At 45.3% G+C, this 144,179-nt stretch overlaps 1 protein-coding gene across 3 annotated transcripts; it reads left to right on the top strand.

Annotated features, from left to right (window-relative positions):
• Nucleotides 1–62,848: 62,848 nt before the first annotated feature.
• YTHDC1 (YTH domain containing 1) lies at nucleotides 62,849–118,273 on the top strand. 3 transcript variants are annotated; one of them, XM_040417966.1, is made up of 17 exons: nucleotides 62,849–63,220; nucleotides 73,375–73,476; nucleotides 73,606–73,937; nucleotides 74,680–75,037; nucleotides 97,816–97,905; nucleotides 98,356–98,409; nucleotides 101,271–101,365; nucleotides 102,320–102,428; nucleotides 105,100–105,217; nucleotides 105,762–105,846; nucleotides 106,872–107,038; nucleotides 109,983–110,065; nucleotides 113,008–113,044; nucleotides 113,141–113,180; nucleotides 113,358–113,420; nucleotides 114,595–114,729; nucleotides 117,201–118,273. In XM_040417966.1, exons 1-17 carry the CDS (start codon nucleotides 63,190–63,192, stop codon nucleotides 117,411–117,413), a joined length of 2,112 nt encoding a protein of 703 aa, XP_040273900.1. In that variant the 5' UTR covers nucleotides 62,849–63,189; the 3' UTR covers nucleotides 117,414–118,273. The 3 variants fall into 3 exon arrangements, with proteins under 3 accessions (XP_040273900.1, XP_040273901.1, XP_040273902.1); XM_040417967.1 differs by lacking the exon at nucleotides 97,816–97,905 and having other exon boundaries at nucleotides 62,850–63,220; nucleotides 117,201–118,270; XM_040417968.1 differs by lacking the exons at nucleotides 97,816–97,905; nucleotides 98,356–98,409 and having other exon boundaries at nucleotides 62,850–63,220; nucleotides 117,201–118,271.
• Nucleotides 118,274–144,179: the final 25,906 nt, after the last annotated feature.

Below are 144,179 nucleotides of genomic sequence, written 5' to 3'. Positions count from 1 at the left end.
CTTGACCACTTTAACACCTGGCTACTCCCCACTATCATCATGGGTGACTTCAACATCCCTATTGACACATGCCACTCGGCCTCCTCTAAACTCCTGTCACTCTCTTCCTCCTTCGGCCTATCACAGTGGTCTTCAGCTCCCACCCACAGAGATGGTCACATTCTGGATCTGATCTTTACCCGCCTCTGCTCCCTATCTAACCTTTCTAATTCGCCTCTCCCCCTATCCGACCACAACCTACTCACCTTCTCTTCACTGGTCTCTTCTGCAGCTCCCCCGGTCCACACACTAGCACACCCCCGCAGGAACCTCAAACATCTCAACTTTCGCTTGCTTTCTGACTCTCTTCTCCCACTCTCTACCATCTGTTGCCTCCAAGACCCAGATGCTGCTACCACCCTATATAACACCACAATAAGTACAGCTCTCGACACTGTTGCCCCCCTCACACACAACAAAATCCGGAAAATCAACAGACAACCCTGGCACACCAACCTGACCAAAAACTCAGACAAGCTTCCAGGGCTGCTGAGCGGCGATGGAAGAAATCCCATTCTAAGAATCACTTCACCGCATACAAGCAATCCCTTCTCATATTCAAATCTTCACTCGCTGATGCAAAACAGGCCTACTTCTCATCTCTCATATCTTCCCTGTCACACAGCCCTAAACAACTTTTTAGCACTTTTAACTCCCTTCTCCGGCCCCCAGCGACCCCACCCTCTCCACTCTTCTCAACTGAGGACTTTGCCAAATATTTCAAACAAAAGATAGTCCACATGAGAGAAAGCTTTACTGCACAGTCCCCACAGACCCTCTACACAACTGCTCAGTCCTCTTCTCCCAAAACCCGCTTCTCCACCATTACAGAAGAAAAACTCTCCACTCTACTCCCAAATCTCATCTGACCACCTGTGCACTTGACCCAATCCCATCCCACCTCATCCCTAACCTCACCACAGTGTTTATCCCAGCCCTAACTCATCTCTTCAACCTATCACTAAACTCTGGTGTCTTCCCCTCTGCTTTTAAACATGCTACCATTACACCCATCCTCAAAAAGCCTTCACTTGACCCATCTTCCTTGTCCAGTTATCGCCCCATATCACTTCTTCCGTATGCCTCAAAGCTACTTGAACAACATGTCCATTCAGAACTGTCCTCCCACCTCTCCTCCTGCTCCCTCTTTTACCGCCTACAATCTGGCTTCCGACCCCACCACTCGACCGAGACTGCCCTTACCAAAGTCACCAATGACCTACTGACAGCCAAAACCAAGAAACAATACTCTGTCCTCCTTCTCCTTGACCTGTCCTCGGCCTTCGACACTGTTGACCACTCCCTTCTGTTGCAAACTCTCTCATCTCTTGGCATCACTGACCTGGCCCTCTCCTGGATCACATCATACCTCACTGACCGGATGTTTAGCGTCTCCCACTCCCACACCACCTCCTCGTCTCATTCCCTCTCTGTTGGTGTCCCGCAAGGCTCTGTCCTAGGATCCCTGCTCTTCTCTATCTACACTTTTGGCCTGGGACAGGTCATAGAGTCCCATGGCTTTCAGTATCACTCATACGCTGACGACACACAAATCTACCTCTCTGGTCCAGACATCACCACCTTACTATCAAGAATCCCACAATGTCTATCTTCTATATCATCCTTCTTCGCCTCTCGCTTTCTTAAACTTAACATGGATAAGACAGAATTCATAATCTTTCCCCCATCTTGTTCAACCCCCCCAACAGACCTATCTATTATGATCAATGGCTGCACACTCTCCCCAGTCAACAAAGTCCACTGCCTTGGAGTGACCTTGGATTCTGCCCTTTCCTTTCGACCGCACATCCAAGCCCTTTCCACCACCTGCCGCCTCCAACTCAAAAACATCTCCCGCATCCGTGCTTTACTTAACTTTGAATCTGCGAAAATGCTTGTACATGCCCTCATGATCTCCCGCCTAGATTACTGCAACATTCTCCTCTGTGGCCTTCCATCTAGCACTCTCTCACCCCTCCAATCTATCCCCAACTATGCTGCCCGACTAATCCACCTCTCACCCTATTACTCCTCTGCCTCTCCCCTCTGCCAATCCCTTCACTGGCTCCCCATTGCCCAACAAATTCACTTCAAAGTACTAACAAATACATACGAGGCCGTCCATAACCTGTCCCCTCCCTACATCTCTGAGCTACTTTCCCGATACACCCCAACACGCACTCTCCGATCCTCACAAGACCTCCTTCTCTCCTCACCTCTTATTGCCTCTTCCCACAATCGACTCCAAGATTTCTCCCGTGCATCCCCCATACTCTGGAACTCGCTACCCCAACATATCAGACTCTCACCTACAGTGGAATCCTTCAAAAGAAACCTGAAAACCCACCTCTTCAGACAAGCCTACAACCTGTGACCCTGCTGCCTCTATACCGCCATGACCAACTTAACCCGCACCTACTGTGTCCTTCTCCCATACCATGTAGATTGAAAGCCCTCACGGGCAGGGCCCTCTCTCCTTCTGTACCAGTCTGTATATAGTCTTGTTCCTGCTTAGTGCACTTGTCTGTATTATGTATGGGCACCCATTATCATATGTACAGCGCTATGGAATGAATGTTTTATATGTGTTACATATAGCGCAGTTTGAACTTAGTTTTATATCAGAGCAATAGTATGTGTTATTTTTCACACTATCCTAGTTCTTTTTCATTTATCACTTTATTCGCAATTTCTTACTATCTGGTTTCAGGGAGAGGGTATTGACCAAGATTATCCTTGTTTGCAACAGCTATATCAGTTTTAGAATGTTACTTTTAGTGAGCCGAATTCGTATTTCATATTTGAAGTCGCTACATAAGCTCTCCTATGTTACCAGAACTTGAACCTGCAACAATAAGCGATCAAAAAAAGTATGCCCCCCAAAATAGTACCAATCTAACCGTCACCTCATCCCACAAAAAATGATCCTCTACTAAGACAATCGCCCCAAAAAAAAAACTCTTAGACTATGGAGACACTAAAACATGATTTTTTTTTGTTTCAAAAATGCTTTTACTGTGTTAAAGATAAAAATAAATAAAAAGGTAGACATATTAGGTATTGCCATGTCCGTAATCACCTGTTCTATATTTTTGTCACCTTACATCACAAAAAGTGTAATAACAAGTGATCAAAAAGTCATATGAACCAAATAGTACCAATTAAACAATGATCTCATACAAAAAAAAATGACCCCCTACATAAGACAGTCGCACAAAAAAAAAAAAACTATGGCTTTCAGAATATGGAGACAAAAAAAGTTGTATATTTGGTATTGTCGCGTCAGTAACAACCTGCTCTATAAATACCACATGATCTAACATGTCAGATGAACATTGTAAATAACCCCAAAAAACTGGGCCAAAACAGATATTTTTTGTTACATTGCCTCACAAAAAGTGTAATATAGAGCAACCAAAAATCATATGTACCCTAAAATAGTACCAAGAAAACTGCCACCTTATCCCGTATTTTCTAAAATGGGGTAATTTTTTTGAAGTTTCTACTCTAGGGGTGCATCAGGGGGTCTTCAAATGTGACATGGCAACATAAAATTATCCCAGTGAAATCTGTCCTCCAAAAACCATATGGCATTCCTTTCCTTCTGCGCCCTGCCGTGTGCCTGTACAGCAGTTTACGACCACATATGGGGTGTTTCTGTAAACTACAGAATCAGGGCAATAAATATTGAGTTTTGTTTGGCTGTAAACCCTTACTTTGTTACTGGAAAAAAATGGAAAATCTGCCAAAAAAGTGAAATTCGAAAATGTCATCTACATTTTTCTTTAATTCTTGTAAAACACCTAAAGGGTTAACAAAGTTTGTAAAGTCAGTTTCGAATACCTTGAGAGGTGTAGTTTCTAAAATATGGTTGTTTTGGGGTGGTTTCTATTATGTAAGCCTCACAAAATGACGTCAGACGTGAACTGGTCCGTAACAAGTGGGTTTTGGAAATTTTAAGAAAAAATTCCAAGATTTATAAACTTCTAAGCCTTCGAACGTCCCCAAAAAAATAAAATGGCATTCACAAAATGATCCAAACATAAAGTAGACATATGGGAAATGTAAAGTAATAACTATTATATGAGGTATTACTATCTGTTTTAAAAGCAGAGAAATTGAAATTTGGAAAGTTGCACATTTTTCAATTTTTTTTGTAAATTTGGTATTTTGTGTAAAATAAAAATGAAATATGGGACTGCCAATGATGGTCTCTTATGGTAGCACTGTGGTTGCTCTGTTAGATGGGCATAGTGACTAGCTCTTATGGGGGCACTGTGGATGGCATTTGTAGGGACACCATGGTTGTCACCTTTGGCATTAGTGTGGATAGCTCCTATGTTAGCAATATTGCTGGTAGTGGTAGGGGCAATGTGGATTTCACTTATGGAGACACAGTGGCAGGCAGTTTGGGAGCACAGAGGCTTTCAAATATGGAGGTACAGTGGCTGTCAGTTATTGGGGCACATTGGCTAGCAGATATAGGAGCACTGGGGCTATAACCCCTGGCATCCCTGTGGATAACACCTGAGAGGGTCAGTTAGGGAGCTATGGCTGCCAGTTACGGAGATAGCAGATGAAACTTATGGGGGCATTGGTTGGCACTTATATGGCGTTGTCACTCACTATCTCTAATGGGGAGACTGTGGATAGCACAAGGGGCCCACAATTGTAAGATCTGTAGGAATGGTGTGGCTGGCACTAACTATGGTTGGCAGTTATGAGGGCAATCTCAGAGACTTGACTAAATGTATGAACTCTCAATCTGGCACTTATGGTAAAGGGGCACAATGAGGGCACTGGGACTGTGACTTGTGGTGTTATTGCTGAACTGTGATGATACTGACCCTGTACATCTTAGGCTTCATTTACCAAGGACTGTCTTTGTTGCCAACCAATCAGAGCTCGGCTTTCATTTCTTTAACTGCTATACAAAAATTAAAGCTACTTTCTGATTGGTTGCCATGGGCAATGAAGTAAGTCTTACTGTCAAGGGGGGGGGGGGGGGGGGGGGGGTAAGACTATGTTATTATTTATTGTATGTAATCCCCTAATAATACATATTCAGTATTATACAAATTTATATATTTAGACCAGGCATTGTTCCAATGTAGGTACAAAATGGGACATGCACCTAAATTTGCAACTTTCCAACAGCATAAAACTGGTGTAGACGATTGATTCATTTAGCCTACAGCATTCATCTGGACCCTCGGCGTCACCAGCGACTGTTCTCATTTCATAATGAATTTCATTTTAAGGGTTATTTCCATTTGGGACATTTATGACATATCCATAGGATGATGCCCCCAAAGTGTACAGACAGCAAGTCATGCATGTGCGGACACCCTTCATTCACTGCTATGCAACTTCCGAAAATAGCTGAGTGCTGGTTTGGCTATTTTCAGGAGTCCCATAGTGGTAAATGGAGGGGTGGCCACGCTTGTGCTGCTTGTTCTCCATTCGCAGCTATGAGACGTCCTAAAACACGTGAGCATACTTGCCATTTTTGGAACTCCCATAGCAATTAATAGAGAGGATGCCACGCATGTGCAATGTGCTCTCCGTTTACTTCGGACCCCTGTTCTGGACATATGAGCAGGTCCCAAAGGTAGGACTCGTACCTATCGGTCATTTATGGCACATTCTATCAATATATACCATATTTGTCCCAGATTGGAATACCCCTTTAACCTACTCCCTGAGGAAATCAAGCACACACCCCTGAAACTAAAGAACACACAATAAAGACACAGAATAAAGACACAGAACACATTAATTGGGGAATAAATGGCCAAATTGTTTATTTAAAATGTTAAAAATGGCACACCCCCGACTCACGGAGAGTCACCCTCCAGCACTCAGGAGAGGAAAACCCCCTGTGGAGGAAACCTCTAGGGAACCATGGCTGGAGGGCTGCCCATCCCTTGGGCTTAGAGGGTAATGCCACTATGTGGCTGCCACATAAATAGTAAAGGGGGGAGGTGCAGCAGCCGGGCTGATCTGGTTGGCTAGGCGGATGTCCCTTTCCTCTCATTGGGCGATGGGCTTCCTGCTAGAACCTCCAAATTTCGTCAAGGTGCGGTGGGCAGGGATAGTCAAGCTCAAGGTCCTCAGGTCATCAAGTACGGCACCAAATATGGCCGCTCGCCAGCCTTTTACAAGAGTTCTTCCCTTATGACACACATGCTTGTGATGTCACAGGTGTCTATGAGTAATGTTGGTGGCAGTGTTCTGAAGAGTTAACCCTTTACTGACGGTCAATGTGCCTTACTGCAGAGGCCATTAACCCCTTCCTGACCGCACTTTGTCAATATACTCCAGTTCGGATAACTGCCATATACAGTCAGGTCCATAAATATTGGGACATCGACACAATTCTAACATTTTTTGGCTCTATACACCACCACAATGGATTTGAAAGGAAACAAACAAGATGTGCTTTAACTGCAGACTGTCAGCTTTAATTTGAGGGTATTTACATCCAAATCAGGTAAACGGTGTAGGAATGACAACAGTTTGCATATGTGCCTCCCACTTGTTAAGGAACCAAAAATAATGGGACAATTGGCTTCTCAGTTGTTCCATGGCCAGGTGTGTGTTATTCCCTCATTATCCCAATTGCAATGAGCAGATAAAAGGTCCAGAGTTCATTTCAAGTGTGCTATTTGCATTTGGAATCTGTTGCTGTCAACTCTCAAGATGAGATCCAAAGAGCTGTCACTATTAGTGAAGCAAGCCATCATTAGGCTGAAAAAAACAAAACAAACCAATCAGAGAGATAGAAAAACATTAGGCGTGGCCAAAACAACTGTTTGGAACATTCTTAAAAAGAAGGAACGCATCGGTGAGCTCAGCAACACCAAAAGACCCGGTAGACCACGGAAAACAACTGTGGTGGATGACCGAAGAATTCTTTCCCTGGTGAAGAAAACACCCATCACAACAGTTGGCCAGATCAAGAACATTCTCCAGGAGGTAGGTGTATGTGTGTCAAAGTCAATAATCAAGAGAAAACTTCACCAGAGTGAATACAGAGGGTTCACCACAAGATGTAAACCATTGGTGAGCCTCAAAAACAGGAAGGCCAGATTAAAGTTTGCCAAACGACATCTAAAAAAGCCTTCACAGTTCTGAAACAACATCCTATGGACAGATGAGACCAAGATCAACTTGTACCAGAGTGATGGGAAGAGAAGAGTATGGAGAAGGAAAGGAACTGCTCATGATCCTAAGCATACCACCTCATCAGTGAAGCATGGTGGTGGTAGTGTCATGGCGTGGGCATGTATGGCTGCCAATGGAACTGCTTCTCTTGTATTTATTGATGATGTGACTGCTGGCAAAAGCAGCAGGATGAATTCTGAAGTGTTTCGGGCAATATTATCTGCTCATATTCAGCCAAATGCTACAGAACTCATTGGACGGCGCTTCACAGTGCAGATGGACAATGACCCAAAGCATACTGCAAAAGCAACCAAAGAGTTTATTAAGGGAAATAAGTGGAATGTTCTGCAATGCCCAAGTCAATCACCGGACCTGAATCCGATTGAGCATTTCACTTGCTGGAGACAAAACTGAAGGGAAAATGCCCCAAGAACAAGCAGGAACTGAAGACAGTTGCAGTAGAGGCCTGGCAGAGCATCACCAGGGGTGAAACCCAGCGTCTGGTGATGTCTATGCGTTCCAGACTTCAGGCTGTAATTGACTGCAAAGGATTTGTTACCAAGTATTAAAAAGTGAAAGTTTGATTTATGATTATTATTCTGTCCCATTACTTTTGGTCCCTTAACAAGTGGGAGGCACATATGCAAACTGCTGTAATTCCTGCACCGTTCACCTGATTTGGATGTAAATACCCTCAAATTACAGCTGACAGTCTGCAGGTAAAGCACATCTTGTCCGTTTCATTTCAAATCCATTGTGGTGGTGTATAGAGCCAAAAATGTTAGAATTGTGTTGATGTCCCAATATTTATGGACCTGACTGTATATATATAAACTGTGGCCCCGGTCATCCTGATAACTACAAAGGACTCGGATTCCACAGAATCTGAGCCCTTTGATATAATTGTCGCCAGCGCCGCTGGAGACAATTATACATGATAGAAGAAGGGGAGAAGCCTCCCCTCCTTCTATTATGCGCATTCCGGCAGCGAAATTAACATCTCGCTGGCCGGAATGCAGAGTGCCACAGGCGGGAGATCAAAGGCTTCCCCTGCCTGTTGGCAAGTAAGCGTGGCCCCGATGCGCTCGTTCAGGAGACGCACGGGCCGGCGCAGTGACATCATCTCACTGCGCCGGCCCACGTGTCTCCAATGGTGGCGCGCGCGCGCCCCACCTTGTGGGCGGTACAGCAATGCGGGCCGCCGGAGATAAATATCTGGCGGACCCGACACTAGAGGTGGGAGCCGTGCCGCCCATCCACACAAGAACCGACCGGACCCCCCTGAGAGGAGAGCGCGATCGGCGCTCAGGGGGACAGAGCGGTCTCCCCCCTGTTGGAGAGAATCACCCTGGACAACGAGCAGAAACTTAAGTATCGCCCCCTATTAACCCCTATTCCCCTATCCCACCAACGATAACCTCTATTCCCCTATCCCACCAATGATCCACATCCCCTATCCCTGTACCTCCTCCCATATCCCCTGATCCCCTACTGCTATATCTCTCCCCTGGTTAACCCTATTACCCCTGGACACCCCTTATCAACCCTATCACCCCTGGTACTACACCCCTTGCAAACCCTATTACCCTTGGCACTACACCCCTTGTATGATTAGTGTCTCTGACACTGTATACTGTGCACCTTGGTCCCTGATACTGTGTCCCTGATTTACCCTTGCCCTGAATATCCCTGATTCCCGCGGTCCTATCACCGTATCTGTGTTTTGTGGTCTGCTTACATCCCTGTAAGACCACCGTTAACCTTCGTCCACCCCATAGGGATAGTATATAGAACCAGGTTGGTGGGCTGCTAATACGTGTGTGTATGTGTGTATTGTATATTTAGTTTGTGGGTGGAATTTGGGAATGTGTAGTGTAGTTTAGTACTGTATATATAGTGCTGTATTGTTAGTGTATTGCGTGCTTAGTGTATTAGGTGTTATTAAATACTGTGTTTTATGTACAACTATCCGTGTAACGTGTAGTTATTAGCGATAGTTAGTTTAGTAAGGCGCATGCAGCTAGCTTAGTGATTAGCGTAAGGCAAAGTATAGTCAAAGTATTGAATTATTGTTATATAAAGGTATAAATGGGCGGAGTCATCAATAGACGGCTCCTCCCATTTATTGAATGTTAATTATTGATATTTGCATAAATATTGGTGATTAATATTCCCCCTTTACAATGACCGAAGAATTCTTTCCCTGGTGAAGAAAACATCCTTCACAACAGTTGGCCAGATCAAGAACACTCTCCAGGAGGTAGGTGTATGTGTGTCAAAGTCAACAATCAAGAGAAAACTTCACCAGAGTGAATACAGAGGGTTCACCACAAGATGTAAACCATTGGTGAGCCTCAAAAACAGGAAGGCCAGATAAGAGTTTGCCAAACGACATCTAAAAAAGCCTTCACAGTTCTGAAACAACATCCTATGGACAGATGAGACCAAGATCAACTTGTACCAGAGTGATGGAAAGAGAAGAGTATGGAGAAGGAAAGGAACTTCTCATGATCCTAAGCGTACCACCTTATCAGTGAAGCATGGTGGTGGTAGTGTCATGGCGTGGGCATGTAGGGCTGCCAATGGAACTGGTTCTCTTGTATTTATTGATGATGTGACTGCTGACAAAAGCAGCAGGATGAATTCTGAAGTGTTTCGGGCAATAGTATCTGCTCATATTCAGCTAAATGCTTGAGAACTCATTGGACGGCGCTTCACAGTGCAGATGGACAATGACCCAAAGCATACTGCAAAAGAGTTTTTTAAGGGAAAAAAGTGGAATGTTATGCAATGGCCAAGTCAATCACCTGACCTGAATCCAATTAAGCATGCATTTCACTTGCTGAAGACAAAACTGAAGAGAAAATGCCCCAAGAACAAACAGGAACTGAAGACAGTTGCAGTAGAGGCCTGGCAGAGCATCACCAGGGATGAAACCCAGCGTCTGGTGATGTCTATGCATTCCAGACTTCAGGCTGTAATTGACTGCAAAGGATTTGCAACCAAGTATTAAAAAGTGAAAGTTTGATTTATGATTATTATTCTGTCCCATTACTTTTGGTTCCTTAACAAGTGGGAGGCACATATGCAAACTGTTGTAATTCCTACACCGTTCACCTGATTTGGATGTAAATACCCTCAAATTAAAGCTGACACTACAGTCTGCAGTTAAAGCACATCTTGTTCAATTCATTTCAAATCCATTGTGGTGGTGTATAGAGCCAAAAATGTTACAATTGGGTCAATGTCCCAATATTTATGGACCTGGCTGTATTTATGGTCCCGACGATTGCAAGGTTTCCTCCTTCGGGGGAGCATGTTTGCTCTGGTCCAGATGCACCGAGTAGCCGGAACATTGGCTCTTACTTAACATCTTTTAGACTGCACCATGTAAATGAACAGACTAACAGCATGGTGTGGTCAGTTTTATGTGTGACCTTCAATCCTATCCTGGGACCGGACTTGAGTATGGCGCAGCCATGAAACAGACACTTGCATCTTGACTTTACCCAAGCAGGAGGCGCAGTGCTTATTAGTGGTTACAGTCACCATTGGGCTCAAAGCTTGGTGGTTACATTGTTATTATAGACTTGGCAGTTGCTATGGGGCCACTGAACGGTCTATCAGCTAAACAGCTTGATGGTGTCAGTCTTTCACTGATATTTCTAAATAATGACCCTTTTTGTCCCAGAAACCTGTTCATAAGGGCTTGTTCACGCGACCGTATGGCTTTTTTTTTGTGTTTTTCGGGCCATTTCTAACGGATCTGTTTTTCAGGTTTTTTTTTCAGTAGTGTTTCCGGTTCCATTCCGTTTTTCCGTTCTGTTCTTCCGTATGGCATTTACAGTATACAGTAATTAGATAGAAAAAATTGGGCTGGGCATAAAATTTTCAATAGATTGTTCTGCAAAAACAGAACGGATACGGAAGACATATGGAGTACATTCCGTATGTGTTCCGTTTTTTTTGCGGACCAATTGGCTTGAATGGAGCCACGGAATGTGATTTTTGGGCAATAATAGGACATGTTCTATCTTTGAACGGAACGAAAAAACGGAAATACGGAAACAGAATGCATACGGAGTACATTTCATTTTTGGGGCGGAACCATTGAAATTAATGGTTCCGTATATGGAACTAAAAAACGGCCCATGAACAGACCGCAAAAAAACTTTCGTGTAAACGAGCCCTAAATCATAAATCAAATAGCCTTTTATAAAGTTCTGTTTTTGCCCTATTTGTTCATCTTTTCCTCCATTCATCTCTTCCTCCATCTTACCTTCTCATCTGACCTTTTGCACAAACCTGTTTGCCAACATAAAACACTTCCTTCTCAAACACACACAGACACCTCATGCCCTCTCTTATTCTCATCTATTAACACTTTCTCTGCTTCTCCTTACTGCTGGTGATATCTCTCCAAATCCAGGACCCTCTCAGCAAATCCCCACTATCACCTCCATGTCCCACTACAAATCTCCTTCGACAAATTTCTGCAACTCCTTAAACCTAATTACCATTCCTCTGACCCCTGCTCCTTTGGTTCCTCTTGCAGGAGCATTATGGAACGCGCGCTCCGTCTGTAACAAACTGTCATACATTCATGAACTGTTCATCTCTCAAAACCTTTTCTTTCTGGGTCTGACAGAAACATGGCTGACACCCTCAGACACCTCCTCCCCTGCTGCACTCTCTTATAGTGGATTTCAATTCACTCACACCCCCCGCCCCGGCTGCAAACATGGTGGAGGAGTTGGTCTTCTTCTATCAGACACCTGCTCCTACAGCCCAACTCCACTGCCACCCTCCATTACGCTCACCTCATTTGAAGTACACTCTGTTCGCATCTACTCTCCCTCCAACCTTCAAGTAGCTGTCATTTACCGCCCTCCGGGCCCAGCCACCATCTTTCTTGACCACTTTAACACCTGGCTACTATACTTTCTTTCTGCCGACATCCCCACTATCATCATGGGTGACTTCAACATCCCTATTGACACATGCCACTCGGCCTCCTCTAAACTCCTGTCACTCTCTTCCTCCTTCGGCCTATCACAGTGGTCTTCAGCTCCCACCCACAGAGATGGTCACATTCTGGATCTGATCTTTACCCGCCTCTGCTCCCTATCTAACCTTTCTAATTCGCCTCTCCCCCTATCCGACCACAACCTACTCACCTTCTCTTCACTGGTCTCTTCTGCAGCTCCCCCGGTCCACACACTAGCACACCCCCGCAGGAACCTCAAACATCTCAACTTTCGCTTGCTTTCTGACTCTCTTCTCCCACTCTCTACCATCTGTTGCCTCCAAGACCCAGATGCTGCTACCACCCTATATAACACCACAATAAGTACAGCTCTCGACACTGTTGCCCCCCTCACACACAACAAAATCCGGAAAATCAACAGACAACCCTGGCACACCAACCTGACCAAAAAACTCAGACAAGCTTCCAGGGCTACTGAGCGGCGATGGAAGAAATCCCATTCTAAGAATCACTTCACCGCATACAAGCAATCCCTTCTCATATTCAAATCTTCACTCGCTGATGCAAAACAGGCCTACTTCTCATCTCTCATATCTTCCCTGTCACACAGCCCTAAACAACTTTTTAGCACTTTTAACTCCCTTCTCCGGCCCCCAGCGACCCCACCCTCTCCACTCTTCTCAACTGAGGACTTTGCCAAATATTTCAAACAAAAGATAGTCCACATGAGAGAAAGCTTTACTGCACAGTCCCCACAGACCCTCTACACAACTGCTCAGTCCTCTTCTCCCAAAACCCGCTTCTCCACCATTACAGAAGAAAAACTCTCCACTCTACTCCCAAATCTCATCTGACCACCTGTGCACTTGACCTAATCCCATCCCACCTCATCCCTAACCTCACCACAGTGTTTATCCCAGCCCTAACTCATCTCTTCAACCTATCACTAAACTCTGGTGTCTTCCCCTCTGCTTTTAAACATGCTACCATTACACCCATCCTCAAAAAGCCTTCACTTGACCCATCTTCCTTGTCCAGTTATCGCCCCATATCACTTCTTCCGTATGCCTCAAAGCTACTTGAACAACATGTCCATTCAGGACTGTCCTCCCACCTCTCCTCCTGCTCCCTCTTTTACCGCCTACAATCTGGCTTCCGACCCCACCACTCGACCGAGACTGCCCTTACCAAAGTCACCAATGACCTACTGACAGCCAAAACCAAGAAACAATACTCTGTCCTCCTTCTCCTTGACCTGTCCTCGGCCTTCGACACTGTTGACCACTCCCTTCTGTTGCAAACTCTCTCATCTCTTGGCATCACTGACCTGGCCCTCTCCTGGATCACATCATACCTCACTGACCGGATGTTTAGCGTCTCCCACTCCCACACCACCTCCTCGTCTCATTCCCTCTCTGTTGGTGTCCCGCAAGGCTCTGTCCTAGGATCCCTGCTCTTCTCTATCTACACTTTTGGCCTGGGACAGGTCATAGAGTCCCATGGCTTTCAGTATCACTCCTACGCTGACGACACACAAATCTACCTCTCTGGTCCAGACATCACCACCTTACTATCAAGATTCCCACAATGTCTATCTTCTATATCATCCTTCTTCGCCTCTCGCTTTCTTAAACTTAACATGGATAAGACAGAATTCATAATCTTTCCCCCATCTTGTTCAACCCCCCCAACAGACCTATCTATTATGATCAATGGCTGCACACTCTCCCCAGTCAACAAAGTCCACTGCCTTGGAGTGACCTTGGATTCTGCCCTTTCCTTTCGACCGCACATCCAAGCCCTTTCCACCACCTGGCGCCTCCAACTCAAAAACATCTCCCGCATCCGTGCTTTACTTAACTTTGAATCTGCGAAAATGCTTGTACATGCCCTCATGATCTCCCGCCTAGATTACTGCAACATTCTCCTCTGTGGCCTTCCATCTAGCACTCTCTCACCCCTCCAATCTATCCCCAACTCTGCTGCCCGACTAATCCACCTCTCACCCTATTACTCCTCTGCCTCTCCCCTCTGCCAATCCCTTCACTGGCTCCCCATTGCCCAACGAATTCACTTCAAAGTACTAACAAATACATACGAGGCCGTCCATAACCTGTCCCCTCCCTACATCTCTGAGCTACTTTCCCGATACACCCCAACACGCACTCTCCGATCCTCACAAGACCTCCTTCTCTCCTCACCTCTTATTGCCTCTTCCCACAATCGACTCCAAGATTTCTCCCGTGCATCCCCCATACTCTGGAACTCGCTACCCCAACATATCAGACTCTCACCTACAGTGGAATCCTTCAAAAGAAACCTGAAAACCCACCTCTTCAGACAAGCCTACAACCTGTGACCCTGCTGCCTCTATACCGCCATGACCAACTTAACCCGCACCTACTGTGTCCTTCTCCCATACCATGTAGATTGAAAGCCCTCACGGGCAGGGCCCTCTCTCCTTCTGTACCAGTCTGTAATTAGTCTTGTTCCTGCTTAGTGCACTTGTCTGTATTATGTATGTGCACCCATTATCATATGTACAGCGCTATGGAATGAATGGCGCTTTAATAATAAATAATAATAATAAAAAAAAAAAATTATCTTTAAAAATTATCCTTTATTTTAATTTTAGTTAAAATATACCAAAAGGAAAACTAATCCCTGTAATTATTTACAAAAAAGCCTTATGTGAACTAAAAGCCATCAAAAAGCATTAGTATTATCTCTTTTGTTGTTATATATATTATTATAGTCTCTTTGTGTTTTATATGTGTTACATATAGCGCAGTTTGAACTTAGTTTTATATCAGAGCAATAGGATGTGTTATTTTTCACACTATCCTAGTTCTTTTTCATTTATCACTTTATTCGCAATTTCTTACTATCTGGTTTCAGGGAGAGGGTATTGACCAAGATTATCCTTGTTTGCAACAGCTATATCAGTTTTAGAATGTTACTTTTAGTGAGCCGAATTCGTATTTCATATTTGAAGTCGCTACATAAGCTCTCCTATGTTACCAGAACTTGAACCTGCAACAATAAGCGATCAAAAAAAGTATGCCCCCCAAAATAGTACCAATCTAACCGTCACCTCATCCCACAAAAAATGATCCTCTACTAAGACAATCGCCCAAAAAAAAAAAACTCTTAGACTATGGAGACACTAAAACATGATTTTTTTTTGTTTCAAAAATGCTTTTACTGTGTTAAAGATAAAAATAAATAAAAAGGTAGACATATTAGGTATTGCCATGTCCGTAATCACCTGTTCTATATTTTTGTCACCTTACATCACAAAAAGTGTAATAACAAGTGATCAAAAAGTCATATGAACCAAATAGTACCAATTAAACCATGATCTCATACAAAAAAAAATGACCCCCTACATAAGACAGTCGCACAAAAAAAGAAAACTATGGCTTTCAGAATATGGAGACAAAAAAAGTTGTATATTTGGTATTGTTGCGTCAGTAACAACCTGCTCTATAAATACCACATGATCTAACATGTCAGATGAACATTGTAAATAACCCCAAAAAACTGGGCCAAAACAGATATTTTTTGTTACATTGCCTCACAAAAAGTGTAATATAGAGCAACCAAAAATCATATGTACCCTAAAATAGTACCAAGAAAACTGCCACCTTATCCCGTATTTTCTAAAATGGGGTAATTTTTTTGAAGTTTCTACTCTAGGGGTGCATCAGGGGGTCTTCAAATGTGACATGGCAACATAAAATTATCCCAGTGAAATCTGTCCTCCAAAAACCATATGGCATTCCTTTCCTTCTGCGCCCTGCCGTGTGCCTGTACAGCAGTTTACGACCACATTTGGGGTGTTTCTGTAAACTACAGAATCAGGGCAATAAATATTGAGTTTTGTTTGGCTGTAAACCCTTACTTTGTTACTGGAAAAAAATGGAAAATCTGCCAAAAAAGTGAAATTCGAAAATGTCATCTACATTTTTCTTTAATTCTTGTAAAACACCTAAAGGGTTAACAAAGTTTGTAAAGTCAGTTTCGAATACCTTGAGAGGCGTAGTTTCTAAAATATGGTTGTTTTGGGGTGGTTTCTATTATGTAAGCCTCACAAAATGACGTCAGACGTGAACTGGTCCGTAACAAGTGGGTTTTGGACATTTTAAGAAAAAATTCCAAGATTTATAAACTTCTAAGCCTTCGAACATCCCCAAAAAATAAAATGGCATTCACAAAATGATCCAAACATAAAGTAGACATATGGGAAATGTAAAGTAATAACTATTATATGAGGTATTACTATCTGTTTTAAAAGCAGAGAAATTGAAATTTGGAAAGTTGCTCATTTTTCAATTTTTTTTGTAAATTTGGTATTTTGTGTAAAATAAAAATGAAATATGGGACTGCCAATGATGGTCTCTTATGGTAGCACTGTGGTTGCTCTGTTAGATGGGCATAGTGACTAGCTCTTATGGGGGCACTGTGGATGGCATTTGTAGGGACACCATGGTTGTCACCTTTGGCATCAGTGTGGATAGCTCCTATGTTAGCAATATTGCTGGTAGTGGTAGGGGCAATGTGGATTTCACTTATGGAGACACAGTGGCAGGCAGTTTGGGAGCACAGAGGCTTTCAAATATGGAGGTACAGTGGCTGTCAGTTATTGGGGCACATTGGCTAGCAGATATAGGAGCACTGGGGCTATAACCCCTGGCATCCCTGTGGATAACACCTGAGAGGGTCAGTTAGGGAGCTATGGCTGCCAGTTACGGAGATAGCAGATGAAACTTATGGGGGCATTGGTTGGCACTTATATGGCGTTGTCACTCACTATCTCTAATGGGGAGACTGTGGATAGCACAAGGGGCCCACAATTGTAAGATCTGTAGGAATGGTGTGGCTGGCACTAACTATGGTTGGCAGTTATGAGGGCAATCTCAGAGACTTGACTAAATGTATGAACTCTCAATCTGGCACTTATGGTAAAGGGGCACAATGAGGGCACTGGGACTGCGACTTGTGGTGTTATTGCTGAACTGTGATGATACTGACCCTGTACATCTTAGGCTTCATTTACCAAGGACTGTCTTTGTTGCCCCTAGCAACCAATCAGAGCTCGGCTTTCATTTCTTTAACTGCTATACAAAAATTAAAGCTACTTTCTGATTGGTTGCCATGGGCAATGAAGTAAGTCTTACTGTCAAGGGGGAAGGGGGGTAAGACTATGTTATTATTTATTGTATGTAATCCCCTAATATTACATATTCAGTATAATACAAATTTATATATTTAGACCAGGCATTGTTCCAATGTAGGTACAAAATGGGACATGCACCTAAATTTGCAACTTTCCAACAGCATAAAACTGGTGTAGACGATTGATTCATTTAGCCTACAGCATTCATCTGGACCCTCGGCGTCACCAGCGACTGTTCTCATTTCATAATGAATTTCATTTTAAGGGTTATTTCCATTTGGGACATTTATGACATATCCATAGGATGATGCCCCCAAAGTGTACAGACAGCAAGTGATGCATGTGCGGACACCCTTCATTCACTGCTATGCAACTTCCGAAAATAGCTGAGTGCTGGTTTGGCTATTTTCAGGAGTCCCATAGTGGTAAATGGAGGGGTGGCCACGCTTGTGCTGCTTGTTCTCCATTCGCAGCTATGAGACGTCCTAAAACACGTGAGCATACTTGCCATTTTTGGAACTCCCATAGCAATTAATGGAGAGGATGCCACGCATGTGCAATGTGCTCTCCGTTTACTTCGGACCCCTGTTCTGGACATATGAGCAGGTCCCAAAGGTAGGACTCGTACCTATCGGTCATTTATGGCACATCCTATCAATATATACCATATTTGTCCCAGATTGGAATACCCCTTTAACCTACTCCCTGAGGAAATCAAGCACACACCCCTGAAACTAAAGAACACACAATAAAGACACAGAATAAAGACACAGAACACATTAATTGGGGAATAAATGGCCAAATTGTTTATTTAAAATGTTAAAAATGGCACACCCCCGACTCACGGAGAGTCACCCTCCAGCACTCAGGAGAGGAAAACCCCCTGTGGAGGAAACCTCTAGGGAACCATGGCTGGAGGGCTACCCTTCCCTTGGGCTTAGAGGGTAATGCCACTATGTGGCTGCCACATAAATAGTAAAGGGGGGAGGTGCAGCAGCCGGGCTGATCTGGTTGGCTAGGCGGATGTCCCTTTCCTCTCATTGGGCGGTGGGCTTCCTGCTAGAACCTCCAAATTTCGTCAAGGTGCGGTGGGCGGGGATAGTCAAGCTCAAGGTCCTCAGGTCATCAAGTACGGCACCAAATATGGCCGCTCGCCAGCCTTTTACAAGAGTTCTTCCCTTATGACACACATGCTTGTGATGTCACAGGTGTCTATGAGTAATGTTGGTGGCAGTGTTCTGAAGAGTTAACCCTTTACTGACGGTCAATGTGCCTTACTGCAGAGGCCGTTAACCCCTTCCTGACCGCACTTTGTCAATATACTCCAGTTCGGATAACTGCCATATACAGTCAGGTCCATAAATATTGGGACATCGACACAATTCTAACATTTTTTGGCTCTATACACCACCACAATGGATTTGAAAGGAAACAAACAAGATGTGCTTTAACTGCAGACTGTCAGCTTTAATTTGAGGGTATTTACATCCAAATCAGGTGAACGGTGTAGGAATGACAACAGTTTGCATATGTGCCTCCCACTTGTTAAGGAACCAAAAATAATGGGACAATTGGCTTCTCAGTTGTTCCATGGCCAGGTGTGTGTTATTCCCTCATTATCCCAATTGCAATGAGCAGATAAAAGGTCCAGAGTTCATTTCAAGTGTGCTATTTGCATTTGGAATCTGTTGCTGTCAACTCTCAAGATGAGATCCAAAGAGCTGTCACTATTAGTGAAGCAAGCCATCAATTGGCTGAAAAAAACAAAACAAACCAATCAGAGAGATAGCAAAAACATTAGGCGTGGCCAAAACAACTGTTTGGAACATTCTTAAAAAGAAAGAACGCACCGGTGAGCCCAGCAACACCAAAAGACCCGGTAGACCACGGAAAACAACTGTGGTGGATGACCGAAGAATTCTTTCCCTGGTGAAGAAAACACACATCACAACAGTTGGCCAGATCAAGAACATTCTCCAGGAGGTAGGTGTATGTGTGTCAAAGTCAATAATCAAGAGAAAACTTCACCAGAGTGAATACAGAGGGTTCACCACAAGATGTAAACCATTGGTGACCCTCAAAAACAGGAAGGCCAGATTAGAGTTTGCCAAACGACATCTAAAAAAGCCTTCACAGTTCTGAAACAACATCCTATGGACAGATGAGACCAAGATCAACTTGTACCAGAGTGATGGAAAGAGAAGAGTATGGAGAAGGAAAGGAACTTCTCATGATCCTAAGCGTACCACCTCATCAGTGAAGCATAGTGGTGGTAGTGTCATGGCGTGGGCATGTAGGGCTGCCAATGGAACTGGTTCTCTTGTATTTATTGATGATGTGACTGCTGACAAAAGCAGCAGGATGAATTCTGAAGTGTTTCGGGCAATATTATCTGCTCATATTCAGCTAAATGCTTGAGAACTCATTGGACGGCGCTTCACAGTGCAGATGGACAATGACCCAAAGCATACTGCAAAAGCAACCAAAGAGATTTTTAAGGGAAAAAAGTGGAATGTTATGCAATGGCCAAGTCAATCACCTGACCTGAATCCGATTAAGCATGCATTTCACTTGCTGAAGACAAAACTGAAGAGAAAATGCCCCAAGAACAAACAGGAACTGAAGACAGTTGCAGTAGAGGCCTGGCAGAGCATCACCAGGGATGAAACCCAGCGTCTGGTTATGTCTATGCATTCCAGACTTCAGGCTGTAATTGACTGCAAAGGATTTGCAACCAAGTATTAAAAAGTGAAAGTTTGATTTATGATTATTATTCTGTCCCATTACTTTTGGTTCCTTAACAAGTGGGAGGCACATATGCAAACTGTTGTAATTCCTACACCGTTCACCTGATTTGGATGTAAATACCCTCAAATTAAAGCTGACAGTCTGCAGTTAAAGCACATCTTGTTCAATTCATTTCAAATCCATTGTGGTGGTGTATAGAGCCAAAAATGTTACAATTGGGTCGATGTCCCAATATTTATGGACCTGGCTGTATTTATGGTCCCGACGATTGCAAGGTTTCCTCCTTCGAGGGAGCATGTTTGCTCTGGTCCAGATGCACCGAGTAGCCGGAACATTGGCTCTTACTTAACATCTTTTAGACTGCACCATGTAAATGAACAGACTAACAGCATGGTGTGGTCAGTTTTATGTGTGACCTTCAATCCTATCCTGGGATAGCACTTGAGTATGGCGCAGCCATGAAACAGACACTTGCATCTTGACTTTACCCAAGCAGGAGGCGCAGTGCTTATTAGTGGTTACAGTCACCATTGGGCTCAAAGCTTGGTGGTTACATTGTTATTATAGACTTGGCAGTTGCTATGGGCAACTGAACGATCTATCAGCTAATCAGCTTGATGGTGTCAGTCTTTCACTGATATTTCTAAATAATGACCCTTTTTGTCCCAGAAACCTGTTCATAAGGGCTTGTTCACACGACCGTATGGCTTTTTTTTAGTGTTTTTCGGTCCGTTTTTAACGGATCTGTTTTCAGGGGGGTTTTTCAGTAGTGTTTCCGGTTCCATTCCGTTTTTCCATTCTGTTCTTCCGTATGGCATTTACAGTATACAGTAATTAGATAGAAAAAATTGGGCTGGGCATTAAATTTTCAATAGATTGTTCTGCAAAAACAGAACGGATACGGAAGACATTTGGAAAACATTCCGTATGTGTTCCGTTTCTTTTGCGGACCAATTGACTTGAATGGAGCCACGGAACGTGATTTTTGGGCAATAATAGGACATGTTCTATCTTTGAACGGAACGGAAAAACGAAAATACGGAAACGGAATGCATACGGAGTACATTCCATTTTTGGGGCAGAACTATTGAAATGAATGGTTCCGTATATGGAACTAAAAAAACGGCCCATAAACGGACCGCAAAAAAACTTTCGTGTAAACGAGCCCTAAAACATAAATCAAATAGCCTGCTATAAAGTTCTGTTTTTGGCCTATTTGTTCATCTTTAAAAATTAGCCTTTATTTTAATTTTAGTTAAAATATACCAAAAGGAAAACAAATCCCTGTAATTATTTACAAAAAAGCCTTATGTGAACTAAAAGCCATCAAAAAGCATTAGTATTATCTCTTTTGTTGTTATATATATTATTATAGTCTCTTTGTGTTTTATATGTGTTACATATAGCGCAGTTTGAACTTAGTTTTATATCAGAGCAATAGGATGTGTTGTTTTTCACACTATCCTAGTTCTTTTTCATTTATCACTTTATTTGCAATTTCTTACTATCTGGTTTCAGGGAGAGGGTATTGACCAAGATTATCCTTGTTTGCAACAGCTGTATCAGTTTTAGAATGTTACTTTTAGTGAGCCGAATTCGTATTTCATATTTGAAGTCGCTACATAAGCTCTCGTATGTTACCAGAACTTGAACCTGCAACAATAAGCGATCCAAAAAAGTATGCCCCCCAAAATAGTACCAATCTAACCGTCACCTCATCCCACAAAAAATGATCCTCTACTAAGACATGCGCCCAAAAAAAAAAAATATATATATGACTCTTAGACTATGGAGACACTAAAACATGATTTTTTTTGTTTCAAAAATGCTTTTACTGTGTTAAAGATAAAAATAAATAAGTTTGCGAACATCCTGAACAAATGTTCTATGGACCTGATGGTCCTGACTATCGAATACCTGACACAGGTATTAGCAGAAAGCAGAGAAAAGATTGCATCCATCGAATCACAACTGAAGCATACCCTGTCTATTGATGAATTAACAGCCATCAAATCTAAAGTTGATAAGGTCTGTGGTGACCTCAGGAAGGACATTGAAATGACCAAGCGCAACAAATTCATCAGGGATTTTGAAGATTACCAGTCTAAAAGGGTCTATAGATGGCAGGATTTATCTGGAACGGCTACTCCACTCTCAAGAAATACAGCACGCTGGTGGGACTCCCAGTCTTCTGGATCTGGAAGCGATTATACTCCTGGTGCCCGCTGCCCTCCTTTTTTAGGGAGAAAGAAAACACAAGCAAAAAGAACACCAGAAGGGCAGGACGCCATCATAGGAGGAATCGACGTGCCGAGGATCACGCGCTCACAGGTACAGACACATCCTTAGTTCTGAATATATCATCTGAGTCCATAAAATACTGAGTCCACTTCAATTGCAAGTCGGCAGAAGGGTTTATCCTTCAGCCCCACTGGACACTTAGACACATTTGAACTTGAAATGGACTGCCAAAGGTTTTTTCGTAACCTACGGCTCAAAGCACACTTCGCAACTGATGAAAGATCACCATGTACCAATGAGACAATTGACGTTTCAAAATTATCCCTACAACAGTTTGGTTTAAGGACTAAAAGCAAATTCCAGCCCCCAAAAACGTACCATCCCATTGAAACATTTATATCTTTGGTACAACGTGATATCTCTCAAAATATGCATGGTTTCCGGACAGGGGACTATCATATGTCACAGAATCTATCACGTCTGGAAAGGGATGTTCTTGCACAATTATTAGAGGATAAGTCTCTAATTGTGAAACCAGCAGACAAAGGGGGAGCCCTGGTTGTATTGGATAGGGATTATTATGTGGGGGAGATTTTGCAACAATTATCTAATATTGATACATATCAGCCATTGACAACTGACCCCGTATACACCATCAAAGCAAAATTACAGGGAATCATCAATGAATATGTGAAAAACAACACTATTGATATCAAAATGGGGGAGTATATCATACACCAACACCCCACAACACCTGTATTTTATACATTGCCAAAGGTACACAAATCCCTTACAAGTCCCCCAGGACGCCCGATTGTTGCACTCACAGATTCCATCCTGTCATCCCCAGCCATTATCGTTGAAAAGGCCCTTACTCCACTTACAAAAAAGGCACCGTCATATCTCCTTGACACTAATGATTTTTTGAAACAAATACGTGAACTAAAGCTAAGGGAGAGTGACATATTGGCTACATTTGATGTGTGTAGCCTATATACATCCATTGAACACCAGAAAGGCATCCGAGCAGTAGAATGGCTATTGGCATCATCCACGTACAATCATAATAAAAGGAATTTTTTCCTGAGTCTGCTCACTACCATACTATATGAGAATTACTTCCTAATTTAGGAAACCTTTTTCCGCCAGCGGCGGGGGACCGCGATGGGTTCGAATGCCGCACTGCCTTACGCTAACTATTATATGTCATGGTTCGAGAAAGAATACATCTATGAAAATAATTTATACAAGGATCATTGCATTTTCTGGCGACGGTTTATCGATGACATATTTTGCGTGTGGCGGGGCGACATTCGAACCCTCGAACAATTCACGCAGCACATGAACTCGATCTGGAAAGAACTGCAATTCACTGTACACTCAGATGTGTCTAGAATTAATTGACATGGGTCATAAAGGATGAGAAGGGTCAGATACACACAGACCTATATACTAAGAATACTGACCGTAACAGTTTGTTACACTTTACGAGCAACCATCCACCTCCAGTCAAAAAATCACTACCCTATTCACAACTTCAGAGGGTGAACAGGATAGTATCTGACACCGACATAAGAACAATACGAGAGGAAGAAATGTTAGGCAAGTTCCGTAGCAGAGGCTATCCAAATGACCTATTGAATTCACAACGGGCAAAACAACCTAGTGGAACCATCACCACTAGTGATAAACAACCACGAGTTCCCTTTGTGGTGAAATACCACCCTTGGGTAAATAAATGTAGGACCATCATCAATAAGCATTGGAACATCATCAGCAGAGCTTACCCTAATGTTGCAGAATTCCAGTCCCCTCCTATGTTGTGCTATAAAAGGTCCAAAAATATTCGTGACATCTTGGTTAGAGCTGATGTAGGCAGTGACAGACTAAATCTTCGTCAGGCCACCCTCTCCACACCTAAAAATGGGACATATCCATGCCTTCAATGCATACATTGTTCTAGTGCCATCAAAGGAGAACATTTCACTCACCCGTACACAGGGGGAAAATTTAAAATAAATGGCTTCATTACTTGCAACAGTAACTTCGTGGTTTATCTCTTGAAGTGTCCCTGTGGACTTGTGTATGTCGGTGAGACCTCCATGAGGATGAAAGATCGCTTCTGTAAGCACAAATCTACAATTAGAAAGAAAAATCTATTACTTCCCATTCCATATCATTTTGAGAAACACCGACATGCCATTTCCCAGCTGCGCTTCCAGATAATAGAGCACGTATCACTACCCAGGAGAGGAGGAGACAGGTTTAAAATGCTCAAAAAACGAGAAGCCTACTGGATTCATCACTTGCAAACCCTAGAACCTAAGGGGTTAAATCGTGATTATGATTTGAATAGTTTCCTTTAAGGTATAGTCTGTAGTTACCCTTTCAACATGTTCCCTTTTTCTTTCTTCCACAGAGAACTTGATGCATTCCAAAACCTGTGTCATTTAGTGCCTGATCAGGGCGTAAGTTCACCATTTAGCATTTAGCATTTAGTATTTTGTACTATTATAATAATGCTTAGTATAATATGGCACTGTAAAGTATGGTGCCCTGTGAACTTATGACATTTTCCTGCAAGTTTGTTACAGCGTGTAGCATTCAGCATTGAGTATTATATACAATTATAACAATATTCAGCAGAATATAGCACTGTAAAGCATGGTGCCCTGTGAACTAATGACATTCTCTTACAAATCTGTTATTCCTGCATTGTTGTGCCCTTTGTTTAAGACGTTGTTATGGTAACCTACGTCACTTCCGGCTCCATCGCGGGCTATTTAAATTTGTCTGTTACTTGTAACTATCATGTTTGACAAAGGCTCATAGTAGCCGAAAGGCGTCACTTACCACATGTATGTGACCATTAAAATCACTTGAAAATTACAACCAGAGCGAGTGCCGGTCCTTTCTATACAAGTATCTGCTCTGTATTTTTGTCACCTTACATCACAAAAAGTGTAATACCAAGTGATCAAAAAGTCATATGCACCCTAAAATAGTAGCAATTAAACTATCATCTCATACAAAAAAAAATAATGACCCCCTACATAAGACAGTCGCACAAAAAAAAAAAAACGATGGCTTTCAGAATATGGAGACAAAAAAGTAGTATATTTGGTATTGTCGCGTCAGTAACAACCTGCTCTATAAATACCACATGATCTAACATGTCAGATGAACATTGTAAATAACCCAAAAAAACTGGGCCAAAACAGATATTTTTTGTTACCTTGCCTCACAAAAAGTGTAATATAGAGCAACCAAAAATCATATGTACCCTAAAATAGTACCAAGAAAACTGCCAACTTATCCCGTATTTTCCAAAATGGGGTAATTTTTTTGAAGTTTTTACTCTAGGGGTGCATCAGGGGGTCTTCAAATGTGACATGGCAACATAAAATTATCCCAGTGAATCTGTCCTCCAAAAACCATATGGCATTCCTTTCCTTCTGCGCCCTGCCGTGTGCCTGTACAGCAGTTTACGACCACATATGAGGTGTTTCTGTAAACTACAGAAACAGGGCAATAAATATTGAGTTTTGTTTGGCTGTTAACCCTTACTTTGTTACTGGAAAAAAAATGGAAAATCTGCCAAAAAAGTGAAATTCGAAAATGTCATCTACATTTTTCTTTAATTCTTGTAGAACACCTAAAGGGTTAATAAAGTTTGTAAAGTCAGTTTTGAATACCTTGAGAGGCGTAGTTTCAAAAATATGGTTGTTTTGGGGTGGTTTCTATTATGTAAGCCTCACAAAATGACATCAGACGTGAACTGGTGCGTAACAAGTGGGTTTTGGAAATTTAAAGAAAAAATTCCAAGATTTAGAAACTTCTAAGCCTTCTAACGTCCCCAAAAAATAAAATGGCATTCACAAAATGATCCAAACATAAAGTAGACATATGGAAAATGTAAAGTAATAACTATTATATGATGTATTACTATCTGTTTTAAAAGCAGAGAAATTGAAATTTGGAAAGTTGCGAATTTTTCAATTTTTTTTGTAAATTTGGTATTTTGTGTAAAATAAAAATGAAAAATGTATTGACTAAAATTTACCACTATCATGAAGTACAATGTGTCACGAAAAAACTATCTCAGAATTGCTTGGATAAGTAAAAGCGTTCCAAAGTTATTACTACATAAAGTGACACATGTCAGATTTGCAAAAATCGGCCTGGGATTTAAGGTGAAAAGTGGCTCGGTAGTGAAGGGATTAAAGACTGTTCTGGAGGAGGCTATAGCACTTGTGGGACACAGCGGCTGTCAATTATGGCACAACTATGAATATGGTGGAAACTTATAGAGGGCTTTTGTAGTGAGACTGGCATTTGTAATGAGGGGTGGCTGGCACTTGTGGAGGAACAAAAAGAATATGGCAAGCAGTTATGGAGGCAGTGGATGAAAATGTCTTGGGGGATTGACTGGCACTAATATGGGACTGCCAATGATGGTCTCTTATGGTAGCACTGTGGTTGCTCTGTTAGATGGGCATAGTGACTAGCTCTTATTGGGGCACTGTGGATGGCATTTGTAGGGACACCATGGTTGTCACCTTTGGCATCAGTGTGGATAGCTCCTATGTTAGCAATATTGCTGGTAGTGGTAGGGGCAGTGTGGATTTCACTTATGGAGACACAGTGGCAGGCAGTTTGGGAGCACAGTGGCTTTCAATTATGGAGGTACAGTGGCTGGCAGTTATTGGGGCACATTGGCTAGCAGATATAGGAGCACTGGGGCTATAACCCCTGGCATCACTGTGGATAACACCTGAGAGGGTCAGTTAGGGAGCTATGGCTGCCAGTTACGGAGATAGCAGATGAAACTTATGGGGGCATTGGTTGGCACTTATATGGCATTGTCACTCACTATCTCTAATGGGGAGACTGTGGATAGCACAAGGGGCCCACAATTGTAAGATCTGTAGGAATGGTGTGGCTGGCACTAACTATGGTTGGCAGTTATGAGGGCAATCTCAGAGACTTGACTAAATGTATGAGGTCTCAATCTGGCACTTATGGTAAAGGGGCACAATGAGGGCACTGGGACTGCAACTTGTGGTGTTATTGGTGAACTGTGATGATACTGACCCTGTACATCTTAGGCTTCATTTACCAAGGACTGTCTTTGTTGCCCCTAGCAACCAATCAGAGCTCGGCTTTCATTTCTTTAACTGCTATACAAAAATTAAAGCTACTTTCTGATTGGTTGCCATGGGCAATGAAGGAAGTCTTACTGTCAAGGTGGGGTACGACTATGTTATTATTTATTGTATGTAATCCCCTAATATTACATATTCAGTATAATACAAATTTATACACTGCTCAAAAAAATAAAGGGAACACAAAAATAACACATCCTAGATCTGAATTAATTAAATATTCTTCTGAAATACTTTGTTCTTTACATAGTTGAATGTGCTGACAACAAAATCACACAAAAATTTAAAAATGGAAATCAAATTTTTCAACCCATGGAGGTCTGGATTTGGAGTCACACTCAAAATTAAAGTGGAAAAACACACTACAGGCTGATCCAACTTTGATGTAATGTCCTTAAAACAAGTCAAAATGAGGCTCAGTAGTGTGTGTGGCCTCCACGTGCCTGTATGACCTCCCTGCAACGCCTGTGCATGCTCCTGATGAGGTGGCGGACGGTCTCCTGAGGGATCCCCTCCCAGACCTGGACTAACGCATCTGCCAACTCCTGGACAGTTTGTGGTGCAATGTGACGTTGGTGGATAGAGCGAGACATGATGTCCCAGATGTGCTCAATTGGATTTAGGTCTGGGGAACGGGCGGGTCAGTCCATAGCATCAATGCCTTTGTCTTGCAGGAACTGCTGACACACTCCAGCCATATGAGGTCTAGCATTGTCTTGCATTAGGAGGAACCCAGGGCCAACCGCACCAGCATATGGTCTCACAAGGGGTCTGAGGATCTCATCTCGGTACCTAATGGCAGTCAAGCTACCTCTGGCGAGCACATGGAGGGCTGTGCGGCCCTCCAAAGAAATGCCACCCCACACCATTACTGACCCAATGCCAAACCGGTCATGCTGGAGGATGTTGCAGGCAGCAGAACGTTCTCCACGGCGTCTCCAGACTCTGTCACGTCTGTCACATGTGCTCAGTGTGAACCTGCTTTCATCTGTGAAGAGCACAGGGCGCCAGTGGCGAATTTGCCAATCTTGGTGTTCTCTGGCAAATGCCAAACGTCCTGCACGGTGTTGGGCTGTAAGCACAACCCCCACCTGTGGACGTCGGGCCCTCATATCACCCTCATGGAGTCTGTTTCTGACCGTTTGAGCAGACACATGCACATTTGTGGCCTGCTGGAGGTTATTTTGCAGGGCTCTGGCAGTGCTCCTCCTGTTCCTCCTTGCACAAAGGCGGAGGTAGCGGTCCTGCTGCTGGGTTGTTGCCCTCCTACGGCCTCCTCCACGTCTCCTGATGTACTGGCCTGTCTCCTGGTAGCGCCTCCATGCTCTGGACACTACGCTGACAGACACAGCAAACCTCCTTGCCACAGCTCGCATTGATGTGCCATCCTGGATAAGCTGTACTACCTGAGCCACTTGTGTGGGTTGTAGACTCCGTCTCATGCTACCACTAGAGTGAAAGCACCGCCAGCATTCAAAAGTGACCAAAACATCAGCCAGGAAGCATAGGAACTGAGAAGTGATCTGTGGTCACCACCTGCAGAACCACTCCTTTATTGGGGGTGTCTTGCTAATTGCCTATAATTTCCACCTGTTGTCTATCCCATTTGCACAACAGCATGTGAAATTGATTGTCACTCAGTGTTGCTTCCTAAGTGGACAGTTTGATTTCACAGAAGTGTGATTGACTTGGAGTTACATTGTGTTTTTTAAGTGTTCCCTTTATTTTTTTGAGCAGTGTATATTTAGTCCAGGCATTGTTCCAATGTAGGTACAAAATGGGACATGCACCTAAATTTGCAACTTTCCAACAGCATAAAACTGGTGTAGACGATTGATTCATTTAGCCTACAGCATTCACCTGGACCCTCGGCGTCACCAGCGACTGTTCTCATTTCATAATGAATTTCATTTTAAGGGTTATTTCCATTTGGGACATTTATGACATATCCATAGGATGATGCCCCCAAAGTGTACAGACAGCAAGTGATGCATGTGCGGACACCCTTCATTCACTGCTATGCAACTTCCGAAAATAGCTGTGTGCTGGTTTGGCTATTTTCAGGAGTCCCATAGTGGTAAATGGAGGGGTGGCCACGCTTGTGCTGCTTGTTCTCCATTCGCAGCTATGAGACGTCCTAAAACACGTGAGCATACTTGCCATTTTTGGAACTCCCATAGCAATGAATGGAGAGGATGCCACGCATGTGCAATGTGCTCTCCGTTTACTTCGGACCCCTGTTCTGGACATATGAGCAGGTCCCAAAGGTGGGACTCGTACCTATCGGTCATTTATGGCACATCCTATCAATATATACCATATTTGTCCCAGATTGGAATACCCCTTTAACCTACTCCCTGAGAAAATCAAGCACACACCCCTGAAACTAAAGAACGCACAATAAAGACACAGAATAAAGACACAGAACACATTAATTGGGGAATAAATGGCCAAATTGTTTATTTAAAATGTTAAAAATGGCACACCCCCGACTCACGGAGAGTCACCCTCCAGCACTCAGGAGAGGAAAACCTCCTGTGGAGGAAACCTCTAGGGAACCATGGCTGGAGGGCTGCCCTTCCCTTGGGCTTAGAGGGTAATGCCACTATGTGGCTGCCACATAAATAGTAAAGGGGGGAGGTGCAGCAGCCGGGCTGATCTGGTTGGCTAGGCGGATGTCCCTTTCCTCCCATTGGGCAATGGGCTTCCTGCTAGAACCTCCAAATTTCGTCAAGGTGCGGTGGGCGGGGATAGTCAAGCTCAAGGTCCTCAGGTCATCAAGTACGGCACCAAATATGGCCGCTCGCCAGCCTTTTACAAGAGTTCTTCCCTTATGACACACATGCTTGTGATATCACAGGTGTCTATGAGTAATGTTGGTGGCAGTGTTCTGAAGAGTTAACCCTTTACTGACGGTCAATATGCCTTACTGCAGAGGCCGTTAACCCCTTCCTGACTGCACTTTGTCAATGTACTCCAGTTCGGATAACTGCCATATATTTATGGTCACGACGATCGCAAGGTTTCCTCCTTCGGGGGAGCATGTTTGCTCTGTTACAGACAGCCACTGGTGCAGATGCACTGAGTAGCCGGAACATTGGCTCTTACTTAACACCTTTTAGACTGCACTAGGGCTGCAGTATACGATTATTTTAGTAATCGAGTATTCTATCGATTATTTTTTACGATTAATCGAGTAATCTTATAAGAAAAAAATAATAGACAGTTTTCCTTTATAAAAACTCATCAGACCCCCTGCCATTAGTCCCCACCACCCTTTGTTCCCCACTGTGCGATCAGCCCAAGTGAATCAGTTCCCCCCAGTGCCATCAGCTCCACTATCCCCCAGTGCCATCAGCTCCACTATCCCCCAGTGCCATCAGCTCTCTCCCACCAAGTGCCGTCAGCTCTCCCCACCCAGTGCCATCAGCTCTCCCCACCCAATGCCATCAGCTCTCCCCCACCCCAGTGCCATCAGCTCTCCCCCACCCCAGTGCCATCAGCTCTCCCCCACCCCAGTGCCATCAGCTCTCCCCCACCCCAGTGCCATCAGCTCTGCTCCCCCAGTGCCATCAGCTCTGCCCCCTTGTGCCATCAGCTCTGCCCCCTTGTGCCATCAGCTCTGCCCCCATTGTGCCTTTAGCTCTGCCCCCATTGTGCCATCAGCTCTGCCCCCATTGTGCCATCAGCTCTGCCCCCATTGTGCCATCAACTCTGCCCCCATTGTGCCATCAGCTCTGCCCCCATTGTGCCATCAGCTCTGCCCCCTTGTGCCATCAGCTCTGCCCTCATTGTGCCATCAGCTCTGCCCCCATTGTGCCATCAGCTCTGCCCCCATTGTGCCATCAGCTCTGCCCCCATTGTGCCATCAGCTCTTCCCCCATTGTGCCATCAGCTCTCCCCCCATGCTCCTCCTGACACCCGGAATGCACAGCGGCCCTGGTTTCTATGACGCTGTGCACTCCAGGCGCCCGGCCTTAGTCGCGCCCCACCCCCTCGGTTTCACCAACTTACCTTTCCAGCAGGGGCGCTGCCGACACTCCATCGTTCTGCGCTGCTCTACGCCTGACGTCACACAGTGCGTCAGGTCATGGCGTCTGTACGTCAGAGCAGCGCGGGACCATGGATGTACTGTGAAGTGTCCGGAGGCCCCCTACTGGAAAGGTGAGTATTCCAAGTGCAGCGGGAGACCACGGAGCGGGAGTAATAGCAAGTGCTTCACTCCCGCTCCCTGGTCACATGACACAAATGAATCTTCGATGCAAAAAATTTGCATCAAGGATTTTTTTGTGTCGAATTACGTTTCAGCCCTAGACTGCACCATGTTAATGAACAGACTGGTGTGGTCAGTTTTATGTGTGACCTTCAATCCTATCCTGGGACCGCACTTGAGTATGGCACAGCCATGAAACAGACACTTGCATCTTGACTTTACCCAAGCAGGAGGCGCAGTGCTTATTAGTGGTTACAGTCACGATTGGGCTCAAAGCTTGGTGGTTACATTGTTATTATAGGCTTGGCAGTTGCTATGGGCAACTGAACGGTCTATCAGGTAAACAGCTTGATGGTGTCAGTCTTTCACAGATTTTTCTAAATAATGACCCTTTTTGTCCCTGAAACCTATTCCTAAGGGCTTTACATATGGCATTTACAGTATACAGTAATTAGATAGAAAAAATTGGGCTGGGCATAAAATTTTCAATAGATGGTTCCGCAAAAACGGAATGGATACGGAAGACATACGGAGTACATTCTGCATGTGTTCCGTTTTGTGGACCAATTGACTTGAATGGAGCCACGGAACGTGATTTTCGGGCAATAATTAGAGATGTCCCGAACTATTCGCCGGCGAACATCGCTTGTTCGCGCGGCGGGCGAAAATATGCGATGTTCGGTCCGCCCCCTATTCATCATCATTGAGCAAACTTTGACCCTGTACCTCACAGTCAGCAGACACATTCCAGCCAATCAGCAGCATACCCTCCCTCCCAGACCCTCCCACCTCCTGGACAGCATCCATTTTAGATTCATTCGGAAGCTGCAGTCTTAGGCCTCATGCACACGACCGTTGTGTGCACCCGTGGCCGTTGAGCCGTTTTCCGTTTTTTTTTCGCGGACCCATTGACTTTCAATAGGTCTGTGGAAAAATCGGAAAATACCCCGTTTGGCAGCCGCATCCGTGATCCGTGTTTCCTGGCCGTGAAAAAAATATGACCTGTCCTATTATTTTCACGGCCAACGGTTCACGGACCCATTCAAGTCAATGGGTCCGTGAAAAAACACGGATGCACACAAGATTGGCATCCGTGTCCGTGGTCCGTGGCCGTAGGCTACTTTCATGTAGATCCGAAGATCCGTCTGCATAAAAGCTTTTTCAGAGCTGAGTTTTCACTTCGTGAAAACTCAAATCCGACAGTATATTCTAACATAGAGGCGTTCCCATAGTGATGGGGACGCTTCTAGTTAGAATATACTACGAACTGGGTACATGACTGCCCCCTGCTGCCTGGCAGCACCCGATCTCTTACAGGGGGCTGTGATCCGCACAATTAACCCCTCAGGTGCCACACCTTAGGGGTTAATTGTGCGTATCTTAGCCCCCTGTAAGAGATCAGGTGCTGCCAGGCAGGAGGGGGCAGACCCCCCTCCCTCCCCAGTTTTAATTTCATTGGTGGCCAGTGCGGCCCCCCCAGGCCCCCCTCTATTGTAATATCATTGGTGGCCAGTGTGCGGCCTCCCTCGGCCCCCCCTCCCTCTCTTTATTGTATTATCATTGGTGGCCAGTGTGCGGCCCCCCCCGGCCCCCCCTCTATTGTGTTAATATCATTGGTGGCCAGTGTGCGCCCCCCCCCCCCCCCCGATCATTGGTGGCAGCGGAGAGTTCCGATCGAAGTCCCAGTTTAATCGCTGGGGCTCCGATCGGTAACCATAGCAACCAGGACGCTACAGCAGGCCTGGTTGCCATGGTTACTTAGCAATATTACAATATTAGAAGCATCATACTTACCTGCTGCGCTGTCTGTGACCGGCCGGGAGCTCCTCCTACTAGTAACACTGGTGACAGATCATTAAGCAATGCGCCGCACAGACCTGTCACTTACCAGTAGGAGGAGCTCCCGGCCGGAAACAGACAGCGCAGCAGGTAAGTATGATGCTTCTAATATTGTAATATTGCTAAGTAACCATGGCAAAGTAACCATGGCAACCAGGCCTGCAGTAGCGTCCTGGTTGCCATGGTTACCGATCGGAGCCCCAGCGATTAAACTGGGACTCCGATCAGAACTCTCCGCTGCCACCAATGATCGGGGGGGGGGGGGGGGAGGGGAGGCCACACACTGGCCACCAATGATATTAACACAATAGAGGGGGGGCTGGGGGGGCCACACACTGGCCACCAATGATAATACAATAGAGGGAGGGGGGGCCGGGGGAGGCTGCACACTGGCCACCAATGATATTACAATAGAGGGAGGGGGGGTGGGGGGGCCGAACTGGCCACCAATGATAATACAATAGAGGGAGGGGGGGCGGGGGGGGGGGCGCACTGGCCGGGTCTGCCCCCTCCTGCCTGGCAGCCCCTGATCTCTTACAGGGGGCTAAGATACGCACAATTAACCCCTCAGCTGTGGCACCTGAGTGGTTAATTGTGCGGATCACAGCCCCCTGTAAGAGATCGGGTGCTGCCAGGCAGCAGGGGGCAGTCATGTACCCAGTCCATAGTACATTCTAACTAGAAGCGTCCCCATCACCATGGGAACGCCTCTGTGTTAGAATATACTGTCGGATATGAGTTTCACGATGTGTAACGGACCGTTTCAGCAGACAAAGGGTTAAAATCCGTTTAGGCGATAAGCCCCTTTCTGAGAGACAGGCACAGCTACTGCAGGATACACCAAACTCCCGAACTGGATACAAAGTAGCACTCCAAACTGGAACCTCACGAATAGCTGCTAGCAGACGAACAGGAATCAGCTTACACTCCTGGCAATCAGTCCCTAACAGCATACAGCGGATCCCCCCAATAACGAGACAAGGCTCCGTGTTGAGGGTCAAGCAGTGGTCTGACTGTACTTCACGTACAGCCTCTTTTATTCATAAACCACAAACATAGTACTGCCCACAGGGGTTTGAAATATAACCAATCAGTAATTTACAACACATACAATGATACAACATATCCCCACAATGCATCATGGTTTCCTCCCCTCTGTTCCGGAGACAACCAAGGGGCAATCCATTTATCTCTCAGGACAAAGAGAAATCACCAATACACATGTGCAGACAACAGGACAGACATCACCATTTAAACACACAATGGGACAATGGCACAATAGAAACACACCTAGCATTTTCCTCCCAAGCTGACAGGTTACACTTATTATAAATTGTTACAACTTTGTGAGTTTACATTGGCCATACATATAACTTACATCAATTTAAACAGTATAACTTGGGGACAAACCTATCCAAAATTCACTTGAATAGGTTCAGGGGTTTAAAAGTTAGTATATGGCCCATAATCCAGGGGCAAGAGGCCAGCAGCCAGTCCTCTCCAAAACCCAGTGGCGAGGTTGGTTTCGCCACACATCTCCCCCCCTCCCCCAGGGAAGACTAACCAGATACCTGACCTCACGCCGGTCGGTACCTGAGTTAGTCTGGCAGCCCACCCACAACCCAATACTGGACCTGTTGAATTTAGTAGCCTGTCTCTGTCCAGTGAGTCCACCAAGGTTATGTTGGAAGCTGGTACTCCCGGTTTCTGTGTTGCTCCCTGGCTTGGAGTGGTTGTTGCAGGGGGAGACCGACTGTCTCCCCTTTGGATACCCAGCTTTGCTGCTGGAGGGGGAGACCGACTGTCCCTACCCCCTGTGCTGTAAGTGCAGAGACAACGGTCCCATCTGTACTGTTGTGGGGCTTACTGTCTCCCCCTGGTGCGTTAAGCTGCCGCTGGGGAGAGGGGGTAACGAGCTCCTCTCCCATACATACTTCCATAATCTGTGGAGGGAGAGGGACTGTCTCTGCTCCCAATACAGTGTCCTGCTGCTGGGGAAAGGAGACTGGGCTCTCTATTCCCTGCTGGACACTCTGCCACTGGGGGACAGGACCGACTGTCTCTGCCCCCTGTAACTCCGCCTGCCGCTGGGGAATGGAGACTGGGCTCCCAATTCCCAATAAATCACACGGCCGCTGGGGAATGGAGACGGGGCTCCCAATTCCCTGTACATCACACGGCCGCTGGGGAATGGAGACTGGGCTCCCAATTTCCAAAAAATCATGCTGCTGCTGGGGGGCAGGAACAACTACCTCTGCCCCCTGTAACTCAGCCTGCCGCTGTGGAGGGAGGACGCTGCTCTCCTCTCCCTGCATTTCACACTGCCTTCCCGGCATATCACTCTGCTGCTGGAGGCAGGAACAACTACCTCTGCCCCCTGTAACTCAGCCTGCCGCTGGGGAGGGAGGACGCTGCTCTCCTCTCCCTGCACTTCACACTGCCGCTGGGGAATGGAGACTGGGCTCCCAATTCCCAAAAAATCATGCTGCTGCTGGGGGGCAGGAACAACTACCTCTGCCCCCTGTAACTCAGCCTGCCGCTGTGGAGGGAGGACGCTGCTCTCCTCTCCCTGCACTTCACACTGCCTTCCCGGCATATCACTCTGCTGCTGGGGGCCAGGAACAACTACCTCTGCCCCCTGTAACTCAGCCTGCCGCTGGGGAGGGAGGACGCTGCTCTCCTCTCCCTGCATTTCACACTGCCGCTGGGGAATGGAGACTGGGCTCCCAATTCCCTGCAATTCACACTGCCGCTGGGGAATGGAGACTGGGCTCCCAATTCCCTGCTGGACACTCTGCCGCTGGGGAGAGGAGACTGAGCTCCCTCTGTCCCACAACTGTAACTTCCGATGGAGGTCCACCCAACGTGGCAGCTGACCGTCACCTTCTGCCCGGTATAGTAGGGTCTTGAATACTAGACTCCTCACGAACTTCACGTATTTGTCAGCTGGATTGGGTCCGAAGAAGTTCAGCCGCAACCACATCATACGGTCAAATTCCTCCACAGAGTATCTGTACTCCACTGCTGGTTCCATCCTGGTGCTTTTAGGGTCGCTGTACTGAGACATGTGTTGCCCTTAAGTTGTAAAATCCAAAGAAATGGTGTCTCCTGTAGCTGTCCTTCTGGCTGTAGGAATGATCCCGCTGCTGCCACCAATGTAACGGACCGTTTCAGCAGACAAGGGGTTAAAATCCGTTTAGGCGGCCCTTTCTGAGAGACAGGCACAGCTACTGCAGGATACACCAAACTCCCGAACTGGATACAAAGTAGCACTCCAAACTGGAACCTCACGAATAGCTGCTAGCAGATGAACAGGAATCAGCTTACACTCCTGGCAATCAGTCCCTAACAGCATACAGCGGATCCCCCCAATAACGAGACAAGGCTCCGTGTTGAGGGTCAAGCAGTGGTCTGACTGTACTTCATGTACAGCCTCTTTTATTCATAAACCACAAACATAGTACTGCCCACAGAGGTTTGAAATATAACCAATCAGTAATTTACAACACATACAATGATACAACATATCCCCACAATGCATCATGGTTTCTTCCCCTCTGTCCCGGAGACAACCAAGGGGCAATCCATTTATCTCTCAGGACAAAGAGAAATCACCAATACACATGTGCAGACAACAGGACAGACATCACCATTTAAACACACAATGGGACAATGGCACAATAGAAACACACCCAGCATTTTCCTCCCAAGCTGACAAGTTACACTTATTATAAATTGTTACAACTTTGTGAGTTTACATTGGCCATACATATAACTTACATCAATTTAAACAGTATAACTTGGGGACAAACCTATCCAAAATTCACTTGAATAGGTTCAGGGGTTTAAAAGTTAGTATATGGCCCATAATTCAGGGGCAAGAGGCCAGCAGCCAGTCCTCTCCAAAACCCAGTGGCGAGGTTGGTTTCGCCACACGATGTAACTCAAATCTGATGGTATATTCTAACATAGAGGCGTTCCCATGGTGATGTCAGGACGGATCCGTTTGGCTCCGCACGGCCAGGCGGACACCAAAACGACTTTTTTTTTCATGTCCGTGGATCCTCCAAAAATCAAGGAAGACCCACGGACGAAAAAACGGTCACGGATCACGGACCAATGGAACCCCGTTTTGCGGACCGTGAAAAAATACTGTCGTGTGCAAGAGGCCTTAGTGAGAGGAGGGACAGTGTAGCTGCTGCTGATTTAATAGGGAAATCGATAGCTAGGCTAGTGTATTCAGTGTCCACTACAGTCCTGAAAGACTCATCTGATCTCTGCTGTAGGGACAGCACCCCAAAAAGCCCTTTTTAGGGCTAGTACATCAGTCTGCTTTTTTTTCCCTCTGTAAACTAATTGCAATTACCTGCCAGCGTGTGTCAGGCCCTGCCAGTGAACAGTGTCACCAGTGCAACTCATATCTGGTGTCACAGTAGATAACATTTAAAAAAAAAGAACAATTTTGACTGTAATATAATAGCAGTCAGTTGCCTGCAACTTGCTAGCGTGTGTGTCAGGCCCTGCCAGTGCACAGTGTCGCCACCAGTGCAACTCATATCTGTTGTCACACTAGATAACATTTAAAAAAAAAAAGAACTATTTTGACTGTAATCTAATAGCAGTCAGTTGCCTGCAACTTGCTAGCGTGTGTGTCAGGCCCTGCCAGTGCACAGTGTCACCACCATTGCAACTCATATCTGTTGTCACAGTAGATAACATTTAAAAAAATAAAATAAAATTTTGACTGTAATATAATAGCAGTCAGTTGCCTGCAAGCGTGTGTGTCAGGCCTACAGCGTGTACTGTGCCAACTACTGCCAGTGCACAGTGCCACTCATATCTGGTGTCACAGTAGCTTGCACGCATAGTACAACTAATCTAAAAAAAATGACAGGCAGAGGCAGGCCACCCCACAGGGGCCGTCGTGGTGCTGTGATTCCCTTTGGCCCTAGAATAATGCCCAATGTTCAGAGGCCACGTACCCTGAACTCGAAAAGTTCTGAGGACATAGTTGACTGGCTAACACAGGACACCCAATCTTCTACAGCTTCCGCTCGGAACCTTGACGCACCATCCTCCTCCAGCTCAGCTTCGGGCACCTCTCAAGTTACCACTCGCCCGCCTGCCGCCACCACCAACACTAGCACCACAGTTGCTTCACTTGATCTGTCAGAGGAATTATTTACACATCAGTTGGAAGAAATGAGTGATGCGCAACCATTATTGCCAGAGGATGTAGATAACAGGGATATGTCGCTCGAAGAGAAGAAGAACAGGGGGAAAGTTCAGATGGGGAGACAGAGAGGAGGAGGAGACGAGTTGGAAGCAGGGGGAGGTCGTCGCAAGGAGCTAGTGGCACAATCAGACAGCATGCATCGGCACCCGGGGTCAGCCGGACAGCACGCCAATCAACGGATGCTGTTGCCACCACCAGAATGCCGTCATTGCAGAGCTCAGCAGTGTGGCATTTTTTTTGTGTGTCTGCCTCTGACAACAGCGATGCCATTTGCAACCTGTGCCAAAAGAAACTGAGTGGGAAGTCCAAAACCCACCTAGGTACAACTGCTTTGCGAAGGCACATGATCTCAAATCACAAACGCCAATGGGATCAACACATGAGTACAAGCAGCACACAAACTCAAAGCCGCCATCCTCCTCCTGGTCCAGCATCTTCAGCCACGTCAACCACTGCTGTCCTCCTTGCCCCCTCTCAACCTTCCGCCACTCCGTCTCTCGCCTTGAGCAGTTCCTACCTTGTTGTGGTAAAGGGGCTTGCGTATCACAATGAAGCGACCACCTCTATGAGTGTGTTGGCAATGGCAATGTTGGCACACCCCAGATGATAAGGTCGTTGCTTTATTGTGAACAGACCAAAAGCGATCGGCTGGATAATTTTGCATAGAAAAAACATAAATTTTCTTTGTGATCATCTAAGGTGATCATTAAAGCCTACTAGGCCAACAATGGGCTCACACTGCAGAATCATTGTTTTCTGGGTCACTTAACTGTCACTGAACTACCTCAGCACGACCATAGGCTTTGAAAAAACCCCATCGCCTGCAATCTCCCAAACGTGCGCACGAGCACAGTCATCACTACACCAAGATTGACGCATAGAGGAATAAAATTTATGTCATGAGTGTGTCAACTATTGACAACTCTTTGCGGTTGTCTAAAATCTATTCCATACACGTCCCCTGATAGGTTGACGTAATAGGGATTAAACTGATAGGAATAGTACTACTTAACACACCACTCATATATGGTGGCACAGTACATTGCACGGCGCACGCGCAATGCCCCAAATTGGAAGTAGGAGGACCAACCAAGCATCTTTTTCCATCTCCCGGTTCCTAAAATCTATTTCATACACCGGCCCCTGATAGGGGACATAATAGGGATTGAACTGATAGGAATAGTACTACTTAAACACACCACTCATATCTGGTGGCACAGTAGATTGCAAGCCATACGCGCAGTGCCCCAAATTGGAAGTGAGAGGACCGACCAAGCATCTTTTCCCATCTCCCGGTTCCTAAAATCTATTACATACACGTCCCCTGATAGGGGACGTAACAGGGATTAAACTGATAGGAAAAGTACTACTTAAACACACCACTAATATTGGGATTGCACAGCACATTACACGGCGCACGCGCAGTGCCCCAAATTGGAAGTAAGAGGACCGACCAAGCATCTTTTTCCATCTCACAGTTCCTAAAATCTATTCCATACACCAGCCCCTGATAGGGGACAAAACAGAGATTAAACTGTTAAGAACAGTTTTTTTTAATTAAAAAAAAAAGAGGACAGCCTCTGCGGAGCTGGGTATTTTTTGGCCGCGTTACTGAACGCTCATGCACAATGGCTGTAGGCTCATGCGTCCTTTTGCGGAGGTGACAAACCTGGTCAGTCAAACCCAAGGCAACATCATCGACCTCATCCCATATGCGTTTTTTCTGGAGCGTGCCCTGCGAAGAGTGCTGGATCAGGCCGTAGATGAGCATGAAGAGGAAGAGTTGTGGTCACCATCACCACCAGAAGCAGCCTTGTCGTCGTCGATTGCTGGATCTGCGGCAACGCAGAGAGAGGAGTCTGAAGAAGAGGAGTCAGAGGAGGAAGGTGGCTTTGAGGAGGTGGAAGACCAACCACAGCAGGAGTCCCAGGGGTCTTGTTGTCACCTTTCAGGGACCCTTGGTGATGTACGTGGCTGGGTGGAGGAAGAGACCTTCAATGACGTCAGTGAGGACAAGGAACGGGACATGGCTAGCTTGGTATCCAACCTTGTGCAAATGGGGAGTTTGCGGTTGTGCAAATTGACTGTTTGCAGTTGTTTGCGGTGCGTTAAACTGGGAGTTTGGTCTGTCACTGTGAAGCGGGCGTAACCCTTACACTACCTGATCGATACAACATTATACCTGATGTTTTAAAGCACGTTATTCAAAACAATTTAGGAATGTTAGGTGATTTATGCCCTATATGGATTAAAACCCGACTCTGCGTCAACTACGTAATTTTCCATGGGAGTTTTGCCATGGATCCCCCTCCGGCATGCCACAGTCCAGGTGTTAGTCCCCTTGAAACAACTTTTCCATCACTATTGTGGCCAGAAAGAGTCCCTGTGGGTTTTAAAATTCGCCTGCCTATTGAAGTCTATGGCGGTTCCCCCGGTTCGCACGTTCGCGAACATTTGCGAAAATTCGCGTTTGCCATTCTTTTATGTTTGCAATGCCTTTACTGTGTTAAAGATAAAAAAAAGTAAAAAAGTAGACATTAGACATTATTGCCACGTTCGTAATCACCTGCTCTATATTTTTGTCACCTTACATCACAAAAATACCAAGCGATCAAAAAGTCATATGCACCCTAAAATAGTACCAATTAAACCATCATCTCATACCCAAAAAAATGAGCCCCTACATAAGACAGTCGCCCAAAAAAAAAAAAAAAAAAATATGGCTTTAAGAATATGGAGACACTAAAAAATCATTTTTTTTTCAAAAATGCTTTATTATGTAAAACTGAAACAAACAACCAAAAAAAGTTGTATATTTGGTATTGTCGTGTCCATAGCAACCTGCTCAATAAATACCACATGATCTAACCTGTCAGATGAACATTGTAAATAACAAAAAATAAAAACTGTGCCAAAACAGATATTTTTTGTTACCTTGCCTCACAAAAAGTGTAATATAGAGCAACCAAAAATTATATGTACCCTAAAATAGTACCAAGAAAACAGCCAACTTATCCCGTAATTTCCAAAATGGGGTAATTTTTTGAAGTTTCAACTCTAGGGGTGCATCAGGGGGTCTTCAAATGTGACATGGCAACATAAAATTATCCCAGTGAAATCTGTCTTCCAAAAACCATATGGTGTTCCTTTCCTTCTGCGCCCTGCCGTGTGCCTGTACAGCAGTTTACGACCACATATGGGGTGTTTTTTATAAACTACAGAATCAGGGTAATAAATATAGAGTTTTGTTTGGCTGTTAACCCTCGATGTGTTAAAGAAAATAATGGATTAAAATGGAAAATCTGCCCAAAAAGTGAAATTTAGAAATTTCATCTCCATTTTCCTTTAATTCTTGTGGAACACGTAAAGGGTTAACAAAGTTTGTAAATCAGTTTTGAGTAGAGGTGGGACGAATCCAATTTTTTTCGAATCCGAATCCGAAAAGGTTCTCGAATATATCGAATCTTTCGAATCTCGAATCCTACGAATCCTGTACATAATTTTGTGAACACACGGTGTAAGAAACAAAGTCAGACCGCGTCAGTTTGTCTGAACCTCCACCTCCCAGTCACGGTCGCACCCTATATGACCGCGATGACCCCTGCTCCTATCACTACAGAACACACAGGGTAATACAGCCACATACCTCTTTCATCCAGTGACGTCTCTTGTAGATGTTCTCTTTCCTCATCTTCTCCTTTCAGACCTTCAGACCAGACCACCAGTTTTCAGCCATTTTTCGTCTCTGCAGCTTGAGAAAAAAAAAAAAATCTTAGTTTACTACTTTTCCATCATCCTCCCATCTTCTGGACAAATCATCCTAACACCCCCAATACTGTTCCGCTGTGCTCCCCAATACTATACTGCGGAAACAGATAATACCCCTGATAATACTAGTACCACACAGAGCCCCCCATATAAAATACCCCTTCTTTGTGGCCTCAGTAGATGCCCCCATAGTGCCCCCCAATAATGTGCCAATAAGAAGTGGCCCCACAGTGCCACCCAATAATGTGCCAGTAAGTGTCCCCATAGATGCCCCCCTAATCATGTGCCAGTATCAAGTGCGGAGTGCCTCTCTCCTCCCCCCATGTGCCGGTATCATAGTGCCATCTCCCCCCAATGTGCCCGTATCATAGTGCCATCTCCCCCCATAATGTGCCCGTATCATAGTGCCACCTCCCCCCATAATGTGCCCGTATCATAGTGCCATCTCCCCCCCAATGTGCCCGTATCATAGTGCCACCTCCCTCCATAATGTGCCCGTATCAGAGTGCCATCTCCCCCCATAATGTGCCCGTATCATAGTGCCATCTCCCCCCATAATGTGCCCGTATCATAGTGCCTCCCCCCAATGTGCCAGTAGTATCATAGTGCCTCTCACCTCTCCCCCTGGCATTCACAGACCCCCCCCACCCCATAACAGTGCCATCCACAGACCCCCCCACCCCATAACAGTACCATCCACAGACCCCCCCACCCCATAACAGTGCCATCCACAGACCCCCCACCCCATAACAGTGCCATCCACAGACCCCCCCCACCCCATAACAGTGCCATCCACAGACCCCCCCACCCCATAACAGTGCCATCCACAGACCCCCCCCACCCCATAACAGTGCCATCCACAGACCCCCCCCATCCTATAACAGTGCCATCCACAGACCCCCCACCCCATAACAGTGCCATCCACAGACCCCCCCCCCACCCTATAACAGTGCCATCCACAGACCCCCCCATCCTATAACAGTGCCATCCACAGACCCCCCCACCCCATAACAGTGCCATCCACAGACCCCCCCGTCCTATAACAGTGCCATCCACAGACCCCCCCCCACCCTATAACAGTGCCATCCACAGACCCCCCCCCACCCTGTAACAGTGCCATCCACAGACCCCCCCCCCCCACCCTATAACAGTGCCATGAATGAAGCAGGCGGCTCAGGCAGGTGACGTCAGTCAGTGACGCTGCCGCTCGTCTGCCCGGCCGGCCTGTTACGATAGCAGTAGCCCTGTAAGTAAGATTTATTGAATGTAATACTACAAACAGAGGGGGCAGCATGATTATTAATCACAATTACACATTTTATAACTACTGGAGCGGAGGGGCCGGAGCACAGTGAACGCACCGGCCCCCAGCTCCGCCTCCCAGTCCCTCCCACCGGATTCGTCGGATTCGTTTCAGGCAAATTACGTCGGGATTCGAGTCCACGAATCCCACGAATCCCACGAATCCAGCAAGATTCGAGGGATTCGTGGATTCGACGAATCCCCCGTCCCATCTCTAGTTTTGAGTAACTTGAGGGGTGTAGTTTTTACAATGGGGTCATTTGTTGGGGGTTTCCACTATGTAAGCCCCACAAAGTGACTTCATACCTGAACTGGTCCTTAAAATGTGGGTTTTGGAAAAAAAAATTAAAATTTTAAGAATTGCTTTTAAAATTCTAATTCTAATGTCCTAAAAAATTAAATGACATTTACAAAATGATGCCAACATAAAGTAGACATATGGGGAATGCTAAGTAATAAATATTTTATGAGGTATCACTTTTTTTATTTTAAAAGCAGAGAAATCGAAATGTAGAAAATTGCAAATTTTTCAAAATTTTGGGTAAATTTGGGATTTTTTTCATAAATAAAGGTGAAATAGAACATACATACATAGTAACATACATAGTATATATATATATATATATATATATATATATATATATATACATATACAGTACAGACCAAAAGTTTGGACACACCTTCTCAGTCAAAGAGTTTTCTTTATTTTCATGACTATGAAGGCATCAAAACTATGAATTAACACATGTGGAATTATATACATAACAAACAAGTGTGAAACAACTGAAAATATGTCATATTCTAGGTTCTTCAAAGTAGCCACCTTTTGCTTTGATTACTGCTTTGCACACTCTTGGCATTCTCTTGATGAGCTTCAAGAGGTAGTCCCCTGAAATGGTCTTCCAACAGTCTTGAAGGAGTTCCCAGAGATGCTTAGCACTTGTTGGCCCCAAACCATCTCGATTGGGTTCAGGTCCGGTGACTGTGGAGGCCAGGTCATCTGGCGCAGCACCCCATCACTCTCCTTCATGGTCAAATAGCCCTTACTTTCAAAGTTTTCCCAATTTTTTTTGGCTGACTGACCTTCATTTCTTAAAGTAATGATGGCCACTCGTTTTTCTTTACTTAGCTGCTTTTTTCTTGCCATAATACAAATTCTAACAGTCTATTCAGTAGGACTATCAGCTGTGTATTCACCTGACTTCTCCTCAACGCAACTGATGGTCCCAACCCCATTTATAAGGCAAGAAATCCCACTTATTAAACCTGACAGGGCACACCTGTGAAGTGAAAACCATTTCAGGGGACTACCTCTTGAAGCTCATCAAGAGAATGCCAAGAGTGCGCAAAGCAGTAATCAAAGCAAAAGGTGGCTACTTTGAAGAACCTAGAATATGGCATATTTTCAGTTGTTTCACACTTGTTTGTTATGAATATAATTCCACATGTGTTAATTCATAGTTTTGATGCCTTCAGTGTGAATCTACAATTTTCATAGTCATGAAAATAAAGAAAACACTTTGAATGAGAAGGTGTGTCCAAACTTTTGGTCTGTACTGTATATATTGACTCAAATTTATGACTGTCATGAAGTACAATGTGTCACGAGAAAACCATCTCAGAATGGCTTAGATAAGTAAAAGTGTTCCAAAGCTATTACCACATAAAGTGACACATGTCAGATTTGCAAAAAATGGCCTGGGCAGAAGGGTGAAAATTGGCCCGAGGTAGAAGGGGTTAAAGGGGTTGTCTCATCACAGACAATGAGGTCATATTGGTAGGATATGCCCCCATTGTCTTATAGGTGTGGGTCCCATCGCTGGGACCTGCACCTATATCGGGAACGGAGCCCCGCAAAGTGGTGGCTGGAGGACTCTGGTCCGACCACCACCAAGCGTGCTTCCCATAGAAGTGAATGGGAGCGCACCGTGCATGACCGGCCACCACTCCTATTCATTTCTATTCGCTCGACGGAAATAGCTGAGCCAGCACTCAGCTATTTTTGATAGCCTCATAGAAAGTTAATGGAGGGCGGCTGCGCATGCACAGTGTGCCCTCCACCACTTTTGGGGCTCCGTTCTTGATATAGGTGCGGGTCTCAGTGGTGTCTGAGATCAGAATACCCCTTTAACTTTCTCTACATTATTAATGCAACTTGTTGAAGTGAGACAACCCCTTTAACTTTTTGCAAACAATTAACCTTTAGCAGTGATCCACTGGGTCACTCCATCTTTGTGTAACACAAAATGGCAGCCAGATTTAATTATTCAACTGATATTCTTATGTGGACTGATGCGCCACCTGCTGATAGGATTTTTTAAATTACAACGTGCATCAGTCATCTTTCGTTAGATGTGGACAGCCTTTTTTGGGGTAGGGACCCCAGGATGAATTTATGATATTATTCATCCCCTGATTCTACATTTTTTCCTTTTAGTTATGCTTCATACAAGAGATTATAGCAAGCTGTGGGGTTCAGGTTCCAGCTGTACCATTGGGAACATCTTCTGGTTTAGATGTTTTTAACTGTTAAACTGGTGGGTTCCGCCAACACACTTAGGAGTGTGAGGAGCCAAGGATCAGGCAAAATGTGTATGTGTATGGCAAAGAGGAAGTTGGGAGAGATAGCTGTCAGCCGAACAATCATTTGGCCGACAGTTATTTAATGTGTATGGGCAGCTGCAGCTCCGTTGACTAGCCAGGACTGGGAGAAAGATACCTCCTTCCTGACCATCTAAATTTTCAATTTTTTTGATCAGGGATCTTTGAAAGCCAAAACTTTTTTTTTCTTTTCATTTTATTATGTAAAAAATATTTGTGCCTTTTTCAGTGGAATATGGAGCTTAAAGGGTTTCTGTCACCCCACAAAACTCTTTTTTTTTTTTTTGGATAGTTAGATTCCTCATAGCGCGATATAGGAGAATATAATAGTCTTACTTACTTTCATGCGGCCGATTCTTTAGAAAACGAAGTTTTATAATATGTAAATGAGGGCTCTACCAGCAAGTAGGGCGGCTACTTGCTGGTAGCCGCAGCAGAAAACCGCCCCCTCGCCGTGTTGATTGACAGGGCCAGCCGTGATCTCCTCCTCCGGCCGGCCCTGTCAGTATTTCAAAAATCGCGCGCCTCTGGTCATTCGGCGCAGGCGCTCTGAGATGAGGAGGCTCGTCTCCTCAGCACTCCCTCAGTGCGCCTGCGCCGATGACGTCTTCTCTTTCGGTGATGTCATCGGCGCAGGCGCACTGAGGGAGTGCTGAGGAGACGAGCCTCCTCATCTCAGAGCGCCTGCGCCGAATGACCAGAGGCGCGCGATTTTTGAATTAATGACAGGGCCGGCCGGAGGAGGAGATCACGGCTGGCCCTGTCAATCAACACGGCGAGGGGGCGGTTTTCTGCTGCGGCTACCAGCAAGTAGACGCCCTACTTGCTGGTAGAGCCCTCATTTACATATTATAAAACTTCGTTTTATAAAGAATCGGCCGCATGAAAGTAAGTAAGACTATTATATTCCCCTATATCACGCTATGAGGAATCTAACTATCCAAAAAAAAAAAAAAAGAGTTTTGTGGGGTGACAGAAACCCTTTAAGTTTTTTTTTTTTGTAATTTCTTTGATTTTACTTTTTATACAAGGGAAAAAGTGCAGTTCTTTCATGTCGGAAAGAGGTAGTAAAGTGATGTGTTTCTCCTTCCCCCGGGCCCCATAGAAGTCGTATGGTCTGCCTCAATTGACGGTATGCCACAGCTGCCTTACTACAGAGTTGATCAGGGACCCAGCAGCTTGTGCAGACACCAAGGCCCGGCAATCACATGATCACTAGGCAGTGGTGTAGCATGGGTTGCCAGCACCCGGGGCAAGCCAAGTATTGCTCCCCCCAACCTGTGGCCACGCCCCTTTTACAGATAATGTAGTAGATGTCACTTGCAGTCCTATGTAACACCACAGATAACACTGTGATAACTCTGAGTACAAATAATGTAGTAGATGGGTGTGAGGCCCCAGAATTCAGAACAAGCACAGTGTGACCTGAAGTCTGGGTCCGGGCTGAGGCAGCGTGGGCCAAATTCTATATTCCCACTCCCCCCCCCCCCCCAACCCTACCGTGAAACAGATATTTAGATGGACATTACATACATTGCTACGAAATATACAGGAGAATACAGCAGCACATACCTCTTACATCCAGTGACATCTCCTGTGATGTAGACTTTTCATTGTCTTCATTCGGAGATTAGACCGCCATGACAACTTCTTGTCTCCTCTCTGCAGAGTCTTACAGACATTTTTTTTAGATTTCTTACTTTACTATCATCCTCCCCTTCCTGGTTCCTCAACACTGTCATCCTGCTGTTACCTCCAATACTGTAGTAGAGCCAGACAGATAGTCCCCATTATAACATGCTCCCAAACTGTCCTCCATGGTAATAGCATTCCCTACAGCAGGGTTCCTCAGAGCCCACCTGACGGTCATGTGTTCAGGATTTCCTTACTATTGAGCAGGTGATATAATTAGTGTCAGTGTGTCAGGACTTACCACAGGTATTCATTCTGTGGGATACTCTCAAATCATGACCGGTAGGTGGGCCCTGAGGACTGGAGTTGAGGATTGGAACACTGCCCCACAGTACCTCCAATAGCATCCCCATTAATATGTGCTCAATAATAATGCCCCCAGCAGTAACAAGGCCCCTCTATAAGATACCCCTATAAGAGTCCACAATAGTAATAAAGTCCCCTATAGTGACTGTAGTAGTTATAATGCCTATTATAGTGGTCCAAGTATTTATAAAGACCCGCTGCAGTGCCCCATGTAGTTACAATGACTCTCTTTAGTGCCACTAGATAAAAGACCCCCCCATAGTGCCCATATGTATAATGCCCTCTGTATTATTTTAATATATAATGGCCCCTCTGTATTATTATTATTATTATTATTATTATTATTATTATTATTATAATAATAATGGCCCCCTGGTGTATTATTATTGTAATACTGGCCCCCTCTGTAGAATTATTGCAATAATTATGGCCCCTTCTGTATTATTATTGTAATAATTATGGTCCCCTTTCTATTATTATTGTAATAATTATGGCCCCCTCTGTATTATTATTGTAATAATTATGGCCCCCTCTGTATTTTTATTGTAATTATGGCCCCTCTGTATTATTATTGTAATAATTATGTCCCTCTGTATTATTATTGTAATAATTATGGCCCCTCTGTATTATTACTGTAATAATTATGGCCTCCTCTGTATTATTGTAATAATTAAGGCCCCTCTGTATTATTATTACAATAATTATGCCCCCCATTCTTTCTATATATGATTGCCTCCTTTGTATAATGTCTCCCACCCCCATAGTGCCCCCAGTCCATGGCCCCCATTCTTTCTATATATGATTGCCTCCTTTTTATAATGTTCCCCACCCCTTAGTGCCCCCAGTCCCATAGTGCCCGCATTCTTTCTATATATGATTGCCTCCTTTGTATAATGTCTCCCACCCCCATAGTGCCCTCATTCTTTCTATATATGATTGCCTCCTTTGTATAATGTTCCCCACCCCTTAGTGCCCCCAGTCCCATAGTGCCCGCATTCTTTCTATATATGATTGCCTCCTTTGTATAATGTCTCCTACCCCCTTTCTATATATGATTGTGCAATGAGCAGGACCGTGGTACGGTTAGGCGGACGCCAAAATATGCAGTGGGTCAGGATATGGGTATAATAGTCTATGTTTTTTGTTCGTGACGCCAATTGCAGCGTGCGCAGGGTACAGTCTCAGGGCCCTTTAAGGTGTTGCAAATCACGTACCAGATTAGGAATGCCAGAGTGGTATAATGTCTCTGTGTGATAGTGGCAATAGTAATAGTGTCAACGGTGTCTCCTACCTTGGTACGGCTGGACTCCTGGATCCTGGCTCACTTGCAATAAATGAGTGTTGCTAGTAGGAGTAATTGAGGAACTTGGTAGCAATGAATGAGATCCAGACTTGGAATATAATTCAACTTGTCTTTACTGGAGGCAGCATCAATCCACATGAGATACAGCAATAGTCTTGGGTCCCAGCAGGTATTGGCAATGTATGGCAGGGATCAATATCTGTTCTGCTTCTATCATATGCCTAGAGAATATGGCAGGAATTACTATCTTCTGCTCTGTCTATCTTCTGCTTGGTATGGGACTGACTAGCTCAGGAGGAATTTGGCTTCTCCTGGTCTCTGGATAGTACTCAGTTAGCTCACAGGGAATGGCTCTTCCTGGAGATCTGGAGGTGGCTGCTTGCTCGTCAACCAGCTGAGGCTGAAGGGCTCAGACTGGGAATGAAGATCTTTGGTCTCAACCGAGACAAGATCCTGGGTTGGGATCCCTATTTCTGGGAGCTCCTACCAGCACAGCCTTCCCCTAGCCGGGGTGGCTGGCATACTAACACTAACTTCCTTTCCTCCCCATGAGGCAGGATGTGGGAACATTCCACACCTCCTCAAAGAGGGGGGGGGGACTAAACTGGAATGTACTATTCCAGTCTAGATATGCTAAACTGAACTAAGGCCCTGCTAACACATTGCTGCCACCTGCTGGTGTACATGGAAATTACAGCAAAGTACATTCAAACAAGGCTTTCAATGCACATTAGTGAGGATGTGATGTTAAATTACACAGGATGGTAATGCAGGTACACTTAACAGGTTGTAGCGGGGTAAAAGAGTTTAGTAACATAACTCTGGGATGTTACAATTGCCTCCTTTGTATAATGTCCCCCACCCCCATAGTGCCCCGTGGACTGGTAATGCAGGTACACTTAACAGGTTGTAGCGGGGTAAAAGAGTTTAGTAACATAACTCTAGGATGTTACAATTGCCTCCTTTGTATAATGTCCCCCACCCCCATAGTGCCCCCAGTCCACGGCCTGCCTATTAAAAAAATACTCACCTCTCTTCCTTACTCTGTCACCGCTTCTGGCCTGTCTTCAAGCAACCCGGCGCAGGCAGTCACGAACACATCACCGTGACCTCCTGCGCCACGTCATCTCGCGAGACCCGGTGCAGGAGGTCGTGGTGAGGTAATCGCGATCTCCTGCGCTACTCTACTGCCTCATAGGCTTCAGGTCACTAGCCTAAACTCTATGAGGCTGAACGGAGGGGACGGCTCCCATGGCCCACATTGAAATTCCTGCTGCCTGGCGCCCCATGCAATTTTGCGCCCGGGGCAACACCCCCCCACCCGGACCCCACACGCTATGCCACTGTCACTGGGACAGGAGCAGGAAGCAGAATTATATATACAGTGCTTATTTAGCGCTGTGTGTACAGTGATGGAGAAGGCAGGGATGGTGAAAAACTATCCCTGCCTTCTTATGGGGAGCCCTGCCTTTTTTTCCTACTGTAGGTACGGAAATTGACCTGCTGTCAATTGTTGCGTTTTTCTTGTGGGATTTCACCTTTCTCAATGGAATTGTTTGATCTGCGGCAAAACCACATTATAACCACACCAAAAAACATATAAAAACCACAATAAAAATGCAATAAACTGTCTGGATTTTTGTGCAGTTTTGGTGTGGATTTCATGCTTATTTTTTCTGCACATAAATCTGCACCATATGCAGCCACCCTTAAGGGCCCTTTACACGGGCCGAGAATCGCATAGATCATGGCTAACGAGCATTCATAGTAAAAACTATTGTTCATCGGGTAATTGGATCGTTTGTGCGAACACAAAAGTCATCGTTTCCCGGCAGCAGATCGTGCTGTGTAAACACACTCTGCTGCTGGGAAAAACAAGTCGTTATGGGGAAGAGTGATAGCATTAGCGATGGCTCCTCGCCATTTCTGGAGGAGATCGCTGCTTGTAAAAGCAGTGGTCTCCTTCACCAGCGAGCAGCAGATTCCTTCCCGACAATCTGCTGTGATATCGTCCTGTGTGAAGGGACCTTTAGGCTAGGGCTACATGACGACATGTGTCGCACAACATTATCAAAGATGGATTTTTCTGCGACTGTCGCGTCTCATGTCTTGCAGTGTGACACCATAGACTATCATTATAAAAATTGTCGCGCGACATTGGTGCAACATTAATGTCGCAGGACACATGTTGCAGTGTAGTTGTTCCCTATGTGTCGCGCGACTAATGTCACCGTGTAGCCCTAGCCTTAGTGGTCACCTGCTACAGACGCTTTCACAGTCAGGGTTTGATCAGTTATTTCCATCAGTGATTGTGAGCCAAACCAGGTGCCGGTAAAAAACACAGAAAAGGTGCAAACCTTTCCATTTGTACCTTATCTACAGGGCCTTGCAAACGTATTCATACGCCTTGAACTTTTCCAAATTTTTTCACATTAGACCCACAAACGTAAAATGTATTTTATTGGGATTTAAATAAGTAAAAATCTGGAAAGTGTGGCCTGCATTTGTATTTAGCCCTTTCAGTCAATAGGACTACCTTTCACTGCAAGTTACAGCTGCAAGTCTTTTGGGAAATTTCTCTATCAGCTTTGCACATCTAGAAGCTGAAATGTTTGCCCATTTTAATTTGCTAAATTGCTCAAGCTCAGTCAGATTGGATGGAGAGCGTCTGTGAACAGCTATTTTCAAGTCTTGCCACAGATTCTCTATGGGATTTAGGTCTAGACTTTGACTGGGCCATTCTAACACATGAATGTGCTTTGATCTAAACCATTTTATTGTAGCTCTTTCTGCATGTTTAGGGTCATTGTCCTGATGGAAGGTGAACCTCCTCCCAGTCTCAAGTCTTTTGCAGCCTCTACCAGGTTTTCCCCCAGGATTGCCCTGTATTAGCTACATCCATCTTCCCATCAACTCTGACCAGCTTCCCTGCTGAAGAAAAGCATCCATGTTTCACTGGTCATGTGCAGTGTTGGTTTTTTGCTACACATAGTGTTTTACATTTAGGCCAAAAAGTTTAACTTTGACCAGAGCACCTTCTTCCACATTTGCTGTGTCCCCTACATGGCTTGTGGCAAACTTATAGCTTACTTTTAAAAATGGCTTTCTTCTTGCCACTCTTCCATAGATTCTTGTGGTTTGCACGGATAATAGTTGTCCTGTGAACAGATTCTCCCACCTGAGCTGTGGATCTCTGCAGCAACTCCAGACTGACCATGGGCCTCTTGGCTGCTTCTCTTATTAGTGTTCTTCTTGCTTGGGCTTTCAGTATAGGTGGACAGCTATTTCTTGGTAGGTTTGCAGGTGTGCCATACTCCTTCCATTTTTGGATGATGGATTGATCAGTGTTCCATGATATGTTTAGAGCTTGGAATATTTTTTATAACCTAACCCTGCTTTATTCCTGACCTGTCTGGTGTGTTGGTTTTCATGATGCTGTTAGATCACTAATATTCACTAACAAACCTCTGAGGCCTTTATAGAATAGCTGTAGTATCCTCTATCTACAGGATAGAGGATGACTATTAGATTGGTGGGGGTTCTACTGCTGGGACGTTAACCAATCATGAGAACAGGGGCCCTGTACCCCACAGGTCCCATGAAATCAACAGAGTGATAAGTGAAGTATGTGCACTGCAGTTCAATTAATCTCTGTGGGACCTCCCGTGAAACCTATGATGCAGAAGAATAGCTCAGGCAGTCCAATGACATCATTGCAACCATCTACACCAGGTAGCAGGCTGTGCTATGTCGTCATTGAGGATGGAAGAGGCCTGTGTTTTTTTTGTTTTGTTTTTTTAATTTGTCACACATGCAGTGGGGCTATTTATAACTATTACAGGCACTATGGGGGCATTATAACTATTACAGGCAGTATGTGGGGTGTGGAAACTGCAGTCTAATAGAGATGAATGGAGCAGCAGTGTCCATGCTCGAGCGGTCAATACATTCATTTTGTAGGAGCCCTACAAAGTAACGGGTCCCTATTCTCGTGATTTGTGCAGGTCTCAGAGGTAGGACCACAACCAATCTCTTGTGGATAGGTGATAACTTCAAATTACCAGAATATCTATTTAAATATGAGATCATACCCATGTAAAATCCCTTTATCATCCATTAGCGTGCATTGTTTTTGGCTAGGACACTGACTTTTTAAAGCAACCTAGACTAAGGCCTCATATACACAATCCTATTTTGCATCAGTGTCCGAACCGCATTTGTTGATGATTGCACACGGACCTATTCATTTCAATGGGTCCACAAAAGAAAACGGACAGCACACAGATGTGTGTGCTGTCCACATCTGTGTGTCCGTTCTGCAGATTATAGAAGATGTCCTATTTTTGTCCATATTGCAGACAAGAATAGTCATTTCTAGTGATGGAAATAAGAAAAATACGAATTGCACATGGAAGGTTTCCGTATTTTGCGGACTGCAATATGGATATGGTCATGTGCATGAGGCCTAAGTGTTGCACCCATTAGATGCTGCAGTCAGTCAATAGCAGCCACAGAACCTTGACAGAGACAGTGTCTAATAGGTTATCTTTCAATGTAAAATCACAAGCATAATACACTGCACTACTTAAAGGGTTTCTGTCACCCCAATTTTCGTTAAACAGGCTGACATTATAGATGTGAAAATGTCACCTGAATTTAACTCTGCATTTCTTTTATTTAAGTATGCCCCCGTTTTCGTGTAATTTAAACTTTTATTATATGCAAATGAGCCTCTAGGAGCAGGGGGGCATTGCACCTGCTCCTAGAGGCTCAGTTGGCCCACCTCATTTCCACGCCCTTCTGTCTTGACTGACAGGGCCAGGCCAGCGTTGGTTCTCCTGCTGGCCCCGTTTGCCGTGTAAATCTCGTGCCTGGACATAAAAATCTTGTAAAAAATAAATAAAATAAAGTTTTTTAAAAAATCATGTTTTCAATTTTTACATTATTTATCAGGCCTAAAACAGGCGTAGAAAATGATGAATGAGACAGGCCTGCCAGTCCGTTCCCTTCCCCGCCCACTTTATTAGACCTTTGCAGTTGCAGATTAAATATGCGCCAGAAATACGCCTAATATAGGCGTATTTCCAATAGTAAATAATCCCCAATGTTTTTTAATTTTTTGGTTCATCTCCCTCCCAAGAAACGGAATAAAAAGTGATCAAGATTGGAATAACCCCAAAATGGTACAAATGAAAAGTACCATACAGCTCTATTAATGGAAAAATATATATGCTATAGCTCTCAGAATATGGTGACAAAAACACATTTAATGAACAAATGTAATGAAATTTATATGTATATGTATCTATAATATACATTATGTATTATGTACATTATATGTACCACAAAATGGTTCCATTAAAAAGTACAACTTGTCACATAAAAACTGTTATGACTCTTTGAATGCGATGATGAAAACATTGCTTGTTCTAGAGTGCCTAAAACAGGCTGGTTACTAAAGGTGCATTTATACCTACCGAGGAACAGCAGATTTTGGGAAGGAAGCACTGTTTCCCGACCGTCAGCTGCTCGCATTTACCGCAGCGATCACCTTCACAGTATGAGAATGAGGGATCGTTATAGCGATCCCTCATCCTCATACAGCTGCATTGTTTCTGGGCAGCAGATCGATGTTTATACCGCACGATCTGCTGCCCAGAAACGATAATTGGTGTGCCTGCACAAATGACAGATTAACCGATGTCTGATTGAGGGTTTTAATCGTTCATTTGGTGATCTGCTGCACTTTTACATGGACAGATTGTTGGGAATGAGTGTTCACAGGAACGCTCCTGATAATCTGCATTGTTGAAATTAGTGGCGTACATAGAGAAGTAAGGGCCCCATAGCAAGGATCAAACCAGGCCCCCCACACAGGACAGAAGGGTTTCTGCCTAAATCCATTTTCCCTGACATTTGGGGCATTTTTTCCACTGCTTCATTTGCTAAAAGTTGTTTCTTTAGAGAGTAGAGTCCTGACCAAGTTTTCACCCCCAGTAGAAGAGGAGATGATCCCAACTGGGCCCCATAGCAGTCGCATGGTCTGCCACTATGGTAGTTACGCCCCTGGTTGAAATCCATTTTCACCCCAGCAACCCCCCTGACTTAAGCATTGGAGCAGTTCATGCTCCAATGCTCTCATTTGCCCTGTGCTTAATTGCGCAGGGCAAAGGCATTTTTTTGAGATCCGGTGACTTACCGGGCTCTCCATGAGGCTGCCAGGAAGCCCGGTGACGTCACCGGCACTGATGGGCGGGATTTAGCGCTGCCCTAGCCAGTAAAACGGCTAGGGCAGCGCTAAAGCCCGCCCATCAGAGCCAGTGACGTTATCAAACACACTGCCAGGTGGAAGCTTTCGCCCGGCAGTGTGTTATGATAAACAAAAGAGCCTGTGCCCGATGCTAGCCTCAGGGGGACTGCCTGGGTGAAAGTAAGGGTATGTCCAGGTTCAGCTCTGAACCCGGACAACCCCTTTAAGAGGTTAAAGCCACTGTCAGATGCCACCTCCACGAGCAGAAGCTTTTTAGAGTCCTTCCATTAAAGAAGCTTTTCCTGACAATAGACCATATAAAATGTCATTGGAACCACAAACAGAATAGTGAGATGTGGTCAAATGAGGCAAAAAATGTATTTTGTGGTCATGCACATGATCATTCTGTCACGAGAAGGGGATAGGGAAGGTGCAAACTGACTCCACCCACTCCTCTGTCTCTGCCTACTTGCACTTACCCATCCTAGGCAACGGAACGCAACTGGGCGGCGATCCCTAACCTGCGTAAGTGCGGAGAGACAAACAAACAGGCAAACAAAGAGGTCGAACTAGCAAGGTCAAAACCAGGAGGTCAAGGTGGTATCAGGGAGCATGCAAGGACAAGTTAAAAGGTCAAGCTGAAGTCAAATACCAGGAGAAGCAAAAGTGCAAAGGATCAAACAACGAACGCAATCAAGTAAGCCGAGAAACAAATACACTGAAAATCGCAAACCGAATATTCACAAGGAATAGGACCTTAATCACAGGAAACCTGTGGCCAGCAGGCTGCCTGTTAAATAGGGGCGCCAAGGAGTCATGTGACGTGGACAGCGTCACATGAATCATCCCCCTGCACACTGCTGAGCGCCGAGTGACCAGTTCGGCGCTCAGACTTTTCATAGAAATTACAGGAGTGGAGGATGCCGGCCACGCTAAGGAGGCATGCGCGGCTGTGTCCTCTCCGCCTGCCGTTGCCTTGGAGACGAGGATGCAGCGCATGTCCTCGCTCCAAAGTTATCGCAGGGCGCCGGCGGCCCCAAAGGGAAGGAGCGCGATGCCGGCGCCCTGTGACACATTTCTTCTGAAATAACTCACTCTCAGAGATTTTGTAGGTCTGGTTTTATCTGCACAGTTGTTTTGACAGCATGCCGCAGCCAGAGCATGTAAATTCCAGCCTAATGGTCCAGGGCTCTCGTTTTAATGGCAAACTGAATTCAACTAAATATTAGGATTTGTAGTCCAACATGTGTCTTATATCAAAGAAGCGAGGACCCTTAAAAACTGATACTTTATTTCTAATATATATATAAAAAAATAACCTACCAATAAGGCTTGCTCTAGTAGGTACAAAATACAACTATACATAAATGTAAAAAAAAAAAACACAATAGCAGGGAAAAACAAGGGGATGTGGACAGTATCTTAAATATGGGGTACCGGTTTACCAGGGGACAGACTGTCCCTAAGGAAACCCTGGTCAACCCTCTGCCCGGGGACGACCCCTAAAGGTGGAGTCTCCCCGTCCCCGTTCTGATTTGCCCTAAGAAGCCTTGCATGGTCGGACCTATTACCGGTTCATCCCGACGCGTTTCGCTCAAAGTGGGTTCATCAGGGGGTATGTAAGGGTAAAATGCAGTCCAGAAGCATTAGATAATAAAAGATGTATACACAAAGATACACAAAAGACTCTACTAGGTGTGGTAAAACAAGGGAAAAAGATACAGTCCTGATCAAAAGTTTAAGACCACTTGAAAAATGGCAAAAAAATCATATTTTACATTGTTGGATCTTAACAAGGTTCCAAGTAGAGCTTCAACATGCAACAAGAAGAAATGAGAGTGAGACAAAACATTTTTTGAGCATTCAATTATTTGAAAATAACGATTAAACTGAAACAGGCTGTTTTTCAGCTGATATAAAATTTTAGGACCACATGCCTTTTAAAAGGCCTAATCTGTGCAAAGATGTGGATTCATTGTCATTTTCTGTCAGGTAGTCACACGTTGTGATGGCAAAGGCGAAAAAACTCTCCATTTTTGAACGTGGTCGGGTTGTTGAACTGCATAAGCAGGGTCTCTCACAGCGCGCCATCGCTGCTGAGGTGGGACGCAGTAAGACAGTCATTTGAAATTTCTTAAATGATCCTGAGGGTTATGGAACAAAAAAGTCAAGTGGAAGACCCAAAAGAATTTCACCAGCACTGAGCCGGAGGATCCAATTGGCTGTCCGTCAAGACACTGGACGATCCTCGACCCAAATTAAGGCCCTTACTGGTGCTGACTGCAGCCCCATAACCATTTGACGGCATCTGAGACTGAAGGGCTTCAAAAACAAAAAACGTCTTCAAAGACCTCGTCTCCTTGAACGCTCGTTTGGACTTTGCAAGAGAGCACCAAACATGGGACATTCAAAGGTGGAAGAAAGTTTTATTATCTGATGAGAAAAAATTTAACCTTGATGGTCCTGATGGTTTCCAACGTTACTGCCATGACAAGCAGATCCCACCTGAGATGTTTTCTACGCGCCACAGTGGAGGGGGCGCCATAATGGTCTGGGGTGCTTTTTCCTTCAGTGGAACAATGGAGCTTCAGGAAGTGCAGGGGCGTCAAACTGCCTCTGGCTATGTCCAGATGTTGCAGAGAGCATTCCTCATGACTGAGGGCCCTCGTCTGTGTGGTAACGACTGGGTTTTTCTACAGGACAACGCTAAAGTACACAATGCCCGCAGGACAAGGGACTTCTTCCAGGAGAATAACATCACTCTTTTGGCCCATCCTGCGTGTTCCCCTGATCTAATTCCAATTGAGAACCTTTGGGGATGGATGGCAAGGGAAGTTTACAAAAATGGACAACAGTTCCAGACAGTAGATGGCCTTCGTGCGGCCGTCTTCACCACTTGGAGAAATGTTCCCACTCACCTCATGGAAACGCTTGCATCAAGCATGCCGAAACGAATTTTTGAAGTGATAAACAATAACGACAAAGCTACTCATTACTGAGTTCATGTTTGGAAGTTGGATTTTTTGGGGGGGGTTTAGATTTTTTTTGGAGGTGTGGTCCTAAACTTTTGATCAGCTGAAAAAGTTTATTTGTTGTTTTCATTAAATTGAATGCTCAAATTTTTTTTGTCTCACTCCCATTTCTTCTTGTTGCATGTTGAAGCTCTACTTGGAACCTTGTTAAGATCCAGCCATGCTAAATATGATTTTTTGCCATTTTTCAAGTGGTCTTAAACTTTTGATCAGGACTGTACATCCTACCACATGTAGTTCACCGTAAACAGAAGATACTACATGGAGGGTCCCCTTGTTAATCCTGACGCCCAGGGGGTGCAGAACCCAAACAAAATATAAAAGGAAAAAGAAAGCCTTAACTTCAAAGGGGCTATGGAAGCACCAGGAACTCCGCTGAGATCCACACACCAGCTCTCCACAACTGAAACAAGCTATAAACCGCACAGCATTGTGGGACAATAAATAAGGAAGGTTAAATGACCACATTAGCAACACCTGAGGCAAGGGGTGTGGCCATTACCAGAAACAACACAGACGCCTATTGATCCACAGGGAAAACCTGTCAGATCAAACCACGTGTTGCCAGTCTCACCGATCTCCTGCCACCTGTCGCGGGAACGTCCTGTCGGGTGGTAATAATTCAATTAAGAATTATTAATTATGGTCATAAAAATTATTAACCACAAAAAAATGAAATTTGTCATAAATTCTTAAAATCATGACCTGGTGAATTGTAGACAACCTAATTGATACAATTCACATCTGAGTCCGACTATTTCCTCAGATAAATAAGCTCTTTTGACGTGAGATGACGTTAATGATAAAATGTAATTCTGCATTATACAATGATACACAGGTATTATAAAAATATGCAGATTTATTGGTTACAAGATTATAAACATATATAAGTAAATAAACACAATGATACATGCAAATGAATATATATAGCGTTAACATAAAGCATTACAAGCTTAACAATACATGTGAGTGGAAATAACTTGTCACATTATAATCAAGCTATTATTAGGTTAGGATATCAAAGTAGGAACATAAGTTAATACATTACTTCTGTTCAGAGAAAACCTCATGATATCAGGATGGGCATGTCTAATCCTAGACATCATTATAGAATGCTAAATACATTCTGCCCCCCCCTAACCAACTACACATCACATGACTTCAAGATGGGCAAATCCATCCAAGGATATAACTTTGGTAAGAATATTAAGACAAATAACAGGGATCTAGGATCTTAAAATGGGAAGGACTTGACGTCTTTCCGGTGGGAATCCATCACTTAGCTTGGCGAAGAATGTTCTATCAATATCAATATATATATATAAAAGCAATCATTTAATGCTTTGCTAGATTATGAGTCTAGATTCTTCTGCAGGTAGAATGAAGCCTCACAATATCCTAAGACTACATCTCAATATGGAGATGATCAATTTATTTAATCATTTATTTATTCGCCAATCTAGATGGTATAATTTCACCCACACTATCAAATTAGTCTTAATAAAATGAAATATCATTTTCTGTGTCTCTTACCAAGTCCTAGCAGGAATCTCACTTCTGCTCCTAGGAAAGCTGGGTGGTCCATCATAGCGCATCTCATTATGGCTTCCATCTTGATACACCTCAACTTCTCCTCTCCTAGCTCTCTTTTCTCTTGATCGCTCTCCTCCTACTCCGCACACAAATAATTATTCCCCCCCTTATCTAAGAATCATCCTCTTTAGATTAGGGATTCCCAATCAGGTAGGGTGGGTGTATTCGCATGCTAATAACATCATGATGTCATCTCCACTCCTAATATGGTATTAGAACAAATAATGAAATAATATAATGTTGCCCATCTAACTCCAGATGGCACTGCGATACTGTAGGTGAATATAACAACTTTTTAAGCATTAAAATTAAATATCTAATAATACTTTCACAGGACCTCAATGACCTTTCTACCATAAATCACTGAGGAAGGTCTTTTCCTTACACTTTTAATTACCTATATCCCGGATTTGTTGGAGTTGACTGTCTTCTCCTATCTTTCTGAAATATGGGTTGACTTGATGAAAATTTTATGTAGCGGCTTTGATGCTGGGCATCGGAATTTGTAGATTTCATTTATGTACTCCCATGAATAACTATTGTTTTGAAATCCAATTAACTTAAACTTACTGAGTTGTTTCTGTACCTTCTAAAAGGTAAATACATGGTATGACATATATATAAATCGATACATTGTTACACATAGATAACACATTATATGAATTATTGATTAACATATATTGTAAACTAAATATACCATGCAGAGATATATATATATATATATATATAATTATGAATATATAAATTGAACCTCATACACCAGGTGTGTGATACGGACATGAGTCCTTATCAAGTAACCTTGTCTCCTCTAGACAGACATGTTTTTAGGGAGTTGGCATACTCCTTACCAGATGGTCTCATATCTTTAGTAATGACTTTTAAATACAATGTCCATCTATGTTCACAATTATTATTATTATATATAAACTGAACTTGCCATGAACTCATCTTGGCTTTTTCAGCCACATAATATAATTTTGGTTCAAGCTGATCTTATTCTTAAAGGCAATGAGATGAGCATTAATTTTGATTATAATGTCATTAGATAATATTGTATATGTATGAAAATGCCCAACAGTCCGTGACAGTGTGTCAGCGTGATTCCCGTTATGGACAATGTTAGTTTCACAGGAGCGCACAGCATTATACTGATTTAGACCCCTTTCACACAAGTGAGTTTTCCTTGCGGGTGCGATGTGTGACATGAACGCATAGCACCCGCACTGAATCTTGACCCATTCATTTTTAATGTGTCTGTGTACATACGCATTACATCTGGATGCAGTCCGGATACAATGCATTTATCACTGATGGTTGTTAAGAGATGTTGTTTGTAAATCTTTAGTTTTTTTTCATGCGCGTGAAAAATGTATCAAAACTGATTGCACCCGTGCATTAAAAACTGATACACTGAACGCAAATGCAGACAAAACTGACTGAACTTGCTTGCGAAATGGTGCGAGTTTCAATAAACGCATCCTGACACAATCCGTATCGTTTGTGTGAAAGAGGCCTTATACTACTGGGTGTCTCTGAATGACTTGTATCTAGTGAATTGTACTGGTATAATGCTGTCAGTATAATTCAGTACAGGTAATGCAAAGACACAGCATTATAAATCAGTATAAGGCCTTATGCAGCCGGCCGGGAAAGGTGGAAACTCTATCCATAGCGGGAAATCGCGCTTACACACAGAGCGTGATTCATGCGTAGGACACGCTCGTTTGAAAGAGCCCTTATTGAAACATTTGTCAGGAAAGGGTCATCCGAACTGAACCATTAAATGGCAGCGCAACTTGCACATTTCTGTGTGATCCCAGAAAATTCAACACTTCTAGGTTACTTGAGATACTGGGGTAGTTCTGGGACCCCATTCAGTATGATGAATGTACTGCTCCCCTACACAGGGTGTTTGGTAGTGCCATCACTGTGCAGCCCCAGGCTAATAGGTGCTGATTTATACAAAAATAATAATAATCACGTCAACCAAACTTTATTCAATGTAAAAAGAACACTTAGTATTATTTGGGCAAACTTCCTCAGGGAAAGCAATAGCAGCTTAGAGTGTATGAGCCACAGGGAGGTGTCGGTCACGTGACCAGGAGACAGGCCTAACCTACGCTACAGGATTTTGGACACGCTAGAAGGCGGGCCGTGGTGACGTCACGCAGGATGGAGGCTTCGCTGTGCATGTCGGGAGGTGGGTGTTGTTGTCGCAGGAGGCTGTGGTTTTGAGGCGCCATTTTGTGTGTAGAACGGGGTGAGGAGAAGAAAGAACACGGCGCTGTATTGCGCGCTGAAGGCTAGCGTAGCCCCCTGCACGGTCCGCAGGACTCCCTGCTAGACTGCTGGTTCCCCCCATTGGTGCTTGGGACGGGTTGCTCCCCGACGGGAATTGTTTCGCCACGGCAGGAGAGCGGGGCGCCCGGCGGGGCGGGGGGGACACTGTGACATCCGCCAGCGGCCAACACTCCAAAGAGGCCCACCACCGGGGCAGGCGGCGGAGAAGGAGGCGGTCTGGGAGAAGAATGGAGGCTGAGAGAGGAGAGCAAGGCAAAGGTGAGGAGTGGCACGTGTAATTCTAGGAGAGGTGGTGCCCTGTGCTCTCCTCGTCTAGACAGTATTGCATTGTGTTTTCTGACCACAACAACCAAAATCCGCCATGTCCCTGGCCGCATGTGGATTCCTCTGCTTTTCTGTATTTGACTGCTGCACCGTCTTTGTGTAAATCCGTTTTCATCCAATGTCCGCCATAATGACCCGTCACATGGAAATGATTGACTGTGTCTGACTACTTCCTGACACACAAGTCATCTGTGCTGTTGTCGGCTGAACCATGCCCCTGATCTGCCAAGCGGCGTCTTATCGATGGTCCACACCCATTCATTTCAATTCAGCTGCCCCCGTATGAGAGCACATTCGGGAAACTATCCATGTTTTGTGGGCTGCAAAACACATCCAGCCATCTGAATGAGCCCTAATTGGCATCATAGTGGCCGTGCCTAATCTTAAAGGGGTATTCTGGTAATTGGATAGCTATTAGATAAGGGGGGCCTCCTAGAAGAGGGGTCCTTGCGGAATGAACAGAGCAGCAGGTGAGCATGCGCACGGTCGCTACGTTCATCTCTGTGGGACCTGCGCATGCTCCACCTGCTGCTCTGTGCATTCTGGGCGGGCCCCTCTGATCTGATAGTTATCTCCTATGCTATGCCGGGGGGGGGGGGGATAACTTCAAATTCAAAGGCTGTGGGAACTGCTGCAATCCTCGACCACTGCATCGGTAGGGCGTAAGATAGCGGGAGTGATCCACCCCACGTCACCCCTTTCTGTGCCATTCCTGGATGGATACTCGTCTGCATGAACATGTGCGGTCCAGTTAAAGCGTTAATAGGGGGCGAATCACGCCGCTGCCGCTATCTTACGCCCTGTAACACCTAAATTACAAATAGTAATATAAAAAAGAATCATACCAAGCCCCAGTGCCCATGCATTCTGAAGGATGCATCAGGATGTCTTCTGTTCCGGCAGCGTTCCGTTTTGTGACCTCTGCAAGCTGCGATTTTGTGTTCGGTCGAAAAAAATGGATCCGTCCCCCTTTGGCTTTCAATGTATTTAGTGACCGGTCCATTTTGTCCGGGTTTCGATTTCACAGAACCGCATCCTGATGTGTACAATCAAAACGGATCCAGATCCTCTGCTGGATCTCAATACCGGAATTAACAACGCAAGTGTGAAACAGGCCTTAAAGGGCATTTCAGCTGCAGAGTGAAAGTGGGATGAAACCATGGTTACTACAATCCTCCGTCCACCATTTTTGGCGGCACGTCTCCTGTCTATCCAGGGCAATGTGCTGCCGGCAGACTATTACAACACCCAGCAAATCACACTGGATAGAGGATAACGTAAAGAGGACCTTTCATGGGTCCGGACATTATAAACTAAGTATCGGGATACGTAGGGCGCAGTGCAGGGATCTCACTGCACTTACTATTTTTTCTGGGCGCCCGCTGTGACCCCCGTTGTATTCTCCCGCCTGGTATGCTACTTTTAGCTATAATGGATTGCCGGGTGATTGGTGACATCTTTACCAGGACAGAACTGGATTGAGCCCATAAGTGTTTTCCAGGAATGAATCCTCAGGATAGGTCTTCAGTATCAGATTGACTCCCACAAGCGCTGCAGCTCCTTCAGTATGCCAAGCACAATGCTGTACTTCATATTTCAGCTCAGTCCCTTGTATGGAGCTTGATTTTCATCAAATCCGTGTAAGCGGCTTTAAAGGGGTTGTACAGCTTTCTAATCCCTTTTACATTAGGTCAGTAATGTGCTGTACCTATATCATATTTGCCAGTTCCCTGAAAATCCATTTCAGCCCCCAGGGCCTGATCCATGCTCCTTCTGCTCCCTGGCTTGTAGACTTTCGGGCCGGGCACGTCCGACATCGCAGCCAGTCATTAGACTCAGCGATGATGTGCTGGAGCTTCTGCCAAACAGCGGGGGTGCGTGGTGTCAGAGGATAGAGCATCACCTGTAAAATCATGGTCAACCCCTTTAAATTTCCCCCTGAATGCCCTGCTGTTATTTTTGATTCTGGTTCCCCCCACTCTTGGTTTTTTGATGCCCTCTAAGGAAGTAGGGCTGTGGTTGTCCAAGGGACACTTACAATGACTGCTCAGTCTAGTTCATCGCTCTGATGCTGTCAGAGAGGCCTCTTTCTGGAGAATAGATGTGCCTGTTGCTAAGGGGATTTGGAGTACTTACCTGGCAACATTCTCAGCCGTCAGTGCCAGATCCTCTTCTACTGGCCTCTGCTCCGTACTTCTGAGAACCGTTGCTCCTTATGACTAATGCAGGGTATTGGGTGAGTGTGCTGATGTGACATGGACTCACAGGATTACAATGACTTATAATGTTGTGGGTTCCTGCCTGACCTCCACTGTAATGTGGAGTCGTTGTAATTCTGTGAGTCCTTGTCACATAAGCAGCATTCAGGCCGGGAAGTAACAATCACACACGGTATGCGTTTCCCAGAATGAATGCGCCTGTGCTCGGGGGACCAGGGTCCTAAAAATAACAGTGCATTCAGGGGAGCAGCAGCAAATAAAGGGATATTCCGGTTAGATCACGTTATCACCTATCGACATGGGATAACTATTAGATCTCTGGGGGTCCTGCCACGGGGACCTCCACCAATCAGGAGAACGGGGGCCCTGCAGCCCCTGAATAAAGTGGCTGGTCAGGCATGTGTGTGGCCGCTCCATTTATTTCTATGGTAATTCTGGAAGTTGTCTAGTGCTGTACTCGGCTATTTCTGGAACCCCTATAGAAATGAATGAAAAGGCCTTGCGCATTTGCGACTAGCTTCTTTGTTCGCTGCAGGCATTCGGGACCCCTGTTCTCGTGATCAATGGGGGCCCCAGTGGTAGGTCTCCCAACGATCTAATAGTTATCCCCTGGACATTTCATGGGTCCAGACATTGTAAACTAAGTATCAGGATATGTAGGGCACAGTGCAAGGATCTTACTATTATTCCTGGGCGCCGCTCCATTCACCCACTGTGGCCCCCGTTATATATTCTCCAGCTCTGTATGCTAATTGCTAGCATCGGAGCAATGAGGAGGAGACTGCCCTTGTTCTCCTGGGCGTCTACTTCTCCCTGGTTGTAGTGCTGTCCAATCACTGCGCAGAACATCACAGCCAGGGAAAATGTGAGGTTTTTTTTCTCTCCCAGGCTGTGAGCTCTGCGATTGGCCAGCGCTACAGCCTGGGAGAAGGAGACTCCCAGGAGAACAAGGGCAGTCTCCTCCTACTATAACCAAGTGACCGAACATACCGGAGAGCATAGCAGGAGAACTAAGCGGCGCCCAGGGATAATACTAAGTGCAGTGAGATCCCTGGGCGCCGCTGTACAGATCATGACACTTAGTTCACAATGTTTTGCCAGATGAAAGGTCCTCTTTAACCACCTCCGGACCGCCTAACGCAGGATCGCGTTCCGGAGGTGGCAGCCCTGCGCACAGTCACGCATATATGCGTCATCTCGCGAGACGCGAGATTTCCTGTGAACGCACGCACACAGGCGCGCGCGCTCACAGGAACGGAAGGTAAGAGAGTTAATCTCCAGCCTGCCAGCGGCGATCGTTCGCTGGCAGGCTGGAGATGTGTTTTTTTTAACCCCTAACAGGTATATTAGACGCTGTTTTGATAACAGCGTCTAATATACCTGCTACCTGGTCCTCTGGTGGTCCCCTTTGTTTGGATCGACCACCAGAGGACACAGGTAGCTCAGTAAAGTCCCACCAAGCACCACTACACTACACTACACCCCCCCCCCCCGTCACTTATTAACCCCTTATTAGCCCCTGATCACCACTGATCACCCCTGATCACCCCATATAGACTCCCTGATCACCCCCTGTCATTGATTACCCCCCTGTCATTGATCAACCCCCTGTAAAGCTCCATAAGACGTCCGCATGATTTTTACGGATCCACTGATAGATGGATCGGATCCGCAAAACGCATCCGGACGTCTGAATGAAGCCTTACAGGGGCATGATCAATGACTGTGGTTATCACCCCATATAGACTCCCTGATCACCCCCCTGTCATTGATTACCCCCCTGTAAAGCTCCATTCAGATGTCCGCATGATTTTTACGGATGCACTGATAGATGGATCGGATCCGCAAAACGCATACGGACGTCTGAATGAAGCCTTACAGGGGCGTGATCAATGACTGTGGTTATCACCCCCCTGTCATTGATTACCCCCCTGTAAAGCTCCATTCAGATGTCCGCATGATTTTTACGGATGCACTGATAGATGGATCGGATCCGCAAAACGCATACGGACGTCTGAATGAAGCCTTACAGGGGCGTGATCAATGACTGTGGTGATCACCCCATATAGACTCCCTGATCACCCCCCTGTAAAGCTCCATTCAGATGTCCGCATGATTTTTACGGATCCACTGATAGATGGATCGGATCTGCAAAACACATACAGGCGTCTCCCTGGAGCCTTCCAGGGGGAGTGATCAATGACTGTGGTGATCACCCCATATAGACTCCCTGATCACCACCCCTGTCATTGATCACCCCCCCCTGTCATTGATCACCCCCCTGTAAGGCTCCATTCAGACATTTTTTTGGCCCAAGTTAGCGGAATAATTTTTTTTTTTCTTACAAAGTCTCATATTCCACTAACTTGTGTCAAAAAATTAAATCTCACATGAACTCCCCATACCCCTCACGGAATCCAAATGCGTAAATTTTTTTAGACATTTATATTCCAGACTTCTTCTCACGCTTTAGGGCCCCTAGAATACCAGGGCAGTATAAATACCCCACATGTGACCCCATTTCGGAAAGAAGACACCCCCAGGTATTCCGTGAGGGGCATATTGAGTCCATGAAAGATTGAAATTTTTGTCCCAAGTTAGCGGAACGGGAGACTTTGTGAGAAAAAAATTAAAAATATCAATTTCCGCTAACTTGTGCCAAAAAAAAAAAAATTCTATGAACTCGCCATGCCCCTCATTGAATACCTTGGGGTGTCTTCTTTCCAAAATGGGGTCACGTGGGGTATTTATACTGCCCTGGCATTCTAGGGGCCCCAAAGCGTGAGAAGAAGTCTGGTATCCAAATGTCTAAAAATGCCCTCCTAAAAGGACTTTGGACCCCTTTGCCCACCTAGGCTGCAAAAAAGTGTCACACATCTGGTATCGCCGTACTCAGGAGAAGTTGGGGAATGTGTTTTGGGGTGTCATTTTACATATACCCATGCTGGGTGAGAGAAATATCTTGGTCAAATGCCAACTTTGTATAAAAAAATGGGAAAAGTTGTCTTTTGCCAAGATATTTCTCTCACCCAGCATGGGTATATGTAAAATGACACCCCAAAACACATTCCCCAACTTCTCCTGAATACGGCGATACCACATGTGTGACACTTTTTTGCAGCCTAGGTGGGCAAAGGGGTCCATATTCCAAAGAGCACCTTTAGGATTTCACAGGTCATTTACCTACTTACCACACATTAGGGCCCCTGGAAAATGCCAGGGCAGTATAACTACCCCACAAGTGACCCCATTTTGGAAAGAAGACACCCCAAGGTATTCCGTGAGGGGCATGGCGAGTTCCTAGAAATTTTTATTTTTTGTCACAAGTTAGTGGAAAATGCTGATTTTTTTTTTTTTTTTTCATACAAAGTCTCATATTCCACTAACTTGTGACAAAAAATAAAAACTTCCATGAACTCACTATGCCCATCAGCGAATACCTTGGGGTCTCTTCTTTCCAAAATGGGGTCACTTGTGGGGTAGTTATACTGCCCTGGCATTCTAGGGGCCCAAATGTGTGGTAAGGAGTTTGAAATCAAATTCTGTAAAAAATGACGAGTGAAATCCGAAAGGTGCTCTTTGGAATGTGGGCCCCTTTGCCCACCTAGGCTGCAAAAAAGTGTCACACATCTGGTATCTCCGTATTCAGGAGAAGTTGAGGAATGTGTTTTGGGGTGTCATTTTACATATACCGATGCTGGGTGAGATAAATATCTTGGTCAAATGCCAACTTTGTATAAAAAAATGGGAAAAGTTGTCTTTTGCCAAGACATTTCTCTCACCCAGCATGGGTATATGTGAAAAGACACCCCAAAACACATTCCTCAACTTCTCCCGAGTACGGAGATACCAGATGTGTGACACTTTTTTGCAGCCTAGGTGGGCAAAGGGGCCCATATTCCAAAGAGCACCTTTCGGATTTCACAGGTCATTTTTTACAGAATTTGATTTCAAACTCCTTACCACACATTTGGGCCCCTAGAATGCCAGGGCAGTATAACTACCCCACAAGTGACCCCATTTTGGAAAGAAGAGACCCCAAGGTATTTCGTGATGGGCATAGTGAGTTCATAGAAGTTTTTATTTTTTGTCACAAGTTAGTAGAATATGAGACTTTGTAAGAAAAAAAAAAAAATCTGGTCTTTCAGGGTGTTTAAGCACTGGGGGCTGAGGTGGTTAAGTTGATGACAGGTTCCCTTTAAACTAACCAGAATACCCCTTTAAGGCCAGTGTTTGTTTTACTGTTTCAAGCAGGTGACTCTTTAACCACCTCAGCCCCCAGTGCTTAAACACCCTGAAAGACCAGGCCACTTTTTACACTTCTGACCTACACTACTTTCACAGTTTATTGCTCGGTCATGCAACTTACCACCCAAATGAATTTTACCTCCTTTTCTTCTCACTAATAGAGCTTTCATTTGGTGGTATTTCATTGCTGCTGACATTTTTACTTTTTTTTGTTATTAATCGAAATTTAACGATTTTTTTGCAAAAAAATGAAATTTTTCACTTTCAGTTGTAAAATTTTGCAAAAAAAACGAGATCCATATATAAATTTTGCTCTAAATTTATTGTTCTACATGTCTTTGATAAAAAAAAATGTTTGGGTAAAAAAAAATGGTTTGGGTAAAAGTTATAGCGTTTACAAACTATGGTACAAAAATGTGAATTTCCGCTTTTTGAAGCAGCTCTGACTTTCTGAGCACCTGTCATGTTTCCTGAGGTTCTACAATGGCCAGACAGTACAAACACCCCACAAATGACCCCATTTCGGAAAGTAGACACCCTAAGGTATTCGCTGATGGGTATAGTGAGTTCATAGAACTTTTTATTTTTTGTCACAAGTTAGTGGAAAATGCTGATTTTTTTTTTTTTTCTTACAAAGTCTCATATTCTACTAACTTGTGACAAAAAATAAAAACTTCCATGAACTCACTATGCCCATCAGCGAATACTTTGGGGTGTCTTCTTTCCAAAATCGGGTCACTTGTGGGGTAGTTATACTGCCCTGGCATTCTAGGGGCCCAAATGTGTGGTAAGGAGTTTGAAATCAAATTCTGTAATAAATGGCCGGTGAAATCCGAAAGGTGCTCTTTGGAATGTGGGCCCCTTTGCCCACCTAGGCTGCAAAAAAGTGTCACACATGTGGTATCTCCGTATTCAGGAGATATTGGGGAATGTGTTTTGGGGTGTCATTTTACATATACCCATGCTGGGTGAGATAAATATCTTGGTCAAATGCCAACTTTGTATAAATAAATGGGAAAAGTTGTCTTTTGCCAAGATATTTCTCTCACCCAGCATGGGTATATGTAAAATGACACCCCAAAACACATTCCCCAACTTCTCCTGAATACGGAGATACCACATGTGACACTTTTTTGCAGCCTAGGTGGGCAAAGGGGCCCATATTCCAAAGAGCACCTTTCGGATTCACTGGTCATTTTTTACAGAATTTGATTTCAAACTCCTTACCACACATTTGGGCCCCTAGAATGCCAGGGCAGTATAACTACCCCACAAGTGACCCCATTTTGGAAAGAAGACACCCCAAGGTATTCGCTGATGGGCATAGTGAGTTCATGGAAGTTTTTATTTTTTGTCACAAGTTAGTGGAATATGAGACTTTGTAAGAAAAATAAAAAATCATCATTTTCCACTAACTTGTAACAAAAAATAAAAAGTTCTAGGAACTCGCCATGCCCCTCACGGAATACCTTGGGGTGTCTTCTTTCCAAAATGGGGTCACTTGTGGGGTAGTTATACTGCCCTGGCATTTTCCAGGGGCCCTAATGTGTGGTAAGTAGGTAAATGACCTGTGAAATCCGAAAGGTGCTCTTTGGAATGTGGGCCCCTTTGCCCACCTAGGCTGCAAAAAAGTGTCACACATGTGGTATCGCCGTATTCAGGAGAAGTTGGGCAATGTGTTTTGCAGTGTCTTTTTACATATACTCATGCTGGGTGAGAGAAATATCTTGGCAAAAGACAACTTTTCCCATTTTTTTTATACAAAGTTGGCATTTGACCAAGATATTTCTCTCACCCAGCATGGGTATATGTAAAATGACACCCCAAAACACATTCCCCAACTTCTCCTGAATACGGCGATACCACATGTGTGCCACTTTTTTGCAGCCTAGGTGGGCAAAGGGGCCCAAATTCCTTTTATGAGGGCATTTTTAGACATTTGGATCCCAGACTTCTTCTCATGCTTTGGGGCCCCTAAAATGCCAGGGCAGTATAAATACCCCACATGTGACCCCATTTTGGAAAGAAGACACCCCGAGGTATTCAATGAGGGGCATGGGGAGTTCATAGAAATTTTTTTTTTTTGGCACAAGTTAGTGGAAAATGATTTTATTTTTTTTTTTTTTTCCTTACAAAGTCTCATATTCCACTAACTTGTGACAAAAAATAAAAACTTCCATGAACTCACTATGCCCCTCACGGAATAGCTGGGGGTGTCTTCTTTCCGAAATGGGGTCACATGTGGGGTATTTATACTGCCCTGGCATTCTAGGGGCCCTAAAGCGTGAGAAGAAGTCTGGAATATAAATGTCTAAAAATTTTTATGCATTTGGATTCCGTGAGGGGTATGGTGAGTTCATGTGAGATTTAATTTTTTGACACAAGTTAGTGGAATAAGAGACTTTGTAAGAAAAAAATAATAATTTCCGCTAACTTGGGCCAAAAAAATGTCTGAATGGAGCCTTACAGGGGGGTGATCAATGACAGGGGGGTGATCAGGGAGTCTATATGGGGTGATCACCACAGTCATTGATCACGCCCCTGTAAGGCTCCATTCAGACGTCCGTATGCGTTTTGCGGATCCGATCCATCTATCAGTGGATCCGTAAAAATCATGCGGACGTCTGAATGGAGCTTTACAGGGGAGTGATCAATGACAGGGGGGTGATCAAGGGTGAATAAGGGGTTAATAAGTGACAGGGGGGGGGGAGTGTAGTGTAGTGGTGCTTGGTGCAACATATTACTGAGCTACCTGTGTCCTCTGGTCGATCCAAACAAAGGGGACCACCAGAGGACCAGGTAGCAGGTATATTAGACGCTGTTATCAAAACAGCGTCTAATATACCGGTTAGGGGTTAAAAAAATCACATCTCCAGCCTGCCAGCGAACGATCGCCGCTGGCAGGCTGGAGATCCACTCTTACCTTCCGTTCCTGTGAGCGCGCGCGCCTGTCTGCGCACGTTCACAGGAAATCTCGCGTCTCGCGAGATGACGCATATATGCGTGACTCTGCGCAGGGCTGCCACCTCCGGAACGCGATCCTGCGTTAGGCGGTCCGGAGGTGGTTAAAGCGCACACATCAGAGGTCCTGATATGTCTGGTTTACAAAAATATTTTATCCCTCATGAAATAATGATTCTGGAGCATCTTTTCCTATCACTGCAGTTTAGTTCCTCAGTTATTGCTACTTGATGTTTATTATGAAGCTGTGGGTGTTACCAGTGGGGGGGGGGGCTGCAGAGTCTGACATTGTCCAATCAGCACTGCAGGGACACACCCAACTTGTAACATCCATTTTTCAATTTATTCCTAAACTTCTAGTAGCATTAACTGAGGAATGGAACAGATGCCCCACAATCGTTACTACATGAGGAATACAAGTTGTTACTTGATATGTCCGGAGAGGTGGCGGGACCTCTAAATCAGTTTTCTGTTCTTTTTAGTGTTTGGTGATTTAGAGAATAGGGGTGTGTTTCACTGGCTGATTTGGGCACATTCCGCTTGAGCAGCAGATTGCTGTTTGCTGCATTGTCATTGGACAACATTTGAGGGGGTCCTCATGTGAATTTTGTATTTCACTTTTATTTGTAATATTTTTTTTTTCTGTCCTTCCCTTTTTAGATGGTGAAGTTAATGTTTTAGATGACATTTTAACTGAAGCTCCCGATCAAGATGATGAACTGTATAACCCTGAAAGTGAGCAAGATATGAATGAGAAAAAAGGTAAACTTTTGTTATGTGACCTACAGAAATAATATAACCTTATAATCTGAGGCAAAATGCCACTGATGTTAAAATCTGGCATTTAATTAACTCAATATCTCTGTATTTTTATTTTGTTTACATGTCAAGGGTCTAAACGAAAAAGTGATAGAGTTGAAATGTCTGAACCAAAGAGACAAAAACAGTCTTCTCATTTGGCAAGGCCTCCACCGCAAAGGGTTTCTGGAAGTGCAAAAAGAGTTGTCAGCTCCAGAGGAAAGCAGGGATCTGACTACAAGAATGATGATTACCAGAGACACGACAGGAGCAGGCGGCCAGATCGGCCAGATGGAGAAAGAAGAATTCATTCCTCTAGCAGTGCCCCCCGAGATGGTTTTAAAGGACCACAAGATAAAGTGAGCTCCAGGAAAAGAGAACCAGAGAGAAAACCCAAATCCAGTACTCCTGATGTGGCTTCTGAGGTATTGCTTGAGTGACAGATGTGGCCATTCTCCTCATATTGATAGGTTGACTTAAAAAAAAAACTGTCCTACTATAAGCTTTAAAGTGAACTGTGGTTTTTCTGCTGTGTCTGAGAGCAGGATATGATAGGGAAGGAAGCGGAGCTCTATGATGTATCCGTTTTGTATGATTTGGATTAAAAAGCAGAGTAAATCTTTACAGGACTCCTAAGAGAGACAGTGAGTCCAGATAATCCCTCCCACAGACAGTGATTGACAGCTTCTTTGTACACACATTGATACAGGGAGAGCTGTCAGTCGCTGTGCCTCCTAGGAATTCTGTCAGAATTTACTGTGCTTTTTACTCCAAATCATATAAAACTGATAGATCACAGAGCTCACCTTCTCTGCCGCATCCTGCTCTCACATAAGGAGGCAAATATTACCTGACGGTACGCTTTTAGAAATAAGCCAATAAATTAGGCATTAGTTGTTTTGCCCATCTGACTACAGTGACTAGTTAGGCACTAAACGTATGATACAGATTAGTGTAAGAGCAGACACGCAGGTACACTGTAAACTAGATACTTTATGAAGGAGCCCTGACATTTGTGATATGTGCTTGCAGTCCACGAAAAAAGATTTGCATAGTTAGCAGACTAAAAGAAAGTATTAGCTTCCATAGTTCTATGCAATGAGATAATCCCTCACATAAAGGACAAGTTCTTCTGTTTTCATTAGTTTTCTATCCACTTTTTGCTAGAAACTGCGGACTGACTCCAGCCAAAGACCAAGCCGGTCAAGTCGCTCCTCCGATGGCAACTCTGAAGATTATGGCTCAGAAAGGGATAGTGGCAGTGTTAGTGAATCATCTGATGAAGAACAGGCAAACAATAGTGAGAATGAAGAAGGCATGGAGGAAGAGGAAGATGAGGGAGAAGAAGCAGAAGATGAAGAGGGTGAGGAGGAAGAGGAAGAGTATGACCGCGAGGATCGTGAGCGAGACCAGCGAGAGGGAAATGATTATGATACCCGTAGTGAAGCGAGTGACTCAGAATCAGATTCTGCTTCATTTTCTGATGGTGACTCCATTCGTTCTGGTTCTGGCTCAGATATTTCAGGTTAGTTTACATTTGGTGTGGCATTCTATTCCATGTTTTAATTTTGAGATTACATTTGACCAGATTTGCTCTAAGATATATTCCCATACTTACTTAAAGGGGTTTCTGAGATTTTTATACTGATGACCTATGCTCTGGATAAAAACAAATGTGCAGGAGCAGCACTCAACAGTCCGTCCTTGTTGTAGGGAGTTGCAACAGCCGCGGATCCAATCAGCCAGAGAATACGTGAAAATCAAACAGCGGTGGCAGCATCTCCCATCATTCCATCTTTATTAGGACTTCACAGCATACAAAAAATCAGCAACGTTTCGGCTGTGAAACATCCTTTGTCAAGCTTAAAAAACATATGGTAGAATTGCATATACCACCCACAGTTGTCAGGACCAATTAGAAGTAACCATACAACAACCCACATATCCCATTACCTATCTGCGCACAGACTTCCATACTGATCACTTAACATATCCTAATCAGTCATCACCTGTAGTTACCCTCTCCTTATCAACCATGTCTTCCGCTGTAGTCCGCATCTTCAATATCACACTGCGCATGTCCATGTATCGTCTGGCCCCACTCCACGTCAAACAAGCGAAGTCCTGCGATAGCTGGCGTCAGCAACCAGCTGATCATAGAAACTTTGCCCCGCGCAGCCACGGAGCTAGGCATCGCATTACCTAGGGGATGCAGAAGCATCAGTGAGTTGGGACCGCGGCCATAATACTAAGCCACAACTGAAAAAACATTGGGACAACGTATCTGTTTAATATCCACAGCGAAACACAGTGGATACTGACCAAACCATAATTACAGTAGAGATAGCTGGCGTCTTATCCTATCATCATACAGGTTGTGCGCCATATAGAACATATTCCACTGCACCAGGCAACAGGTGTATCGTCTATGTACATAGAGAAGTTGAATGGTGATGTATGATATACTCAAATTTGGCCACTTATAATTCATAGCATGGGTGGGACCTCAGCCCCTATAGACTATCATAAAAACAATTCCTATATAGAACACTACACTACGCTATACTAGGCCGCAGCCCTCATATGGTTATGGGGGGGGGGGGGCAGGTGGTCTGGCACGAATCCTTCCCCAGTACCTCGCTGATCCCCGGCCTCCAGGAGGTTAACCCTTCATGACCAGCCACTGCATTGAGGCTGGCACATAATTATACTAGCTGCAGTGCAAGGGATTTTATTACTGGGCAATTTAAAGTGCATCCCGGAAAAGGGGGGGACCCTCTGTGTTTTCCCAATCCACCATCATGAGTTGTTTGATTAATTGAGCACCGACTGCGCCGGACCTTCCCACTCGCCCTCCAAGGTTGTGTGGTTGATAACCTCCGTCTGCACACTCCAGTGAAGCATATCCGGTCATTCCCAATCACCCTCCTGGGTCGCTTGGTTGATAAAGCACAGCCTGCTCAGTCCAATGGAGGATCTACGTACCTTCCCAATCAACCCTCCGGGGTCGTTTGGTTGATAAGACACCGCCTACGCAGTCCGGTAAGTGATCCTCTGGAAGTTTCCATGCCACCCCCCGGGTAGTTTGGTCGATAAATTCCACCAGGACAGTCTGCGGCTACCATGGACAAGACTCAGAGTTAAGATTGCACACAAGTGGACCAGAGCAGGATGTATTCCTCCTCGGTCACTCCCGCACCCCCAACCTTCCTCCCCAGGGTCACGCTCAGACGCACCCTTCCTCCCTGGGAAGGTTCTGTCCAAGGGGGTGGGGGGGATCACTGATTCGGACTCTGTCATTACCCAGCGCAATCTTCCCAGTTTGCGTTCACGGTAGGCAGCAGTATTTGTCGTATGCATTACTCCCTTCCTTAGGCGGAGTATTTGCACTATTTCTGGATACGGTACTTGCCTTAGACGTTACCTCCTTCCATAGGTGGACTAACGGCACTAGCACTGACTTCAGCGCTGGCGGTAGGTGTTCCCCCTTCTGTAGGTGGTGGAATTGCAGTTCCACGGGTACCATACTTACCGTATGCATTAGCCTCTTCCATAGGTGGCGTTAGGGCACAGTGTTCCCGTATGCATTACCCCTCTCTAGGTGGAGTAATTGCACTCTCTCCGGGTACTAGACTCGCGATATACTTTTCCTTAAGTGGCATAATCTCTCTGCCACTGGATTCAGTTCCTGCAGTATGCATCACCCCTTTCCTTAGGAGGGGTGCTTACACTTCCTCGAGATACAGTTCTTGCAGTATGCATTGTTCCCCCTTTTGGGCGGAATTGTTGCACTACCACTGAGGCAGTGCTCGACGTAGGCATTGTCAAACTCCATTGATGGGCTACTTCCAGTACCGTTGGATACGGTTCTGACTGTTGCGCTACCCCCTTCTTGAGCGGGATGTTGCACTTCCACTGGAGGTTATTTCTTTAGTCACATTGACATCTCCATGCTTACTGTTATTTTACCCTTTCATTAGTGATCGCTAACGGGTGGATGACTAAGCATCTTGAGATGCTGCACCTCCACTGCGCCAGGGCTCTAGATGCTCTATCTTCGTTTGGTGCCCTGGACTCTTCATCTGGTAACTATGGATACCTACAGTGGATACCGTGGCTATTTTCCCCTTGTGGCCTTTTTTCTTGCCGATACTGGTTTGGGCTTGAATATATCACCTACTGTCCTCTCAGGGTGTTACCCGGCAACACGTCAGTATCCTAGAGACCACATCTCATTTGGTCATGGTATTTGTCCTCTACAATGTAAAGCGCTCCGACGAGTTGAGGGTCGTACTGACTGTATTTTCTAGCCCCACTCCTCCTTATTGAGGAAAGTGGTTATGCTGACACACTATGGTTTACGTTTTAGTGTTCTCCACTGCATGTGCACCTTTTACGCTGGTGCTAAGGGTCGTAGCCGTTGCAGTGGGGGTCCCCCCTCAGGTAGGGGTTCTTCCCTGATGCTAGCTTGGCAATTGCTCCTGTTCGGCGCCCTTGTCTGGTGGGGTGCTTTAGGCTAGCTCTACTTACCTGGGGCAAAAGGGTTCCATGACTTATACTGCAAGTCCTCAGGCCTTCCCCCTCAGCATTGACAGAATATACCGTGACTACAATGATACGAGGGGCTCTTTGCGTTGTCTCGACATACTAGGGTTCTTCCTCCACAGCTCCTTCATTTGGTGGCGTTTTTTTCTAGCGCCGCATTCGGTGGCCTCTGCTGTGTGGCCCCCTTCTCAGCTGGAATATGATGCTAGCCATAGTCTTGCGGTTCCCCTTGTATGGGTTCCTTCTTAGGCGGAGTATGGCACCGCCACTATCATCCCGTGGCTTCTTCTGTATAGTGCCAGTCCCAGATGGGGAATGAGCTTCTCTCCTTCCATCTTTTTCCTTCTCTGGCTGCGGGTTCACAGCCACCCTGCAAGCCTTGGTGGCTCCTACGTCCCTACTTTTCCCTTATCTGCATGTGCATGGGGTATTGTTTCCATTCCCTGCTGGTGGACTGTGACGCCTTCACATCCTCCTTCTACAGGTGAATTCTTCCTATTGATCCTGGGTGTGCTACCTGTATCTACAATTATCTCTTTTACGACATGAGTAATGTCTGTCAGATCAGTCCGATGGTGATCATACCTTTTTTTTTTTCTGCCCATTCCGTGGGTAGACTATGAGACTCACCACGCCAGACGGAGCAGGGGCTCCTGTCATGCGTTACCACCGCTGATGGACTTTTCGTTCTGGGAGCCTTCTATTTCTTCTTTCTCCTCGAACCGCTGGTTGCTTGTCTCTCCCCTTTATCTCCCTGACCAGTAGCCATGCGTGGCGCTGCTCTGGACTCCCCTCATCATTTTTTTCCTATCTGACCAGTGTTCCCTGGTACGGGTGGTGCGTTGGACGTCGTCATCACACTCTATCCACAGGGGTATTTCTCTTATCTTGGTCTAGTCTAAATATTCGTCGAGTGGCGTTGCCACGCTGTCAATATATGGTCACTGACTGAGAGCCTCGCCGTCGGTGGTTCTCGCACCAGATTTACTCTACCTATCTCACATGTATTGGTTCCTTGGCCCGCGGTGGGCCGTGTCTGATTCAGGCGTTTTTTCTCTGTGTGTTATCAACCAACTTTTCAGTCTCCCCGCAAGCCTCTTCGGCTCTGGGGCATCGGTCTGTCAATCGACCGCTTCTGTGGAGCGTCTCTTTAGCAGGGGTGTATCCCGTGGCCTGGGTTTTTGGTTCTGCATCTGGAGTTAGGGCCAGCTAACTGGTTTCGTCCAGGCGACCGATGGGTCGTTTGGTGGCCTTCAGTGAGAAACATGACCTCTGTAAATCTTCTTCCCCTCTCTCTTTTATTTCTGGGAAGGTGGCATTCCTAGGGGCAGGATTTTCCATCCAACGAATTTGGGAAGTTGGGAGTGCCTTTTCTTGTATGTACATTTTTTTTTCTTGTCAGGTACTTGCATGAGGCAGTGCTCCGCCCATTACCTTCTTTTTTGCTGACTGTAGTCGCTGCCTTCCATGTCGACAGGACATTTTTTTTTCCCCTTTTTTCCTTTTCCCTCGCCATCGAGAGAGTGTGCTCTCCATCAGGATGTATTCGAGCTCGGAGGTTTGCTTGTCCATGACTAGCTCTTTCCGCCGTGCAGAATTTTACCTGGTCATTCCTGGAGGTCTTTGGAAGCCTTGATGGTCTCCAAGGAGTGTTCCAGGTGGATCCTTTGGCGGCTGCTTAGGCATTCCGCTCTGGGGGCAAGGCTTGGGACATCTGACCAGTGGTCAACGGTTTGTGAGATGCATGTTTCACCCTGCATCAGTTTCGCGGTTGTATAAGGCAGCGCCTTGGTCTTCCCAGCACGCGTTCACCAAGTTTTTTGCCTGGTGCTTCCTAGGCATCGCCAGTGCTGCTCCGGCCCGCCGGGTCTCGCAGGCAGTAGTGCATTAGGCATTCTCGAGGGTGTTACTCCATGGGCGTGGACTTTTTTCCCTCCCCGTGGACTGCTTTAGGACGTCCCACGGTCCTGTGTCCCCCAATGATACCAGCGAGAAAACTAGATTTTTGTGACGCTCACCTGTAAAATCTTTCTCGCGTAGTTCATTGGGGGACACAGCACCCACCTAGTATTTATTAGTGTTGATAGGGATGTCTGGTTGCCGGTCGGGTGTTTAGCGGGTTCGCTTCCGCCGGTGTTTGTTGTATTCTCCTTACTTGGCACATGTTTTTCTACTGTTTGAGCACAAACTGACATGCTCTCTCCAGGCTGGAGGGGGTATAGCCTGCAGAGGAGGAGCTAAGTCTTTTTTCAGCCTAGTGTCGCCTCCTAGTGGCAGCAGCAAGCTATACCCACGGTCTTGTGTCCCCCAATGAACTACGCGAGAAAGAGATTTTACAGGTGAGTTTCACGAAAATCTCGTTTTTGTCACCTTACATCACAAAAAGTGTAATACCAAAAAGTCATACGCACCCCAAAATCGTACCAATCAAACTGTCATCTCATCCCACAAAAAAAGAATACCTAGGACAATCGCCCAAAAAATAAAAAAAAACTATGGCGATACAAAAAAACTAATTTTTTTTTCTTTATTATGTAAAACTGAAAGAAACAAAAGTAGTATATTTGGTATTGTTGCGTCTGTAACATCCTGCTCTATATAAATACCACATGATCTATCTAACCTGTCAGATGAATGTTGTAAATAACAAAAAATAAACTGTGCCAAAACAGCTTTTTTTTTTTTTTTTTGTTACCTTGCCTCACTAAGTGTAATATAGGGCAACCAAAAATCATATTTACCAGTGTCATGAAGTACAATGTGTGATGAGAAAACAATCTCAGAATGGCCTGGATAAGTAAAAGCGTTTTAAAGTTATCACCACATAAAGCGACACGTCAAAAATGGCCTGGTCCTGAAGGTGAAAAATAGCAGGGTCCTGAAGGGGTTAATAGAAAATAAGATGCATACAAAATAGAATATTTTCATTAAATTGTCACTGTGCTTTCAACCTACTTTGCATGAATGTATACTACGGGTGATATGCTTATTGGAGAAAATTCTTTTTTTTCCCATCTGCAGTTTATCCTCCTTCTTCCTCTCTACATAGACTTCTATGGGCAGCTTGTGTCTGTGTATCTCTGCACTTCCTCCTGTAATCTTGTCGTTTTCACTTTGGTCACTTCACATTATAATATGCTATATCACCTTATTCACCAGTCATATAACTATGAAAGTGTAGCCTCCTGTATATGTATCAGTGTCCCACATTCACAGTAGGTGATGCCACCGCTTATCTACTTCCCCCTCTGTGTCAGAGCATGCCTAGAAAACTCTGCGATAGTATCCTGTAGCCCATTTGGCTCCTGTAAAGCATCTCGGACATAATGGAAGCCTGCGCAAAAAAAATATTTATTAGTAAGTGATTTTATTTAGTAAGATGATGAATTATCTTTAAAACCATACAATGAAATAGCCTTCTTGTGCTTTGATGAGAACTGCGGAGCAGGTGCCTGTGGACATCAATGCATTATTATAGATACATGGAGAGATCAAAAGTGGTGTAAAGGAAAACAGGATTAGTTGCCCATAGCAACCTGTCAGATTCTACCTTTCGTTTTTCACAGCTCATTGCAAAATGAAAGGTGGAATCGAATTGGTTGCTACGGGCAACTAAGCCTGCTTTCCTTTACACTCGTTCTGATAAATTTCTTCAAAAGTAGTCTCCTATATCTGTGTGTGTGTGTATGTGTGTGTATGTGTGTGTATGTGTATGTGTATATATATATATATATATATATATATATATATATATATATATATATATATATATATATATATATATATATATAAATTTTATTTTTTGTTTTTTTATTTTTTCCCTGTGCTGCAGATGGCACACCGCAGATTATGATCAGTGCAAGTAGGAGTAGTTTTGTATAATAATCAGGGATGGATGGAGATTATAGGGCGTAGCATGCAATCATTTTAAACGGGGAGATTTATCAAAGCTGGTGTGAAGTAGAACTAGCTTAGTTGCCCATAGCAACTAATCAGATTTTACCGAGCTCCTTTGGAAATTGAAAGGTGGGATCTGATTGGTTGCTATGGGTAACTAAGCCAGTTTTTTGCGGACCATATGCGGAACTGGTTATTTCAATGGGTCCGCCCAAAAAACGGAAGTTATACCGTGTGCATTCTGTTTCTGCATGACCGTTCTGCAAAAAAATAAATATAGAACATGTCCTATTGTCCACATAGGACAAGGATAGTACAGTTCTATTAGGGGCTGCACACTGACATCATCCGTATTGTTTGCGGATCTGTTTTTTGCGCATTGCAAAATACATTCGGTCGTGTGCATGAGCCTTAAAGAAAAAAACACCAGGATCTGCCATGGCACTGTACCATATGCGCTCTTCTTGTGCTATGTCGTGTTTGTTGTGGTATCTTTATTAAGAAAATGCTTGCAGCTACAGCGGACCAGATGGGAAACGTTATTAAAGAGGACCTTTCATGGGTCCAAACATTATAAACTAAGTATCAGGATACGTAGGGCACAGTGCAGGGATCTCACTGCACTTACTGTTTTTCCTGGGCACCGCTCAGTTTGCCCGCTGTGGCCCCCGTTGTAGTCTCTTGCCCTGTATGCTAATTTAATAGCATCGGAGCTATGAGAAGGAGACTGGGTCTTTCTCAGTGGGCGTCTCCTTTTCCCCTGGCTGTGACACTCTCCTCTGCGATTGGACAGCTTAAAGCCAGGGGAGGAGACTCCGACTGAGAGACTCGGTCTCCTTCTCATTTCTCTGATGCTATTAATTAGCATACAGAGGGGGAGAATACAACAGGGGCCACAGCGGGCGAACGGAGCGGCACCCAGAAATAATAGTAAGTGCAGTTAGATCCCTGCACTGTGCCCCACGTATCCTGATAGTTAGGTCTGTATGGTTGTATTAAAATACAACTGTGGATTATCTGAAACCTTGTTTCCTTGAGATGGGACTTGAGGACTGTTATCCGATGTCAAAGTATAAAATACTGCATCTGGTCCTGGGGTCAGAAACCTCCAGCACATCGGCTGTTCTGAAACTACAACTCCCAGAATGCTCCCTTCAGTTCCATGGAAGTTACAAGAACAGCAAGTGTACATGCTGGGAGTTGTAGTTTCACAGCAGCTGGAGTGCCGGAGGTTGCTGATCCCTGATCTAGTCTATTACTTACATGACTCCAGGCCTTGCATTTGGTAACTTTTACCTGAGCAGGCTTGGAATTTGTGCAAGCTCAACAAAAAGTCCACCTTTGAGAGGGGAAGATTTTGCCTTTTGCAGACAAAATACATGTTTCTTTCAGCTGTTCCATAACCAAAGACTACTTTTTTAATTTCTTGCTTCAGAATGATTTTATTTTTGCAAAGATATTTGCGCTTCAAGATTATAATTTTTTTTTTTTTGTCAATTATTTTAAGGTGGTTCTATGGCCTGAACGTTCATTTGGACACTAAGGGGGTCATTTATCAAACTGATGTAAGGTAGAACTGGCTTAGTTGCCCATAGCAACCAATCAGATTCCTCATTTCATTTTCCACAGGAGCTGTCCAAAATGAAAGGTGGAATCTGGTTGCTATTGGCAACTAAGCCAATTCTACTTTATGCCAGTTTGATAAATGACCCCCTAAATGTTTTTGCTATCGACAGTTGTATTGCAGGCGGGGACGAGCCTCCCTAGCATCACCCGGAGAGCGTCACAAGCCAGGGAGAAGGTGACCCTTTTTTTTTTCTCCCTGGCTTGTGACGCTCTCCGCTGTGATTGGGTCGCGGCACAGCCAGGGAGAAGGAGACGCCCATTGTACCAATGCTCAGTATTAACATACTGAGCAGGAAAACTGCAGGGGGGCACAGGAGCGATATTTGAAGAAGAAGAAAACAAGAAAACAGGCAGGGTGGCAGCATCAGCCGGGGGGGGGGGGGGGGGGGTCGGGGGGTCCTCTTTAACCGCTTGCCGCCACGCTAACGCCGAAAGGCGTCATTGCGGCGGCTCCCCCAGGCTACGCTAACGCCAATAGGCGTCATCTCGCGTGAGCCGAGATTTCCTGTGAACGCGCGCACACAGGCGCGCGCGCTCACAGGAACGGAAGGTAAGAGAGTTGATCTCCAGCCTGCCAGCGGCGATCGTTCGCTGGCAGGCTGGAGATGTGTTTTTTTTAACCCCTAACAGGTATATTAGACGCTGTTTTGATAACAGCGTCTAATATACCTGCTACCTGGTCCTCTGGTGGTCCCCTTTGTTTGGATCGACCACCAGAGGACACAGGTAGCTCAGTAAAGTAGCACCAAGCACCACTACACTACACTACACCCCCCCCCCGTCACTTATTAACCCCTTATTAGCCCCTGATCACCCCATATAGACTCCCTGATCACCCCCCTGTCATTGATCACCCCCCTGTCATTGATCACCCCCCTGTAAAGCTCCATTCAGACGTCCGCATGATTTTTACGGATCCACTGATAGATGGATCGGATCCACAAAACGCATCCGGACGTCTGAATGAAGCCTTACAGGGGCGTGATCAATGACTGTGGTGATCACCCCATATAGACTCCCTGATCACCCCCCTGTCATTGATTACCCCCCCTGTCATTGATTACCCCCCTGTAAAGCTCCATTCAGACGTCCGCATGATTTTTACGGATCCACTGATAGATGGATCGGATTCGCAAAACGCATCCGGACGTCTGAATGAAGCCTTACAGGGGCATGATCAATGACTGTGGTGATCACCCCATATAGACTCCCTGATCACCCCCCTGTCATTGATTACCCCCCTGTAAAGCTCCATTCAGACGTCCGCATGATTTTTACGGATGCACTGATAGATGGATCGGATCCGCAAAACGCATCCGGACGTCTGAATGAAGCCTTACAGGGGCATGATCAATGACTGTGGTGATCACCCCCCTGTCATTGATTACCCCCCTGTAAAGCTCCATTCAGATGTCCGCATGATTTTTACGGATGCACTGATAGATGGATCGGATCCGCAAAACGCATCCGGACGTCTGAATGAAGCCTTACAGGGGCGTGATCAATGACTGTGGTGATCACCCCATATAGACTCCCTGATCACCCCCCTGTCATTGATTACCCCCCTGTCATTGATTACCCCCCTGTAAAGCTCCATTCAGACGTCCGCATGATTTTTACGGATCCACTGATAGATGGATCGGATCCGCAAAACGCATCCGGACGTCTGAATGAAGCCTTACAGGGGCATGATCAATGACTGTGGTGATCACCCCATATAGACTCCCTGATCACCCCCCTGTCATTGATTACCCCCCTGTAAAGCTCCATTCAGACGTCCGCATGATTTTTACGGATGCACTGATAGATGGATCGGATCCGCAAAACGCATACGGACGTCTGAATGAAGCCTTACACGGGCGTGATCAATGACTGTGGTGATCACCCCATATAGACTCCCTGATCACCCCCCCTGTCATTGATCACCCCCCCTGTCATTGATCACCCCCCCCTGTCATTGATCACCCCCCCTGTCATTGATCACCCCCCCTGTCATTGATCACCCTCTGTAAGGCTCCATTCAGACTTTTTTGGCCCAAGTTAGCGGAATTATTTTTTTTTTTTTCTTACAAAGTCTCATATTCCACTAACTTGTGTCAAAAAATAAAATCTCACATGAACTCACCATACCCCTCACGGAAACCAAATGCGTAAAAATTTTTAGACATTTATATTCCAGACTTCTTCTCACGCTTTAGGGCCCCTAGAATGCCAGGGCAGTATAAATACCCCACATGTGACCCCATTTCGGAAAGAAGACACCCCCAGGTATTCCGTGAGGGGCATATTGAGTCCATGAAAGATTGAAATTTTTGTCCCAAGTTAGCGGAACGGGAGACTTTGTGAGAAAAAAATTAAAAATATCAATTTCCGCTAACTTGTGCCAAAAAAAAAAAAATTTCTCGCCCAGTTTCCTTGGGGGACACAGAAGACCTTGGGTATAGCTCATCTCCATAGGAGGCGTGACACTAAGTGAAAGCTGTTAAGCCCCTCCTCCACAGCTATACCCTCAGCCTGGAGAGAGAGACTGCCAGTTTTTTGCTTAGTGTCCAAGGAGGCAAGACACTCCCTGCTCTGCAGGGCTGTATTCTCCTTGTTTAAATTTTAGATTTTTACTTTTTTTTTTTTTTTTTTTTTTGTTCCAGATCATCAGGGATAACAGAGTCACACTAGACCTCTCTGTTCTCCCGGGGTTGAGCTGCGCCAGTGCCGGTCACCCGCACTGCTGCCTCCCCCACAGAAGGCAAGGTGGATCAGGGCAGCCCAGCTCCCCTACATCCCGCCAGCGCAAGGGTCGCCCGCACGCCAAGTCCCTCTTCCAGCGTCCTGCCACTACGGTGCCAGTAGCTGAAGGGGCGACCCTGCTGGAATGGACCGAGGGTGAAGACGGCTGTGGTAAGAGAGAGGCTTCTCCAGCCCTACGTCCCCGTCCCCCCCGGTCTCCTGCGTGCCTGACCCCCATACTGGGCCTCTAGTCCCCTGCTGGATCTATGCTGGCACCTGCAGAGCGGCAATCTCCTTCTGCCTTACCCCCCCCCTGCCTGGCTCCCATAGACATGCAGCCAGTGGCTGTCTCCACAGCCAGCTACAGAAGCGGCAACATAGTTTATTTCTACCACAGGCACCCGGTCTCTGGGTCCCCCCCCATCTCCTACCGGAGTGTTGCTCAAGGCCTGCCTGACGGCTGTGGAGTGAGGCCTCGCCTCCGGCCGACATTGGTACTCTGGTGCGACCGGGCGCCGCAAAAATCTTAGCCCAGGCTCCGCGGCCTGCTAGGCCGCCATTCCGGGTCCCTGACTCTTCCGGCCGGCGGGGTGGGCTCCCGCGGCCGGCAAGCCGCCATTCCGAGCCCCTGACTCTTCCGGCCGGCGGGGTGGGCTCCCGCGGCCGGCAAGCCGCCATTCCGGGCCCCTGACTCTTCCGGCCGGCGGGGTGGGTTCCCGCGGCCGGCAAGCCGCCATTCCGGGCCCCTGACTCTTCCGGCCGGCGGGGTGGGCTCCCGCGGCCGGCAAGCCGCTATTCCGGGCCCCTGACTCTTCCGGCCGGCGGGGTGGCAGGCCCCGGCCTCCCGCGGCCGGCTTTGGGCTTGACTTCAGCAGGCCCCGGCCGACCGTCGGTGCCGGTCGGTGGGGCTCCGCAAATTGTGGCCCAGGCTTCGCGGCCTGCTGGGCCGCAATTCCGACCGGCCCGCGGGGTGGGCACCCGCGGCCGTTTTGATGCGCCACTCCGCCTCAGGTTCCGGCGGTACATGCCGGGCGCCGCAAATTTAGACCCCGGCCTCACGGCCTGCTAGGCCGCAAAATTCCGGCCTCTGGTGGAGGGGGCGGGAACTTCTCCAGGCGCGAATTTTTCCCGCCGGGAGGTTCCTCCGCCCCCCAGGGGATCGCAGCGCCGCCCTCCAGGCCGGATCCATGTTAACCCTTTTGGGTACAGGCCGGCTCCCAATGGGCCTGTATGGCTGGCCCCCCCCCTTTTTCCTGACTATCTGTGCCCCTATATGATGGCCCCCTTTAGCCTCAGAGAGGCTGTGTTTTAAATTAAAAAAAAAAAAAAAAAAAAAAAAAAATATATATAATATATATATATATATATATAATAACAGATTTCTATTGGACTGCGCAGGACGCTGCAGCCTCATCAGTAGTGCTGCATGTCTGCATGCCCTCTTTCCACAGGCGGCATAGTGTTGCGCTCCCAACCTGCGTCGGTGCTAGGGCATTTCCCCTTTTAGGCAGTTTTCCTGCCCTCTTCCAGGATACGGCGCTGGCCAAGTGCATGCGGCCCTTCCGTTGGCAGCATTCATCATCTCTCCAGTTATGGTGCCTGCCATGTGCATCCCCCCCCTCCTAGGCGGGATACTGCACTCTCCCTGGCTGCCGGCTGGCCATGTGCATGACCCCCTTTTAGGCGGAATGCTGCACCTTCACCGGATACGGTGCTGGCCATGTGCATGACCCCCTTCCTAGGCGGAATGCTGCACTCTCTATGGATTTGCTGCCGGCCATGTGCGTGACCCCCTTCTCTAAGCGGAACGCTGCACTCTCACTGGATTCACTGCCGGCCATGTGCGTGACCCCCTTCCATGGGCGGAACGCAGCGCTCTCACTGGATTCGCTGTCGGCCATGTGCGTGACCCCCTTCTTAGGCGGAACGCTACACTCACTGGATCTGTTGCCGATCGTGTGCATGACCCCCCTTTTTAGGCGGAATACTGCACTCTCACCGGATTCGGTACTGGCTATGTGCACGACCCCCTTCCATAGGCGGAACGCTGCACTCTCTCTGATGGGCTATGATGAACTTATGTACTATGTTACTATGCTGCACTCTCACTGGTTCCGCTGCCGGCCATAGGCATGATTCAGGCAGCATAAATACATCCCTCTGTCTGTGGTTGTTTTCTCGCAGGTACGTTGCTGGCCATGTGTAAGTACCCCATACATGGCGGGGTGCTTGCACTCTCGCAGGATCCGCTGTCAGCCATATGCATGACCCCTATTCCGTGGGCGGTGTACGCACTCTCGCTGGATTCGCTGCCTGCCATGGGCATGCCTTCCTTCCTCAGGTGACATACACACATTCTCACTGACTGTGTTTGTCTCTCACCAGTACGTTGCTGGCCATGTGTATGACTCCCATACATGGCGGGTGCACGCACTCTCCCTGGATGAGATGCTGGCCATGTGCATTACCCCCCCTTTTTTCTGGGCGGCATGCTACACTCTCACCGGATACCTTGCTGGCCATGAACATGGCCCTCTAACATGGGTGGAACGCTTGCACTCCCATTGGATATGGTGCTGGATTTGTGCGTGACCACCCCTTGTTCCATGGACAGAAATTGGCACGCTCATGAGATTCACGGCTGTCCTTGTATGGCTGTACTGGACTTGTACATGTCCCCCTTCATTGGCAGAGTAGTAGCACTCTCGCTAAATCAGTGTTGGGTGTATTATTGCACACTCACTTAATGCTAGGATAACCCTGTGCATGTTCCCCTTTCACTAGGTGGACCTCCTGCTGGATTATAGGGTATGTCCTGCTTCTCTGAAGTAGGTACGGCCTTAGGCATCACTCCCTTTTGGGACCGGCCTTTGCACTCTTGCAGACTGCAGTTTGCCAGATACAATTTCCCCCCTTTCGGGGCGGACTGCTTGCGTTCCATCGCATGCTATACTAGGCTTGTGCATAACTCCCTTTCAGGTTGCACTTTGCAATTCCGTACATGCTGTGGCACTCTGTGGCGAGCCCCCTTTTTCGCTGAATTAACCTTTTTGCAGTGAGCGAACGTTCTTGTGCGTTGTTTGGGCCGTTTATGCCTTCTCCTCCTGTAGGTGGGTTGGCCTTCTCACTGCTTACGGGCTGCTCGTACGTATGCCTCACCTGCTTCCTGCGGCATACTTTTGTTTTCTTGGGATACGATGCTGGCCGCAAGCCTTGCACTCGTCTCTAAGGAGTTCATTCTGTCCACCTGACCCGGACGGGCTCTACTTGCTCTCTGCTGCACGGAGCTGGGTGGTACTCATTCATTTAGTTGGCCCTTCATCCCAGGGAGTGTTCGTGGTTCCTAGATGCGTGCCCATTCGTCCTTCCGCGGTATTGCTTCCCTGCGTTAGTGGTCACATGGTCGGGAGTGCTGTTGTCTGGAGCGCCCCTCGAATTCTTCGTTGGCTCTGGCAGGACTGCGGTTCCCTTGCCTGCTGCAATTTCCTCCTCTTCGGATGTAGTGTGGTATGAGTCCTTCCTCTTGGCGCCTCTACGCTTCAGTCTGATCTGCTACCAGGTGCGGGCCGCTTTTCTCGGGGAAAGTCACCCAAATTCTCTTGGGTGCTCGATTACCCAGGTCCGGAGGACCTCCACCTTGGGTTCTCAGGGTATTCGCCTTCTGCGAGGCGGTGAACCGGGCATCTCACAGTGTAGCAGGGTTCTGCTTTTGAGCTGTCCTATGGCTTCCCGGTTGCCCACTCCTCCTTTCGATTGGAGGGTGTTATGCCGGCCTCTGTCTCGACTACCTTATCTCGCCGGCTCTGTTTGGCTCCCGCTCGGTACAGATCACTCCGATGTGGCTTCTGTCCCGCCAGACTTCAGAGGCTGTTCCTTCACTGTCCTCCCCTCTGGGGAGAGCATGGTTGTTCATGTGGATGGTTCCGGTGTTCCTTTTGGTCTCGTACTGTCTCCCTTGTCCACACTGGCTGTATTAGCTGTGCCTATTTACCGAGTCTACCGCGTTCTGTCCTCCCGCTGAGTGCAGATTGCGTGGTCCATTCTAAGTCAATGGTCCTGCTGTAGACTTACCTTCTCGGTAACTTGGGGGGACTACCTTTCGGTCCAGATTGTCCTTTGATCTCCCACACCGGGACTGTAGAACATGGCTACATCAGCATGGACTTTAGCCTGTCTTGTCCTGGCGGATGCTGGGCGGGCCCTTTGGTTCCTTTCAGTCTGTCCTTCTACTCCCCCGCTAGGGTGGATACGGGACAACGTTGCCCGGGGGCCGACGGGACCAGTTTTGTCGACTTCTGCCCGTGTTACTGGTCTGCGCCTGATCACATTGGTTTTTTTCGCCCGCTTGCCAGGCGACTCCAGCGGGTTTGCTACTGTCCGCTCCTGGCTGTATTTCGTCCAGGATCTGTCGTAAGACTTATGGTTCTTTTGTCTGGGGTTCTGTGGGAAGCTGTGCATTCCCCACTCTGACCTTTTCTCTCCCCATGGTTCTGTCTTTTTTTCCAGTCCGGCCTGGACCTGGGACTGGGATTCCTTTACTTGAGGTGTCAAGTGTCAGCGCTGTTCTTCCTCTTCCAGCGTTCCCCGGCCCTCTGGGCCTGTCAAGACCTTCTTACTCGAAATGGCTCTTTGGTTCCTCTGTACTGTCCTTCGGTATCGCCCTGGGAACTACATACTGAGTTCTCGGCGCTCCAATCTTGTCCTTTGGAGCCGTTACAGAAGTTCTCTCTACCCGCCTGTCCTGTACGGTTGTGTTTCCGTATCAGTCGTGTCTCTGACTGGTGCCTGAATGGCCCCTTTTTGTTCTGAGCCTTATGTCTTTTTCCAGGACAGGGCTGTTCTACATCCCGTTCCTTCCTTCTGAAGGTGGTGTTTGCCTTTCGCTTCAACACTTCACCGATTTGGACGTTGTTTGGGCCTTGCCGGTTTTACTTGGAGATCTCCGACTCTTGTCGACGTTTGGTCTCTTGGGTTTCCTGGAGGTCCGCACTTAGAGTTGACGGACTCCAGGGTGGTTTTCCTCCGCCTTATCAGATTGGCTATTGCTGAGGTTACCGCACCGAGGGCAGGATTCTGCCTTTGCTGTCACCGTTCATTTCACCAGAGCGATCGGTGCCTCCTGGGCCGGAGACATTGGGCTTCGGCCATGCATTTGAGCAGGGCGGCCACAGGTCTTCCGTGCACGCTTTACAGAGTTCTACAGGGTGCATACTCTGGCTTCGGCGTATGCTGCCTTGGTCCGCCTGGGTCTGCAGGCGGAGGTTCCTTGATGCCTTCGGGTGCTTCGCCTTGGAGCTGTGGTCCCTCCCCTTTTGGACTGCTTTTGAACGTCCCAAGGTCTTCTGTGTCCCCCAAGGAAACTGGGCGAGAAAACGAGATTTTTGTATAACTTACCAGTAAAATCTCTTTCTCGCTCTTTCCTTGGGGGACACAGCACCCACCCATTCATTGTTTTTCTCTACACGGTTTCCGAGTTTGTGTTACCCGTTGGGTAGTTGGCTTGTTGGTTCCTTGTTGGACTTTGCCTTTTCTCACTGCTTGGACACGCAACTGGCAGTCTCTCTCTCCAGGCTGAGGGTATAGCTGTGGAGGAGGGGCTTAACAGCTTTCACTTAGTGTCACGCCTCCTATGGAGATGAGCTATACCCAAGGTCTTCTGTGTCCCCCAAGGAAAGAGCGAGAAAGAGATTTTACTGGTAAGTTATACAAAAATCTCGTTTTCTATGAACTCGCCATGCCCCTCATTGAATACCTTGGGGTGTCTTCTTTCCAAAATGGGGTCACATGTGGGGTATTTATACTGCCCTGGCATTCTAGGGGCCCCAAAGCGTGAGAAGAAGTCTGGTATCCAAATGTCTAAAAATGCCCTCCTAAAAGGAATTTGGGCACCTTTGCGCATCTAGGCTGCAATAAAGTGTCACACATCTGGTATCGCCGTACTCAGGAGAAGTTGGGGAATGTGTTTTGGGGTGTCATTTTACATATACCCATGCTGGGTGAGAGAAATATCTTGGTCAAATGCCAACTTTGTATAAAAAAATGGGAAAAGTTGTCTTTTGCCAAGATATTTCTCTCACCCAGCAAGGGTATATGTAAAATGACACCCCAAAACACATTCCCCACCTTCTCCTGAATACGGCGATACCACATGTGTGACACTTTTTTGCAGCCTAGGTGGGCAAAGGGGCCCATATTCCAAAGAGCACCTTTAGGATTTCACAGGTCATTTACCTACTTACCACACATTAGGGCCCCTGGAAAATGCCAGGGCAGTATAACTACCCCACAAGTGACCCCATTTTGGAAAGAAGACACCCCAAGGTATTCCGTGAGGGGCATGGCAAGTTCCTAGAATTTTTTATTTTTTGTCACAAGTTAGTGGAAAATGCTGATTTTTTTTTTTTTTATTTTTTTTTTTTTTTTCATACAAAGTCTCATATTCCACTAACTTGTGACAAAAAATAAAAACTTCCATGAACTCACTATGCCCATCAGCGAATACCTTGGGGTCTCTTCTTTCCAAAATGGGGTCACTTGTGGGGTAGTTATACTGCCCTGGCATTCTAGTGGCCCAAATGTGTGGTAAGGAGTTTGAAATCAAATTCTGTAAAAAATGACCTGTGAAATCCGAAAGGTGCTCTTTGGAATATGGGCCCCTTTGCCCACCTAGGCTGCAAAAAAGTGTCACACATCTGGTATCCCCGTACTCAGGAGAAGGTGGGGAATGTGTTTTGGGGTGTCATTTTACATATACCCCTGCTGGGTGAGAGAAATATCTTGGCAAAAGACAACTTTTCCCATTTTTTTATACAAAGTTGGCATTTGACCAAGATATTTATCTCACCCAGCATGGGTATATGTAAAAAGACACCCCAAAACACATTCCTCAACTTCTCCTGAATACAGAGATACCAGATGTGTGACACTTTTTTGCAGCCTAGGTGGGCAAAGGGGCCCATATTCCAAAGAGCACCTTTCGGATTTCACAGGTCATTTTTTACAGAATTTGATTTCAAACTCCTTACCACACATTCGGGCCACTAGAATGCCAGGGCAGTATAACTACCCCACAAGTGACCCCATTTTGGAAAGAAGAGACCCCAAGGTATTCGCTGATGGGCATAGTGAGTTCATGGAAGTTTTTATTTTTTGTCACAAGTTAGTGGAATATGAGACTTTGTATGAAAAAAAAAATAAAAATCATCATTTTCCACTAACTTGTGACAAAAAATAAAAAATTCTAGGAACTTGCCATGCCCCTCACGGAATACCTTGGGGTGTCTTCTTTCCAAAATGGGGTCACTTGTGGGGTAGTTATACTGCCCTGGCATTCTAGGGGCCCGAATGTGTGGTAAGGAGTTTGAAATCAAATTCTGTAAAAAATGACCTGTGAAATCCGAAAGGTGCTCTTTGGAATATGGGCCCCTTTGCCCACCTAGGCTGCAAAAAAGTGTCACACATCTGGTATTGCCGTACTCAGGAGAAGGTGGGGAATGTGTTTTGGGGTGTCATTTTACATATACCCATGCTGGGTGAGAGAAATATCTTGGCAAAAGACAACTTTTCCCATTTTTTTATACAAAGTTGGCATTTGACCAAGATATTTATCTCACCCAGCATGGGTATATGTAAAATGACACCCCAAAACACATTCCTCAACTTCTCCTGAGTACGTAGATACCAGATGTGTGACACTTTTTTGCAGCCTAGGTGGGCAAAGGGGCCCACATTCCAAAGAGTACCTTTGGAATTTCACTGGTCATTTTTTACAGAATTTGATTTCAAACTCCTTACCACACATTTGGGCCCCTAGAATGCCAGGGCAGTATAACTACCCCACAAGTGACCCCATTTTGGAAAGAAGAGACCCCAAGGTATTTCGTGATGGGCATAGTGAGTTCATAGAAGTTTTTATTTTTTGTCACAAGTTAGTGGAATATGAGACTTTGTAAGAAATAAAAAAAAATCATCATTTTCCGCTAACTTGTGACAAAAAATAAAAAGTTCTATGAACTCACTATGCCCATCAGCGAATACCTTAGGGTGTGTACTTTCCGAAATGGGGTCATTTGTGGGGTGTTTGTACTGTCTGGCCATTGTAGAACCTCAGGAAACATGACAGGTGCTCAGAAAGTCAGAGCTGCTTCAAAAAGCGGAAATTCACATTTTTGTACCATAGTTTGTAAACGCTATAACTTTTACCCAAACCATTTTTTTTTTACCCAAACATTTTTTTTTTTATCAAAGACATGTAGAACTATAAATTTAGAGCAAAATTTCTATATGGATCTCGTTTTTTTTTTGCAAAATTTTACAACTGAAAGTGAAAAATGTCATTTTTTTGCAAAAAAATCGTTAAATTTCGATTAATAACAAAAAAAGTAAAAATGTCAGCAGCAATGAAATACCACCAAATGAAAGCTCTATTAGTGAGAAGAAAAGGAGGTAAAATTCATTTGGGTGGTAAGTTGCATGACCGAGCAATAAACGGTGAAAGTAGTGTAGTGCAGAATTGTAAAAAAGGGCCTGGTCTTTAGGGGGGTATAAACCTGTGGTCCTTAAGTGGTTAAACAACTGATCAGCAGGGGTGTTGGGAGTCTGACCCCCGCCGAACTGATATTGATGACCTATCCTGAGGATAGATAATCAGTATAGGAAACCGGACAACCCCTTCAAAGGGGTTGTCTCATTATGGACAATGGGGGCATATCACTAGGATTTACCCCCACTGTCTTATAGGTGCGGGTCCCACCGCTGGGACTCGCACCTACATTGGATATAAAAAGTCTACACACCCCTGTTAAAATGTCAGGTTTCTGTGATGTAAAAAAATGAGACCAAGATAAATCATTTCAGAACTTTTTCCACCTTTTAATGTGACCTATAAACTGTACCACTCAATTGAAAAACAAACTGAAATCTTTTAGGTGGAGGGAAGAAAACATATATAAAAATATAATATGGTTGCATAAGTGTGCACACCCTTAACCTAATACTTTGTTGAAGCACCTTTCAATTTTATTACAGCACTCAGTCTTTTTGGGTATGAGTCTATCAGCATGGCACATTTTGACTTGGCAAGATGTGCCCACTCTTCTTTGCAAAAACACTCCAAATCTGTCAGATCTCTTCAGATCACCCCACAGATTTTCAATCGGATTCAGGTTTTTCTTCGTAAAGTCTTTCGTCTTGCCACTCTACCCCATAGCCCAGACATATGAAGAATACGGGAGATTGTGGTCACATGTACCACACAGCCAGTACTTGCCAGATATTCCTGCAGCTCCTTTAATGTTGCTATAGGCCTCTTGGTAGCCTCCCAGACCAGTTTTCTTCTCGTCTTGTCATAAATTTTGGAGGGATGTCCAGTTCTTGGTAATGTCACTGTTGTGCCATATTTTCTCCACTTGATGATGACTGTCTTCACTGTGCTCCATGGTGTATCTAACGCCTTGGAAATTCTTTTGTACCCTTCTCCTGACTGATACCTTTTAACAATGAGATCCTTCTGATGCTTTGGAAGCTCTCTGTGGACCATGGCTTTTGCTGTGGGATGTGACTAAGAAAATTTCAGGAAAGACCAACTAGAGCCGCTGAACTTTATTTGGGGTTAATCAGAGGCACTTTAAATGATGGCAGGTGTATGCTGACTCCTATTTAACATGATTTTGAATGTGATTGCTTAATTCTGCACACTTATGCTTCCCTCCACCTAAAAGATATTTGTTTTTCAATTGAGTGGTACAGTTTATAGGTCACATTAAGGGTGGAAAAAGTTCTGAAATGATCTATCTGTCTCATGTTTTTACATCACAGAAACCTGACATTTTAAAAGGGGTGTGTAGACTCTTTATATCCACTGTATATCGGGAACGGAGCCCCGCAAGTTAATTGTGCGGATCACAGCCCCCTGTAAGAGATCGGGTGCTGCCAGGCAGCAGGGGGCAGTTATGTACACGGTTCTTAGTATATTCTAACTTGAAGCGGGACGCTGGCCAATCGCAGCGCACAGCTCACAGCCTGGGAGGTTTTTTTCTCTCCCAGGCTGTGAGCTGTGCACTGCGATTGGCCAGCGCTACAGCCTAGGAGAAGGAGACGCCCACAGGACAAGGGCAGACACCGCCTACTATAACTTAGTGAGAAAAGATACCGGAGGGGAGAACGGAGCGGCGCCCAGGGGTTAATAATAAGTGCAGTGAGATCCCTGGGCGCCACTCTCCATGGCAGTATACTTAGTTCACAATGTTTTTCAAGGTGAAAGGTCCTCTTTAAGGTCATGTGAATGACTGTTCAGAGGTCAGTAAATTATTCAAACCACCATTAAAGGGCATCTGTCAGCAGGTAACCACGCCCTCTTCCCTGCCGCTTCGCTGTGACTAACAGCGCTTATGCAGAGAGTTTGGCTTGCTTTGCCGAACAGCCATCTGTCAGTCACAGCGAAGCGGCAGGGAAGGGGGCGCGGTTACCGTGACTTGAAGCATGACTAGAAAATAGCGCGGGTAGGGGATAAAAGAGTTTTCAGAGCTTTTGCCACATCTGCCTTCAGGAAGAAAATGATCTTCACAAACACACTGCTGGATACTCTCGGGTACTGCTGGCGGCTTGGGATGGTTTTTGGAGATGACAAGTTCCCTTTAATATATGCAAATGAGTCTCTAGAGGCTCAGCTCTCTCTACAACTGTTACATGTCTCCACTTTGACTTACAGGTCCAGGCAGGCGTGAGCACGTTCACACTGCCTGGTACTGTCAAAGTGCAGAGAACGCAGTAGTTGCAGAGAAAGCGGAACATCTAGGTGTAGTAGCAACGCCCCCGTTGCACCTAGAGGCTCATTCGTATATATTAAAACGTCACATATCTCAGCAATGCGGCCACGTATGTACATGGGACCAACACAGATGCCTTCACCTGCCAAGTGCACATGTAACAGGTCAACCAGTTTCATAGGTACAAATCTGCTGACAGATGTCCTTTAAGAAGTCCAGGTCATCCATGTATTATGGAGAAAGTAATGTAGAGCAGAACATGTTATACCATTGTAAAATGGTTCGTCTGGGCTCATATAGCGCTTTATGGTGACAGTTACTCTATGGTGTGATTGATAATGCTAAAATACAAGGTCGCACATTGCAATATTGTGGAAGAAATAATGTTGAGTTTATTGATCTGTATGAAGGGTAGGTAAGGGACCAACATTAAAAATGACTGTCCTTAGGAATAGGCCTATAACATTAGCCTTCAGTTTTGTTCCCACGTGAATGCGTTCTTGAGAGCTGGTGGTCTGTAATTGTGGCCGATCTGTGTGCCATCTTATACTGGCGTACTGTTTAGTCTCTTGTGATGTAGACTACGTTCAGAAGAGAATCTGGGTTTTACGTAGCAGATCGTTAGTCTTCTGTGTTGTAGCGCGCCATACTATTTGACCAATAGAAAACCTGTAAGTTTGGAGCTTGGCTGTTGGAGCACGTAGACCCCTGCCATGCTTACATTATCTTTTCACATATTTTCTAGATCAGAAAAAGAAGGAAAGGAAAAGGGCTAGAGGTATTTCTCCAATTGTGTTTGATAGAAGTGGAAGTTCTGCATCAGACTCTTATGCAGGTATTCTCTTTCTCGGCTCATTTTCTGCTTTCTTCCACAATAATGCATTGCTCCAAGGGAAACCAGTGAAGCCCACTGTTGGCATGGGAATCTTTAGTGGGAGGTGAGTGGGTTTGTCGATGGCTCGTATTAGTTTTGTGAAGGATGGGGTGTTGCTTCCCTCCGATTTAGTGTTCTATGGTCTTTAGTTAAAATTTGCTCCTAAATAAACCGACAGGACCACAAAACCTTTGAACTCACTGTGTACAGGGTTTTGCGTCAAAAGCTTGTAGACAGTCGAAGCGTGCTGATTTCTGCACCAGAGCTGCTCACACGTCTTAATTTCCTGAATTTGCAAGGAAAGAAAATTCTGTAAGTTTTTAAATAAAAAACAAACAAAACGGCTGTTTTGAAAATGTATTTTTTTGTCTGAAGGCGCATTCTGAATCTATGTACTTTGACTAAACACAGGTTCAGAAAAGAAGCATGAAAAATTGTCCTCCTCTGTTCGCGATGTTCGAAAAGGTATCCTTTAACTTTTTCCCTCTTTCTAATTCTCTACTCCCCCCCTCAAAGGCTTGTCAATGTTATACTAGTTGGAGGATTTGCAGAGAATGTTGTATTTTAAGCAATATCCCATTTTCCCTGTGCTGTTCATCAGAATACGCAGGCATCTCGTATCTCTTGAGATCCATGGTCCACTTGTAATCTTCTGAGCTTTGTTCATGTTCTGAATTAATTTTGTGGGAGGCAGCAGAAAACATGTACTCGCTTACATCAAATTCTGCAGCGCCACTCCTGTGTAGCATTGACAGGAGAGGGGTTTTCCGTGACAATGTGATTTCTGAATTCTTCCTATGTTTGCTGGTAAGGCGTCCTACATTGTGGAGTAGTGCAGTTACGAGAATTATCATATTGTCTGCAAATCCCCTACTCAAGTTGTGTACCCTGGGAGAGAACCATTTGCCCTCTACAAGTTCTTCTGTCCTATCCCAGGAAAGAGAACGGTGCAGCAATTTAGTGCCCGACCGGCACTTGTTGCTGAATAGTTGCAGAAAGTAAATTCTGCACAAGCGGGAATACAGATTATTCTAAAGTTGATCCAAACTGACCTTTTTAGTTTATCATTGAAATTTTTACAATGAATGATTGACATGCCACCATCGTCTCAAAAAAAAAAAGTCTGCCATGTTTAAACTTTTCGGCAGTCGATCCAGTGTCCTTGAAAATGTATGTCTGAAAAGGACTAAAAGGTCTATGGCCATGTTGACATGATTGTTCACCAGACGATCGTTTGTTAAAGGTTGTTCATCCAGCAGCCTACTTCTGTCCGATGTGCATATTGCCTTTTATAGGGAATCTGTCACCAGTTTTATGGGCTCCTGAGGGCGACATAAACTAGCGGCAGTTCGCCCCCTTCGCAAAATGCTGTGTCACTTTCTTTAACTGACTCTTGCAGAATCTTGTATTGAACAACTCCAGCGCATGCCGATGAGTCCTGAGAGTCATGCGCTCCTGGATTTCTCCGCCCCCTACTGCTGACTCATATGGTAGAAACAGAGGCAGGTGGGCAAGGAGAGATGTGAGCTTATAAATGTGGGGACTTGTTGGCATGCGCTGGAGCTGTTAGAACCTAGCAGAATAAAACTGCTGACAGATTCCATTAAATACATACTTTTTTTTCCCCTCAATGATATATAATAATGTTTTGTTCATTTTGTATGTATATCATTTAATAAATGTAAAGATGTTTTCCAGCGATATGAAAATAATTTGCAGAGTAGTCCAAAGAGGCTTAGAAGCAAAAGATGTGAAAATCAACTCCACCGATCCCACGTTGCTGATCTCTACTTCCAGCTTTTGTCTTGACATGTAGGAAATGCCTTGAAATACACTCTGTCATTGGTATTTCCCACGCGTTGAGACAGGAAATAGAAAGCAGAGGTGTAGGATTTGTGCAGGTATTTTTTTATGCTTTAAAGAGGCTCTATCAGCAGGATCAACCTTATTAAACCAGACCTAGTGTCTGCTTGGGTTGAACTTGCTGATTAGGCTACATTCACACGACTGTATGTCAGCAAAACATGGATATCAGCAGTGTGCATGTAGCCGGCCCTATGATAGAAATACCTATTCTTGTCCGCGATTCCGGACAAGAATAGGACATGCTCTATCTTTTTTGCGGAGATGCGGACAGCACATTGTGTGCTATACTCATCTTTTGCAGCCCCATTAAAATTAAAGGGGGGCCGCACCCGTTCCGCAAAATTGCGGAACAAATGCAGAGCCAAAAATACGGTTGTGTGAATGCACCCTTAAAATGACACAGTTCTCCATTCCAGAGAATTTCAGTGCATGTGCAGTAGGCATCAGTTCATCTGAACAGTTTCTCACTGTGCGCTATTACTAGAGAAAGTGTCAGTCAAGGGGAGAAGATACTGAAGCCCTAATTTAAATATACTAGAGAACTTATCTCTGGAATGGCAAAATGGATGTCTATCATCCAGGTATCATTTTAATCTGCAGGATCAACCCCACTCGGAAGTATGCTTGGTTTAATAGTTGATCCTGCTGACACGCCCTCTTTAAAGCCTCTGAAGGTGTTGCCCGACTCCCAAGTTAAAATGCCACTCATGTACTTTCACACTTGCGGCAGTGTGATCCGGCAAGCAGTTCCGTTGTCGGAACTGCCCGCAGGATCCGCCGATCTGGATGTGACTGAAAGCATTTGTGAGACTCATCCGGATGCGGATCCGTCTCAGAAATGCATTGCAAGAACTGATCTGTCTCTCCGCTTGTCATGCGGACAGACGGATCCGTCTTGTATCTTTTTTCACATTTTTACTAGTCTGCGCATGCAAAGACCGGATGGATGGATCCGGCATTCCGGCACTAATACATTTCTGAGGGGGGAAAATGCCGGATCCGGCATTCAGGCAAGTCTTCAGTTTTTTTCCGCCGGAGATAAAACCGTAGCATACTACGGTTTTATCTTTTGCCTGATCAGTCAAAATGACTGAACTAAAGACATCCTGAACGGATTACTCTCCATTCAGAATGCATGGGGATATGCCTGATCAGTTCTTTTTCGGTATAGAGCTCTTGTGACGGAACTCTGTGCCGGAAAAGAAAAACGCTAGTGTGAAAGTACCCTAATGAGAGACTGAATGTACCTGGTAGGGTTTGCGATGATCACAGATGTCCCATAGTTCATTACATTGGTACTTGAGTAATATAGGAACACTCTCTGGGCAGAACTGAGTGTATGCAGTGCAGGTCCTGGCATGTGGGCGTTTCTCTCCAGGCCCTGCAGAGTGTTAGACTATATCAAATATATGAATTGCTACCATGTCCTTTTTCACTCTCTCCTGATTTTTATTTTTCAGAACGAATAAATAAAATTAGGTATATTCTCCAGGAAGCCCGATTTTTCCTTATTAAAAGCAACAATCATGAGAATGTTTCATTGGCTAAAGCAAAGGTAAATGTTATGTCTGTCGAAGTGTACATTTTTACATAAGGGACTTGTATTTAGTGAACAGTCTGCTGTATGGTTAGTGTTGTGCCTATATCATTGGCTACAAGACATGACTGCACTGGATACATCAGTTCGGACTGTAGTAAAAGGAGTGGACTGGACACCATTGTCGTCCTCTAGTGCCAAAAGGCACTTGCAGCACAAAATGAAGCCATTTCTTTGTCATGTACATTGGAATAGGTTTTCCAGACTTTAGAAAATCAGTACTCCCTCTTAAAGGGGTTATCCTATAACTAAAAGATTCCCCCTCCCCCCCCCCCCCACCCCCCTCCAATGCCCGGACCCCTTGTATGGATTATACTTGCCTGCTCCCCGACACCTGCATCGTTCTGGATTCCTGCGCGGCTGCCACTGCTTTTCCCCATCGTTTGGACCAAAACATCTGGCGTGGGAGCAGCCAATAGTGGGCCACGGCAGTGACCTGCCTCAAGGGGGCTTTTCCCTGTCGCAGCTTGCCATTTGCTGCTCGACCCATTCTCCCCCCCCCCCCCCCCCTACACACACACACACGTCGACGGATGTTTTGATCCAAGCGACGGGGAGACGCGGCCGCGCAGGGATCCGATGCAGTGCCGGTGATCAGGTAAGTATAATCCATACAAGGGGATATTTTAGATATAGAGTAACCCCTTAAATCTACTTTCACTTCACCACTGCCAGTACAGTGGGCACATGCTGTACATTCTGACATCACTGCCCAGCGACCATTGACTTCATGAGTGTAATTGAAGACTAGTTTTGGATAATTTTAAAGAGGAGTTATGGGCGTTTTTTCATTTTGTCATGCCATATGTAGCTAAAGGATTTTTTTTGCCTTGGAAAACCACTTTCATCTTTAGGATTTCGGACAAAAAGAGCATCACGCTGACATTTATCTTACATTTGCCTTTGACGCAGGGTGTTTGGTCAACCTTACCAGTAAATGAGAAGAAGCTGAATGCAGCATTCAGATCTGCAAGAAGCGTCATTTTGGTGTTCTCTGTTAGAGAGAGTGGAAAATTTCAAGGTAAGGTTAAGGAGTGCCGTCTTCTCTATATATATATATATATATATATATATATATATATATATATATATATATATATATATATATATATATATATATATATATATAAATTTTTTTGCAATGATTGTTTCTGTAATTGGACAAAACTCTATTTCAACTGTTGGGTTCACAGAGGGCAGTTTGATGCTGTTTTTGACTTTTCTATTCAGTTTTGGTCTTATAATTTCCCTCCACATAATCTGATTCTGGTGTCTCTATAAAAAGAAATGCAGTGCATCAAAAACCCCTGGCCTTGGGACTGAGAGCTGATATATTTGGGTGACATCTGGGTGTTAAGATCTCATAATTGGTGCCTTCCTGCGCTGTGAAATGTACTCATGGTATTGTGATCATGTGGTGGTGGCTGTGATTGGCGACATCCATGCTGCAGCAATGGCTCGGGTCAGAGAAAAACCTGATCCAGTCCTATTTCTACCTTTGTGACCAATTGGGTTTGTCTTTGCCACATAGTTAACATCAGCCTAACCAAGGCACAGACCAAAGATGTGTGAGACTCCCCATTTTTCAAGTATATATTTTTCTTTTCCGGTATTGAGACCTGGCAGAGGATCTCAATACTGAAGAAAAACGCTTCAGTTTTGTCCCCATTCATTGTCAGAGGACAGAACTGAAGAGAACGGAATGCACCAGAATGCATTCTGTTCCGTTTGGTTGTGTTCCCACACCAGACAGAAAACCGCTGCAAGCAGCGTTTATCTGTCCGGCATGGTATGCGGAGCAATAGAGAACGGATCCGGCCCCCATTGACTTGCAATGGTTTTTAATGCCTGGTCCGTCATGGCTATTTTAAAGCTAATACAACCTCGGTCCGTTCATAATGGATGCAGCCTGTTGTATTATAAAAAAACAGAAGCGTTTTTACTGATCCCAGCCGACTCGGGCAAAAAACGCACATGTGAAAGTAGCCTTATAGCAGGGCTCGACAAATCCCGGGCGCCAGGTCGCCATGGCGACCAGGAATTTGGTCCTGGCGCTTGGGTATTTGTCAGCCCGTTTTCAAAGATGCGCTCTCGGCGCGCACCATGGTTTCCTGAGCGGCACAGTGGAGGAGAGGAGTCCCTCCCTCCCCACTGTGCGCGGCTGCCGCTGGCCACTAAGAACAGGGTAGGAGGAGGAGGGGAGGGACTGTGGCCACTGCGCCACCAATGAATGTGCCGGCCATATCCCGGCCCCTATGACTGCACGCTGTGATCCGCGCGATTAACTCCTCAGTTGAGGGGTTATTCGCGCGGATCACAGCGTCCTGTCAGAGGTCGGGGGCCGGGTTCTTCAGTCTTGACTCTCTGCATTGGTGGCAGTGGGCAGTTCCGATCGGAGTCCCAGCAGTGTAATGCTGGGGCTCCGATCGGTTACCATAGCAGCCAGGAGTCACGCTACTGAAGTCCTGGCTGCGATGGTATGTTAGTGAGCAGCATTATACTCACGTGCGCCGTGGCCGCCGGGCGCTCTTTCTTCTGTCTGTGCGGCTCATTGCTATGCTTATAGCATTAGCAATGCGCCGCACAGACCTTTGAGAAGAAGGAGCTCCCGGCTGCCACGGCGCACGTGAGTATAATGCTGCTCACTAACATACCATCGCAGCCAGGACTTCAGTAGCGTGACTCCTGGCTGCCATGGTAACCGATCGGAGCCCCAGCATTACACTGCTGGGACTCCGATCGGAACTGCCCACTGCCAGTGCCACCAATGATGGGGGGAGGAGGAGGAGGGGGACCCTGTGGCCACTGCCACCAATGATTAATACTGGGGAGGGAGGCAGGGTGGGTTTGTTACCAGAGGGGGCTGATAAGAGGGGGGGAGGGGCTGATAAGAGGGAGGCTGGAGGGGCTGATAAGAGGGAGGCTGGAGGGGCTGATAAGAGGGAGGCTGGAGGGGCTGATAAGAGGGAGGCTGGAGGGGCTTATAAGAGGGAGGCTGGAGGGGCTGATAAGATGGGGGCTGATAAGAGGGAGGCTGGAGGGGCTGATAAGAGGGAGGCTGGAGGGGCTGATAAGAGGGAGGCTGGAGGGGCTGATAAGAGGGAGGCTGGAGGGGCTGATAAGAGGGAGGCTGGAGGGGCTGATAAGAGGGAGGCTGGAGGGGCTGATAAGAGGGAGGCTGGAGGGGCTGATAAGAGGGAGGCTGGAGGGGGGCTGATCAGAGGCTGGAGGGGGGCTGATCAGAGGCTGGAGGGGGGCTGATCAGAGGCTGGAGGGGGGCTGATCAGAGGCTGGCTGCCATGGTCAGCTCCCTGCTGTTGTGTGCACAAAGCACAGGACAGCAGGGAGAGTGTAAAGTCCTATTCACCCTAATAGAGCCCTTAAGGAGGCTAATAGTTATTAAATAAAGTAAAAAAAAAAAAAAGTTTGAACACCCCCCCCCCCCCCCCCCAAATATAGAAAACGATATATTGCGATATACATGCTTAAAATTATATCGCAATATAGATTTTATGACGCTGGCTCCTAACTTTTTTAGCTGGCTCCTAGATTCCAAGGAAATTTGTCAAGCCCTGCCTTATAGTTGCCTGTGCTTTGGGGGTGTCTAACGGTTTTCTGTGGACAAACACAAAACATCATTTGGAATGCTTATTTATTGATCATATGCTGACCGTTTCATTTATTTTCTTCAGGGTTTGCCCGTCTGTCATCTGAATCTCTCCATGGTGGATCACCAATACACTGGGTTCTTCCTGCAGGGATGAATGCAAAGATGCTTGGTGGGGTTTTCAAGATAGACTGGATCTGCAGGTACACTCAGATTGTGTATTTTATGTATGATCTTGAATCAATCAGTGTTATCTACGGTGACAGGTTGTTACTTATCAGAGCCTAGTATAATTTGATGGTTTAGTTTCTAAATAAAGTAAAACTCCCTTTAATCTCCCACTCACTGGTCCAGCATAATTAAAAATGCTTCAAAACTCCATTGTTATCCTGGATCATCTCAGAGGCCTAATCATTTGGGGTACAATCGAGAATTCGTTCTCAGCCCTGGGAATACGGTAAGGCTGTCTTTTTTTTTTTTTTTTTTTTTTTTTTTTTTTTTTTTGGACCCTGAAGGCTATTTTGGCATTTAAAATGATTCTACTGAGATGTTCTACTAGGACAACACATTATAAGTAATGGAAATTGAATTATTTTTTTTTTGTACTCTAGTTCATGTTACTAAATGTGAGATATAAGTATGAAAGCAGTGAATTAAAGCATAAAGATTTCTTAACACCCAATTTTCAGTTCTATAAAGTGATTGCTTATTATTTCTTGGTTGTGTCTTCGCCCTTTCACTGAATAGGAGAGAACTGCCATTTACAAAGTCTGTTCACTTGACCAACCCATGGAATGAACACAAGCCAGTAAAGATTGGACGAGATGGACAAGTGAGAGGACTTTTCCATAATATGTCACTTTTGATCTACTTGTTTACTGGGAAACAACTTCTCACCAGATCATCTATGATGTTTCCCAACCTTTTCTTGCATGTTGAAATACATACACCTGATACGTAGGGGGTAGTACCTGTATCTTGTTATGCAGGTTCATCAGGATAAGGCTACATGCACACGAACGTATTTTGGTTCCGTGTCCATTCCTTTTTTTTTTTTTTGGTTTGTTTTTCAGATAGGATGCGGACCCATTCATTTCAATGGGTCAGCAAAAAATGCGGACAGCACACAGTGTGCTGTCCACATCAGTATGTCTGTTCCATAGCCCCGCAAAAAAAAGAACATGTCCTATTCTTGTCCGTTTTAGGCATTGTTACAATGGATCCGCAAAAAAAAAAAAAACGGATGGCATACGGAATATCTTTTTTTTTTGCAGATCGCAAAACACATACGGTTGTGTGCATGTAGCCTAACTCCTCACAAGTGGGAGCGTTGCTGTGATTGACAGCTTCCCTTCAGGTAGTGATTTGGGATTGCAGAAAACTGGTATGTCTCGTTGGCCTCATGTGCACAACCATATCTGTTTTGTGGTCCACAAATGGCAGATCTGCAAAATAAGGATGTAGTCTATGTGCTGTGTGCATTTTTTATTGTATCGCTTTGTGGAAAGAATATAGTATGCAGAAAACACATGGATTATCAATGTGCTTTTCACATCCGTATGTCCATTCTGCAAAAAGATATAACATGTCCTATACTCTGCCGTAAAATGCCAACCACATACCCATTGAAGTGGTTCCACAGAAAATGCAGATGCAATAACAGTAGTATACATATTTTGCGGATCCGCAACATAGATATGGTTGTGTGCATAAGGCCTAATTAAGGTTTTTTTTTGGGGGTTTTTTTTTTCCTTGAATATATGCTTTTTGGATTTGGTCTGAAAACCTCTTGTGCCCATTTAGAGGGTAAAGTTCACTTTTTATTGTTATTTTAATTTGGTAATTGTTTGTTTGCAGGAAATTGAACCAGAATGTGGAAACCAACTCTGCCTTTTGTTTCCAACGGATGAAAGCATTGACTTGTATCAAGTCATTCACAAAATGAGGCACAAGAGAAGAATGCATTCTCAGCCCCGATCACGAGGTCGTCCCTCACGCAGAGAAGCAACACGAGAAGTGGGAAGGTTAGAAACGTTCTTTGGACTGATAATAGGCACTTGTGCTGGAGTAACATGACGGACAACACAGCACACATTTCGGTGCCAGTGATGAAGAGCAAAAATCCTCACATCAAGCTGCATGGAAGAGTTTGTGGCTTCATTGAGGATTTCATTTTGGTTCCATTGCTCCTGACCCACCCATTCTTCCCCAAACCTCATGTTGCATTACGATTGTCAAGATCTTGCAGGGGCGGTTATCACTAAGGCATGGAGAGCAGATATTGTAGACTAGAATAGACTAGATCTTTAAAATGCAGAGCAAACAAAGCAGCAACCTTACTGAATGCTTAGGCAGAGTCAAGAGTGAGGAATTAAGTATACTTATCAAAAGAAAGTATGTTAATTTCTTGTTAAAAGCCTTTCTTTCAGGTATAACCAAGGATTTCCCCAATCAGATATGGGACTTTTATATTGGATCAAATTTGGTGTTGCAGAAGATGCCACCTCCCTATGGGGAGATTACGCATTAAAAAAAAAAAAAAAAAAGCTTTGTTTTCAAGAGGAGCCTTGTTGGGACTATTTCCATATGGCTTCACCATGATGTGTTTTAGAAGCAGATTGCAAAATGTGGTCTATAAATAATCCCACAGTGAATACATCTTGCTGAGCTCCTGAAACCGGTTTAGGTTCTGTGGAAAGGGGAGCAAGTTGCACTTGGAGACCCGGCAACAAACCAGAAAGTGTGGCTGTTGCTGTGTCCAGATGCTGGCAGTACCTGTGGACTATAAATGTTTAGTGGATCGGCACGGTTATTTCTCACTTCCTTATGAACTTAACGACCTGTACCAGGAAAAAAGGGGTAACATGGTGTCAGAATTGGAGAAGGCTTTCAAAGAACTGATGCTTAAAAAGCCCTTCAGCCAAATCACTCTACCCCTATGTAGGCTAATTGCATAAAGCTAACAGGTTTCTTCTAAAGACTGGATGTGTTGTTTTACTGTGGGTAATACGGTGGTAGGTAGAGAGCCAGCGCCACTTCCCCATTTTCTTTCACTCTAAAAGGACACCAACGATTAGGTAGAAGGAAACCTGACAGCCCCTGTTTCATTTCTTTTACTTTTTTTCCCTCCCGTTTTTGCTTTATATGGACTGAGTACAAAGAAGTTGTAAGCTGAGGTTACCATTACACTAAAGTGCACACATGTGATGTTTTTTTTTTTTTACTTCAGTTTTGCAATGGACTGCAAAATGTATTGTAACAGCACCACTACACCTTCTCAGGTCCGCCTTGTATATGTGCGGCTTACAGCTTAAAATCCTTAGTGGACTTCTGTATGAACTGTTGCTATATTTTATACCGGTCATAAATGCACTCTACAAGAATGCGGTATGTTCCCTCTTTACACCAGCTTTTATTTTTTATTTTTCTTTATGTGCAACTGCTGTGCTTCTTGCTCAGAATATAACGCTTCACCCAGCAATTTAGTAGGGAGTTGGAAGTGTTCATGGTCACTTATTTCAGCTCCTTCAGGAAAATTTCAGCTGTGAATTGTGTTCATGTACAAATGTTTGTGTATTTTTATTTTTTTTTTCCAATCTCTTCGAACTGAGTTTTCATTAGAATATATCAAGAGTCCAAAACTGCTGATTTGGGAGGATAGAGTAATTCTGAAACGGTTTAGTCGGCTACAAGGAAATATACACGTATGCTGAACAATTTAGTGTGGTTAGGATAGTGTAGTATGTGTTCGATAAAGTTTCACATTCAAAAGTTACATTCAATCTTGGCATTCATCACAGCTGGAAGCCTAAAGGACTTATTAGTTTACAATTTTGCTAGCATTCTCCCAGAATTATGTCTGCATGTGCTGCAGTGCATTGATATCACTGAATCATAGATCATTTTCTTCATTGGAGTCTGGCAGGCTGCTTTAGTTTTGTGGCAGCATTTTAAGGTAAGGTAGGCCCGAGTATTCACTACAAGATGACCCGTCGGCTCTCCTGAGCCTTAAATTGTCTTAAAATAACAAGAATTTAATTCGCCCATTCTGCTTCCAGTACTGATGTTGTGATCCTCCTGCCTTTGCGTCAATGACTTGCCCAGATGCTCTAGACACCGCTGCAGCCAATCACTGGCTTCGACAACATATGACACTAGACTGTTGAGCCAGTAATTGGCTGCAGGGTAGGATAGGATCAGCCGAGCTGGAAGCAGTGGTTGTTGAAATGGTTGAGAATGTATTCTTTTATTTTATGAGAATTGCTGACTTGGGTGAAATTTGTTCCCAAATCGGACAACCCCTTTAAGGACACGCAAAGGCAATAAGTAAAACTTCCTCTGTCAACCAGGGCAGGGAGCAGCTGCAGGCCCACGTGTTTAGTCTAGGTATGAAGCATTATTGGGGTCATTTATCAAACTGGTGTAAAGTAGAACTGGCTTAGTTGCCCATAGCAACCAATCAGATTCCTCATTTCATTTTCCAGAGGAGCTGTCCAAAACAAATGAGGAATCTGGTTGCTATGGGCAACTAAGCCAGTTCTACTCTGCACCAGTTTGATAAATGACGCCATATGTTTGTATACCCACATAGATCGTATAAAATCCTGCTGTTCAAAAAATAAAAAGCCAGATGACATGGAAATGTTCGTATGTTCTTTTCAAATCCTATCTACATTGATGTTTAGGACTACCGTATATATTATGCCTGTTATGTTTTATATATGTGAGCAGCTTTACAAATGAAATGTTCTGCTTCTACTGTTGGGTAAGTTTATGGATGTGATTGCAGGGTGTGAGCATGAAGCGCAGTGGTTATCTGCTATAGCTTTTGTTTAAACCTACCATATTAGGCTTTGTTTTTGTTTTTTTTGGGCTTTGAGGTTACTGCAGGCTGGCTTTTCCCAGGTATGTACTATAAAAGAAATTTCATCTAGTTTTCTGTTTAATTCTTACATTTAATTTATATAGACGTCGGCCAGAAGATTATGATATTCATAGCAACAGAAAGAAACCAAGAATTGACTACCCCCAAGAGTTTCACCAGCGACCAGGTTAATATCTCTTGCTATATAAGCAAAAAAAATAAAGAAACTCCGCGGCACTTCCGTGAATGTGCGTTTATTCACCCGGTATCATGCAACGTTTCAGTCCTATCAAATGTCGCATAATACCGGGTGAATAAACGCACATTCACGGAAGATCTGCAGAGTTCCTTTATTTTTTGTATTTTTCGGCTTGAGGGATCGCCCTTTAGCCGCTGGCACTCCAGCATTTGCTTGTTTTACAGTGGCGCTCCCTAATTTATTTATTGTTGCTATATAAGCAGCTTTAAAACAAGCTATCATCAAAAAGGGACTTTTCTGCCTGTAATGAGCGTCGATCTGCAGATTTACATTTGGCAGTCGTGATATTTATAGGGGGATGAACGATCATTAAAGGGTTGTGCGATTTCATGATGATAAAGACCTATATTCAGGATAGGTCATCAGTGTCTGATTGGAGAGGGACTGACTCCTGGCACCTAAACTGATCTGCTCTATGAAGGTGCATCCTCTTCAGTGTTTGCCTGCACGCCTTCTACTTTGTAGTAACAGTGCAGTGTATTTACAGCTTCCTCTCCTATTTAAGTGAATGGGATGGACAGGTGGAATTACATTGCACTGCTGCTACAAAGTAGAGGACATGCAATCTGACCTATCCTGAGGTCACCACTGCACTATAATGCAAGTGGAGAACCCTTTAATATGCTCTATTTTTACATGGGCAGATGTGCTGCCAAAAAGCAGTAACTTATGCTGTCATAAAAGATACGAGCCGCTGATAAAACTATCCCCGCAGGTTAAGACCCACCCAATGCAAAATTGACAGGACTGGACATTTACCCCGGCCCTGACAGTTTCCTGCCTCTACCATGGCTTCCATTAGCCAAGTAAGGGCAGAATCTCTGCTTTGGCTTCAGAGCAGAGACCATGCACAATCGATTTGACTGATATGATTGTTCATTTATCTGAATATCGGCCCATGTAAAAGGGCCTTTAGACACCAACAGCAGATTTCTAGATGTTTGCTATCTGACTCCAAAGGTTTGTCTAGCTGTGTATTGGGATATATCTGGAGAAGAGTCTCATTAGTCCCACTGCACAAATAAACATACATTTTTGTATTAGTTTATGCAACCTTCTTTGGGTTTTTTGCTTTCATTATCTTATTAAAGGGGTTCTCATAAAACCACTCAATGGGGTGCAAAATAATAAAAGATGTAATGCCTTACTGCTCCCATTCTACCGCTTGCCGGGTCCCAGCACGGTCTTTACCTCCTGGTCTCTCTTGACAAGGACATGTGACTTCTGTTGTGGGTCACCCAGACCAGATGCATTGGGGTAAGAAGACTATTGCTACTTCTTATTTTACATCATTCTGAGTGTTTGTTTAATAATGTCATTTTTGTTTTAAATTACTGATTGAGTTGTATTTGGCTAATAAACATGTCTGTACTAGTTTTTTTAAAATTACAATTGTTTGTGCAGTTTGACTTCTACAGCTCCTATAGTATACACTGTGTAGCAGCTGCTGAAAGCAACGCTGTGAAAAATCCATCAGATTCGCTGTGTGAAGGCTCGTTCCCTGGCAGCCCTCTGTGGAACTCTTCTAAGCGGATTTATGCCCATATCAATGTTCAACCTTGTTCTGGGTATAAATCTGTCTAAAAGACAGTGGTTGCGCTTTATAATTGCAGCTCAATCCCATTCACTTGTATGATACTGGACTGCAGAAACACCTTGTGACTGACAGACCTGACATCGCTGACCCCAGCTCCACAGCCCCTTCATACAGCTGATGGGGAGGGTGCTGTGAGTCTGCTAAGGAGTACATTGTGCATATTCAGGAATTTTCCTGCTCCTCATGTATAGAAATATAGCTGTCAGTCAGTTTAGTACCTTGCAGTGGACTCCAATACAATTAAAGGGGTTGTCTGGGGTTAGAGCTGAACCCGGATATAACCTTATTTTCACCCAGGCAGCCCCCCCATCGCATGCTCCGATGCGCTCCCTTGCCCTGTGCTAGATCGGGCTCTTTTGTTTATCATAACACACTGCCGGACGGAAGCTTCCACCTGGCAGTGTGTTTGGTAACGTCACCGGCTCTGATGGGCGGGCTTTAGTGCTGCCCTAGCCATTTTACTGACTAGGGCAGCGCTAAAGCCCGCCCGTCAGTGCCAGTGACATCACGGGCTTCCTGGCAGCCCCATGGAGAGCCTTGGTACTTCACCGGAACTCCTAAAAATGCCTTTGCCCTACGCGATTTAGCGCAGGGCAAAGGAGAGCATCAGAGCATGAACTGCTCCGATGCTCAAGTCAGGGGGGCTGCCGGGGTGAAAATGGAGGAATGTCTTGTTCAGCTCTGAACCCGAACAACCCCTTTAATATAATATATACAATGAAATACAATTTATACTGAATCATTTCTACCAATACATAAATGTGCTCCTGCTGACTACAGATAACAACATGCATGTACAACAATATAGATTCTCTTTAAAAGAGGTCTGTCACAACTCCCTGACATGTCGGTTCAAGAAAAAACTTATACTCTGAATTCTTGATCCTCTGTTATTCCTCCTAAACATTTAACTGGGTGTTGACCTTTCCCTCTGTCGGAGAGGTGTGTACCTGGCGTCTAATATTGTTTGCACTGATTGGATAGTGTCAAACTGATGTAGGGACACCCCCTCCAACTGATTGATAATTCATAGTTATCTAGGAGGACTAACAGAAGAAAGGTACAATGGTAGAGTTCTAAGAAAAGATGATCCAGAATTATTTTAACTAAAACGTCAGAAGATCTGACACGTTCTCTTTAACATCAAGACACAGTGAATTCCTTCAAACATTTCAGAATTGCTGTAGGTTTTATTATATTACTGGTCTGAATTATGGAGCGGTAACGTGTAGTGTATGTACATGGGTAACACTGTACATTTCTGTGTACACAGGGTTTGTCAAGGATCCTCGCTTCCAAGAAGTGGACAGGTACGTTTTTTTTTTTTTTTTTTTTTTTTTTTGTTCACTTCATTTTTCACAATGAAACGCATACAGCTAGTCTAATTCTTATTTCTCTTTCTGCAGAAGATTTACAGGCGTTCGCAGAGATGTGTTTTTAAATGGAGTGAGTATAAATTTGTGTGAAAAACTAACCAAACAATGGTCAGCACACAAAAGGGCTTGGTTTTGTTAGATTGTAACACATTTGGTGGAAAGCATTGCACTGTTTGCATTCATTAGACTGCCAGATCTGAAGTTGTGGTGTGTTTTATTTATTTTTTTATTTTTTTCCCTCCCCCAGTCGTACAACGACTATGTGAGAGAGTTCCATAACATGGGTCCACCTCCACCATGGCAGGGAATGGTTTGTATTGTATTCTGTCTTATTACATTTAAAGTCTAATCCAGAGCAGAAAGCTGTGTCCACTGTCTAGCCACAGTGCTGAATTACTGCAGCTTAGCTTCTATTCACTTAAATGGGAACTGAGCTACAGTAACCTGGCAAGCCACACATAGTAGATGAACCTTTCTGCTTCTGGCTCTGTCCTTTTGTATTAGTTCTACAGCTGATCAGTGGTGAGGGTCACCCACAATCTAATATTGATGAGCTATCCTAAGGATGGGTCATCAATATCCAGAACCCAGCAAGCCAGTTTTTATTTGGAGTACCACATTTGTCCCTGAAAAATTAATAATAATAATAATACAAAAAAAAAAAAAAAAACGGGGTCATTTATTAAACAGAAATATACCTAAATGTAGGCGTATTTCTGGCTCATATTGTGACACCGAGGTCCTTTGTGCCACAATCTGCAACTTTTTCCCTCTCACACCAGGTTTAAAAAGTGGGCATGGTGCGGGAGGGAAAAGGGACTGTCAGGCCGTCTCATTTACCATTTTCTACACCTGTTTTAGGTTTAGAAAATGGTCTACATGTAAGACAGCTCGGAAGCTGTGTTACATTTAGAAACCGTGGCCGGCTTCTCTACATAACTGCGGCAGATCCACCTCCAGTGCAGAGCTTTATTAAGACCGGCATCTAAAAAGCCAGTCTTATAAATGTGCCCCTGCAGTTTATTTACCATGGTCCCATTTCATTGAAAGACGTGCTTAACGTATACAAATGGTTATTTTACATACCTGCTAAAGCCTTTGGCTAGGTCTACACGACGACATGTGCACAACTACACTGCAACATTTGTCGCACCAATGTCGCGTGACAATTTTTATAATGGTAGTCTATGGTGTCGCAATGTGACATGCTGCGACTGCAACGCGACAGTCGCAGAAAAATCCATCATCTCGAATTGATTTTTTGCGACTGTCGCAGTCTGACACCATAGACTATCATTATGTCACACGACAAATGTCGTTGTGTAGACCTAGCCTTAGTTACTTATGGAATGACATTTTATCGCAGAATTATTTTCCCTATATGTTACTTAAACCAATTAAATCTTTATAGATGAACTTTATTTCTATGTACGTATCCAGGATTTGTCACATGCAATACTTTCCACTCATCTTTCTCCTCTCAGCCTCCATATCCTGCAATGGAACAGCCTCCACATCATCCATATTATCAGCATCATGCTCCCCCTCCTCAAGCGCATCCACAGTTCTCAGGTCACCATCCAGTTCAGCATGACACACGTTACCGGGATAAACGGGTTGTAAGTTGCTATTTATATGTATCATTTATGTTATCTGTCCACGTTCTGTTTTCTTTAGCCCCTTAAGGTTTATATTAGGCCTTGGTGACCTCGCTTGTGTTTCCAGCAGGACAAAATGTGTTTTTAAATGGCATCATTTTGAGCCCAATTATAATTTATTGATAAGCTTTTTAGCAGGGCTGTGGAGTCGAAGTTGGTAAAAATATACTGACTCTTCCTCTTAAAAAAATATTATCTGTTAATAATCTGGTATAATTTACCATATTTCATAGGAATTTAAAAATGTTAATCAGAAATGTATTTCATGTTTTATTAATCTAAGGCTCCTATTTATCAAAAATAATAGAGCCGGATGTTCTAGTGGTTCTCGCATCTCCTGTTTTTTCTTGTACTTGAAGGCCCTTAGTTACAATGCCTGAAAATGTGCTGCACATGCCCAGTAATACCTTCAGAGGAGGAAGATCACAACTGAGCATGCCTGCAGTCATCTCAGAACTGCTAGACAGAACAGGAAGACAGTATTAAAGGGGTTGGCCAATCTGAGATATTAATGGGCCATAGCAGGGAATGGAGAGTGCAGCATGCCAGCACAGCCACCTCTCCATTCACCATTGTGGAACTGCTGGAAATGTCTGAGCCAGTGCAACAATATTTCCAGGTTAGGCTACTTTCACACTAGCGTTAGGAGCGGATCCGTCTGATGTTTCATCAGACGGATCCGCTCCTATAATGCAGACGTTCGCATCCGTTCAGAACGGATCCGTCTGCATTAAAACTTCGAAAAATTTCTAAGTATGAAAGTAGCCTGAGCGGATCCGTTCAGACTTTACATTGTAAGTCAATGGGGAACGGATCCGCTTGAAGATTGAGCCATATGGTGTCATCTTCAAGCGGATCCGTCCCCATTGACTTGCATTGTAAGTCTGGACGGATCCGCTCGCCTCCGCACGGCCAGGCGGACACCCGAACGCTGCAAGCAGCGTTCAGGTGTCCGCTCACTGAGAGGAGCGGAGGCTGAGCGCTGGCAGGCGGATGCATTCTCAGTGGATCCGCCTCCATAGAGAATGCATCAGGGCCGGGCGGCTGCGTTCAAGACCGCTCGTGAGCCCCTTCAAACGGACCTCACGAGCGGACACCTGAACGCAGGTGTGAAAGTAGCCTTACTAAATCCATAGTGCATTGCATATTTCTCGTGCATGGCATTGGGGGACACAGCACCATGGGTATATGTCCAACTACCACTAGGAGGCGACACTAGACATAAAAAAAAGTGTTGGCTCCTCCCCGTTGGGCTATACCCTCTCCACAGACACTAGGCAGCTCAGTAAATAAATCCAGTTTAATCTCTAAGTAGACTGATTACTTAGACGATGGGGAGTCAGCCTGATGTTACCATTTAACGCTGGAAAATTTTTACTTATTATTTGCCGGAGTTGGAGTCAGAACGTTTGCCTATAGACTCTTTAGCCGTGGCTTTTTTTGAGATTATTGCATGGTAAAAATAAGTTATTTTTCCGGTGCATGTACACTGAGGATGTCCAGGCAAGGTGACTAAAAAATCGCGTGGTTTTTATTTTTTTCTGTTACGGCGTTCACAGCATTGGAGATATTTTTAAAATATTTTAATAGTTTTAACTTTCTGGATGTGGCGATATGTAATATGTTTCTTTATTGTTTATATATTTTATATGTAAAATTGGGAAAGTGGGTGATTTATGCTTAATATTTTATTTTTTGCTTTTTTTACTTTAATAACTATTAGCCCTCTTAGGAGCTAGAACCTGGGATATTTTAATCCCTTGTCCTATTCACCCTAATAGAGCTCTATTAGGGTGAATAGGACTTCACACTCACCCTGCTGCCCTGTGCATAGTACACACAGCAGCAGGGAGCTGAACATGGCAGCCAAGTCTTCAGTAGTGTCCTGACTGCCATGGTAACTGATCGGATGCCCGCAATTTCACTGCTGGGCCTCCTATCAGAAGCTGCCACCACCAATGAGGATGGGGGGAGGGGACCCTGTGGCCACTGCCACTAATGACTATAATACAGCCCCTTCTCTTTCCCTCTCTGTCATTGGCGGTCAGCGGCACAGCGGGGAGGGAAAGACACTCTCCTTCTCCACTGTGATGCTGAGGAGAACATGGAGCACGCTGAGAGCAGCATGCGCCATGTTCTCTGATGCTAGGCTGCTCAGTAGTGCAGCCTAGTATCGGTAAATGGCAAATCCCGCTTTCGAATCAATCCGGGTTCAAAAGTATTGATAATTCGATACCTGTTGAAATCCTATACCAGGCAGTGGAAAAGTTTCTTATGAATTCATGTACCTGACTGAATTGGTAATATATTTTTATATGAATTACATTATGCTATGACTTTTCACTCAGTGTAGGTTTTGTTTGTTTTTCTGTGTGGTTTCTTTGAAAATGTAATACACAACATACATTATTCCTGAACTATTTTCCTTGCAGCATGACTACGATATGAGAGTGGATGACTTCCTTAGACGTACACAAGCTGTCGTCAGCGGGAGAAGAAGCCGCCCAAGAGAGAGGGAGAGAGAGCGTGAAAGAGAGCGACCAAGAGACAACAGGCGTGATAGAGGTCGTGACCGTGACAGGGATCGGGATCGGGAAAGATTACGTGACCGAGACAGAGGAGATCGAGGGAGATACAGAAGATAAATCATGGGCCAGCATTGGTTTATGTGCACATGGATGTTTGCTTTAGATTCTACTTGTTCTTCATGTGTTTACAAAAAAGCAACTTTTCTGTTCATGCAGTCTATTTAAGAGTTACAATGACATGCTTATGTTCTGATCCTCCTGTGCACATACTGTAATAACTGGAGAACTGTTAAAATGTCTGAAATTGGGCACTTTTAATACGTTGTAAATGAGCCCACGGCATGTAATTGTTCTAACCATATGAAAGATTACATTACTTTCTAATCTAGTTGATCCCAGGGCTGCTCAATGGGCAGTAAAATATGCGCGAAAGTGGGCGCCTATTCTCAGTCCCAAGTCTGAAGAGCTGCCATCGGTGTTTTTTTTTTTTTTTTTCCCCCCTTCTCTCCTCTACGTGTAGCTACAGTTTATTCTGTGAAAAAAATGAATGCTGCTATTGAGTATGCAATTTTTTTTGAAGGTTAGAATTTCTGTATGACCATGTTGTAAATGACTTCCTAGTTTCCCACTCCATCCAACTTGGCAATGATGAAAGCAATATTTTTGAACATTTGTGTTTAAAGTATGTAAATTCTTCACTTTTTGCTTTGCTCTCCACCTCAGAAGTCTGACTGAGTTTCAGACTCTTAACAGGGAGAGAACATAACCTTGTGTGCTAGCTAGTATGACTGTTAGCTTACGTTATTTTGTATTAAATTGATTATATGTAACTTAATTTGTTTCTGCAGTGGTTTCTTAAGCCATTTCGATAGTGACTATTCAGCTAATGTTTTCTGCTGCAATGTATATTTTTGTGTAGTCTTATACCATAATTTTGTGCTTTTTTTTTTTTATTTTTTTTTTTATTATTATAATAAAACCACTGTGGAAATATTATGTGAATGTGTTCATGTCAGGAATTGCAAGCAAAGCAGATTTCCAAGATTTGGTTTCTCCAAAAATTCAGGTTTATCATGTGCCAGCAACATAAACTTACTTGTAGATCTACTGTTTGTAATGGTTTATCATACTTGGTAAAGGGGTTTTCCGAGTGTTTTATACTTAAGACCTAAGGATAGGTTGTCAGTATCTGGTGGGGGTCTGACTCCCAGCGCCTCAGCTAATCAGCTTTTGAAAGCGGTCTTGGTGCTCCAGTGAGCACTGTGGCCTCCTTGCAGCTTACCAAGCACAGGGCCGTCCATTGAATAGCGGCTTGGTATTTTAATGTGACTGATCTGCACCTAGGCCATGTGACTGATCAATGTGATGTCACGGGCCTACAGTAAGCTGTGACTAGGCCGCGGCTGACCAGCAATTGGACACCCACTGATCAGATACTGATGTCATATCTTGAAGCTAGGTCATCAGTATAAAACACTCAGAAAACCCCTTAAAAGCAATTATTCAGTTTCAGTAAATTATCCTTACAAATGCTAAGTGTTTGTAGTCTGCATTTCTCTAACCCTGCATGCATGTGTTCATGCAAGCATATCCATGCTGCTGCCTCTAGAGATGCTTAGCATACAGAGAGGACACTTATTAAAGGGGTTATCCAAGACCTATAGTGCCCCTCACAGAGGTTGTACTTATCCCGCTCCCCTACACCCACATTGCTTCTGAAGCCTGTGCGGCCGCCACTGCATCTCCCTGTCGTGCGGATGAAAAGCGGTATGAGAAGCAATGTTGGTGCCGAGGAGCGAGGTAAGTACAATCTGTGTGAGGGGCCTGGGAAATGGGGGGGCTGCATTCCAGGGGTTGGAAATGCAACCAGCAGCATTTCACACACTTAATATATCCTTTTGCTGGCATAAGTTATTAAGAAGCGCATGCCTCTTAGGCAGTTGTCACACCTAAACTCTGGAATATTTTGAAATATCAGATCCAGCGTTTGCCTTTTGCACATGTAGAAGTCAGCCTGGAAATGTTTTCATGTCGGGCGCATTTTTACTACAGAGGAAATGTTCTGGGCCAGGTATTTCAACACGCTCACTGTGATTTTGCAGAACATTCACTGCGCTCACTCGGACAAAGCCTGGATTTGGTTATAAGACACTGGGGAGAAAAAGTCTGGGACATATAATGCGCATGTTTGTATTCACACATACAGCTACTCTTGGTAAAATCCAAAAGATATCAGGGTTACCCTGTAAGTGTGAATGGGGCTTTAATAATTGTGGCACCGCTGTGCAGGTCCATGCACCAAAGCAGAAATCTCTGCTAGCAAGGGATCTTTCTGGTATAATTTACGCAAATTTCCTGGTGTAGATTATAATGTGCTGGGTTGGCTATGGCTGCCCCCACACCATCCCACTGCCTGCTCCATCCACTTTTTGGAAAAGTGGTGCTCTAAACTTGTAGAAAGTCCACAATTTTGTGCAAGCATGGTGCGCACCAAACCGTGACTTTTTGATGCCAGTTTTATGGTGAACAGGGGTTGATAAATGTCTCCTTTAGGTTAGATCAGGCATGCTCAACCTGCAGCCCTCCAGCTGTTGTAAAACTATAACTCCCACAATGCCCTGCTGATAGCTGTAGGCTGTTCGGGCATGCTGGGAGTTGTAGTTTTGAAACAGCTGGAGGGCCGCAGGTTGAGCATGCCTGGGCTAGATTCACACGACCGTATGTTTTGCGGATCCGCAAGAAAAGGATGACGTCTGTATGGCATTAGTTTTATTTATTTTTGTGTGGATCCATTGTAACAATGCCTATACTTGTCTGCAAAACGGACAAGTATAGGACATGTATCTTTTTTGCAGGGCTATGAAACGGACATACAGATGCAGATAGCACACGGTGTGCTGTCCACATTTTTTGCGGACCCATTGAAATGAATGGGTCTGCATCCTATCTGCAAAAAAAAAAAAAAAGGAACGGACACGTACAACGTATGTTCATGTGAATGTAGCCTAAGTCATATGTGTCACAAAGTTGTCGTGTTATACAGAAAGAAAAGCAAGGGAAGGATAACATATTCAAAGTATTAGAGGACCTTTCACCGCTCCTGACATTCCTGTTTTAATAGCTTCATGCATTTCCCAAGTAATAACAATTCTGGAACATCTATTCTTATGGCTCTGTGTTCTGCCATTCCTTTATTATTTCTACTAGAAGTTATGAATGAATTGCTAGCAGTCTGCAGTAAGGGTACAGAGGGGTGGTAACCAGTTGGGGGGGTGTCTCTGCACAGACTGACTCTATCCAATCAGTCCTGCCATTTTCAGACTGTGCAACAGGTTACCACCCCTCTGTACCCTTACTGCAGACTGCTAGTAATTCATCCATAAGAATAGATGTTCCAGAATTGTTATTGAATGGGGAATGCATGGAGCTATTAAAATAGGCATGTCAGGAGTGGTGAAAGGTCCTCTTTGATGCACAAACAAAGGACTGATTGTACTTGGTTACAGATGATGTAACGTTTTCACTGCAAGAACCATTTTTACACTTTAAACAAACAAAACCGGAATTATCAAATACAAACCGCCAACATAGTGAAAATGTCACCATGGCACTTTACACTATATGGGTGCCTTCAATCTTTTTGCGTGAAAGTGGAGTGTTTTCTAAAATTTTGTGGCAAAAAATCTGACCGAAGAAATTTAAGGGAAAATTTTTCAAAACTGGTGCAAAAGAATATTTGATTAGTTGTCCATAGCAATCAGATTCCATCTTTCTTTTTTCAAGGTCCTTTCAGATTCCATTTTTCTTTTTTCAAGGACACGCACACACAGGGAACAGGCTCCCGACAGACCACCAGTAGAGTGGATCATTTGATCCACTGACAAGCACAAGAAGCTGGGATTTAATTCTATGTATTTTTTTCATGCAGTAATATAAACAAAACCATATGTCCATTGAGACTGATTTTCGTTGTCGTGTATATGAGCTGTAAAATGTCTTGCCAAAAATTATTAATAAGTTGACATTCCCAAAATAAGTGATAAAACATTGTTTGCTGGTTATCGCATTTTGAGCAAGACATTTTAGGGAATACTAAAATCATTAAACAGTGCCTTGCAAAAGTATTCACCCCCTTGACTTTTTATTGTGTTTTGGTTAGGGATGAGCGAACCCGAACTGTATAGTTCGGGTTCGTACCGAATTTTGGGGTGTCCGTGACCCGAACATTTTCGTAAAAGTCCGGGTTCGGTGTTCGGTGCTTTCTTGGCGCTTTTTGAAAGGCTGCAAAGCAGCCAATCAACAAGCGTCATACTACTTGCCCCAAGAGGCCATCACAGCCATGCCTACTATTGGTATGGCTGTGATTGGCCAGTGCACCATGTGACCCAGCCTCTATTTAAGCTGGAGTCACGTAGCGCCGCACGTCACTCTGCTATGATCAGTATATGGAGAGGTTGCAGCTGCGACGTTAGGGCGAGATTAGGCAGATTAACTCCTCCAAAAGACTTCATTCTGTGATCGATCTGCAGCTGTGGATCATTGAAGTGCTATTATTGACTTGCTCACTTTTTTGAGGCTGCCCAGAGCGTTTTTAGATCACTTTTTTTCTGGGGTGATCGGCGGCCATTTTGTGACTTGTGGTGCGCCAGCACGAGCTATCACCAAGTGTATTTAACCATCGATAGTGTGGTTATTTTGTGCTATATCCTACATCAGCTGCAGGCTGAGCCTGTGTCACCGAAGTGCATTTAACCATCAACAGTCTGGTTATTTTTTGGCCATATATTACATCAGGGGCAGGTTGAGCCTGTCACCCAGCGCCTAAAAAATAGACCTGACATTTCTATTCAACCAAATCTGCACAGTTTTAGCTGGTCAAGTTATTTGTAGTGACCGTCAAAGCAGACTTTTTGTTCTGGGTTGAAAAAGCATTCCCAAATTTGCCATTCTGAAAATAATTAGTTTGTGGTATTTCAGGCCTACTTGAAATCTATCCCAAAAAGAAAATCTTCCATTGAAGTTATTGATAGTATCATTCAGAAAAACCTAAGACACACGCTAGCGTGCTGATAGAAGTGTCATTCTGTGATTAAACCTATAACTGTCACACAGCGCAAAAAAAAACAGGTCTCGCATCTCTATTCAACCAAATCTGCACAGTTTTAGCTGGTCAAGTTATTTGTAGTGACCGTCAAAGCAGACTTTTTGTTCTGGGTTGAAAAAGCATTCCCAAATTTGCCATTCTCAAAATTGTGGTGAACGGGAACAATGAGGAAAACATCTAATAAGGGACGTGGACATGGACGTGGTGGTGTTAGTGGACCCTCTGGTGCTGGGAGAGGATGTGGCCGTTCTGCCACAGCCACACGTCCTAGTGAACCAACTACCTCAGGTCCCAGTAGCCGCCAGAATTTACAGGGATATTTGGTGGGGCCCAATGCCGTTCTAAGGATGGTAAGGCCTGAGCAGGTACAGGCATTAGTCAATTGGGTGGCCGACTGCATCCAGCACGTTCACATTATCTCCCACCCAGTCTTCTGCAGAAAGCGCACAGATGGCGCATGAAAACCAAGCCCATCAGTCTGTCACATCACCCCCATGCATATCAGGGAAACTGTCTGAGCCTCAAGTTATGCAGCAGTCTCTTATGCTGTTTGAAGACTCTGCTGCCAGGGTTTTCCAAGGGCATCCACCTAGCCCTTCACCAGGGGTGGAAGAGATAGAATGCACTAACGCACAACCACTTATGTTTCCTGATGATGAGGACATGGGAATACCACCTCAGCACGTCTCTGATGATGACGAAACACAGGTGCCAACTGCTGTGTCTTTCTGCAGTGTGCAGACTGAACAGGAGGTCAGGGGTCAAGACTGGGTGGAAGACGATGCAGGGGACGATGAGGTCCTAGACCCCACATGGAATGAAGGTCGTGCCACTGACTTTCAGAGTTCGGAGGAAGAGGCAGTGGTGAGACCGAGCCAACAGCGTAGCAAAAGAGGGAGCAGTGGGCAAAATCAGAACACCCGCCACCAAGAGACTCCGCCTGCTACTGACCGCCGCCATCTGGGACCGAGCACCCCAAAGGCAGCTTCAAGGAGTTCCCTGGCATGGCACTTCTTCAAACAATGTGCTGACGACAAGACCCGAGTGGTTTGCACGCTGTGCCATCAGAGCCTGAAGCGAGGCATTAACGTTCTGAACCTTAGCACAACCTGCATGACCAGGCACCTGCATGCAAAGCATGAACTGCAGTGGAGTAAACACCTTAAAAACAAGGAAGTCACTCAGGCTCCCCCTGCTACCTCTTCTGCTGCTGCTGCCGCCGCCTCGTCCTCTTCTGCTGCCGCCGCCTCGGCCTCTGCCTCTGGAGGAACGTTGGCACCTGCCGCCCAGCAAACATGGGATGTACCACCACCTGCGTCACCAAGCATCTCAACCATGTCACACGGCAGCGTTCAGCTCTCCATCTCACAAACATTTGAGAGAAAGCGTAAATTCCCACCTAGCCACCCTCGATCCCTGGCCCTGAATGCCAGCATTTCTAAACTACTGGCCTATGAAATGCTGTCATTTAGGCTGGTGGACACACACAGCTTCAAACAGCTCATGTCACTTGCTGTCCCACAGTATGTTGTTCCCAGCCGCCACTACTTCTCTAAGAGAGCCGTGCCTTCCCTGCACAAACAAGTGTCCGATAAAATCAAGTGTGCACTGCGCAATGCCATCTGTGGCAAGGTCCACCTAACCACAGATACGTGGACCAGTAAGCACGGCCAGGGACGCTATATCTCCCTAACTGCACACTGGGTAAATGTAGTGGCGGCTGGGCCCCAGGCGGAGAGCTATTTGGCGCACGTCCTTCCGCCGCCAAGGATCGGAGGGCAACATTCTTTGCCTCCTGTCTCCTCCTCCTCCTCCTCAGCTTCCTCCTCCTCTTCTTCCACCTGCTCATCCAGTCAGCCACACACCTTCACCACCAACTTCAGCACAGCACGGGGTAAACGTCAGCAGGCCATTCTGAAACTCATATGTTTGGGGGACAGGCCCCACACCGCACAGGAGTTGTGGCGGGGTATAGAACAACAGACCGACGAGTGGTTGCTGCCGGTGAGCCTCAAGCCCGGCCTGGTGGTGTGCGATAATGGGCGAAATCTCGTTGCAGCTCTGGGACTAGCCGGTTTGACGCACATCCCTTGCCTGGCGCATGTGCTGAATTTGGTGGTGCAGAAGTTCATTCGCAACTACCCCGACATGTCAGAGCTGCTGCATAAAGTGCGGGCCGTCTGTTCGCGCTTCCGGCGTTCACACCCTGCCGCTGCTCGCCTGTCTGCGCTACAGCGTAACTTCGGCCTTCCCGCTCACCGCCTCATATGCGACGTGCCCACCAGGTGGAACTCCACCTTGCATATGCTGGACAGACTGTGCGAGCAGCAGCAGGCCATAGTGGAGTTTCAGCTGCAGCACGCACGAGTCAGTCGCACTGCGGATCAGACCCACTTCACCACCAATGACTGGGCCTCCATGCGAGACCTGTGTGCCCTGTTGCGCTGTTTTGAGTACTCCACCAACATGGCCAGTGGCGATGACGCCGTTATCAGCGTTACAATACCACTTCTATGTCTCCTTGAGAAAACACTTAGGGCGATGATGGAAGAGGAGGTGGCCCAGGAGGAAGAGGGGTCATTTTTAGCACTTTCAGGCCAGTCTCTTCAAAGTGACTCAGAGGGAGGTTTTTTGCAACACCAGAGGCCAGGTACAAATGTGGCCAGACAGGGCCCACTACTGGAGGACGAGGATGAGGAGGAGGAGGTGGAGGAGGATGAAGCATGTTCACAGCGGGGTGGCACCCAAAGCAGCTCGGGCCCATCACTGGTGCGTGGCTGGGGGGAAACACAGGACGATGACGATACGCCTCCCACAGAGGACAGCTTGTCCTTACCTCTGGGCAGCCTGGCACACATGAGCGACTACATGCTGCAGTGCCTGCGCAACGACAGCAGAGTTGCCCACATTTTAACGTGTGCAGACTACTGGGTTGCCACCCTGCTGGATCCCCGGTACAAAGACAATGTGCCCACCTTACTTCCTACACTGGAGCGTGATAGGAAGATGCGCGAGTACAAGCGCACGTTGGTAGACGCGCTACTGAGAGCATTCCCAAATGTCACAGGGGAACAAGTGAAAGCCCAAGGCGAAGGCAGAGGAGGAGCAAGAGGTCGCCAACGCAGCTGTGTCACGGCCAGCTCCTCTGAGGGCAGGGTTAGCATGGCAGAGATGTGGAAAAGTTTTGTCACCACGCCACAGCTAACTGCACCACCTCCTGATACGGAACGTGTTAGCAGGAGGCAACATTTCACTAACATGGTGGAACAGTACCTGTGCACACCCCTCCACGTACTGACTGATGGTTCGGCCCCATTCAACTTCTGGGTCTCCAAATTGTCCACGTTGCCAGAGCTAGCCTTTTATGCCTTGGAGGTGCTGGCCTGCCCGGCTGCCAGCGTTTTGTCTGAACGTGTATTCAGCACGGCAGGGGGCGTCATTACAGACAAACGCAGCCGCCTGTCTACAGCCAATGTGGACAAGCTGACGTTCATAAAAATGAACCAGGCATGGATCCCACAGGACCTGTCCATCCCTTGTGCAGATTAGATATTAACTACCTCCCCTTAACAATATATTATTCTACTCCAGGGCACTTCCTCATTCAATACTATTTTTAATTTCATTTTACCATTATATTGTGGGGCAACCCAAAGTTGAATGAACCTCTCCTCTGAAGCCTGATTCTCTGCTATGACATGAATACAGATTCTGCGCTGACATAAGGCCAGATTCTCTGTTACGGGACCTCTCTCCTCTGCCTGGGTGCCTGGGCCTAAATGTGTGACAGTGGCCTGTTCCAGTGGTGGCTGACGTGTAGCCTGATTCTCTGCTATGACATGAAGACAGATTCTGCGCTGACATAAGGCCAGATTCTCTGTTACGGGACCGCTCTCCTCTGTCTGGGTGCCGGGGCCTAAATGTGTGACAGTGGCCTGTTCCAGTGGTGGGTGACGTGAAGCCTGATTCTCTGCTATGACATGAATACAGATTCTGCGCTGACATAAGGCCAGATTCTCTGTTACGGGACCTCTCTCCTCTTCCTGGGTGCCTGGGCCTAAATGTGTGACAGTGGCCTGTTCCAGTGGTGGGTGACGTGAAGCCTGATTCTCTGCTATGACATGAATACAGATTCTGCGCTGACATAAGGCCAGATTCTCTGTTACGGGACCTCTCTCCTCTGCCTGGGTGCCTGGGCGCCTGGGCCTAAATGTGTGACAGTGGCCTGTTCCAGTGGTGGGTGACGTGAAGCCTGATTCTCTGCTATGACATTAAGACAGATTCTGTGCTGACATAAGGCCAGATTCTCTGTTACGGGACCTCTCTCCTCTGCCTGGGTGCCTGGGCCTAAATGTGTGACAGTGGCCTGTTCCAGTGGTGGCTGACGTGAAGCCTGATTCTCTGCTATGACATGAAGACAGATTCTGCGCTGACATAAGGCCAGATTCTCTGTTACGGGACCGCTCTCCTCTGTCTGGGTGCCGGGGCCTAAATGTGTGACAGTGGCCTGTTCCAGTGGTGGGTGACGTGAAGCCTGATTCTCTGCTATGACATGAATACAGATTCTGCGCTGACTTAAGGCCAGATTCTCTGTTACGGGACCTCTCTCCTCTGCCTGGGTGCCTGGGCCTAAATGTGTGACAGTGGCCTGTTCCAGTGGTGGGTGACGTGAAGCCTGATTCTCTGCTATGACATGAATACAGATTCTGCGCTGACATAAGGCCAGATTCTCTGTTACGGGACCTCTCTCCTCTGCCTGGGTGCCTGGGCCTAAATGTGTGACAGTGGCCTGTTCCAGTGGTGGGTGACGTGAAGCCTGATTCTCTGCTATGACATTAAGACAGATTCTGTGCTGACATAAGGCCAGATTCTCTGTTACGGGACCTCTCTCCTCTGCCTGGGTGCCTGGGCCTAAATGTGTGAAATTGGCCTGTTCCAGTGGTGGGTGACGTGATGCCTGATTCTCTGCTATGACATGAAGACAGATTCTCTGTTACAGGACCTCTCTCCTCTGTCTGGGTGCCGGGGCCTAAATGTGTGACAGTGGCCTGTTCCAGTGGTGGGTGACGTGAAGCTTGATTCTCTGCTATGACATGAAGACAGATTCTGCGCTGACATAAGGCCAGATTCTCTGTTACGGGACCTCTCTCCTCTGCCTGGGCCTAAATGTGTGACAGTGGCCTGTTCCAGTGGTGGGTGACGTGAAGCCTGATTCTCTGCTATGACATTAAGACTGATTCTGCGCTGACATAAGGCCAGATTCTCTGTTACGGGACCGCTCTCCTCTGTCTGGGTGCCGGGGCCTAAATGTGTGACAGTGGCCTGTTCCAGTGGTGGGTGACGTGAAGCCTGATTCTCTGCTATGACATGAAGACTGATTCTGCGCTGACATGAAGCCAGATTCTCTGCTATGGCATGAAGAGACTGATTCTCTGCTGACATGAAGCCAGATTCTTTGCTATGGCATGAAGAGACTGATTCTCTGCTGACGTGAAGCCAGATTCTCTGCTATGGGACCTCTGTCCAATTGATATTGGTTCATTTTAATTTTTTTAATTTTAATTTTAATTCATTTCCCTATCCACATTTGTTTGCAGGGGATTTACCTACATGTTGCTGCCTTTTGCAGCCCTCTAGCTCTTTCCTGGGCTGTTTTACAGCCTTTTTAGTGCCCAAAAGTTCGGGTCCCCATTGACTTCAATGGGGTTCGGGTTCGGGACGAAGTTCGGATCGGGTTCGGATCCCAAACCCGAACATTTCCGGGAAGTTCGGCCGAACTTCTCGAACCCGAACATCCAGGTGTTCGCTCAACTCTAGTTTTGGTGCCTCACAACCTGGAATTAACATGGATTGTTTGAGGATTTGCATCATTTAACCCCTTAAGGACCAGCGCTGTACATGTACGGCGCAAGGGCTGCGGGGCTCTGTGGAACGATTGGGTGTGAATCACACGCAGCCATGCTGGGTAAGGGCAGCATGGCGCTGCACCGCCCCCCTGCAGCCCCGATCACTGTTATTTGCTGGATTCCTTACACATGCACATCGCAGCTCTGGCTGAGATACGGAGCTGCAGGGGTGTGGGGCGTCATATGGAGGTGACCGGCGCTGAACAAGTCAGTACCTGTCTCCTCCTACCTAGGTCAGGCAGGGGACACCAGTGTTTTGGGTCCCCTGTCAGCGCTGCTATTGGCTATATCTACAACAGGAAGAGGCAGAACTTCCCTGCATGCAGCGAGGTTCAGTGCTGCTTGTGGCTTGCTGGGACTTATGGTGCACACCACTGCGCTTTTAACCCCTTTCCTGCTGAAAAGAAGAACATCTGGAATAGCTGCACAGATTTATTTATTTTTTCATTTGCAGCTTTTCCAGATACCTAAACTACCCTCTGTGTGTCGTGTCCCCCCCCCCCCCCCCCATCCTTTTTTTTTTACCGGCGCCATTTGGTCTGTGCACTTTTTTTGGTCTTTTTTTATATATATATATATATATATATATATATATATATATATATATATATATAATTGTTTTTTTTACCATTTTCCAGCTCGGCACCGCTTTTTCTGCATTCGAGCTGTGACCGCTAATTGCTGTTCAGTGCGTACCTGCCTGATCAGCACCTGGAGATTCTGTGCAGATTTTTTGGCACATTTTTCTTTTTTTTTTGGTTAAAAAAGAAGAAAAAAGTAGTTAGGGCTTTATATAAATATATAGTTATTTTTTTTATATATATATATATATATATATAAATAAATAAAATTTTTAGCCAGAGTGAATTTTTATACTACAGTTTTTGCACGCACGATCTGTGTGTGTGCTGCAGAGCACCAATCAGTAGTGTGCTCAGTAGCATCTGCACATTTTTGAGGTTTTTTTAATTACTTTTTTGGGTGTGAAAAAAGCTGCAGTTAGTGGTAGTATATTAGATATATATACACTGAGCAAAAAAATAAATGCAATACTCGGTTTTGCCCCCATTTTGCATGAGCTGAACTCAAATATCTGAAACATTTTCTCTATACACAAAAGACCCTTTACTCTTTTGTAAGGGCTCGTGCACACGACCGTATGCCCACCGAGACATACAGTCCGTGAGCGGCATACATCGTGCGCATAGGAGCGCACAGCATCATAGGAAACCTTCTTCCTACTATTAATAAGGGTCAAAATTAGGGCCTCAGAAAAAACCCTTTTCCTTAGCATGTACCTTTCAAGTTCCAAGCAGTTAAGTGGAGGTTCTTTATGAGGATGCAATACTGGTCCCTGGCTCAACAGGCCCTGGATGTCCGGAAGCACCCATGGGTCAGAGACCGACAGGATCCGGAGCCACGTGAACCAAGATCTTCTCGGCCAAAAGGGGGCAATGAGGATCACTTTTGCCCTCTCTTTATGGATTTTCCGCAAAACACAGAGGGAATTAAAGGAAAGGGAGGGAAGGCGTAGGCCAGGTGAAAAATCCCACTTCTAAATCAAGGCATCTATCCCATAAAGGGGATCCGGTCTGATCTAGGAAAAAAAAGTTGCGAATAAATCTATGTCTAGATGTCCCCAGAGGTCCGTTATCTTTTTGAAAACGGATTAGTCGAGAGACCACTCAGTTTGAGACAGGATCTGACGACTTAGAAAGTCCCCCTGTTTGTTTTCGATGCCCTTGATATGGACTGCGGAGATTAAAGTACATACTGTTTCTGCTAGATTTAGGATTTTGTAGGCTTCCTGCATTAAGGTGCTGCACTTTGTGCCTCCCTGTTTGTTCAAGTATAAAACTACCGTCTTGTTGTCCGTTAGAATTCTTAAATCTCTTCCCCTTATCCTGGGAAGGACAGAGTTCATTGCTAGACGCACGGCCATCAGCTCTTTCAGGTTGGAGGACCCTTTTTCTTGGACACTTCCCCAAAGGCCCTGAAGGGAGACTTCCTGAATATGGGCTCCCCATCCCCATGGGCTTGCGTCCGTGGTCAGACAAATTAGTTCTTCCATTTTCCATGGGACACCCTGGATTAGATTTCTTTTTTCCAGCTACCATGTCAAGTTCTGGAGGGTCTGGCTTGATATTTTTATCTTTACCTCTAGAGAGTTGCTCTCTTTCCATTGGGACAAGATCTCCCATTGTAGTCCCCTTGAATGGAGCTGTGCCCATCGCACTGCTGGAATACAAGATGTGAGAGTCTCCAGCACAGACATCCCCTTTCTTATTGACATTACAGGGTTTTTGATCAGGCCCCTGATTCTTTTTTGGATGAGACTCACTTTTTCCTCTGGCAAAAAACATCTCTGGAGGGACTAATCGAGAATTAATCCCAGAAAAGACTGCCTCTTTGTGGGACATGGTTTTGATTTTTCCTGATTTACTATCTATCCTAAAGTGTTTAGGATATTTACTACCTCTGCCACCGCCGTTCTGCAAGTATTTTCTGTGTTTTTCCAACTATTAAAAAATCGTCTAGGTAGGGAATGAAAAGAATATCCCTTTCCCTTATATGGGCTGCCATTTCTGTGATTATTTTCGTGAATACTCTTGGGGTCAGAGAGGCCGAAAGGGAGGGCCTGAAACGGAAAACGTTCTAACTGACCCCCTACACTGACAGCGACTCTTAGGAGCCTCTGATCTCCAAAAATTGGGACGTGGTAATACGCATCCTTTAGGTCGAGTACTGTGTTGAATTATCTTCTATATAAAATTAATCATCATATAAAAGAGGATCTTAGAAAAATAAAATATAAAAATGATCGGATCCTCTAGGCTGACATATCACCTCTAAGTTCTTTGATAAGAAATCTTAATTCGTTTTGTGCAATCAGTTAAACAAGGGACAGATATTTATGTAAAAATATATGTAATAATTTATTTATAAATGAGTAAAATCCAATACAAAATAGACATAAGATAAATGGATTGACAAATTGAAGCAGTACCAACAAACCACCACTAGATGGTGGTGTAACCCACTATTGCTTTCTCACCAGCACAAAATTATCCGAAGACTAATGAAATATATATCATACACAATTGAATATAAAAAGGATAAACACGGATTAATACTGGAAGCATAACTGATCCACTGTCTCCTTATGACTAGAGTTGAGCGGACACCTGGATGTTTGGGTTCGGCCGAACTTCAGAAAAAAGTTCGAATTCGGGACCCGAACTTGACCCCGAACCCCATTGAAGTCAATGGGGACCCGAACTTTTAAGCACTAAAATGGCTGTAAAAATGTCATGGAAAGGGCTAGAGAGCTGCAAATGTCGTCAAAATGTGGTTAAGAGCATGGCAAGTGCTCTGCAAACAAATGTGGATAGGGAAATGACTTAAAATAACATAAAATACGTAAAAAAAATAATAATCTTGTTCTAGGAGGACCAGGTCCATATGGAGTAGGAGATTGAGGAGGCAGTGGATGTGGCGGTGTAGGTGGAGGAGGAGGAGGAGGTAGCCTACACTTCTTTTTGGCTTTAAATATATTTGTATTTTTTTAAATTAGGGTACACCCAAAACATTGGGAAATATAAACTGTGATAACCCCCTCCAGTCATGCTAAACACACGTTCAAACAATACATTGGCTGCAGGGCAGGCTAGCACTTCCAAGGGGAAAAGGGCAAGCTCAGGCCATGTGCCCAATTTGGAGACCCAGAAGTTGCAGGGACTGACCCCTGTCAGTCAGTTCGTGTAGGCGTGTGCACACTTACTGCCCCACCATGTCGCACATCCCCGTGATGTTCACGATCCAATTTCATATCTGCTCTATCAACTTTCGATGTTCTTTTATGCGCCTACCATGGTGATTACGGGTGGCGGGGAATCAGGGTTCCAGGCCAGAGAGGGAACGTGAGAAAAAGAGACCACATCCAAGGGAGGATTCATTTTTTCAAATTTAAAATTATAGAGTTGAAATATGGGAGAAATTATTAAAGTGTAAAAGTGTGAAAACTTTTCAAAGTTTAAGCATTGAATGAAAGGATGTGGCGCATTAATTACTGAATAATATATTAAATTTTATTCCCTGTCACCTATGCATAGCAGGTGTTTATTCACGTCTAAAATTGTATAATGTCAACCCAAGAATGTAACTGAAAAATTATTGAAATTTATTAAGCTGTGAACTAGGTAGAGGAGGGGTATATTACACCCAAAAATTGATGAATTTCACCCAAAAATTTAACTGACAATTTATTTATTTTTAAAACTGTCTACTAAGTATAGCAGTGGTACATCACACCCAAAAATTGGTGAATTTCACCAGAAAATGTAACTGACAATTATATTTTTTTTGGTCTACTAGGTATAGGAGTGGTACATCACACCCAAAAAATTTTAAATTTCACCAGAATATATAATTGACAATTTTTTTTTGTTTAACCTGTCTACTAGGTATAGCAGTGGTACTATACACCCAAAAATTTGTTAATTTCACCAGAAAATGTAACTGACAATTTTATATATTTTTTTACCGGTCTACTAGGTATAGCCAGTGGTACTATACACACCAAAATTTGTGAATTTCACCCTAAAATGTAAATGACATTTTTTTTTTTTTGTTTAACCTGTCTACTAGGTATAGCAGTGGTAATATACACCCAGAAATTTGTTAATTTCACCAGAAAATGTAACTGACAATTTTTTTATTTTATTTTACCGGTCTACTAGGTATAGCAGTGGTACTATACACACCAAAATTGGTGAATTTCACCCGAAAATGTAAATGACAATTTTTAATTTTTGTTTAAACTGTCTACTAGGTATAGCAGTGGTACTATACACCCAAAAATTGGTGAATTTCAGCCTAAAATGTTAATGACAATTTTTTATTTTTTTTTAACCGGCCTACTAGGTGTAGCAGTGGTACTATACACCCAAAAATTGGTGAATTTCACCCGAAAATGTTAATGACAAAGTAGTGAAATGATATAAATAAAAACACGTACAAATAAAAAAAAAAAAAAATTTGATTTATGAGGAGGAGTTCCATATGGAGTAGGAGTTTGAGGAGGCGGTGGACGTAGCGGTGTAGGTGGAAGCGGTGGTGGAGGAGGACGAGGTAGCCAACACAGGTTTTTGGTTTTAATTTAATTTTTTTAAATTAGGGTACACTCCAAAAGAGTGTGAAATATCCAAAATACAAACATGAGCAATTGCGCTGCAGTATAACAATGGCTGGTTAGTGCCGGTATACATGTCTATTCTGGATAAGGTACGGACAAGTCCTGAGGGATCCATGCCTGGTTCATTTTAATGAACGTGAGCTTGTCCACATTGGCTGTGGACAGGCGGCTGCGCTTGTCTGTGATGACGCCCCCTGCCGTGCTAAACACACGTTCACATAATACACTGGCCGCAGGGCAGGCCAGCACCTCCAAGGCATAAAGGGTAAGCTCAGGCCATGTGCCCAATTTGGAGACCCTGAAGTTGAAGGGGGCAGACCCGTCATTCAGTACGTGTAGGCGTGTGCACACATACTGCTCCACCATGTCGGTGAAATGCTGCCTCCTGCTAAGATGTTCCATATCAGCTGGTGGTGCTGGTTGTTGTGGCGCGCTGACAAAGCTTTTCCACATTTCGGCCATGCTGACCCTGCCTTCTGAGGTGCTGGCAGTGCCCCAGCTGCGTTGGCGACTTCTTCTTCGTCCTCTGCCTTTGCCTTGTGCTTCCACTGTGCCCCCGCTGTCAGGTGGGAATGCCACCAGCAGCGCGTCTACCAGCGTGCGCTTGTACTCGTGCATCTTACGATCACGCTCCAGTGACGGAATTAAGGACGGTACGTTGTCCTTGTAACGGGGATCCAGCAGCGTGGCCACCCAGTAATCAGCACAAGTTAGAATATGGGCAACTTGGCGGTCGTTGCGGAGACACTGCAGCATGTAATCACTCATGTGTGCCAGGCTGCCCAGAGGCAACGAAAAGCTGTCCTCTGTGCGAGGTGTATCGTCTGTGTCCTCTGTATCCCCCCATCCACGCACCAGTGTTGGCCATGAGCTGGTCTGGGTGCCACCCTTCTGTGAACATGGTTCCTTCTCCTCATCCTCCACCTCGTCATCCTCCAGAACTGTGCCCTGGCTGGACAATTGTGTACCTTGGGTTTGTGGGTGCAGGAACCCACCCTCGGAGCCACTTGGGAATGACTGGCCGGAAACCCTACGAAATGATCCCTCTTCCTCCTCCTCCTCCTGTGCCACATCCTCTTCCATCATCGCCAGGAGCGTTTTTTCAAGGAGGCATAGAAGTGGGATAGTAACGCTGAGAACAGCATTATCGGCACTGGCCATGTTGGTGGAGTACTCGAAACAGCGCAACAAGGAACACAGGTCTCGCATGGAGGCCCAGTCATTGGTGGTGATGTGGTGCTGATCCGCCGAGCGACTCACCCGTGCGTGCTGCAGCTGAAACTCCACTATCGCCTGCTGCTGCTCGCACAGTCTGGCCAGCATGTGCAAGGTGGAGTTCCACCTTGTGGGCACGCCGCATATGAGGCGGTGAGCAGGAAGGCCGAAGTTACGCTGCAGCGCTGACAGGCGAGCAGAAGCAGGGTGAGAACGCCGAAAGCGCGCACAGACGGACTGCACTTTATGCAGCAGCTCTGACATATCAGGGTCATTTTTAAGGAATCTCTGCACCACCAAATTCAGCACATGCGCCAGGCAAGGGATGTGCGTCAAACCGGCTAGTCCCAGAGCTTCTACGAGATTTCACCCATTATCGCACACCACCAGGCCGGGCTTAAGGCTGACTGGCACAAACCACTCATCGGTCTGTTGTTCAAGGCCCATCCACAGCTCCTGCGCGGTGTGGGGTTTGTCCCCCAAACAGATACGTTTTAATACTGCCTGCTGTAGTTTACCCCTGGCTGTGCTGAAGTTGGTCGTGAAGGTGTTACGCTGACCAGATGAGGAATCAGAGTAGGAGGAGGAAGCAACAGGAGGCAAACTGAAGCACCCTGCAATCCTCGGTGGTGGAAGGACATGCGCCAAACTGCTATCCGCCTCAGGCCCAGCCGCCACTGCATTTACCCAGTGTGCTGTTATGGAGATATAACGGCCCTGACCGTGCTTATTGGTCCACGTATCCGTAGTCAGGTGCACCTTGCCACAGATGGCGTTGCGCAGTGCACACCCGATTTTGTCCCCTACTTGGTTGTGCAGGGAAGGGATGGCTCGCCTTGAAAAGTAGTGGTGGCTGGGCACAACGTACTGTGGGACAGCCACCGCCATAAGGCCTTTAAAACTATCTGTCTCCACCAGGCGGAATGACAGCATTTCAAAGGCCAGTAATTTAGAAATGCTGGCATTCAGGGCTAGGGATCGCGGGTGGGTAGGGGGGTACTTCCTCTTCGTCTCCAGCGTTTGGGAGTTGGAGAGCTGAACGCTTCTGTAGGACATTGTGGAGATGCTTGGTGACCCAGGTGTTGGTGTGGCTAGCAGATCCTCTGTTTGCCGGGTGGCAGGTGGCACTGTCACTCCAGAGGTCGATGAAGAGGCCGAGACTGCAGCAGAAGAGGAAGCAGGAGGAGCCAGAGACCTTTCTTGGTGTTTGAGGTGTCTACTCCACTGCAGCTCGTGCTTTGCACTTAAATGCCTGGTCATGCAGGTTGTGCTCAGGTTGAGAACGTTTATGCCTCGCTTCAGGCTCTGATTGCACAGCGTGCAAACCACTCGTATCTTGTCATCAGCACATTGTCTGAAGAACTGCCACGCCAGGGAACTCCTTGGAGCTGGCTTTGGTGTGCTTGGTCTCTTGCTGCGGTGGGCAGTAGCAGGCGTACTGTCTAGAAGACGGCCGCTCCGCTTTTGCACCCTGCTCCCTCTTCTGCTGTGCTGGTGGCTCTGTGCAACCACCGCCTCTTCCTCCGAACTACATAGGTCACTCGCATGACCTTGATTCCATGTGGGGTCGAGGACCTCATCGTCCTCCACATCATCTTCCACCCAGTCTTCACCCCTGCCTTCCTTGTCGGTCTGCACACTTTCGAAAGCCCCAGCAGTTGGCACCTGTGTTTTGTCATCATCCGAGACGTGCTGCGATGGTCCTCCCATGTACTCATCTTGAAAGATAAGTGGTTGGGCATCGGTGCACTCAATCTCTTCCACTTCTGGGGCAGGGCTAGGTGGATGGCCCTGGGAAACCCTACTAACAGAGTCATCAAAAAGCAGAAGAGACTGCTGCATGACTTGGGGCTCAGACTGCTTGGCTGATTTGCAAGGGGGTAAGGTAAAAGATTGATGGACATCAGCTGCAGGTGCCAACTGTGGTCTTTCAGCAGGAGACTGGGTGGGAGACAATGTGAAGGAACTGGATCCACTGTCAGCAACCCAATCTACTATCTCCTGTACTTGTTCAGACCTCACCCTTCGTAGAGCAGCATTAGGCCCGACGAAATACCGCTGCAGGTTTTGTCACCTACTCGCACCTGAGGAAGGGGTTTCACTTGTGCGTGTAAATGGCACAGATCGACCACGTCCTCTCCGTGCAACAGGAGCTCCACCAGCAGCACCACGACCTGGGCCACGTCCCTTATTTGATGCTTGTGCTGTACAGTCCAGACTTCAGGACATTTTCTATGAGAGGGAGGCTAGGCATGAGTGGGATGACCCCCATGAGGTAGAGCAAGACCTGGCTCACCTAGCAACCCTGGAGTGGGAACTGGAGCAGGACTACCGAGATCTCTTCCACTCCATTGAGAAGGCTCAGCAGGACGGTAAGGTGACAGACCCAGATCCAGACCCATTCAGCTGGGCAGATATTGTAGAGTGTTACTGGGAAGGACCCCAGGTGGCCGGTAGAGATGGGACCGAGGTCTCTCCACCGGTCCTGCAGGGAATTGGGAGCTCAGTCTCCATTCCCCAGAAGCAGTGTGAAGTGCAGGGAGAGGAGAGCAGCGTCCTCCCTCCCCAGCGGCAGTGTGAAATGCAGGGAGAGGAGAGCAGCGTCCTCCCTCCCAGCGGCAGGCTGAGGTACAGGGGGCAGAGGTAGTTGTTCCTGCCCCCCAGCAGCAGAGTGATATGCCGGGAAGGCAGTGTGAAATGCAGGGAGAGGAGAGCAGCGTCCTCCCTCCTCAGCGGCAGGCTGAGTTACAGGGGGCAGAGGTAGTTGTTCCTGCCCCCCAGCAGCAGAGTGATTTTTTGGGAATTGGGAGCCCAGTCTCCATTCCCCAGCGGCAGAGTGTCCAACGGGGAATAGAGAGCCCAGTCTCCATTCCCCAGCGGCAGGCGGAGTTACAGGGGGCAGAGACAGTCAGTCCTGTCCCCCAGCGGCAGAGTGTCCAACAGGGAATAGAGAGCCCAGTCTCCTTTCCTCAGCAGCAGGACACTGTATTGGGAGCGGAGACGGTCGGTCGCCCTCCCCAGCGGCTGGAAGTATGTATGGGAGAGGAGCTCGTTACCCCCTCTCCCCAGCGGCAGCTTAACGCACCAGGGGGAGACAGTAAGCCCCACAAAAGTGCAGATGGGACCGTGGTCTCTGCACCTACAGCACAGGGGGTAGAGACAGTCGGTCTCCCCCTCCAACAACCAGACTCTAAGCCAGGGAGCAACACAGAGACCGGCAGTACCAGCTTCCAACATAACCTTGGTGGACTCACTGGACAGAGACAGGCTACCAAATGCAACAGGTCCAGTATTTGGTTGTGGGTGGGCTGCCAGACTAACTCAGGTACCGACCGGCGTGAGGTCAGGTATCTGGTTAGTCTTCCCTGGGGGGGGGGAGATGTGTGGCGAAACCAGTGTGGCCTCTTGCCCCTGGATTATGGGCCATATACTAACTTTTAAACCCCTGAACCTATTCAAGTGAATTTTGGATAGGTTTGTCACAAAGTTATACTGTTTGAATTAATGTAAGTTATATGTATGGCCAATGTAAACTCACAAAGTTGTAACAATTTATAATAAGTGTAACTTGTCAGCTTGGGAGGAATATGCGGGTGTGTTTCTATTGTGCCATTGTCCCATTGTGTGTTTAAAATGGTGATGTCTGTTCTGTTGTCCTCACATGTGTATTGGCGATCTCCCTTTGTCCTCAGAGATAATTGGATTGCTCTTCAGATTGTCTGGACAGAGAGGAGGAAACCATGATGCATTGTGGGGATATGTTGTCCTATGTCACAGTCTTCATTCTGGTCCTCTGGGGGCGTGAACGATTGGTTGCTGTTGTATCATTGTATGTGTTGTAAATTACTGATTGGTTATATTTCAAACCCCTGTGGGCAGTACTATGTTTGTGGTTTGTGAATAAAAGAGGCTGTACGTGAAGTACAGTCAGTCCACTGCTTGATCCTCAACACGGAGCCTTGTCTAGTTATTGGGGGGATTCACTGTATGCTGTTAGAAGACCGATTGCCAGAAGGATAAGCTGATCCCTGTTCGTCTGCTAGCAGCTATTCGTGAGGTTCCAGTTTGGAGTGCTACTTTGTATCCAGTTCGGGAGTTTGGTGTATCCTGCAGTAGCTGTGCCTGTCTCTCAGAAAAGGGCTTATCGCCTAAACGGATTTTAACCCCTTGTCTGCTGAAACGGTCCGTTACAATGCTCTCCTCATATTTTTCGAATTTAGGATCTTGCCCTAAATGGGTGTTTAATTAATAGTAGAATAGAACGACAGAATGTAAAGGGTGTATCTCACACGGCCTGAACCAGACTAGGCCTCAATTAAAGTTTTTTTTGCCCAAAATGGCTGTATTTCAAATGCCTGAAACAAACCCCTGTATGTAGAGGGTGTATATCACACAGTCTGAACCTGTGTAGGCCTGAATTAAATATTTCTTTGCCCAAAATGGCTGTATTTCAAATGGCTGAATTTTAAATGCCTGAAACAAACCCCTGTATGTAGAGGGTGTATCTCACACGGTCTGAACCAGTGTAGGCCTAAATTAAATATTTCTTTGCCCAAAATGGCTGTATTTCAAATGGATGTATTTCAATTGCCTGAATCAAACCCCTGTATGTAGAGGGTGTATCTCACATGGTCTGAACCAGTGTAGGCCTGAATTCAATATTGGTGCACCAAATGACTGTATTTCAAATGCCTGAATCAAACCCCTTTATGTAGAGGGTGTATCTCACACGGCCTGAACCAGTGTAGGCCTGTATACAATATTGGTGCACCAAATGGCTGTATTTCAAATGCCTGAATCAAACCCCTGTATGTAGAGGGTGTAGCTCACCTGGTCTGAACCAGTGTAGGCCTGAATTAAATATTTCTTTGCCCAAAGTGGCTGTATTTCAAATGGCTGTATTTCAAATGCCTGAATCAAACCCCTGTATGTAGAGGGTGTATCTCACACGTTCTGAACCTGTGTAGGCCTGAATTAAATATTTCTTTGCCCAAAAAGGCTGTATTTCAAATGACTGTATTTCAAATGCCTGAATCAAACCCCTGTATGTAGAGGGTGTATCTCACACGGTCTGAACCAGTGTAAGCCTGAATTAAATATGTCTTTGCCCAAAATGGCTGTATTTCAAATGGCTGTATTTCAAATGCCTGAAACAAACCCCTGTATGTAGAGGGTGTATCTTACACGGTCTGAACCTGTGTAGGCCTGAATTAAATATGTCTTTGCCCAAAATGGCTGTATTTCAAATGGCTGTATTTCAAATGCCTGAAACAAACCCCTGTATGTAGAGGGTGTATCTCACACGGTCTGAACCTGTGTAGGCCTGAATTAAATATTTCTTTTCCCAAAATGGCTGTATTTCAAATGGCTGTATTTCAAATGCCTGAATCAAACCCCTGTATGTAGAGGGTGTATCTCACACGGTCTGAACCAGTGTAGGCCTGAATTCAATATTGGTGACCCAAATGGCTCTATTTCAAATGCCTGAATCAAACCATTTTATGTAGAGGGTGTATCTCACACGGTCTGAACCTGTGTAGGCCTGAATTCAATATTGGTGCACCAAATGGCTGTATTTCAAATGCCTGAATCAAACCCCTGTATGTAGAGGGTGTATCTCACATGGTCTGAACCAGTTTAGGCCTGAATTAAATATTTATTTGCCCAAAATGGCTTTATTTCAAATGCCTGAATAAAACCCCTGTATGTAGAGGGTGTATCTCACAGGGCCTGAACCAGTGTAGGACTAAATAAAATATTTCTTTGCCCAAAATGGCTGTATTTCAAATGGCTGTATTTCAAATGCCTGAATCAAACCCCTGTATATAGAGGGTGTATCTCACACTGTCTGAACCAGTGTAGGCCTGAATTAAATATTTCTTTGCCCAAAATGGCTGTATTTCAAATGGCTGTATTTCAAATGCCTTAATCAAACCCCTGTATGTAGAGGGTGTATCTCACACGGTCTGAACCAGTGTAGGCATGAATTCAATATTGGTGCACCAAATGGCTGTATTTCAAATGCCTGAATCAAACCCCTTTATGTAGAGGGTGTATCTCACACGGCCTGAACCAGTGTAGGCCTGTATACAATATTGGTGCACCAAATGGCTGTATTTCAAATGGGTGAATCAAACCCCTGTATGTAGAGGGTGTATCTCACCTGGTCTGAACCAGTGTAGGCCTGAATTAAATATTTCTTTGCCCAAAATGACTGCAATTCAAATGCCTGTATTTCAAATGCCTGAATCAAACATTTGCATGTAGAGGGTGTATCTCACACTGTCTGAACCTGTGTAGGCCTGAATTAAATATTTCTTTGCCCAAAATGGCTGTATTCTAAATGCCTGTATTTCAAATGCCTGAATCAAACTCCTGTATGTAGAGGGTGTATCTTACACGGTCTGAACCTGTGTAGGCCTGAATTAAATATTTATAGTGTATTATGAGACTGGCACTCCCTCGTATGGAAATGAAACAATAATAATAGTGTTATCCATCGATACTCAATATTTAATATGGCACATTAGCTTAAAATACAATGTTATAATACTTCACAATCGCTGCAGCAAAGCACAAATAAAATTTCAATATTCCCTAAATATACCTAAAATCTAAAACTACAATAAAAAATCAATAAAAGTCCAAAAAAGAAGGGAACCATAAGTCCTGGATGAGAAAAATGTATAATGTATAACGCAGACCAAAGGTGTAGTTTGTCCAATCAGTCTATTTCTTATACAAACCGGATTCCAAAAAAGTTGGGACACTATACAAATCGTGAATAAAAACTGAATGCAATGATGTGGAGGTGCCAACTTCTAATATTTTATTCAGAATAGAACATAAATCACGGAACAAAAGTTTAAACTGAGAAAATGTACCATTTTAAGGGAAAAATATGTTGAATCAGAATTTCATGGTGTCAACAAATCCCCAAAAAGTTGGGACAAGGCCATTTTCACCACTGTGTGGCATCTCCCCTTCTTCTTACAACACTCAACAGACGTCTGGGGACCGAGGAGACCAGTTTCTCAAGTTTAGAAATAGGAATGCTCTCCCATTCTTGTCTAATACAGGCCTCTAACTGTTCAATCGTCTTGGGCCTTCTTTGTTGCACCTTCCTCTTTATGATGCGCCAAATGTTCTCTATAGGTGAAAGATCTGGACTGCAGACTGGCCATTTCAGTACCCGGATCCTTCTCCTACGCAGCCATGATGTTGTGATTGATGCAGAATGTGGTCTGGAATTATCTTGTTGAAAAATGCAGGGTCTTCCCTGAAAGAGATGACGTCTGGATGGGAGCATATGTTGTTCTAGAACCTGAATATATTTTTCTGCATTGATGGTGCCTTTCCAGACATGCAAGCTGCCCATGCCACACACACTCATGCAACCCCATACCATCAGAGATGCAGGCTTCTGAACTGAGCGTTGATAACAACTTGGGTTGTCCTTGTCCTCTTTGGTCCGGATGACATGGCGTCCCAGATTTCCAAAAAGAACTTCGAATCGTGACTCGTCTGACCACAGAACAGTCTTCCATTTTGCCACACTCCATTTTAAATGATCCCTGGCCCAGTGAAAACGCCTGAGCTTGTGGATATTGCTTAGAAATGGCTTCTTCTTTGCACTGTAGAGTTCAGCTGGCAACGGCGGATGGCACGGTGGATTGTGTTCACTGACAATGGTTTCTGGAAGTATTCCTGAGCCCATTCTGTGATTTCCTTTACAGTAGCATTCCTGTTTGTGGTGCAGTGTCGTTTAAGGGCCTGGAGATCACGGGCATCCAGTATGGTTTTACGGCCTTGACCCTTACGCACAGAGATTGTTCCAGATTCTCAGAATCTTCGGATGATGTTATGCACAGTTGATGATGATAGATGCAAAGTCTTTGCAATTTTCCGCTGGGTAACACCTTTCTGATATTGCTCCACTATCTTTCTGCGCAACATTGTGGGAATTGGTGATCCTCTACCCATCTTGGCTTCTGAGAGACACTGCCACTCTGAGAAGCTCTTTTTATACCCAATCATGTTGCCAATTTACCTAATTAGTGTTAATTGGTCTTCCAGCTCTTCGTTATGCTCAAATTTACTTTTTCCAGCCTTATTGCTACTTGTCCCAACTTTTTGGGGATTTTTTGACACCGTGAAAATTGGAATCAACGTATTTTTCCTTTAAAATGATACATTTACTCGGATTAAACGTTTGATCTGTCATCTACGTTCTATTACAATTAAAATATTGACATTTGCCACCTCCACATCATTGCATTCAGTTTTTATTCACAATTTGTTTAGTGTCCCAACTTTTTTGGAATCCGGTTTGTACTTATGTTGGTCTCTTTTTGGTTTTATCTCATATCCATTTTCCTATAGGCAGTGTAACAGAAAAACCATTCAAGGCACTTTTTCAAATATTCGGAAATGTCCGATTTGAATATTCGATGGAGTATCCGATTAAACACAAAGTTTTTACTCACAGGTAAATGTCGATTTTCCCGCGATCCAGATATTCGATTTTTACTCACAGTAACTTTTCGTATTCCCACGGTCTCGATGTTTGGCGTCCCACTTGGTTTGTGCGTCACTGGTCTCTCTCGATCGTTATGCACGGATCTCGAATCTGGTTATATGACCGGTGTGTGATATCGCGGGAGGTAAACTTGTACTGACCGGTTTAAGTAGCTGGAATTCCGGGTCTTTTCTTTCTATATTGGAGCGCTCCGATTTTTTGGTATATAGCCGGATATTGATGTACGAAATTCCACAAACAAATATAATGACGAATGTTTTAAACAATTATCAGATACAACCATTTATAAGAGATTAGAATCAGATCCCATTGTGGAATATAACAAAGAATTAGGAGATTATTGTAATAGAGGCTTAGAAGTGGGCATTTTATCTAAGCAAGAATTTGATTTTATAATGGGAACACCAGGCAGACTCCCTGTATTCTATTGTTTGCCTAAGGTACACAAGAACCCAGTGGACCCCCCAGGACGTCCCATAGTATCGGGGATTGGGTCCCTGACGTCCAACCTGTCCAAATATTTGGATACATGGTTACAACCACTAGTTAAAGATATGAGATCCTATTTGAAGGACACGACACAAGTGATCCAAATATTGGAAAAGTTGGAAGTAAACCCCAACTGGACAATGGCAACTTTAGACATACAATCATTATATACCATAATAGATCACGGTCAAGGGATCTCCGCCCTAAGAGCTATACTGGGATCCCAGGATAATCTTAAACAGCAACAGATTGATTTTATAGTAGAAGGGGTAAAATATATCCTTGAACACAATTATTTTTATTTTGAAGGTCATCATTACCTACAAACAAAAGGTACCACCATGGGCACCAGGTTTGCCCCCAGCTATGAGAATCTGTTCCTTGCACATTGGGAGCAGCAATACATTGATCCACAGCGTGGGGGCAACCTGGTGCT

Source organism: Bufo bufo, chromosome 2, assembly GCF_905171765.1.
Source record: "Bufo bufo chromosome 2, aBufBuf1.1, whole genome shotgun sequence".
NCBI classification, from domain to species: Eukaryota; Metazoa; Chordata; class Amphibia; order Anura; family Bufonidae; genus Bufo; species Bufo bufo.
Note: the sequence above shows the minus strand (reverse complement) of the source record. Positions and strands in the feature narration are given on the sequence as shown.

Bases quoted from the DNA above. Each gene is read 5' to 3' on its own strand.
- YTHDC1 (XM_040417966.1), top strand. From the start codon at position 63,190: ATGGAGGCTGAGAGAGGAGAGCAAGGCAAAG. The intron at 101,366-102,319 runs GTAAATGTTATG...CCTTTGACGCAG, and splicing joins TTTCATTGGCTAAAGCAAAG to GGTGTTTGGTCAACCTTACC. The intron at 113,045-113,140 runs GTACGTTTTTTT...CTCTTTCTGCAG, and splicing joins CGCTTCCAAGAAGTGGACAG to AAGATTTACAGGCGTTCGCA.